The sequence below is a fragment of the Macaca mulatta genome, chromosome X (genome assembly GCF_049350105.2).
Source record: "Macaca mulatta isolate MMU2019108-1 chromosome X, T2T-MMU8v2.0, whole genome shotgun sequence".
NCBI lineage: Eukaryota > Metazoa > Chordata > Mammalia > Primates > Cercopithecidae > Macaca > Macaca mulatta.
In genome coordinates this window covers 2,920,654-3,064,832 of record NC_133426.1, presented here as the reverse complement: position 1 = coordinate 3,064,832, position 144,179 = coordinate 2,920,654, and the positions used below count along the sequence as shown (strand labels likewise).

Here is a 144,179-nt window from a genome sequence, read left to right as displayed (position 1 = left end):
GCTTCACATAGAAAAGAATTCAAGAGTGAGCAGATGGTACAAGAAATCATAGTTACTGAGGTGGCAGTGTTACAGCTCCGGCTACAGTGTTACAGCTCCAGTTGCAGTGTTACGGCTCTGGCTACAGTGTTACAGCTCCAGTTGGAGTGTTACGGCTCCGGCACAGCTCCAGTTGCAGTGTTACGGCTCCGGCTACAGTGTTACAGCTCCAGTTGCAGTGTTATGGCTCCGGCTACAGTGTTACAGCTTGGCTACAGTATTGCAGCTCTGGCTACAATGTCATAGTTCCATGACTGCTCCTGCAGAATGGGGCTAACCCCTAGGCAGTGGGCTGAGAGTAACAGCTCAGAGGCAGTTCTGCAGTCATATTTTTATGCAGTTTTAATTACATGCAAATCAAGGGGTGGATTATACAGAAATTTGTATAAAAGGGTGGTAACTTTTGAGTCACCAGGTCTTTGCCATAGAAAGGCGTGGTAACTTCTGAGTGTTGCCATGGCAACGGTGAACTGACATGGCCTACTGGTGGGTGTGTTTTATGGGGAGGTGCTTCTGTTCCTTCCCTGTTTTAGCTAGTCCTCAGTTTGGTCTGGTGTGAGTCCTGCCTCCAGACTCGAGTCCTGCCTCACACAGTAGTCTTTCAGGACACACGTACTCTTTCGAATTGAACTGACAAGGAAATCCTGACACAGAGCAAAAATTACAAAGTTTGAATGGAATCCTGATAGGAGACATCCCATCCTAATTGATTATTGTAGCATTGCTTTGTAGGAAATGAAATGTTGGGAGGTGGAGGATGGATATTTCCTTGCTCATCAACTTTGCCAATCAAGTGGATTGGCCCATGATCTTAGGAGGGAAAAGATGGAACAAAACTTTTCCGCTGTGAGAGATGTGTGTCATTTTGTTAGGAATGGAAATCAATGGTTTGTGGCAGCGGTCCCCAGTTTTTTTTTTGACACCAGGAGTCGAATTCATGGAAGACAATTTTTCCATGGACCAGGGGGTGGTGGGGGATTGTTTCAGGGTGATTTAAGCACATTACATTTATAGTGCACCTGATTTCTATGATTATTACATTGCAATATAGAATAATTATACAACTCACCATAATGTAGAATCAGTGGGAGCCCTGAGCTTGTTTTCCTGCAACTAGAGGTCCTATCTAGGGGTGATGGGAGACAGTGACAGATCATCAGGCATTAGATTCTCATAAGGAGCACACAATCTAGATCTCTTGCATGGGCAGTTCACAGTAGGGTTCACATTCCTATGAGAATCTAATGCTGCTGTCGATCTGACAGGAGGCAGAGCTCCGGCAGTCATGCAAGCTATGGGGAGTGTCTGTAAATATAGTAAGGCTTTGCTCACTTGCCCACCACTTACCTACTGCTGTGTGGCCCGGTTCCTAACAGGCCATGACCAATGCTGGTTCATGGCCTAGGCACTGGGGACTCCTGGTTTATGGCATTCACAGAGTTGCAAGGACTCAGCCCTGCAGCTGACTCAAGGACAGCAAGAAGAAAGTCACTCACTCTCCTCTATTTGCCAGACCCTTGCCATTAAGTTCAACAGAAAGGCTGCCCTGAAAAGAGGGTCTGATTGGAGCGGTGTTGCCGTTCTCAGAGAAAAGTGGCCCTCCCTGGACTGCTGCCATCTTTTGTAAGCACGTCTCCATGGCACCTTGGAAATGGGAGAGGTAGCTCTCTCTTACATTAGCTGCGATTCTGGATGTCCACAGAAAACACAGACCTTTGTACAAAAGGCAGAAATGATTTTATGGAGCTCAAGCAATCATTTTTTCCCTGAATATTTTGTTTTCTTAGCGAAACCTTATATATGTATGTGTGTGTGTATATATGCATATATATGTGTGTGTGTATATATATGCATATATATGTGTGTGTGTGTATATATATATATTTTTTGCAGTGAGACATCTTCAGTGTCAAAGCAGTATCAGTATATTCTCCTCACGGAATATTTGGAGAGAAGCCAATTTCTGTTCAAGGAACAGCTGCAACCAAGGACGTGACATGGCTTGCCGTCAATGCTTACCAGATGCTATGATACAGCATCTATGTTTCTGTCATGTGATACAGGAAACATCCACAGACTCCTTTAAAAATAGAAATTCATGGGTTTAAGTTTATGCCTGTTAGAAGCAGTAGAAGTGTGGACATGTTAGTTCACACGTGTTAGAATAATTCTGGCAACGTGTTCATATTGATGCTATCAGGGCTCATTAAAATTTGCTAGTGCACCTATAAACACACTGAAATATCCAACAAGATTAGGATAGTCTGTAGTTTACAGGCATCATTCTGATAGTTTCACAATATTTAACCAATGGCAACATGTGTGCAGGAACGTGCATGGAAGACATGTTCAAATGCTAATTGAAAGATTTTTCTTCCACAGAATTATATAATAGATAGGAAAGTGGCGTCACTAAGAAGGGAAGAGGTTACAGGAAGGCAAGAAAAAACAGGAACTGGGAGAAGGAGAGAAGAAGCAAATTCATTTGATTTATAAGGCTTTAAAGCAAAATAATTGGCAAGTCATATAATTGGCTAGAGAGATTGGGTCTTGCCGGTGAGTACTTAGGACCTGTCTTTGTGTGAATCACCTGTTTTCCTGCCAAAGATGAAGATGAAACATTTCCATGAGCAGGCAATTCAGCCTGAGTGTGTCTACTGTTATTTTCAGATGAGGAGACTCCGTGTGCATGGTTGCAGCAGGCATTCTTGGGAGCTCATGAGCTGAATTTCAGGAAAAGCCCAAGAAGATTCCACATTTCCCTCAGGATATCCTCAGGAAAATGTCCACAGGTCTGGAAACACTTAGCCATCACTTGCTTACTTGAGAGAAGTCAAAAAGGATTATGGAAACAGATTGGAATGTTGAACCACATTTATAAATGTTCCTAAGCTGCTTCTATTAACCAAAAAAGATGCTGAATAAACAGAAAAAAAAGAAAAAAAAAAAGATCAGGCTGGGAAATATCACTAGGACTGGCCCCCCCAAAAGAGGAAAAGTACTGTGAATATTTAGTGGAAGAGGAAATGGTAGACATTGACAACCACGGGAGTGAACAAGATAGCTTGTCAAAGGGAAGTGTTAGAAAATTAACTTTCTTAGAGGGCTGAAATAAAACATGTGAAAAAGAAAAAAAAAAAGTAAGTCCTTAATCCATTTTATTTTGATTGTTGTATATGGTAAGAGATAGGGGTCTAGTTTTATTCTTCCATATGTGGATATCCAGTTTTCCCAGCACCATTTATTGAAGGGACTGTCTTTTCCTCAAGGTATGTTTGTGGCACCTTTGTCACAAATGAGTTCGCTTTAGATCTGTGGATTTATTTCTGGGTGCTCTAGTCTGTTCCATTGGTCTGTGTGTCTGGTTTAATGTCAGTACCATGCTGTTTTGGTTACTATAGCTCTGTAGGAAATTTTGAAGTACTCCATAAATACATTTAAAAAAAATCAAACCGAGAACTCTTATCAGTTATGATATCATTGGGTAGAGGTAAAATGCGTTCATTCATGAAGCGAAGATACTGTTTGAGCACCTGGTGTATACCAGTCAATGTGCTAGGTGTGGGCCGAGTATAGTGAGAACAGAAATGTGTGAAGAAGGAAAGAAACAGAGCATGAATTATTTGACACTATGGGAGAGCACAATGATCTTGTCTGCTTGGAAATAGGAGACAGCTTTAAGGTGTAATATTGAGTCATTCTTTTGGACAGAATTCTGCAAAGGTGGTAGGCCAGATATCCTTCTTGGTTCTGCCCTCCTCATTCATGGGGACTTTTTAAATTATGATTTTTGAGTATGGGTAACTCCAGCTGTTACCAAGACTATCAGGAAAAGGGAAAGAATAGGGAATCAGGTGAAGACAATGAGAAAGTTATAAGATTGGAAGCTATGAATTCATGCCTGAACAGACATGAAGGCAGAAAACGGGGTTAAAGATGAATAGAAGCAACTATCCAGGTGTAAGAAAAGCCAGGTTAAACGAGATGACATTGATGCCACAATGTTGGCCAAGCCACGAGTGGAGACTATTTCCCTGAGGTCACAGAAGGATATCTTGTTATTAATGTGTGTCCTCTGCATTTGGGACTTCTTAGGATAACAATGGATTCCTCCTCTTTTTGGCTCAGAGAAATTCCACTAATCCCTTTCTTGTGAACTTTCATGATTTTACAGAAATATCTCAGGCTGTAGCCAAGGGCGCTGCAACTCTTTGGATGCAATTAGATTTGGGTCAATTAGGAAATAAAATGCTGTAATTACCTCGTATTCTGAGGTTACTCAAGTTGCCCAAAGTGACACAATAGAGATAAATTTGGAAGTCTATCCAGAGCAAATGTCTGGCTGAGACACTTTCTCAGGGAAGCCGAGAGGGCTCTACCCAATGGGAGTCTAAGCTCCCCATCCCAACCTCAGGAGCTCTACATGGACTCAATCAAGTGAAGGGTTCTCAAATGTCAGACAAGGCACTTCCAAGTCAAGTCTCCAGTGGAGGAAGAAAGTGCACATGGAAGAAAACTTTTCTATTAGGAGAAAGGTCAGATACTGATTCCTAAAAGCCTCAAATCACATTCACTCCTCTTGTCTTTCCGACGCCTCTGCTTCAACCTATGAGTGAGGTAAGAATTTTCCTGAATTGCAAGTATACCTAGCAATTTCCCAGAGAGCAAAAAGCTTAATTTCTACTCTCCCCAATCAGAGGAGTATAAAGCAATTTTATTTGGATGTCATTCCTGTGGCCAGGGTCCCAGAGAATTCTGAAGGTGTAGTTCCTTCCCACCATTGTTAGGGAGAGGATATTTGGTGGATGTGCACTAAGACTCACAACAATTCAGGCATTGTTTCTTTGCAATGCTGAGCTATATATTCCAATATATATTCTTTCCCAAATGCATTGGTTTAAATATAGTTGTTTGTCTGATACATGGAAATCTGCTTAAGCTAAATAACAGATTCGTCTCTTCCTTGACAGGAAGCTCTTATTTCCTGCACACACTGGGAAGGTCATTGTTTCCCTCACTCTTGCTCCTGAATGACATCCTTCAGCCCATGCAGTAGCATCAGTGGTAGGAAATTTATGGAGGTACCTGCTTATTAGATATGCTGCGATATCATCAACTGAATTCATACAAATGGTCAGATGGCAAAGAGAATGTGAGCCTACACGACTGTTCCTGGAGTGTCAAAGAGAGCCCAAGACACACCTCTGTGTACCTGGATATTTAGCATCTGGCCTAAACAAAGCAGGGATATGAACTTGAGTTTCCACAATGCTTTTCTTATACGTGGGATCTCTAGGATTGACCTAGAATCCTTTGAAATCATTCATAATGCACCCCTCAGAGTGTTGAACCCAAATGAAATCTGTGCATGGGGAAGCTCTGATTGACTACACACCAAAGCACATTTCCATAGTAGGAATAGATAGATAGATAGAGAGAGATGATGGATAGATAGATAGATAGATGACAGATGAATATATAGATGGGTAATAGATTGTATATAGGTAGATAATGGATAAATAGATGGGTGATGGATGATAGAGACATAGATAGGTGACAGATGATAAATACATAGATAAATAGATGATGGATAGATGATGGATAGATGAATAGATAGATGTAGATGGATAGATGGGAGATAGACAGATAGATAGATAGATAGATAGATAGATAGATAGATAGATAGGTAGATAGATGGATGATAGATAAATGACAGATTTCTACCGTGAAGTTCTGGCTCTCAGTGGTTCCCCCAGAACCCTCTGTTTATGACTCTGTCTTCCAGCACAGTTAATCTGTCAAATGTCAATTCCAGGAGCATTTTACCAGAAAGTTCTCCACCCTGTCAGCAAAGTGTGAGCCCTTCCCCTACGAGGCCACACTGCTGCTGGTAGCAGGGCTGGCTGGGCCCACACAGGTGTACACACTCAGGGAGCATTACTCACCCCATAGCCTATGCAGAAGAAATCAGTGAGGAACAAATTGTTTCCCATGTCCCTTCTGCCATCTTGGCAAAAATAAATGCTGAAGAATATAATACACTGCCTACACATGTATCCATGAGCTTCCTCTGGGTCCTGGGTATGGGAAGTGGGAGCTGTACCTTAACGACCATAGTAGGATCCTCTGGCCGACCTCTTCAGCTGGCCAATGTCCAGTTGCTTCCTTTGGAGGCCTATCATGCAACCATTTTGCAGATTGTATGATCCATCTGACCCAGGAACAGATAAGTGAAGGGTTAGACACCCAGAGATGGTCTCTTAGCTCAGAATGCTCAACAAAGTGTGATAGCCTGGGGGGCTTAGACCACAGACATTTATTGCTCACAGTTCTGAAGGCTGGAGGTCAAAGATCAAGGCATGGCAGATTCAGTGTCTGGTGAGGACTTGGTTCTTGGTTCACAGACAGTGCCTCCTTGCTGGATCCTCACATGGTGGAGAGGGTGAGATGGACAGAGTGAGGGAGGAAGGAATGGAGGGAGAGAAAGATATATACAGAGAGATAGAGGGAGAGTGAACTCCCCAGAGTATCTTCTTATAAGGACACTAATCCTATCGGATCAGGTCTCCATCCTTATGACATCGGTATTAGTCTGTTCTCATGCTGCTAATAAAGACATACCCAAGACTGAGTAATTTATAAAGAGAAAGAGATTTAATGGACTCACAGTTCCACATCGCTGGGGAGGCCTCACAATCATGGCAGGAGCCAAGGAGGAGCAAAGTCACATCTTACATGGCAGCAGCCAAGAGAGCATGTGCAGGGGAACGCTTATTTATAAAACCATCAGATCTTGTGAGACTTATTCACTACCACAAGAACAGCATGGGAAAGATTTGCCTTCATGATTCAATTACCTCCCACTGGGTCCCTCCCATGACATGGGGATTATAGGAGCTACAGTTCAAGATGAGATTTGGGTGGGGACACATCCAAACCATAATATCATTGAATCTTAATTACATCCTGTTAAATTAAGTTTACCTAAAGCTGCCTCCTCACATATTTTAAGTTCAGCCTGAAAGTTTCTCTGCACACAGTGCACTGTAACCTAACTGGATGTGCAAACATGCAAATGGACTGGAATCCACTCCTGTGCCAACCATCAAGTTTTGACCAATCAAAGGTGGCCAATGGTACAAACTGTGTTCAAATAAGGTAAATGCCAAGCTGTAACCAATCCAGCTGTTTCTGTACCTCACTTTCATTTTTCTGTCCATAAATCTTTGACCATGCCGTAGTGCCAGAGATTGAACCTATTCTGGTTTTGCGGTGTGTGTGTGTGGGGGGCTCTTCCTGATTTGGGAATCATTCTTTGCTCAATTATCCTGTTAAATTTAATTTGTCTAAGGTTTTTCTTTTAACAGACATTATTCCAAATACACCCACACTGGCAGTTAGAGCTTTGTCATATGGATTTGGAGGCAAGGGACAGAAACATTCAGACCTGAACAGATGGACATATCCAACAGCCAGTATTCTGTGTGTTGAAGGTAGGGTTCCCCCCTTCCATTAATTAGTCTAATAAATGGTTTGGTGAAATATTTCTCAAAAGTAAAAAAAAAAAAAAAAAAAAAAAAAGAAAAAGAAAATAATCACCTGTATCAGGTGGTCCTTGAGTTTTATGTTTTCAGTTTTTTTTTTTTTTCCCACATGAATGAAATGTAGAATGCAGTCCTCCAAATAAGCTTTCTCTTTTGCTAGCACTGGGCTCTTTTCCAGGTGGGCATATGGGCTAGTTTAGTATTTTACCACCTAGTCAGAGCTCAATAAAAATCAAAATAGAAAAGGTACTGATTTAGTTATAACACAAATGGTTACAGTGGTGCATGTTTATGGTAGTGAGATAAAAACTGAATTTGCAAATGCAATTGGATAGAGCCCTTGGCGGTCACTGTTAGTCACTGTTAACATTAACTGTCCTTCCTGGACCACCCTGATTTGTTGGGTGTCAAAGGTTACTGAACTCACTTTCAGGCATTGCAAAAGGCAAAATGTGCACACTTAGTATCTGTTCGCTAATCTGAAGGGCTGAAAATCTCCCACTAAGCTGGAAGAATGGGGTGGAGTAAATTCAGTGCAAACCAGAGATCCCCGTGGTGTGTCCATAGGTTCATGGTTCCTTCTGAGGAAATGCATGGCCTGTTCTTCATGTCTTGCCCTCAGCCATCATCACCAAGAGCTTCTTCAAGCTGAGCTCTGGAAGTGAAATGTGGGGAGCAAAATACTTCCTAGCCATGGAGAGAAGGACTTGAGTTAAGGGAGGCTCAGCAGAAGAATAGCTGGGCTGCTGCTTGAGCCTTGTCTGGCTTCATTCACCTGCATGCTGCTGGCACTGGGGCTGGAGCCTGCAGCCTGTGTACCTGGGGTTTTAACCTGATCATGGCTCCATTGCCACCCATATGGGTCCTTTGAGTCTCAGCCATGTCCCCAATCTGGCCCTGACCTGGGTGACTCACCTTGAGACTCTATGTCTACATGTCTGTATGTATGTGTTCTGTATGAATTTGTGTACACACGTTTCTGTGTGTTCATGTTTGTATGTGTAGATGCACAAATGCATGCATTTCTGCATGAGTGTATTATGTGTGTTTGTATATGCACACGTGTTTCTGTGTATGAGTTCATGGGTTTCTGTATTACGAATGCATGTGTTTGTGTGCATGTATATACATTCATGCAGGTATATATATGCATGAGCTTCTGTATGAGTTTATATATGCATGTGTTTGTGTGTATATGTGCATGCATGCAGTTTCTGCATGAGCACATGCATGTATGCATTTGTTTGTATATATGTGCATGCATGCTGTTGTATGTATGCATGGGTTTCCATATGAGTGTGTGCATGTGTGCATATACATGTGCATGCATGCAGGTGTATGTATGCATGGGTTTCTGTATAAATGTATGCATGTGTCTGCATCTGCTTGTACATGTACCTGTGTCTGTGTGTGTCCTCCAGAACAATCCTCTCTTTCCTCTCATCTCCATTTTCTTCTGCATTCTTTCTCACTCTGTAAACTGCAGTTCCCAACAAGAATGCAGAGATCCAGCTCATTAGAACATCCATTCTTTATAGAGTAAATCATGCATCTAAATGGCAGTTGTTTTTATGTTGGTAACAGAGTTTTGAATGGGTGAAATAAGACATAGAGGTTAATGTTAAAATCAGTCCTGAGTTACAACACACCATCAAACAGGCTTTCAACAGAAAAAAAGTTCACCAAGCTAAAATTCTGACTGATAAGTTTGAGATTGCTTTCATACCTAAAGACCAAGTTCCAAAATGCATTCAACAAACACATCCACATCTGTGTTTTGCATCTATCAATGGGACATGATGGATAATGGCAAAGGGTTTCTTTTGAGAACGTGAACATTTTATTGGATATTTTCACTGATACCCCAGTGAACGTAGCTCACAAGCATATCCTGTGTCTCAAATACACACATAAACACATACAGATTCTTGAAGCCTCTGAGAGAGTTCCATGCTTACAAATTTTACATATGGTTAAAGTCCAAGCCAGGAGGTGAATGGATGGTTCTCTCCCCCAGAATAGTATAGATTTTATCATGAATACACTCTCTCCCCAGAGATAGGTTTCAGGGTAAGACAATTTATCTCCCTAAGGATTAGAACAGGAAAAATATTGATATGGTTTGGCTGTGTCCCCACCCAAATCTCATCTTGAATCATAGCTCCCACAATTTTCACATGTTGTGGGTGGGAGCCATTGGGAGGTAACTGAATCATGGGAGTGGGTCTTCCTTGTGCTGTTCCCATGATAGTGAATAAGTCTCATGGGATCTGATGGCTTTATAAGGTGGAATTCCCCTGAACAAGCTCTTTTGCCTGCCACCATGTAAGATGTGCCTTTGTGTCCTTCACCTTCTGCTGTAATTGTGAGATCTCCCCAGCCATGTGGAATTGTGAGTCCATTAAGCCTCTTTTTCTTTATAACTTACCCAGTATGTCTTTATTAGTAGTGTGAGAACACACTAATACAAATGTCATTGTGACAACTATTGTGCCTGAAGCATCTATCTGGTTAGGGCAACTGAGGAATACATGCATCAGAAGCCCTTGCCACAACCAGGAAATCATCCATAAAAGCATAGCAGAGAAATAAGTCCTTCCCTGGGCCCATAGAAGCAGCCGGTGCAGGTATTAGGCACGAGAACTGCCGACATGCTGGTTGATTTATTATAATCCTGGAAGATGTCTGTGCTGTGCTCTGGGACTCTGGGCAGACAGCTGTGCCTCAGTCCTTCCAGGGGCTGACGTCAGCGGTCTGGAACCTGCAGGCAAAAGCTGAAAGCTGTGGGGATGAGAAACTGCCCTGTCTGCGGACATTTGGGAGGGTATCTTAGATCTTTTACTGGCTTTATCTGTCACCTTCCCCCCACTCAAAAGCCCTCTGATGGGGTATTTGTAGCATCCCTGCAAATTCTCCACATGTCACCATCTGGAGAAGAAAAAATAAAGCACCTTCTTGAAAAATGTTATTTTTGCAGGCACATCCTTTCTGAATATGGCCTCTTGCAGCTACAGAGAGACTCTCATCGGGAGGCCAGATTGACAAACTTTTTTTTGAGAAAAAAATATTGGAAAAGATAATGAAAAAACAGGAAATTTTCTCAAAGTGAGCCTTGGAAAGTTTGGCATTGTTGACGGTTAATGTATTGGGCTATTCTTAGGATATTACCGGTGAAGCCACTTGGATGTGAAGGGCCAGCCAGCAACACCAGTGGAGATGGTCGGCTGGAGAAAGCCACTGACTTCACTTGTGTGCTTTTGCCAAATTGGCTTGTCTCTCGCACTCCTAGAAAATGCAGTCTTCTTGGCAGGGGCCCGCCTTCTGCAGAGGTACAGACGGGGCAAAGGCGCCATTGTACTCAGCTGTCTGGACGGCTGACTGTGTCCAGAAAATCCTGAGCAGAGAAAGGCCCAACCAGATCTCGTGTTTTCCACTCTGCATGTACATTAGATGGTCTAGAAAAAGTTTTGGAAACTTATGACAATTTGTTGGCCATGCCACCAAAGACACAGGCAACAAAAGAAAAAGAAAACAAGACAAAAAACCAGGTAAACTGGACTGCACCAAAAACAACAACAACAACTTTTGTTCATCAGAAGACACAAGCAAAAGGGTGAAAAAATAAACCACAGAATGAAAAGATATATTTGCCAATCATATATCTGATAAGGCATATATTTGTTAGAGTTCTCCAGAAAAATGGAAGCAATAGGACAGACAGCTATAGCTATAGATACAGATGATATTTATTATGGGAATTGGCTCACGTGATTATGGAGGGTAAGTCCCACCCACCATATTCTACAAGTTGAATATCTAGATAAACTGGTAGATATGGCTTGTTTGTGTCCCCACCCAAATCTCATCTTGAATTGTAGCTGCCATATAATTCCCAGGCGTTATAGGAGGGACCTGGTGGCAGATAATTGAATCATGGGGGCGGTTTCCCCCAGACTGTTCTCATGGTAGTGAATAAATCTCATGAGATCTGATGGTGTTGTAAAGGGAACCCCTTTTGCTTGGCTCTCATTCTCGCTTGCCTGCTGCCATGTAAGATGTGCTTATCACTTTCTGCCATGATTGTGAGGCCTCCCCAGCCACATGGAACTTTGAGTCCATTAAATCTCTTTTTCTTTATACATTTCCCAGTCTCAGGTATGTCTTTATCAGCAGCATGAAAACAGACTAATACACCTGTGGTGTAAGTCCATCCGAACCCTAAGGTCGAAGAACAAGGGGTGCCCTTGGTGCAACTCCCAATCCTAAATCGTCCTTACCGTAAGTATTTAGTGAAACCACCACCCAACCCTACCTCACCCTCAGCAATCACTCAAGGAATAAAATGACAGGCTTTACACGACTTTTCACATCCACATTAGGAAAGAATATTTCTAAATGGTCTCAGCTTCCAATCACACGAGCATTTCATTAAAGAAAGACGCGGGGGCAGGGCCAAGATGGCCCACTAGAAGCTGCCGCTTTCAGAGGCTGCCATGGAGAAAACCGTAAAAAGCATGCGAATCCTTCACCGGCAACCAAGGCATCCAGGTTCTCTCATGAAAACTGACTAGAAAGGCCAGTGTGACCCACGGAGAGAAGGAAGAATAGTGTGGTGCGGTGGCCCACCTGAGAGCCACGCAGGGAAGGGGAACCCTCTCCCGTCAGCCAAGGGAGGCGGTGAGTGAGCCTGCTCCCCAGCCGGGGAAACTGCTTTCTCCACGGAACTATGCAGCCCTTGGATCGGAAGACCCCACTCATGAACCCATGCCACTGCGACCTAGCCTCCCAACCCCAGAACACGCAGATTCTTACGGCCTCTCAGCTGGAATCTGCTTAAGCCTACCGAACTCCTGGGGCGAAGGGCGACCAGCACCAGCTGCAGCCGCCTGCTGTCTAAGCCCTTTGAGCTCTTTGGGGGAGGGGCAGCAGCCAGCACTGGGATTCGAAACTGCCTAACATGCTAAGTTCCCTGGGCAGGGGAAGGGTGGCACCCATTTCTATAGCTCCAGGCTGTGATTTTCCCCTGTTGGAGCCAGGGAGGCTGGACGGCCTGAAAACCCAAAAGGCCAGAGTGCATCTTCTCCTCCAAATGATCACGTCTCTCCATCAAGGACACAGAACTGGACGGAGGATCAGATGGACAAATTAACAGAAGTAGGCTTCAGGAGATGGGTAATAAAAAACTACATTCAGCTAAAAAAAAGCACGTTATAACCCAATGCAAAGAAGCTAAGAACCTTGACAAAAGTTTAGGTGAATTGCTAACTAGAATAACCAGTTTAGAGAGGAACATAAATGACCTAATGGAGCTGAAAAACACAGCGCAAGAACTTCATGAAGCATACCCAAGTATCAACAGCTGAATCAACTAAGCAGAAGAATATCAGAGTTTGAAGACCATCTTACTGAAATAAGACATGCACACAATAGAGAAAAGAGTTAAAAGGAATAAACAAAGCCTCCAAGAAATATGGGACTTCATAAAAAGACTGAACCTATGACTGATTAGAGTATCAGAAGGAGATGGGGAGAATGGAAACAAGCTGGAAAACACACTTCAGGATATTATCCAGGAGAACTTCCTCAACCTAGAAAGACAGGCCAACATGCAAATTCAGGAAATACAGAGAACATCATTAGGATACTGCGTGAGAAGATCAACCCCAAGACACATAATCATCAGATTCTCCAAGGTTGAAATGAAGAAAAAATGTTAAGGGTAGCCAGAGAGAAAGGCCAGGTCACCTACAAAGGGAAGCCCATCAGACTAACAGTGCACTTCTCAGCAGAAACTCTACAAGCGTAGGTGATGCTGAGGCTCTTGTTGCAGAGGCAACACTTGCAGATCCGCTGGTTTGGATGCCGCCCTCTCTGCTGAGCAGGTGCGGTGAGAATCCATGCTCATCTTGATTGCTGGTAAAATGGGTGAGTTGAGTCATGAAAACAACAAACCAGCCAAACTCCTTTGCCTCCTTAAACCCTTCTAGGAAGTCCTGAGTTATGGAATTTGGACCATGCCTTGCAGACCTGTGCATCTTCCTGGAGTGCTGGGCTCACGTGCAGGTGCCTGCCTGAGACAGATCCCTCCAGGCACAGAGCATCACTAAGAAAATGCCTCGTGGGCAAGGCAGCGTTTGTCTAGCTGGACTGCATGTCCCAGCAACTCAAGCATTAGAGGTTAAGAACTGCCCTGCATGTGATTCCTCCTCTCATCTCCTGGGGTTCACTCGTCAGCAGGGTAATGCTGATCTGCAAGCATCCGCCTCCTCTTGTGTGTCTTCCTATGGGTTCCAGGGATGAGCAGGGCAAGTGCACATGGAATTCAGCCACAAGTTTCATCACAGTAGCCCAGGGTAGCGTGAAAACCCAGCCACTGATGCATGCACATGCACACACACAGAGACACTCCAACATACCCAGGCACACACACACACACACAGGTATCTATACACACACAGATGTGCACGGACTTACATATACAGACACACATATGCAAACACACACACGCACACAGACACACTTGGACATGCCCAGGCACACACACAGGTATCTATACACACACAGACATGCAAAGACCTACATATACAGACACACAAACACACACACACATGCATGCACAGAGACACACTCAGACATGCCCAGGCACACACACAGGTATCTATATTCAGACAGATGTGCACACACCTCCATTTACAGATACACATATACAAACACACATGCACAGAGACACACTCCAACATGCCCAGGCACACACACAGGTATTTATACACACACAGACAGATGTACACGGATTTAGATATACAGACACATATATACAAACACACATGCACACAGAGACACACTTGGACATGCTCAGGCACACACAGGTATCTGTAACACACAGATACGCACAGATGTACATATACAGACACATATAGACACACGCACACAGACACACTCAGACATGCTCAGGCACACAGGCAGGTATCTATACGCAGACAGATGTGCAGACACCTCCATATACAGATACACATATACATGCACACATGCACACAGAGACACACAAACACAGGCACTCTCAAACACACTCGGATGCATACATAGGTATCTACACACAGACACAGACTTACAAATACAGACACACATATACGAATAGACACATACATGCACACAGGGACACAACATGCTCAGGCACACACAGGTATCTGTAACACACAGATATGCACAGATGTACATATACAGACACATATAGACACACACACGCACACAGAGACACACAGGCAAACAGACACTCTCAGACATGCTTGGGCACATACACAGGTATCTATAAACACACAGAAACACACATACTTACATATACACACATATACAGACACACGAAAACACACTCAGACATGCTCATACACACACACAGGTATCTATACACACACAGACGTACACAGACTTACATATACAGACACCCATACACACACACACACACACAAAGGCACTCAGACATGCCCGGGCACACAGGTATCTATACACACACAGACAGTATGCACAGACTTACATATACAGACAGACACACAGGGAAACATTCAGACAGGCTTGGGCACATACACAGGTATCTATAAACACACAGAAACACACATACTTACATATACACACATATACAAACACATGCAGAGACATATATACACACATGCATATATACACAGACACATATGCAAAACCACAGACATACATAGAACACATATGCACATACTCATCCATACATACAGGCATACACAGAGACACATAAAACACACAGTACACTATCACAGTGCATACTTACCCACAGGCACACATGAATACACACACACATACGTGTGTACACAAATACACAGGACACACATACACAGACACATATGCAGACACACTCAGGCACACACAGGCATCTATATATGCACACACAGAGAACATATATGCACATTCTCATACACACATACATGCATATACACAGACATACATAAAACACACAGTACACCTATCACAATGCACACCGATACACATGAATACATACAATACACACATACACACATGTGCATTCATGCAGACACACAGGACGCAGATACGCATACATGCTCAGAGACATACAGGGGCATATACACAGACATACAGAATACATTCTATACACATACACACGTGTGTATATAGTGTGCAGACACGGAGGCACACAGACACCCACAGCCAGCCACTCACCATCTTTGCTAAGGGGAACAGTACTTTCAGAGTCTTCAGACCTACATACAGCCGTGTCTCTCCTTACATGAACTGGATCCCACATGCCGCTGATACACCCAGCCCTGTGACCATCAGAGACCCTGTCTCCCCTTTCCTGAGGGAGTCACCCCCTACCTGGCTTTCAAACTCATTCTCTACCTGGAAAACATAAGGCTCTTTTATGGCCCTCCACACCATCGTCCAGCAAGCCCACTGGACACACAACCGCACTTTAGCATCCTGCTCCTTCTGGAACCTCCCTAAAGGAATCTAAACAAGGACCACTCCAAGCTGCAGCATGGAAAGCGGCCGTGGTGCTACTCACATGCCACCGTGGTCCGTCTCCCATGTGGCGTCCACAGTCTGTTCAGACTCCGGCAGGAAGCCTCATCCCTGGCGGTAGACAGAGCCTTTTCCCCACGCTTTCATGGCTGCAGACATCCCTCTGCTTGGTGTCCTCCACTCTCTGCTTGGGAGGGAGATGAGAGCCCGGCCAGCGAGCTACCTCACATGGCTCCTGGATCCTGCACGCTAGCCAGGAAAGGAAGCACCTTCATTAAACACACTCTGCACTCATCTGAAATCAGCTTCACACATTCACAGGGAGAAGTCTTCATCAAGAAGAAATCGTGTTTATGCCTGTAGAAGAGCAGCCACTGCCACAACAGCGTACTCAAGTATTTCCTTTTCCGAAAACAAAATAGTTATTTGCACGGAAGGAGAAGAGAGATCTCGGGTGTGGAGACCAAGGTCTGAGCAGAAGTGGATTTAGGAGGAGGAGGAGCTCTGGAGAGAAGAGAATTTCAGAGCTCAACTAGGGCCTGTGGCTTTTGTGTAGGCCACTGAGTCAAATCTTCTAGGAGTACGGACAGATCTGTGCAGCCTAGAGATTGGATGGATTTTTATCAGTTATGCAGAGCTGGGAGCAGGATACACCTCATCCCTGTTTCTGGGCCAAAAATCTCTCTATGAGCCTACTTGCTCTAAATTGACCACACCTGATCTGTCCCACCTGCTTTCAATAGAGCACACCTGATTGACCCTGCCCGCTTTATGTATTCCACACCTGCTTTATCTTATCCCACGTGCTTTTAGATCACCCAACCTGATTGACTCTACGTGCTCTACCTAAACACACCTGATTAATCCCACCTGCTTTCAATAGAGCACACCTGATTGACCCTGCCTGCTTTGGCTAGGCCTCATCGCAGATTCCGCCCGCTTTCAATACACTGCACCTGATTGACCCTGCCTGCATTATGTCGACACATCTGATCAATCCCACTACTTTCAACAGACCACACCTGCTTTATTTCACCTGCTTTAAATACGCCACGCCTGCTTTATCTCAGCTTGTTTAAATAGAGCATACCTAATTGACCTTGCCTGCTTAATGTAGACCACATCTGCTTGAAATCACCCATACCTGATTGACTACATGCGCTACATAAACCATGCCTGATCAATCCCACCTGCTTGAAATCATCATACCTGATTGACTCTACATGCTCTAAATAAACCACACCTGATCAATCCCGTCTGCTTTAAGTAGATCATGCCTGACTGACCCTGCCTGCTTTGAATAGTCCACATCTCAGTGATTCCACCAATATGCCACACCTGATTGATCCTGCCTGCTTTATGCAGACCCCTCTGATCAATCCCACTGCTTTCAATAGACCACGCCTGCTTTATCTCACCTGCTTTAGACCATGCCTGCTTTATCGCATCTACTTTAAATCATCCATAGCTGATTGAGTCTACATAGACTCTGCATCAACCACACCTGAGTAATCCCACCTGCTTTAAATACAACATCCCTGATCGACCCTGCCTACTTTGAATAAGCCACATCTCAATGATTGCACCTGCTTTAAAGGCACCACACCCAATTGACCCTGCCTGGTTTATGTAGACACATCTGATCAATCCCACTGCTTTCAATAGACCATGCCTGCTTTATCTCACCTGCTTTAAATCATCCATACCTGACTCTACGTGCTCTAAATAAACCACATCTGATCAATCCCACTGCTTTCAATAGACCATGCCTGATTGGTACACACCTGGTTTAAATCATCCATACCTGACTCTACGTGCTCTAAATAAACCACATCTGATCAATCCCACTGCTTTCAATAGACCATGCCTGATTGGTACACACCTGGTTTAAAGGCCACACCCAATTGACCCCCACATGCTGTAAATCAACCACAACTGATGAAGCCTACCTGCTTTAAATTGGCCACATCTGATTTATCCCACGTTCTTGGAACCACACCTGATTTATCCCACCTCTTTTAAATAGATCACATCTAATTGACCCTAATGCTCTAAATAAGTGACACCTGATTGACCCCACGTGCTGTAAATAGATCACGCATCATTTATCCCACCAGCTTTAACTGAACTACAGCCACTATGGAAAACAATGTGGAGATCCCTTAAAGAACTGAGAGTAGATCTACCATTTGATCCAGCAATCCCACTCCTGGGTATCTACCCAGAGGAAAAGAAGGCATTATATGAAAAAGACTTGCCCACACATGTTTATAGCAGCACCATTTGCAATTGCAAAAATATGGAACCAACCCAAATGCCCATCAATCAACAGGTGGATAAAGAAAATGTGATATATCTATACCGTGGAATACTACTCAGTCATAAAAAGGAATGAAATAATGGCATTTGCAGCAACCTGGATGGAATTGGAGACCATTATTCTAAGTGAAGTAACTCAGGAATGGAAAACCAAAGATCGTATGTTCTCACTCATAAGTGGCAGCTAAGCTATGAGGACGCAAAAGCATAGGAATGATACAATGGACTTTGGCAACTCAAGGGAAAGGGTGGGAGTGGGGTGAGGGATCAAAGATGACACATTGGGTACAGTGTACACTGCTTGGGTGACGGGTGCACCAAAATCTCAGAAATCACCACTAAAGAACTTATCCATGTACCCAAACACCACCTGCTCACCAATGCCTATTAAAATTAAATAAACTACACCTGATTGAGCACACCTGCTTTAAATCATCTTCCCAAACATACTTAGACATACTCAGCCCTGGTTCTGAAGAGAACAGCTCGAGGGCCCACACAATCTGAAAGGGAACTAGGGAACTCAGTCAGGACTTGTTCTCTTTCCTCGTTAAGGTCATGACGGAAGAACCGCAGCTGAGTCTGCAAGGCAGGTCTGAACACACCGTGCTCTCAAGATAGCTCTAGAAACTCAATCCCACTCTTTTTCTTCCCTCATTAATTATAGTCCATTCTGCATTAAGGAGACAGATGTATTCCCCTAAATCACTGTGCTATGCAAAAAACACTCAATAATAACCACAGGGCTTGTGGAAAAACCATGGTGTGGAGCAGCCCTCAAATATGTTATCACTGATGCAAATAATATACAATTTGTCAATTAAAAATGAATAAATAGGGCTCGGTGCAGTGGCATCCCAGCACTTTCGGAGGCTGAGGTGAGTTGATCACTTGAACCCAGGAGTTTGAGACCAGCCTGGGCAACTTAGCAAAACCCTGTCTCTACAAAAATACATGAAATTAGCCAGGCATATTGGTGCGCACCTGTAGTCCCAACTACTCAGGAGGCAGAGGTGGGAGGATCACCTGAGCCCAGTAGGTCGAAGCTGCAGTGAGCTGAGATCACACCACTGCACTTCAGTCTGGGTGACGGAGCAAGACCCTCTCTCAAAAAGAAAAAGAAAAAGAAAAAGAAAGAAATAAACAAGGAGATAAAAGACTGTTAACATTGTAACATAGTTTTGCATGTGCTAAATTGTTAAGGCATATGTAAACGTTACAATATATGTCAGCAGACCTTACCCAGAAAAAGACCTGATGTTGGCTGGTGCACATGGGCCTCAGAAGGGTAGCCACTTGGGAGATATTGTAAAGTTGAGGAAGGCAGTGCTATGGTCTAAATGTTTGTATCACCCCCAAAATTCCTGTATTGAAACCCTCACCCCAAGGTGCTGGTGTTAGGAGGTGGGCTCTTTGGGAAGTGATGAGGTCGTGAGGGTGAAGCCTCATGGATGGGATTAATGCCCTTATAAAAAACACCCAGAGAGCTCCCTTGTCCCTTCCACCATGTGAGGACAAAGCAAGAAAGCACCATCTATGAACCAAAAAGCCAGTCCTCCCCAGACACTGAATCTGCCACACAGTGATCTTGAACTTCTAGCCTGCAGAACTGTGACCAGTAAACGTCTGTTGTTTAAACCACCCAGACTGTGGTATTTTGTTATATAGCAGCCTGAATGCAGTAAAACAGGCAGAAAAATGGATGTGCATGCTGCTCCTAAGACACCTGTAAACTGAGGAAGTGGGTATATGTTTGAGGTGTGGACGTGTGTGCTTTTTCTTTATTCAGGTGACGCTTTCTGGTGATGCAATTCTCTTTGCTCACCTGTGGGTTTTGTTGTTGTTGTTGTTGTCTTACTTTGTTGTGTGTGGAGAAGATTATGCAAAATCCAACGCAAAATGTGCAGTATGTTCAAGTGTGCCCTCATATGTCAATTGCATTGGAACCCATTTGTGTTTTCCAAACAAATGTTATGGAACAATTGAGTGTTCATTATGTGTGTATGTGTGTGTGTGCATGTGTGTGTGTGCCTGTGAGAGTGAAAGAGAGAGAGAGAGTTAAATCCACCCATTGCTTTTTCTTCCACGTGTCAAGGATAATACTAAGCTTTAACAAGTCAATGCAATACAATAAAATGCAAAATATAATGCCATGAACGAGATAACACAACGTAACACAGCACACTACACTACAGATGATTCCTCCCAGGTTTGAGTGATATTCTCCTTCCCCTACAGTGGGTCTATGCTTGTCTTCTAACTGAGCATGTGTGCACACACACACACGCACACACACATACATGCATTCCCATCCCCCCCCCCAGTGAGAAGATACATTACTTTTCTTCTTCTTTGTTTCTTTGAGATGGAGTCTCACTCTGTCTTCCAGGCTGGAGTACAGTGGCACAATTTCAGCTCACTGCATCCTCTGCCTCCTGGGTTCAAGTGATTCTCCTGCCTCAGCCTCCTATCTGGGATTACAGGTGCCCACCACCACACCTGACTAATTTTTGTATTTTTAGTAGATATGGGGTTTCACCATGTTGGTCAGGCTGGTCTTGAACTCCTGACCTCAGGTGATCTGCCTGCCTTGGCCTCCCAAAGTGCTGGGATTACAGATGTGAGCCACTGTGTCCAGCCACATGACTTTTCTGATACCTTTTCTATTGCTTACATATTTGTTATTTTCATTCAAAAGTGCCTCCCTTTTGCCTGGAGCAGTTAGCTGATGACTAAATAGTTGCAGAATGAAAACGCACTTGAAGGCGTTGTCAGGAAGTCCTACCAAGGCTGTTTTCTTTGGCGGTGACCAATTTTTTCTCCCGGGGAGACAAGCAGGGCCAATAAATCAGGGATATTTTAGGAACTTCAAGGAGAAAACTGAGTGGAAGATGGTGAGAGAATTATTCCTACCCAGAGGGCTTTGGAGAAGGTGAGAATCATGGGACCAGAGCCTGTTGCACAGGAGTGAAGAGTCCTGGGTGGTGTTGAAGTTGGCCAAGTACATGTGTCCTGAAAGTTAAATATTGAGCCAAAAATGCATTAACAGCCACTTCCATTAGGGGTGTGTGTGTGTGTGTGTGTGTGTGTGTGCAGGATTGGTGGAAATTTAAGCAGGATGCATAGGAAGTTGCTGTTTATAAGGGGGCTGTATTCATCTGCTAGGGCTGCCATGACAAAGAGCCACAGACCAGGTGGCTTGAACAACAGAAATTTATTTCCCCACTGTCCTGGAGGCTGAAAGTCTGAGATCGAGGTGTGGGAAGTGCTGGTTCCGCCTGAGGCCTCTCTCCTTGGCTTGCAGACACCATCTTCTCCCTGTGTGCTCACATGGTCCTCCCTCTGTGCAGGTCTGTGTCCAAATCTCCTCTTCTTATGGGAACTCTAGTCTTATTGGATTAGGGCCATTCATAATGACCTCATTGTACTGTAACTATCTTTTTAAATACCCTGTCTCCGAATAAAATCACATTCTAAGATACTGAGACTTAGGGCTTCAGTGTGGACATTTTAGGGGCACATAATTAACTCTGTAACAGAAGATGGAGATATTTTTCCTTCTAAAAAGCTATCATCTGCATTGGGATGTCAGGTTCATACAGACACACTGAAATGTGCACTTTTTAATTTTGTCTCCATCAAGAAAAAAATGCAACCCTTGCTTTTGTAGTTATTATGGGAGAGTGGAAAAATTATTCCACAAATTCCAAATGAAACCAAAAGAATGCTTGCATTTTTCTCTTTTAGCACTTCCAACACAGTCTTTGTCAGCCTCTGTTCATACCAGCAAAGGGAGGGGCAGAAAAAAGCGGGGAAACCCAACTTATGCTCCATGCTCAGGGAAAGGCCTCCTTACATTGTTAGATTCCATTGATCGACTTTGGTGAGCAGCTCCTTTACATCGACTTTCTGGGATGTGGGTCCATGCCTCACCTTCACTCACCCACCTACAAACATGCCCCAGAGATAGAATGGGCTGCAGCCCCCAAGCCTTCAAAACCAAGGCAGGAAATTCCTCCTAGAGCCAATTCACTGCCGGGTAAGTGTTTAATCCAACAGATACATTGTAAGACATGAAGTATGCATGGTGCATATTTAAGATAAGGTGAAACAGCAAAATAAATTATCAATAGAGTAAGAAGAAAACCTACAGAATGGGGAAAACATTTGCAAAGTATGCAGTGGACAAAGGACTAATATCCAGAATCTATAAGGAACTTAAACAAGTCAACAAGAAAAAAAAAAACCAAAACAAATAATCCATTAAAAAGTCAGCAAAGGACATGAACATACAGATTTCAAAAGAAGACATACATGAATCCAACAATCATATGAAAAAAAGCTCGACATCACTGATCATTAGAGAAGTGAAAATCAAAACCACAATGAGAGAGCATCTCACACCAGCAAGAATGGCTTTAAAAAATGAAAAAACAACAGCCAACAACCTGGTGTGTGGCTGGTGTGGCTGCAGAGCAAAGGGAACACTTACACACTGCTGGTGGGAATGTAAATTAGTTAAGCCCCGGTGGGAAGCAGTTTGGAAATTTCTCAAAGATTTAGAAATAGAACTACCATTCCACCCAGCAATTTCATTACTGGGTAGCCACCCAGAGGAAAATAAATCATTCTACCACAGACACACATGCACTTTTATGTTCCTTGCAGCACTATTCACAATAGCAAAGACATGGAGTCAACCTAAGGGCCCATCAATGGTGGACTGGATAAAGAACATTTGGTACATATACACCACGGAATACTACACAGTCATGATAAAGAATGAAATCATGTCCTTTGCAGAAACATGGGTGGAGCTGAAGGCCATTATTCTAAGTGAATTAACACAGCAGCAGAAAATCAAATACCACATGTTCTCACTTATAATTGGGAGCTAGACATTGAGTATACAAGGACACAAAGATAGAAACAGTAGACACTGGGGATTCCAAAAGCAGGAAGGAAGAGAAGAGGAGAAGGGTTGAAAAAGTACTTATTGGGTACCAGGCTCACTACCTGAATGACGGGTTCATTAGGAGCCGCAACCTCAACATCATGCAATATACTCAGGTCAGAAATTTACACATGTACCCCCTGAATCTAAAATAAAATAAGTATCAATAAAAGATAAGGTGAAACTTCAAGGATACCTACACTGGCATGGATTAAAGGGATACTTGGGACTACATTTTCAGATTCCAGGAGAATATAATCTTTCCCTGCTATGTGCATTTGCATACATTGGCTTCTTATGAGATGCCACATATCTTGAACACTTATGTATCCCATTCATGGTTAAGTTTTATCAACTGAAAAACAGGAACTCTATACCCATCTTGCCAATGGCTATGAGAATAAGTGATACTTGCTATGATGCAATTAACCCCAGCCTGACCCATGCCCAGCACTCACTTGGGGGTGGTTATTACTATATTTCTCTCCAAATGGAAAGAAGAATGTGGACCTCTCCTAAATCACTTGGCTTGTCGGTCCTGCCTTCTCATATTAGACTTAAACAGTTATTGAAGCTTTAGCCTAGAATAGAATGATTTTGTATTAGTCCGTTCTCATGCTGCTAATAAAGACATACCCAAGAGTGGGTAATTTATAAAGAAAAAAGATGTCCAATGGACTTACAGTTTCACATGGCTGGGGAGGCCTCACAATCATGGAGGAAAATGAAGGAAGAGCAAAGGGACTTCTTACATGGTGATGGGCAAAAGAGAGAGGAGAGAGGACTTATAAAGAGAGAGGACTTACAAAGAGAGAGGAACTCCTCTTTTAAACCCATCAGATCTTGTGAGACTTATTCACTATCACAAGAGCAGCATGGGAAAGACCTGTGCATATGATCCAATTACTTCCCACCAGGTCCCTTCCATGACACGTGGGAATTGTGGGAACTACAGTTCAAGATGAGATTTGAGTGGGGACACAGGCAAACCAAAACACAGTTCTTTTGCGAAATTTCTTATTCATCGAAGCACTTAAAGAGATTTGGGTCTTAAAATATATTTTTTGAATAATTTCAGTTTAGGGTCAATCACATCGTTTGCTAAGCAAATGGTGCTGAATTAGTTTTCCTACAACAGATGCATTTGTATTCCTAACTGATATCTCTTAAAGTGAGTTGAATTTGGGACTGGTATTGAATTGCTTTTAATGCTTTATTATTATTTCCTCGAGCCTGAAGGATCTGTTTGCAAATGTAGCAGTTTCAAGATAAATGTACAAAGACCATCTTTCCATTGCCTCTCAAATAATTTTTAATACTTTTTAAAAATTAGGGTAAGAATAGTCTGGATTCTTTTCAATACTACTGTTTTTTAGATTATGCATGTTCCTTCAGAATGTTTCATTTTTATCAGATTAGTCAGCAATTGGCAAATGACTAAAATTTGTATCAAAAGCATTTACTCAATGGCTCAGACACATTTTTAAACTACAGGAATATGGTCATCTTTTGTACTGTTTTGTTTTACTTCATGGATTAATGTTCACAGTGTTGAGTGATTCCAGGACATGAAATATGGCGTCCTTCCTCTTCCCGGCTTTTATTCTTCTCTTTCTTCCAGAGTAGACACATTCCTGGAAGTGAGTGGGAGTGAAGCACACAGCATTTTGTATGCTGTGGTGGGGACCTTCCCAGCTACTATCAATAGACTATTTCAGTGTCATCCAATTTCTCTTCTGTAATGACTCATGGAGTCCTTGTGCTGAGCCATGAGCCTCGTTGTCTATAAAGAGGTTTTGTCCACCCCAGTCTATTGGCCAAGACCTACATGGTTTACCATTAGCTCTTTCAAATAGCTTAAAAAAGTATGCTAGTCACAGCCCTTCTGCTTTTCAATTTCCTTCCAGGATAATGTTCATGGATACCATATGACCTGTGTTGGTGTGAGCTAAAATTATCCAGCCATCAAGTTGAACATGGACACCTCAGGTACTTCTCTGTGTATCTTTTTTCCTACCCGGTGCATCTTGCTCAGATAGCTAGAATAGAATTCTCAGGAGATCATTTTTGTCTGTTCAAGATAGTCCCTGTAACAACCTTCCCTTAGTGGTCAGCTCTATTAACTGTTTGCTGCTGTTAGAATGTAATAAGATTATGGAAAACAACTCGTAAAAACCAAACGATTCTCAGACACAGATTCTAGATCCTTCTGATGGCCTCGCAGATCCGGAGACCCTACAATGGATTAGACATAGTGAGAAGCACTACGCGTATGTTATCTCAATGAATCCTTAGGACCTATGATAGTGGCCACTATTCATTTGTGCCACTGCCTGGCCTCTCTAGAAAACAGTACCCTTGGGGAAGTGGTGGGGATTTTGATCTCAGAGAAACAGGAATAAAGGAAGAGGGGAAAGTGCTGGGAAAGAAGGCAAGAAAGCCAGTGGAAGGGAGGGTGCCCTGAGCTGTCCCTGGCTTTGTAGATAATTCAGCTGACTATGTTGTCTCTTGAGAAGACCTTTTGGAATCATGGTGCACCTGTGATGTTCCAACAAACTGGGGTGGAAAGTAGAGTTTTTCCCACCAATTTCCTTCCATCTCCTGCACCATTTGGCCAAAGGTTGCCCTATAGCCAGTTAAGTCCATCCTTTGAGTAGCATCCCCTGGTTCCTCCAGGGACCATTGGGAAAATGAGATTCACGACCCAGGGCTTGGTGCTACATCTGAGTCAAGAGGTGTTGGGAAGAGCCCAGGGCCTCTCCCTGGCTGGGGCCTGTAGGGGCCAAGGGAAAATGTCTCCTTTGCCCTGCGAAGATTCACTGAAAAATCAACAAAGGGCGGCTGAATAGGAGCAAAGGCATACAAATATATTAACTTGCACATGGAGGAGAATCACAGAGTGATGACCCCAATTCCCCAATGAAGTGTAGAAGCTTATACACCATCTTGAAGTTACAGAAAGAAAGGGGTCAAAAAGAGCATGGTCAAAAACAGGTTTTTTTTTACAGAAAGAGCATGGTCAAAAACAGGTTATGGTGGTGAATCAGGTTATGATGGCCAGGCAGGTTATGGGAGAGGGAGAAGAAGAGGTCTGGCTAGCAAAGAGGGTCATGTTATGTAGATGAAACTTCACAGGTAATAGCCCTCAGAGAGAATAAATGGCAAATGTTTCATTCCAACTTGAGAGTATTAGACTCAGTTCATCTTTTTTAGACCCAGACAAGGAAAGGCCTCAGAAGAGGCCTGGTTACATCAATGCAGATTCTCTACAGGTGCAAATCTCCCCACTAAATACAGTTTTGCAGGGCTGCTTCTGTTTGCTGGCCCTCTGACTGCCATCCCAAAATATGCCAAAGAAGTATATTTTGATGTAAAATATTTTTATTTTCTTCAGGCCTCAGCATTAAAACAAGCCTGGCCCATGTGGAATCTGTCAAGCAGTGGCCACTGGGGCAGAATGGTTCTCCAGGGACCCTGAAGACGAGCAAGGCAGGAGGATGGGAGGCCAAACATTAGAACAATCAGATCCAGACTCCCTTTTTCAAATGTGGAAACTAAACAAGTAACAAGCCAACCCTACCAATCATCATTATCATCATCACCATCATCACCGTTACCATCACCATTATAACTCACCATCATCACCATCACCATCATCATCACCATCACCATCACCATCATCACCATCATTATCACCACCATCATTATCACATATCATCATTATCATTACTATCACCATCATCGTTATCACCACCACCATTATCATCATCACCATCATCACCATCACCACCACCACCATCATCACCATTACTATCATCATCACCACCATCACCACCACCATCATCCTCATCACCATGACCATCACCACCACCATTATCATCACCATCATTATCATCACCATCACCACCACCATCATCACTATCATCATCACCATCATCACCATTACTATCATCACCATCACCACCATCACCACCATCATTATCACCATCACTACCATCACTACCATCATCATCACCACCACCATTATCTTCACCATCATCGTCATCACCATCATCACCATCACTGTCATCAACATCATCATCATCACCAACACCACCAGCACTATCATCACCATCATCATCACCATCACCACCATCATTATCACCATCATCACCATCACCACCAGCACTATCATCATCATCACCACCATCACCATGACTATCATCAGCATCATCACCATAACCACCACCATCGTCATCAGCAGCATCACCACCACCACCATCATCACCATCACCAACATCATCATCATCACCATCACAATCATCATCATCATTGGCAAATGGTGACTTGGACTCAGAACTATGTCAGCTGAAGACTCAGCAGTTTCAGAGACCTAATGTAACAAGGTAAAATGATGCCTGAATTTCCTTATATAACTGACCTAGGCACTTGGATTCAGGAACAAAGTATTTCCATTTCCCATTGTAAGGTCTTTAAGGCACTGATTTTAAAAATCCTCTAATTCTTTCTATCTCTCCATCCTCCGTTTCTTTCCATTTCTGTATAGCAGCAGCTTTCCTAAAACTGCCCTGGTTAAGTTGATCCTCCATTATATAGTTATTTATGGCCTACCATGAGATAGTCCCTTCCCATCCCATAAGACAGAAGGAGGGATCCCTGTATCTTTTCCTTCCCTGGGTCAAGCAGCCAATCCCAAATTCACTAGAGTTAATCTAATAAACGCATTTTATTGTATATATTATTGCTCATGGAGTCCCAGCTCTTTTTACTTTATCACAGTAGACCCACATCTTAGCAGATTTGTAACAAAATAGTAAGAGTGACCCATTCATTTAAAACTCATTGTTTCAGAATTTTAGCAGATGCTTTTCAACTTGTTTCATTAACCTTCAACAAAGTTCTGTGAAGTAAATGAAATTGAACAATTATTTCACACATGCACACACACACACATACAGAATGAAGGCACAGAAACTTAGCAAAGATCACGCAGCAAAACATAACAGAAAAACAGAGATGGAAATTCACAGGACTGCATGCCTATTATAGGGACCTTCCAGCAAGCTTAATTCAGGCCCTATAAAGTAATTTTGGAACAAGATATTTATAAAGCTATCACCTACTCTAGCTCCTTAGATTTCTGTACCAGAAATGTTTATAATGATTTGCCCCAATACTGAGCTTATCTGATGCTCACAGTCTTTGAGGCAACTAGACAAATTCGTTTTAGAGCCAGGATCTCTTGACTTGCAAACATGCATGATCAAGTTGGGTTCAGTCTTTTCCTGAGTCTTGAGGTTGGCTTCATCCATGTGGGTTTGGACATGCCTCCAGCCTTAGACAGATAAAGAAAACTCACTCAGATGGAAAGAACAGAACCCGGTCATCTGGCCTTTCTCATCCCTGAGAGTCCCCTAACCACACAGTGCTTATCATGAGTGTTGGGCCTGCCTTCCATTTATGTGCAAAGGCAAAAGCCATTACCTGGTTTCATTTATCATTCTTTCCCCCTGAAAATTCTTGGCTCTGTTCTATCTCACATGCTGACCTTGGAGGAAATTGCTGCAGCCCCTTCATGCCTAAATCTGTCCAAGCTGCAGCACCAGACAGGGCTCGTTGACTTTCGCGTAGACACAAACCCTACTGTTTCCGTGGATGTTGGAAGCCCATCTCTCCTGGGGAGGCCTTTCAGCAAACACACAATTGCCTTTCTAGCTTATAAAAACACACACCCTCGAGGAATGTCAGCTTATATGCTGTTGGTAGGAATGTAAATTAGTACAACCTCTACAAAAAATAGTATGGAGCCATCTCAAAGAACTAAACATAGAAGTACCATTTGATTCAACAATCCCACTACCCAAAGGGGAAAAAAATCATGCCAAAAGATAACCTGCATGCGTGTGTTTATCACAGCACCATTCACAATAGCAAATTCATGGAACCAGCCTAAGTGTCCATCAGTGGATGAGAAGATAAAGAAACTGTGGCATATATATAATACACAATGGACTACTCTTCAGCCACAGGAAGAATGAAGTCATGTCTTTTGAAGTAACATGGATGGAATGAGGGGCGTTATCCTTAGTGAAATGACTCAGAAACAAAATGTCAAATACCGCGTGTTGTCACTTATAAGTAGGAGATAAACAATGTGTACACATGGACATAGAGTGTGGGATAATAGACACTGGAGACTGGGAAAGGTGGGAGGGTCGTGGGTCTCTATAAGTAATGAGAAATTACTTATAGGTACAATGTAGATTATTCAGGTGATCGATGCACTAAAAGCCCTCCTCCACCACTATGTAATATATCCATGCAACATCACTGCACTTGTACTTCCTAAATTTGTATAAATTTTTTTTTCTTGAGACTGAGTCTTGCTCTGTCACCCAGGCTGGAGTGCAGTGGTGCAAATTTGGCTCACTGTATCCTCTGCATCTCTTGTTTAAATGATTCTCATGCCTCAGCCTCCCAAGTAGCTGGGATTACAGGTGTACACCACCATGCCCGGCTAATTTTGGTATTTTGGTATTTTTAGTAGAGACGGGGTTTCACCATGTGTGTCAGGCTGGTCTCAAATTCCTGACCTCAAGTGATCTGCCTGCCTCGGCCTCTCAAAGTGCTGGGATTACAGATGTGAGCCACTGCACCCGGCTCATATTTAATTTTTTTTTTCTTTGAGATGGAGTTTCACTCTTGTCACCCAGGCTGGAGTGCAGTGGTGCTATCTTGGCTCACTGCAACCTCTGCCTCTCAGGTTCAAGTGATTCTCCTGCCTCAGCCTCCCAAGTAGCCAGGATTTCAGGCGCCACCACCATGCCCAGCTAATTTTTATATTTTTAGTAGAGACTGGGTTTTACCATGTTGGCCAGGCTGGTCTCGAACTCCTGACCTCAGGTGAGCCACCAACCTTAGCCTTCCAAAGTGCTGGGATTACAGGCGTGAGCCACTGTGCCTGGCCTAAAAATTGCTGTTTTAATAGATTTGGTTAACATAAAGGACACACTGAAGAGATTTAAGGTTTAGTGTATGCTTATATTAACATATTCAATGCATAATTTATACATACTTTAAGGCAATTTATATGCGGTTTATAAATTATAACACATGCAATTTAATATATAACACATTCTTTCCATACAGAAGAAAGAAGGAAATCGTGTCTTTTGCAGCAACGTAGATGGAACTGGAGGCCATTATCTTAAGTGAAACAATTCAGGTCAAACACCACATGTTCTCACTTATGGGTGCGAGCTGAATAACGAGGCACACACGAACACAGAGAGTGGAATAACAGACAATAAAGACACAGAGGGTTGGGGGGGTGAGGGATGAGAAATTACTTAATGGGTACAACGTTAACTATTCAGTTGGTGGGTTTACTAAAAGCCCAGATTTCTCTACTGTGCAATAAATATATCCATGCAAGAAAACTGCACTTACACCTCTTACATTGTTACCAAAAAGCCAGGGCTTCCTTGAATTTGTAATGTGTGTGGATAAAAACAATATCACTTTGTAACTTCTACCATTCAGACATGAAAGCTTGTGAATGATAAGTTTAAACTCATCTCCCTCACCTCATTTCCACCTGGGCTCCCTGGAGCTCCCCATGGACAGTTTCTGAAGCTACTTTGTGGTTTTTCTGAAATGCAGGATGCTGTATTTATAATATAATATCTCATTACACCAATTATATGACCGAGGAACGCTGACATTTCAGTGGAAATACTCTGCCAAAATGATTCTCTCAGCAGTTGTTCATAAAGTCCAACGTCAGTGCCAAGATTGGGAAAGAGCATTCTCATTGTGTCTTGTTGCTTTTGACCTTCTGCTACGAGCAGATTAAAAAAAAAAAAAAAAGTACTCTTTTCTTTTTGAATTGTAATGCTTTACTAAAAATCTAAATTTAAAATGTTAAGTGTGGATTAAATATATAAAATTATTTCTTTCTTTTTTTTTTTTTTTTGAGATGGAGTCTCACTCTGTTGCCCAGGCTGGAGCGCAGTGGCACGATCTTGGCTCACTGCAATCTCCGCCTCCTGGATTCAAGCCATTTTCATGCCTCAGCCTCCTGAGTACCTGGGAATATAGGTGTGCGCCACGACACTTGACTAATTTTTTATATTTTTGGTAAAGACAGGATTTTGCCATGTTGGCCAGGCTGGTCTCGAACTCTTGACCTCAAGTTATCCACCCACCTCTGCCTCCCAAAGTGCTGGGATTACAGGCATGAGCCACAGCGCCTGGCCTATAAGCGGTGGCTCACACCTATAATCCCATCACTTTGGGAGGTGGGGACAGGCAGATTGCTTGAGCCCAGGAGTTTGAGACCAACCTGGGCAACATGATGAAACCCCGTCTCTACTAAAAATACAAAAAACATGAGCCGGGTGTAGTGGCACGTGGACCTGTGGTCTCAGCCACTCAAGAGGGTGAGGTGGAAGGATTGCTTGAGTCCGGGACATCAAGGCTGCAGTGAACAGTAATCACGCCACTGCACTCTAGCCTGGGCAACAGAGCAAGACTGTCTCAAAAAAAAAAAAAAAAAAAAGTATATTAAATTGCATGTGTTATAATTTATAAAGCATATAATGTCTTAAATATGTATAAATTATGCATTGAATATGTAAATACAGGCATACATGAAACCTTAAATCTCCTCAGTGTACCTTTCTTGTTAACCAAATCTATTAAAATAACAATTTTTTAAAAAATTTTTATAAATGTAGGAGGTACAAGTGCAAAAATCTGCACATAACTGTTGGCTCCCCAAAACTTAACTACTAATAGCCTACTACTGATTGGAAGCCTTACTGATAACATAAGCAGTTGATTGATATGTATTTTGTATGTTATGTTCACTATATACTGCATTCTTTCAATAAAGCAAGCTAGATAAAAGGAAATCATAATGAAGGGAAAGTATATTTGCCATTCATTAAATAGAAATAGATCATCATGTTGCGTGGGCGTATTAGGTAGTGGTAAAGTGTGGGCTTCCAGTGTATCTAGAACCCAAATAATGTACATTGTACCTATAAGTAATTTCTCATCCTTCACCCCGACCTTCCCATCCTTCCCAGGCTCCAGAGTCTATGATTTCACACTCTATGTCCATGTGTACAAATTCTTTATAGCCTACTTATATGTGAGAATGTGCAATATTTGACTCTTCATTTCGGAGTCATTTCCTAAGGATAACAGCCTGCTGTTCCATCCATGTTGCTGCAGATGACAATATTTCATTCTTTTCTTTTTATGGCTGAGTAATTTTCTTTATCTAATCATTCATTGATGGACACTGAGGTTGATTCCACATCTTTGTGATTATGAATAGTGCTGCGATAAATATAGGAGTGCAGGTAACTTTTTGATAGAATTAGTTCTTTTCCTTTGGGTCGATACCGAGTCATGGGACAAAATAACAATTTTTGAACTTGTTCGTTTAGCAATCTATTTTTCCAGCCATCCAAGAAAAGTATTATGATGTTTTAACTTTATGATGTGCTATTTTAAATTCTGTTCTTTTCTTTTTTCTCAAGAAACAAGGTCAAGGTATTCCTTTAAAATAGGAATATGGTGAATTCCTTTCTTTCCAAACAATTATTATCGTGGTGGCTTCATGAGATCTTTGTTGTGCTGTTAAAAATACATTTTTTTTTTTTTTTGAGACAGAGCCTTGCTCTGTCGCCCAGGCTGCAGTGTAGTGGCGTGATGTCGGCTCACTGCAACCTCCACCTCCCAGATTTAAGCAATTCTCTTGCCTCAGCCTCCTGAGTAGCTGGACTTACAGGCGCATGCCACCACGCCTGGCTAATTTTTGTATTTTTAGTAGAGATGGAGTTTCACCATGTTGGCCAGGCTAGTGTTGAACTCCTGGCCTCAAGTGATTTGCCCACCTCAGCCTCCCAAAGTGTTGGGATGACAGGCGTGAGCCACCATGCCCGGCCAAAATACTTCTTATAATGAAAGAGTATCCATGCCCATTCAGACACAGTGTAAATGGAGTCCTTCTAGGTTCCTGACAAACAGAATTTAACAAATGACATTTTAAAATGTATTTCCTCATAGCACAGGCCATGGCTGACATGCTGCACGGCTAACTGGCTGCCCTGTTATCTCCCAGTCTACCCACATGGGACTTGCAGCAATTGCAGCTTCCAAGACCCAGGGTCAGGTTGCAAAACTGCATTCATGCGTGATGTCGTCCTTCTACCTTGTCTCCCAGTGACGAGTATCCTTTAAGATTCTGTGAATGCAATGGCAATGCTTTTCTTTTTACCTGACAACCTTTAGCTGACTCTAGCTCACATCCATCAGCAAAGAAGGGGAAAGCAGAACATCAAGTAAACACCCAGATCAGACTCTTGATGAAAAATTCCTCTTCTCAAACACACACTGTTGCTGGGACTGTAAATTAGTTCAACCATTGTGGAGAGCAGTGTGGTGATTCCTCAAGAGCTAAAAGCAGGCTGGGCACGGTGACTGCTTCCTGTAATCCCAGCACTTTGGGAGGCCGAGGAGGGTGGATCACCTGAGGTCATGAATTCGAGACCAGCCTGGTCAACATGGCAAAATCCCGTCTCTACTCAAAAAATACAAAAATTAGCTGGTCGTGGTGGCGGGTGCCTGTAATCCTAGCTTCTCAGGAGGCCGAGGCATGAGGATTGTTTGAACCCACAAGGCAGAGGTTCGAATGAGCTTAGATCGTGCCACTACACTCTAACCTGGGCAGAGTGAGACTCCGTCTCAAATTAATTAATTAATTAATAGAGCTGAAAGCAGAATTACTATTTGACCCGGCAGTCCCATTACTGTGTATATACGCAGAGGAATTAAAATAATTCTACAATAAAGATACATAAATGCAAATGTTCACTACAACACTTCACAATAGCAAAGACATGGAATCAACCTAAACGTCCATCAATGACAAAGAAAAAGCAGTACATGTACAACATGGAATACTATGCAGCCACAACAAGGAATGAATTCATGTCTTTTGCAGGAACATGGATCTAGCTGGAGGCCATTATCCTTGGCAAACTAACGCAGAAATGGAAAAGCAAATACCGCATGCTCTCACTTAATAAGTGGGAGCTAAATGATGAGAACTTATGAACACAAAGGAGGAAACAACAGACACTGGGATCTACTTGAAGGGGGAGGGTGGGAGGAGGGACAGGAGCAGAAAATGTAATTATTGGGTGCTGAGTTTAATACCTGGGTGATGAAATAATCTGTACAAGAATCCCCCATAGACATGTGTCTACCTATGTAGCAAACCTTCACGTGTACTGAAAATAAGAGTGTTTTTAAAAAGAAAAATAACAGGTTTTTAAATTTTTTTTTTTAAAGAAAAATTCCTCTTCTTTAAAAGAGAGGAATCTGGCGGGGATGTTTTTGAGGTCCTATAGAGAAAACCAAGTGTATTTACAAAGTGTCATCAAACTTTTACTGAGCACTTCTATGTTCTGAAAGCTCTATTAGATACTTGCTATTTACAACAACCCAGGAAGTGTTTTTATTTTCATCCCCATTTTTTCGGGGGGATAAAGGAGTGCAGAAGCTGAGGCTTAACCAGGTAAAACCACACACTTAAGCTGATATAGCTCAGAGGCATTGACCTTTAATACCCAGGAATTCACCTCCAGTATTAACAGCTTCAAGAATTCTCTGTCTGAACCCTTTTTAAAATTTATTTATTTATTTATTTTTAATTTTTTTATTTTAATTTTTTTGAGATAGTCTCACTCTGTGGCCCAGGCTGGAGTGTAGTGGCATGATCTTGGCTTGTTGCAGCCCCGACTTCCCCAGGCTCAGGTGATCCTCCCGCCTCAGCTTCCTGAGTAGCTGGGACTACAGGCACGCACCACCATGTCTGGCTAATTTTTGTATTTTTTGTAGAGATAGGGTTTTGTCATGTTGTCTAGGCTGGTCTCCCACTCCTGGGCTCAAGTGATCTACCCGTCTCAACCCCCCAAAATGCTGGGATTATAGGCATGAGCCACAGCGCCTAGCCTCTATCTGAACTCTTAAAACTAGAAACAGCATGGCAGTGTAAAAATACAAAACAAACATTGACAGGAGGAGTAGAGACAGGAGACCTGTGGAGGTTGTTCTGTCTGCAATGTCTTGCTGTAATATCTGTCTTGCACATGGATAGAAACTCGTAAAATACAAAGATTATAGGTGTAGTATGAGGAGATGTCGTGTGGCCAAGGACGGGGAAGTTCTGTCTTTCCCTTCATTAGTTGGGCTAGAACATAAGAAAGTTCTGTCTTTCCCTTCATTGACTGGGCAGGGGATCAGTGGCCCTAACCCACACATTGTTAGACGGTCAACCAGACTTGCCAATAAAATATTGGCCTTATTTTTCTGTGCACCCAGATGGCTTTTTTCCCCCTAGAACCTGAATTCATGGGTTTTATTTTAGAAAATATATCTAAATAAATGCATGATCTGTTTTGGTTTGCGGAAACTCAGGTTAGAGATAGGAACCTTGCTCATGTTGGAAGAGCTTTAAACATTCTTGGACCCAGTCATCACTCACCTGGCATCTGGGGTTCACCTTCGTACTCCAGGTCATGAAGCAGTTCTGTCCAATGGAACATTCTGCAGTCATGGAAATGTGCTATAATCTGCACAGTTCAATAGCTGGCTAGCTGCTATTGAACACTGAAAACATGGTGGCTAGTGGCGAATAAAGAACTGGATTTTTGATTTTATTTAATGTTAATTCACTTAAGTCACTTAAATCTAAATAGCTACACACAATTAGTGGCTATCCTGTTACACATTGCAATCCTAGGACCTGTGGGTTTCTGAAATCCTATGCAAAGTCTTTGCAAATATGAGGATTCAAAGTATATCCTGGGCTCGTGATCAATGAGGATGTGAGCATCTCCAAAACAGAATGACCCATGCTGGAAACAAGTGCAATGACTTTTTCTGTACAGTTGACCCTTGAACAACATATATTAGATCTGCATAAGTCCACTAATATGTGGATTTTCTTCCACCTCTGCCACTGCTGAGACAGCAAGAACAACCTCTCCTCCTCCTCCTCCTCGTCAACCTACTCAACATGAAGACGTTGATGATAAAGACCTTTATGATGATCCACTTCTATTTAATAAATAGCAAATATACTTTCCCTTCATTATGATTTCCTACTATCTAGCTTGCTTTCTTGAAAGAATATAGCATATAATGAGCATAGCATACAAAATACATGTTAATCAACTGCTTATGTAATCAGTAAGGCTTCCAATCAGTAGTAGGCTATTGGTAGTTAAGTTTTGGGGAGCCAACAGTTATGTGCAGATTTTTGACTGGGCAGGGGATCAGTGGCCCTAACCCACACATTGTTAGAGGGTCAACCATACTTGCCAATAAAATATTGGCCTTATTTTTCTGTGTACCCAGATGGCTTTTTTCCCCCTAGAACCTGAATTCATGGGTTTTATTTTAGAAAATATATCTAATTTTGAAAACTCATGGACAAACTGAAAAATCTCTCTTGTGGAATGCATTGGGAAGATTCAAGAGCAGGAACTATGTTACTGTCTGTATTATGTTCCCAACGTGGACCATGGTGTCTGAGGCATAGTAGAAGCTTGGTAGCTATAGAGGAAAGGAAGGAAGGAAGGAAAGAAGGAAGGAAGGAAGGAAGGAAAGAAGGAAGGAAGGAAGGGAGAAAGGAAAGAAGAAAGGGAAGGAAAAGGGAGAAAGGAAGAAAGGAAGGAAGGAAGAAAGAAAGTAAGTGAAGAAGGAAGAAAGAAAAAAGGAAGGAAGGGAGGAAGGAAGAATGGAAGGGAGGGAGAAAGGAAGGAAGAAAGAGAAGGAGAAAGGGAGGAAGGAAGGAAGGAAGGGAGGGAGGGAGGGAAGGAAATAACAGAGATACAATGAAATAGGCATCTTGATGTGGTGGTTAACTTTTTGCGTCAACTTGACTGAACTACAAGGTGCCCAGAATTCAGTTAAACATTATTTCTGGATGTGTCTGTGAAAATGTCTGCAGATAAGATCAGCAGTTGGTGGACTGTGTGAAGCCGGTTGCCCTCACAGGTGTAGATAGGGGTGATTTAATCCCCTGAAGGTCTAAATATAATAAAAAGAAAAAGGAAGGGAGAATTCACTCTTTCTACCTGACTGCTTGAGCCGGGACATCAGTCTTCTCCTGCTCTCAGACTAAAACTTAAACCATTGGCCCTTCTGGAGGTGAGGCCTCTCCAGTTGGACTGGAACCCACACCTTCAGCTCTCCTGGGTCTCAGGCCTTCAGACTCAGACTAGAACTCACACCCTTGGCTCTCCTGGGTCTCAGGCTTGTCTGTTGTTTAAGCTGCCCAGTCTATGGTATTTTGTTACAGCAGCCTTAAATGGACCAAGACATCTCGTAAGAAGAGGAGATGAGGACACACACATGCACACAGAGGGATGACCACATGAGGACACATGGAGAAGACCGCATCTACAAGCCCAGGAGAGAGGCCTCAGGAGGAACCAGCCCTGCCCACACCTTGATCTTGGACTTCCATCCTCCACGATGATGGGAAAATAAATGTCTATTGTTGAAGCTCCCCAGCCTTGGGTATTTTATTATGATGCCTCAAACAGACTGATAAACCATCCATTGTTTGTGGTCCAGTGGGGATTCCGAGTGATAGTTTCGCATTGTGTAGAATGAAAGAGCCAAGTCCAGGCAGGAAAGTAAATGAGACAATCTCAAGGTCCTAATGGAACATGGGTTCAATTTCTGTCCCATGGAGGGCATGTGTCAGATTTGGGGGGCGGCACAGGATTCTGCTTCTGAGATGGGTTCTGGGTATGGAATCCATGAATGAATGGGTGGAGAAGAAGAGACAGAGTCTGACAGGGCTGACTTGGAACCACTAAAGGAGGCTGGGCTCACCCTTAAGCATCCCTGAGCACTCCAAAAGTTTGTCTGTGAAGGAGACATTTACGCCTACGCTAGCAGACTCGCTGGTCTTAGTGAGATTTAGCTACTGCATCCTGGGAGGAAATATTTACTGTGATTAATCTTTTAATAACACTCCATTTTGATTATACCACCTGAGGCAACTTGCCTCCCAAAACTGTTCTTGTAACCACAGGGTTTATTTATATTTGAAGAATTAAACTAGAATTAAACTAGACAGACTCACACATTCCTGCCTTTGTTGCCTCCTGGATTAAAAATATTCTGAGAGCAAAACTATTTCTCCAAAGACTGGAAATGTCAAAGTTCATGTGCATTCATTTATTGCAAATGGAATCCAAGCACTGGATTTTCATTATTCCTTGCTATTTTTGATTAGTTTTTGGCTTGACTTTACCCCTTTCCTCCCCAACTACCCCAATTTTTTTTTTTTTTTTTTTTTTTTTTTCTGAAGGCATACCCAAAAAGTAAAAGCAGAAAATGATTTAACAAGGTTTCCCTCCTAAGGTATTTTTGTGATCCAAAGTGTCACTGCAGTCATTTTAAATTTATACATTGTCATGAAGAAAAATATATCTTCTTCCATGCATATTAAGATATACTTACAGCTAAATCATAAACTATGTCTGCTCCAAATGCCAGAGGAATGAAGAAAACAGATTCTTCCCTCTCCAGTAATGTACAAATGCATTACATTATTTTTATGACTTCTTTTAGCCAACTTTAAAGTGATGACATGCAAAGGATATTCAAGTTGGGTAATTAAAATTCTAATAGGTTTGAAGTTTATAGAACTCGTGCATGACACCATTAAGTCATCTTTGACCTGCCGAACCCCAAATACGCCTTCTCTTCACTTCTCTCAATTTCTTCCCTGCAGTGATCATACCTACATTTGCTGTCATCACCGTATCTGAAATAGTGGCTTTCAGAATTCACTAAGACTCTGGGTCCTTCCAACTCACTTTCTCTAGGGTCTTCACTGTGCCATCTGGGTGCAGACGCATGGACCAAACCACTTTTAGTTCAATGTCATGGTTGGAAACCACAACACTACCCTGCAAACACCCTTAGTGCTCTGGTACTCTCTCTGATAACAGGATGCAACCTCAATTCTGCTTCAACCCCACCTGCCAACTCACTCGAGCTAGATGTTTCTGGAAAAAATAACATCATCATGCCAATTTGTCCGTAGTATCATTCTCCCCTAGTAAATTTATTTTTCCCACTTTCTAAAATCATTACAGTAGCTCCTTCTTATCCTTGGTTTCGCTTTCCACGGTTTCAGTTACCTGTGGTCAACCACAGTCTAAAAATGTTAAAAGGAATATTCCAGAAATGAACAATGCATAAGTTTTAAATTGAATGCTGTTATGAGAAGCATGATGAAGTTTCACACCATCTTGCTCTGTGACCGCAGGGACAGGAATCATCCCTTTGCCAGCACATCCACACTGTACATGCTACCTCCCTGTTAATCACTTAGGAGCAAGGAGATCACATTCACATAGTGTTCATTACAGCATACGGTTATAATTGTTCCTTTTTATTATGTGTTACCTCTATTAATCTCTCACTGTGCCTAATTTATAAATTAACCTTTATCATAAATATGTATTGTACAGAAAAAAACATAGTATGTAAAGGGTTAGGTACTATCTCCTGGTTCAAGCATACACAGTGGGTTGGGGAAGACGTCTTTGAATGTATCCCACATAGATAAGAGGTGAACTACTGTCTTTACATCTCCTCCGGGTTGGGGTAGAGCTACATTTGCCAGCCCTGGCTCTCACTTCTGGTCTCAGGTATCATTCCTAGTGCTCTCTGACACTCTCCACAGTGTCTTGGTTGGAAACACACATTCCTAGTCCATTCTAGGAAGAGTGGGTCCCTCTGGAAATAGCAGTAGTGAATACAAAACAGAGATGCAGTTGCAAGGAGAGCCATCCTGTGCTCACAAACCGAGACAATCGGCAGCATTAATTGCATTGGCAACCTTCATTCCCCCTTGGTGTCTAACCAAGTCTATTCACATGTTCCAGGGACTGCAACATGCACATCCTTGGTGGGCCTTATTCTGCCTGCCACCAAGCTAAATGCCCTAAGATCTGATGAGTTAAAGATGGAATTACATGCTAAGAAGCACTGCTTTATTTCTGTTTTAACTTTTGTGTTCAGCCCCTGTTTGGTTCCTCTGAGAGACAGAAAAAAAGCTTACCTCAAAACAGGAAGGCTGGGAAAATCTCACTTAATCAGGACATTTATCTCAGTGGTAGACAGAATAACGCTCACGGAGGATGTTGTTTTAGTCTGTTTTCACACTGCTATAAAGAATTGCCTGAGACTGGGTAACTGGTAAAGAAAACAGGTTTAATTGACTCACAGTTGCACATGACTGGGGAGGCCTCGGGAAATTTACAGTCATGGCGAAAGGTGAAGGAGAACCAAGACACGTCTTACATGGCGGCAAGCAAGAGAGAGCCAAAAAGGAGAAAGTGCCACTTATAAGACTGTGAGATCATGAGAGAACCCACTATCACAAGAACAGCACAGGGGAAACCACCCCAAGATCTAATCACATCCCACCAGGTCACTCCCTCAACACCTGGGGATTACAATTCAAGATGAGATCCGGGTGGGAACAAAGAGCCGAGCCATATCAGATGTACACATCACAATCCCTGGAACATATTAATAGACTTGATTAGATGTCAAGGGGAATGAAGGCTGCAGATGGAATAAAAGTTGCTAATTGGCTGACTTTAAAAAGTGGGAGTTTTAGGCCGGGCGCGGTGGCTCACGCCTGTAATCCCAGCACTTTGGGAGGCCGAGGCGGGCAGATCACGAGGTCAGGAGATCGAGACCATCCTGGCTAACACGGTGAAACCCCGTCTCTACTAAAAATACAAAAAATGGCTGGGTGTGGTGGTGGGCGCCTATAGTCCCAGCTACTGGGGAGGCTGAGGCAGGAGAATGGTGTGAACCTGGGAGGCGGAGCTTGCAGTGAGCTGCACTCCAGCCTGGGCAACAGAGTGACACTCCATCTCAAAAAAAAAAAAAAAAAAAGAAGTGGGAGTTTTACCCTGGAATATCCAGGTAGAACCAATGTCATTAAGAGTCCTTAAATGTGGAAAGAGGGAGAAAAAAGAGAGTGCAAAGGAGATGTGACTACCCAAAAAAGACACAGAGAGATGCACCTTGCAGGCTTTGAAGATGGAGGAAGAAGGTCTCTAGAAGCCGAAAAAGGTAAGAAAAAGGATTCTCCCCTAACCTGGAGCACAGCCCTGCTGACACCTTGATTTTAGCCCACTAAGACTCAAGTCAAAATTCTGACCTCCAGAACTGCCAGACTAAATTGGTGTTGTTTTGAACCAGTAAGTTTGTAGTGATTTGTTATAGCGGCAAATAGGATACTTACATACTCACTTTCATTTCCATTTTTGCAGTTGACATCTAAGTGGTCTCTCTGCGTTCTTACATGTTGCTTTGGGTTACATTTTCTTAATGCATGGCCTTTCTTGTTCTCATTCTCAACAACAAAGCAATACAAATCACTTCTGATGGCTTGGCAGGCATAAATGTTCCACAACATTCTTAGCTTGGCATCCAGTGTCCCCAGCCATATTACCATGATCTCCACTTCTAGTGTCATTTCTTACCACTTCCTTGCACATTTTCTGTGTGTTCCTGGCAGACTGGACAATTTTCTATTCCTCAAACCTGCTCAAGTTTCTATAAACCAAAAAGTATTTGACATAGATCCCAATCCGCTTAGAAGTTTATTTTGCCAAGGTTAAGGACGTGCCCAGAAGAAATAAACATGGATTCAGAGAAACAGTCTGTGGTCTGTGCCTTTCTCCAAAGATGATTCTGAAGGCTTCAATGTTTAAAAGGGAGAAGTGGGCTTGAAGGGAAAAAGGGAGGGTATGGTCACATTACTGAATCGAAATTTCAAGAGAAAGGGAGCAAGAGGAGCAATAGTCAAGCATGTATTTGTCTCATGTTTAGGAAATTAGCACTTTGCATAAGGTGAACCTAGCTTATATAGCTACCTGTGGGGATGTTTAACCCTTTATCTGTAGCTATCTGCTTAGGAATGAAAGGAAAGGCATCTTCTTGCATGATTCAACTTTCACCTTGGTTTTTCCTTTTGGAAGAGCGAATTGAGGTCCTGAGTTTTTATGTTTTCTTTCACATTTCATCACGTCCATGTCTATGTCTGTACCTCCTATATGGCTGGTACTGCCTTTGAATTCTCTCTTTTCCTAACAAACATCTATTCATTGATTCATTTCAAGAGGAGCAAAAGGCTATTGTCTCTCACTCTTTTCCAGTAACGGCTGTTGTTTTACCTTGCAGTATAGTGTGTGTACGTGCCTGTGTGTTTATGTACATGCCTGTGGGTTTACGCACGTGTGTTATAATGCCATGCCCATTTGACAGTAAACTCTTATAGGATCCTGGGAGATGCACCAGATATTTAGTAATAAGACACACATGTCAGCTTACATTTTCAAAAGAAGGAAATAAAATGAACATCACATTTCATGTGATGCAATCTTTTTATCCTTAATCCTTGGAAAAAGCCTACCAGCAGATAGAAACATCTCTATTTTCAGAGTGATGAACCCGGCCTCCATAATGTATGTGTACTGTTTAGGACTCATGATCTAGTGAGTGACTAGGTTAAGACTCCAACCCAGTGTTTTGAGTCTGAGCTTTTTGTTGCACCACTTTTTTTACACATACTGAGCCCCAAGGAAATATTCCTACATTGGTTTGTTTCATCATGTAAATCTCAGCCGTTCTGAAAAACTTCAGGGCAAGTTACTGAAAGCCTGTCCTTGTTCTGTCCCCTAGGATTGAGTCAGAAAGGAAAAAAACGGTGATGGGCTAAATTGTATCCCCCTAAAATTCATATATTGAAGTCCTAAACTCCAGGACATCAAAATGTGGCTGTATTTGGAGACAGGGTCTTTAAAGAGGTGATTAAGGTAAAATGATGTCATTAGGGTAAACCCTGATCCAATGTGACTGGTCTCCTCATAAAAGGAGGAGATGAGGACACACACACACACACACAGAGGGACGACCACGTGAGGACACAGGGAGATGATGGCATCTACAAGCCCAGGAGAGAGGCCTCAGGAGGAACCAGCCCTGCCCACACCTTGATCTCCAACTTCCAGCCTCCAGGACTGTGGGAGAATCAATGTCTGTCGTTTAAGCCACCCAGTCTATGCTATTCTGTTATAGCAGCCTGAAATGAACTAAGACATCTCATTAGAAGAGGCAATGAGGACACAGACACACACAAAGAGAGGACCCTGTGAGGGCCCAGAGAGAAGACGGTGTCTGCGAACCAAGGAAAGAAGTCTCAGGAGGAACCAGTCCTGCCCACACCTTGATCTCACACCTGCGGCCTCCAGGACTGTGGGAGAATAAATGTCTGTTTCTTAAGCCCCTTAGTCTGTGGACTTTTGTTATGATGGCCTCAGCTGACTCATACAATGGCCTTGTGTGACCCTGTACTCAGGACAGCTAGGGTTTGTGGTATCTTTACAGAGAGAGAACTGTTTACAGACTGCATAGCAAGTCCTGAACACATTCACTGCTTTACTTAGGTTACTTGCCACTGTCTTTGTTTTGGGAAACAAAAGATCACAGAGGTGACTTTATTCAAACCTCAGTGCAAACTGTTTGCAAATGGTCTCTTACTGGGTGATTGACAGGACTCAGCATAAATGGGAAATAGAAAGTATCTGACCCAAAAGCCACTTGTGGCTAACTTTTCTAGCTCTGGCCATCTGGGAATTCCAGGGGGCATCAGAATTACCTTGGGGAGGGTGCCCTGGTAGAGTAATTGATCCCAAAGTCTTAGCTGGGTCCTGAGAGGCTTTAAAACTGGCAAGCCACCTAGACACAGAATGTTTATTATCACACTGAAAATGGAATTAATTATCAATGGTATGCACTCAAGACATGCTTAGAGTGTCCTTGAATTAGTGGCAAATATTTTGCTTAAATTTCTGTCCAAAACATGGATTGCCTTCTGGAATGTGGAGGGGATGAGAGTTACAAATGCGTAGCTGTGTCCATGCTCCCATCCTACGCAATCATTAGTTGGACAGCCAGAGAATTAGCTTTCCAGACTTCCTAACCTTCTCAATAGGACTCTAAAAATACAGAAAGCCCACATGTATTTTCATTTTTATGGAATGTTACCCTTTTTAAAAGTATTACCCAAGAGTGGAGGAAGCAGAATTACTGATTTCTGGAAGACAGGTGACTCTACAGTGTCATTTTTCATCGACTGTGAATTCTTCATGGCTGCTCTGGCTTCACCTGGAATTCATGGAGAGCCCATGTGACTTTAACTTCACCATCATAAACTATAAGGCACAGAGATCCCTAATGCAATCTTATCACACGGAAAAAGTAACTATGTGAGAGGGTGGATATATTAAATTTGTATTTTAATAATATCAATGTACCCATAACAGCATGTTGTAAACCTCACAATAAAATTTATTTAAGGAATTTTAAATGAGACCATGTGGTATTTGGTTTTCATGTGGATAACCTTTCCCTAGAAACAAAGGTGGAAAATGTGAGTTGAATAGACAAAGAATTCTGTGAGGTTATTTTGAAAAATAACTGAATGGCTGCATCTATTGCAACATTGCCACCTTTAATTTTATCAATTAGTTACTTTTTTTTCTTTTTTTTTGAGACAGAGTCTTTCTCTGTTGCCCAGGTTGGAGTGCAGTGGCATGATCTTGGCTCACTGCAACCTCTGCCTCTCAGGTTCAAGTGATTCTCCTGCCTCAGCTTCCCGTGTAGCTGTGATTACAGGTGCATGCCACCACGCTCGGATAATTTTTGTATTTTTAGTAGAGACGGGGTTTCGCCATGTTGGCCAGGCTGCTTTCAAACTCCTGACCTCAAGTGATCCGCCCACTTCGTCCTCCCCAAGTGTTAGGATTACAGGCGTGAGCCATTGTGCCTGGCCGATTAGTTACTTTTGAAGCTTGATATTCAAATGTATGTACCATATGATACTTAGAAATAATAAAATACTTAGAAAAATAAGACAAAAAGAGGAACTGGCCATTAGATGTCTACAAGCATTTGCAAACAGTCACAAAAGTTTCTGTAGTGTTACTGGTTTGGTGACCATCTTAAATCAAGCTATTGCAGAGGATGGAGTGGGCTTCAAGGGTGAATGCAGGTAGAATCTCCAAACCTAAAAAAGAGTATCACTAACTTGAGAGGTCCTATGGATCCCAATGGACATTTGGATCTGTGTGTGTGTGTGTGTGTGTGTATGTGTGTGTGTGTGTATGTGTTTGTGTATGGGTGTGGGTGGGTAGATGTATGTCTGAGTTCTAGGGAGCAAGGATGATAACATGGATGGTGAAGGAACTTATTACGGGCTGAATTCTGTCCCTAGAAATTCATATGCTGAAGTCCTAATTCCTAGTACCATGGAAGACGGTTGTATTCGGGGATTGGGTCTTTCACAAGGTAATTAAGTTGCATGAGGTCATTAGACTGGACCCTAATTCAATATGACTCGTGGCCTTATGTTATCATGTAAATGTTTATGTCTCCCTAAAATTCAAAGTTGAAATTCTTACTCCCAAGGTTTAAGAAGAGCCTCATGAATGGAATGAGTGCCCTTATAAAAGGGACCTCCGAGAGCTCCCTCGCCCTTTCCGCCATGTGAAGACATAGTGAGAAGGCGTTGTCTATGAATCAGGAAGCGGGGCTTCACCAGACGCGGAATCTGCCATGCTTTTAATTTGGATTTCAAGCCTCCAGAACAGCAAGCAACAAATGTCTGTTGTTTATAAGCCTCCCAGTCTACGGTATTCTGTTGTAGTAGCCTGAAATGGACTAATACACTTTATGAGAAGAGAAGACGAGGACACAGACACACACGGAGAGACGACCTGGTGAGGACACTGGGAGAAGATAGTGTCTACAAGCTCAGGACAGAGGCCTCAGAAGGAACCAGCCCTGCCTGCACCTTGATCTCAGACTTCCAGCCTCCAGAACTGTGAGAGAATAAATGTGTGTTGTTTATAATCCACCCGGTCTGTGGTATTCTGTGATAGCAGCCTGAAATGGACTAAGACATCTCATAAGAAGAGGGGATGAGGACACAGACACATGCAGAGGGTCGACCCTGTGAGGACACAGGGAGAAGACGATGTTGGCAAGCCCAGGAGAGAGGTCTCAGGAGGAGCCAGCCCTGCTCACACCTTCCTCTGGGACTTCCAGCCTCCAGGACTGTGAGAAATAAATGTCTGTTTTTTAAGCTTCCCAGTTTATGGTTCTTTGTTATGGAAGCCTGAGCAAAGTAATACAAAGCAGATGGTTTTTGTGACACAAAATACTGATGGCAATGATCTTGCTATTAACGAAGGGATCAGGAGGATAAATACGATAAATATTGTTTGATATTTCAGCTTCCGGATATTACTGGCATGCAGATTTAGACAAAGCGTGTTTTCTTTAGCATTTTGGCCCCATCTTTTATAGGAGGCACAGTTTCCAAAGAGGGATAAAGAGGATGAATGGGAGGAAAAGGAGGGAAGCAGGAATAATTGAGAAAAAAGCAAAAGCTGACAGAAGAAGAGACGTAAGGAGAGAGAATCTATAGTTCAATTGTATTATTACAACTGGATAATTGAGCTATTTTTGAAATGTAGTGTTATTTATATGTAATGGAGAAAAACAAGAAAAATGTTTTCCAAGATTAAGTGGTATTCCTCATTGCCCATAAAAAAATAAATTAGAGATAGCTTTGATAGATACCAGGATACTGTACCACCCTTCACCCACCATTTGGGACATACTGCTTATAATTGTTGACAGCTTTAAGATGATTTCAGCTACCAGGATTTAATTTGTCTGCCTGGGATAACTTTTTCCTAGAAGACAGATGGAAAATGTGAGTTTTACAAACAGTAAATAATTCTATGAGCTTCTTTGAAAACTCACTGAATTGATGCTTCTCTTGAAACACTGCTATTTTCAATTTTATTGATTAGTAGCTTTTGAAGCTGGATATTCAAATGTACATGCCATATGATACTTTACATCGGAAACGTGGGGAGTCAATGATTTCATTTATGAAGTTAATATTTACTGAAAAATGAAAATGTATGGTCCTTGGCCAACAATCGCTATACTCAGTCTCATTTGCCATTAACGAAGGGATCAGGAGGATGAATACTATAAATATTGTTTGATGTTTGAGCTTCCAGATATTACTAGCGTGCGGAGTAAAATATTTTTTATTGTTACCTTTAGCAATATACTTTACTAAAGTCTAATTCCAATCTGCAACATATTGTCAAACTTCTGCCTGTTTTTATGATGAAAATTTTACACTTAAATATTTATGTCTCAATATTCTATAAGAAGAAAAATAAGAATTAAAGATAAAGCAGATAAGAAAAGGCATAAATTCAAAGATTCGTGATTTACTTTACTCAAAACTGTTCAGGAAATGGAATTATACAAATACTAATATGTACTATCTTAGGCTGTCTAAGCTACTATAACAAAATACCATATACTGGGAGGCTTATAAACAAAAGACACTTACTGCTTACATTTTTGGAGGCTGGAAGTCCCAGATCAAGGTGCGGTAGATTCAGTGTCTGGTGAGGGTTTCCTGGTTCCTAGATGGAGCCTTCTTGCTGTGTTCTCACATGGTGGAAGGAGCGAGAGAGCTCTCTGGGATCCCTTTTATAAGGGCACTCATCCCATTCATGAAGCCCCACCCTCACGACCTCATCACCTTCCAAAGGCCCCACCTCCCAACACCATCACCTTGGAGGTGAGGGTTCAACACATGAATTTTGGGGAGATGCATTCAGTCCATAACATGTACCCACATAAACAAATACATATGTTTATATGTATATATGTGTATTCACATCTTGTAGACATATGAAATAAATGTTATGTATATGTGTATGTGCTTGTGTGTGTGTATATATATAACGTAAAGGGTATATTCCAAAATATAGCCCAATTTTTATACATAAAAATTACACTGAATCAAATTTAAAGAACATTCTTCTACATTGTTTAGTATAAATTAAATATTTTAAAATTAAAAGAAACAGATCAATTTTAGTTAAAATAACAAAATCTTCCCCAAAGGTGACCTCCATGTGATGTGGGAGGGCTTGTGGGAAAACACATATTTATGGCACAGATTTTTCTTTCCACGTGGCTCTGCACACACCCCTACTGAGCCCAGAGATACTTGGTCTTGCTGGTATACCAATGGATTATCTCTAAAAACTCCATTTCTTTGACTCTTTCTTTGAGAGCAAGGAAAGTCAGCCATCTGTTTATCTGTTGATTGGTTGTTTTTTCAGTTCAATGATATCATAAATGACCATGAAGGATCCCAGGAACTTATTATTTGTTTATGGGATCTGTAGGGCATTTAATAGCTCCTGCCTGATATTCCTGTAGACTCTATTTTTGGTATTCTTGGAAGACAGAAAGTTCATTTTTCTCTTTTATTGAAAAGCCCTATTGAAATCCTTTTATGTGCATTTTTCCATTGTAAGACCAATAAAAGGTAGATTTATTATTCTACCTGCTTTTCCCAAGCACAGCTTCAACACAAAACAAAGTTGTACCAACAGTTAGCATTAAAGCCACATGCCCATTTTTGGGAAAACTGCAGAATATCTCTTGCAGTCCTTGTGGGTGGGGTGGGAAGGGGTCAAGTAGTTTTCTCTTTTGTCAGATATTTTCTTTACAGAGACATTAGATCATTCAAATCAACCATTTTGGAACACTGAATTTTCTTTTAATGAAAAACAAGTTTTTGTTTGTTTGTTTTCAATGTTAACTGATGTGGTAAATGAATGTTTTTGGCATCCCCTTTGGGCAAAGTGGAAGATTGGCACATGGTACCAATAAGTGAGTTAATAAATGATTTGTAAAATGTAAATGAGTAAATAAATTAATCCAGAAACATCATTATTTGTCAATGTTCCTGTTAGTAAGTCTTCAACAACCATATGTTCACTTAAGCCAATGCAGAATTATTCTCTGGGGAAATTTTTTCCCCACCAGACGTATGCCCAGCCCCTTTTCTTGCAAGGTTGCATGGTGGTGTCCATTAGATGGAACATTTTGCTAGAGAATTCCATTTTCATGAGAAGACACAATGCTAACTTTTGCTGTCTTAGTTCTCGTCAATATCTGGACTAGGTTCTTGCTGAAGATGCTAACTTTGAAATTTCTGCTCTTCAATCTTCTTTAGACTCTAAGGTAAACTACATTAGTAATGAAGGATTTTATGAGGGATACTCAGTCTCTCTATATACATATTCTAAATTTTACCCTGCAGTCAACTCATAACATTAAAAAGCTTTAGGGTTATGAAAAAAGCTTCAGACATGGAATTCAATGTTTCTAAGGCACTCTAGCATCTAATAAGACATTTCTTTTGCAAAGTTTAAGCTACCTGTAGTTGGATATTGACTTCAATTTGAATAATTTTTTTAAACATCTAAGCAACTTGCTGGGTTTGGGACAGGATTCATTAATATGCTGTATGCTGCAGCCTTGGCCCATGTATGCATACATATTATCCTCACATCTGTCTGTCTTAGTGTTTAACATGGTGTTCACTGATGACTTAAATGAGTCTACTTTTATGTCATGGAGTTATAGCCAAGCTAAATACAGAGACAAACATTTATCCTAGTGTTGGTGGAATTCTATATACAAGTGTGTGCATGCACACGCACACACACACACACTCCACTCTCCTTTTTAGATACTCTGTCTTACAGGAATCTCTCTATGGCTCTGTCATTGCTGCAATTGGGAAAATAGAATACTTGATACGCATAATTTAAGAAGATCAACAGTAGCATTGGTTGACCAAAGTATTTCCCATTTCCAAATTAATCGTTGCCCTTGAGCAGAGAAGAAATGCTCCTTAGTGTTTTCCAACTGCCTCATTCCCTGCCAGGCATCTTGACCCCAAGTCTTGGTGGCTTCAGGAAAAACATGACAGCTTGCTTCACAGGCTGAGGTCATACAATGAATAACACAATGATTAGGGTGAATGTAATTGGAGGTAAGAAATGCATTGAGAAGAATCATTTACCCTCAGACTTCCAGTGTACAGAAGTGATAAAAACATGAGTAGTAGAACATTATTCAATTAAACATGGTCCCATGAGCTACATAAGGAACCTCTTCAGACATATTCATGCACTGTGCTGTGTCAGTCACCCAAGCACATGCTTTGCTTTTCAGAATCAGTAGGAGAAGCCAGAATGGAAACTCTTGAGGGATAGAGTTTCCTGTTTAACATTCTCATCCAAGACAAGCTTCCTAGCTGCTAAGTCTATAGATAACTCAGCAGTTACGGTGCTCATATCCATTCGTTCATGGGTATGGGTGATGTGCCAATGCTCTTCCAGGCAGAATACTCAATGAAGGCGATAAGGGAGTAAACAAAACGAGCCAAGCATTGGAACGCATGGTTTAGTGGAGGCAGACAGTAATAAAAAAAATCAGACAAATAGCTGTATCATTATGGACTGTGGTGGGTATTATGAGGGAAATAAATATGATGCCAGGAGAAATTGTAACAAAGGGAATGAACTAGTTCAGGAGGTCACAGATAAATTCTGCCTGCTCCAAGTAGAAGACACAGCATGGCAAAGGGTCTGCAGCAGGGGTAGGTAGGGCTAGAGAAAATCTAGGTTTTCAGGGAAGGTGAAAAGTAGAGAGAAGTGAGAACTAAAACCAGGCAAAGCAGAGCATCATGAGGACCATCAGGAATAGCATTCATTGTAAGAGCAATGGCAAGCAATTAAAAGGATGAGGCATACCTGTAATCCCAGCACTTTGAGAGGCTAAGGCAGGTGGATCACCTAAGGTCAGGAGTTTGAGACCAGCCTGGCCAACATGGTGAAACCCCATCTCTACTAAAAATACAAAAAAATTAGCCAGGCGTGGTAGCATGTACCTGTAATCCCAACCACTTGGGAGGCTGAGACAGGAGAATCACTTGAACCTGGGAGGCGGAGGTTGCAGCAAATCGAGATCGTGCCACTGCACTCCAGCCTGGGCAACAAGAGTGAAAAATCTTTGAGATGCAAAATAGATAAATAAATAAATAATAAAAGGATGAAGGAAGGAGGAACACCAGGTCTATAGGTGACCACTTAGGAAGCAGATGAAGTGTCCAGGTAAGAGGCCAAGGTAGTTTCCACCAGATGGATGGTGAGAGAAATGGAGAAATGCAGACAAAATGAGAAACATCTATGAGGATTGGAGATAGATTGATTGCAAGGGGAAAAGGAAGACCTCTAGGTTCCTGACTCATGGAACTGGACGTGAAAGGCTGGCACACAAGTTTGTTCTTTGTTCTTGTGTTAGTCTGCTTTGCATTACTGCAGAGGAATACCTGAGGCTGGATGGTTTAAAGAAAAGAGGTTTATTTGGCTCACAGTTCTGCAGACTACAAGAAGCTTGGCACTGACATCTACTTCTGGTGCTTCTGGTGAGGACTTCAGGTGTCTTCCCGTCATGACAGAAGGCAAGGGGAGCTGGTGTGTGTATAGAACACATGGCAAGAAAGGAAGCCAGATACAGATACCAGGCTCCCTTAAACAACCAGCTCTCACATGAACCAACAGAGCCAAAACTCACTCATTACCAAGGAATGGCACCAAGGCATTTATGAGGAATCCACCCCCATGACCCAAATACGTCTCACTCAGCCCCACCTCCAATATTGGAGATGAAATTTCAACATGAGATTTGGAAGGGAAAATATCCTAAGCATATCAGGCATTGATAAGTGTAATGACCTTTGAGATAGCTGAGAGGAAATGTTGGAAGGACTTGGATATATGGATCTGGAGTATGTAGACAAGATCTGAACTGGAAACATACATTTGGAGTGACTGATCTACATATGTTGATAGAAGTCAGGGGCAGAGATGGAAAAACTTACAAAAGATGAATAAAATAAGAGGAAATAGTCCAGGAGAAAGTTTAGAGGTGCTCCAACATTCAATTGTCTGTTGAATGGTGAAGGTCAAATGCATCCAGTGGATCGAGTGATTTAATTGAATTATGGTGAGCTTGCAGAGAGCTGTGATAAAGTCATAGGATAAATTTCAGACTGAAATTGCCTTAGCAACATTATAACTAAGGAAATTATGACAATGAAAGAGATCAGACCTAAATGACTCCATCTTGCTTCTAACCTTTAAGTTGTCCTTGTTCATTTCTGCATGTAAACTGAACTAACTTTGGGAAGGAATTCAGTTCATGGTTTGACTCTGAAATAAAATTGAAAATAGCCCTTTCCCCAGAAAGACCCCCTTCTTGATTGGGGACCTGTCTGCCTTTGCAGGACTAACAAATTAACTACAAGATTAGAAAGTACAGTTTCGGGGTCACTGGGGTCATGCACCTTCTGGCTGCAAGAGTCTGAACCTCCCCACATTGCTCCTGGGGATACCATCACTATTGTAAAACCTGAGATCCATGCTTGAGATATTTTGCAGACCCTATGCTTAATGTATCAGTTGACACCACCCAGACTAGTAATCTGGCTCAACCAGTTCTGCCATCCCACCCAGGAACAGAAAACGGCAAGGAAACCTCACTTTGACCTGCTATAATTCCATCTCCAACCTGGCCAATAAGCATTCTCCACTTCCCAAGGCCCAACTCACCAAATTATCTTTAAAAACTCTGATCCCCAAATGCTCAGGGAGACTGATTTGAGTAATAATAAAACTCTGGTCTCCTGCACAGCTGGCTCTACATGAATTACTCTTTCTCCATTGCAATTCCCCTGTCTTAATAAATTGGCTCTGTCTAAGCAGTGGGCAAGGTGATCCCATTGGGCAGTTACAAGATTACAGTGAGCCAAAAATGAAGGGAATGGAGACTTCAAGTATCCACAACTCAAAGAATATTGCTAATGTTCATTTCTTCTATGTTTCCCCATCATCTTATGTCATTTACATTTGGTATCTCAGATCTTATATCATCAGAAAGAAAATATTTGCTTATTATTTTTCTTACCTGTAAATATTATTGATGAAAAGAGTCAAACTTTGTAAAATATTTGAAGAGATTTATTCTGAGCCAAATATGAGTGGCCAATGGCCAGTGACACAGCCCCAGGAGATCCTGAAAACATTGCCCAAGGTGGTCAGGCTACAGCTAGCCTGGTTTTATACATTTTAGGGAGACATGAGACATAAATCAATACAAGTAAGATGTACATTGATTTTGTTTGGAAAGGTGGGACAACTGGAAGTGGTGGCTTCAGGGTTATAGCGGGAAGATTCAAAGGTTTTCTGATTGGCAATTGGTTGAAAGAGTTCATCTAAAGACCTGGAATCACTAGAAAGGAAATGTCTGGGTTAAGATAAGGAGTCCTGGAAAAGGGAAAGAGATTCTCTACAGAACACAGATTTTCCCTTACAAGAGACAGCTTTGCAGGGCTATTTCAAGATATGGCAAAGAAACATATTTGGGGTTAAAATATTTTGATTTCCTCTCTTAAATGTCATATGATATTATGCTAGAGTCAGGTTGGAAAGTAAGCCACGTTACACAGAGTTAAATAAAACTCCTCTCAGGAGACTTTATGATTTGTAGGGCATGACTCCCAAGACCTCTTAGATCGGAATTTTGGCAAGAGAAGAAAAAAATTCAGAGTTTTGTCCTCGATATGGTTTCAATTCAGTAAGAAATTGTGCATTACATTTCACCGACTGAAGTACAATCTAGATATCTGTTATCTTCCCCCAAAAGAGTTTTTTTGTTGCTGTCCTTGAAAGCCTGGAACAGAGATAATTAATATGCAATGATTGATGACATCCATTTTCTAAGAATTTCCAAAAGTCACCAAGCCTATGAAAAGCAGAACCATTCCTGAAAATACATGTTCAAAATGTTGGAAAAAGAATTATAATAGATTCCAGAAGAAGTCAGAAGAATCCCCCACCACCCAAACAAGCCTGTTCAGCTGCTCAGCTTATGTGTGGGAAGCAGTTTTGTTTCTCTGGATGTCAGTATTTCTCTGCACATAGGCCTGGCTGCAAAAGACATTTCCGCCCTCAGCTGGATAAAGGGGCCAGACCACGTTGAAGGACATCTCCAGATACTCTGGCCACCGTCCTGGGTGTTCAGTGTGTGGTCAACAGTCAGTCCTCCTGGGCAAGGGAAAGGAGGCAGACAGTGTGACCTAGCGAGGTGAGAGCAGGGAGGAGTCCCACAGAACGTGGTGACAGGCTCTTCTTTCTTAAAGGAACACAACTAGGGTGAGATTTTTACCTAGTGGTCTGTTGGTTTCTCGGAGGCCACTGGAAATGTTGCAGGTGAGGATTTGGCTGCTGCTGGAGGGAGCAAGTTTCTGGAGAGGAAATTGGCCTCCCATGGGGAGGATGAAGGATGGAAGGAAGTGGATCAGAAGCCCCAGGGGCTGGCTGAGGAGGAAGAACTCTAACAGCAGGGCAGGAAATCTGCGGTCAGAATTGCAGCTGGTTTCTCCCTGATCTTCTCTCTCTTCCTACTCTTGTTCTGTCACCTCCTTGGCCCCAAAGCCTCTCTGCCCTGATCTTTTCCCATCCTTCCGTCCCATGCCCTCTCCTCCCACATTGCTTGCTCAGCAATCTATCCGTCATCCTTGCCTTCCTTTCTCAGAGAAATGCATTGCATTCAGCTGATCACTCATTCTGCTTTATCCCTGTGTCCTTTCTGGGAGGATATTTTCCCTTAAATGCAGGACTGTGAAACCTTGGAAGATTTGTTGCAGGAAAGGGGTCCTCATCCAGACCCCAATAGAGGCTTCTTGGATCTCACGCAAGAAAGAATTCGGGACAAGTCCATAGAGTAAAGTGAAACCAAGTTTATTAGCAAAGTAAAGGAATAGAAGAATGACTACTTGATAGAGCAGCCCTGAGGGCTTCTGATTGCCCATTTTTATGGTTATTTCTTGAGGATTATTCATGCCTCCCCTTTTTAGACCATATAAGGAAACTTCCTGAGGTTTCCATGGCATTTGTAAGCTGTCATGGTGCTGGTGGGAGTGTAGCAGTGAGGACAACTAGAGGTCACTCTTGTGGCCATCTTGGGTTTGGTGGGATTTGGCCGGCTTTATAGCAACCTGTTTTATCAGCAAGGTCTTTGTGACCTGTGTCTTGTGCTGATCTCCTTTCTCATCCTGTGATTTCTAAGTCTGGGAATGCAGTCCAGTAGGTCTCAGCCTCATTTTACCTAGCTGCTATTCAATATGGAGTTGCTCTGCTTCACACATCTCTGACAGATTCATACCTGGTGAAGTGTCAAGATTTCACAGCTGAGTAGAGAGGTCGGGTGGACTTAGGAAGTGTTTCTGGGCAGCTTAAAGGAGCCAGAACAAGTGGCCCCCGAATTGCCCTGAGACTCAGGGCTGGCTCTGTGAGACCCTGAGTAATGATGAACAGATTTTTGCATAGAGATGAATATCAGCACTTCTTCAGGTCGGCCGGAGGTGAGGAGGCTTAGAGAATGAATGCATTTCAAGTCAGAGTCATAGCTCTGGGAGCTTCAATTCTATGAACCTTTAATCTAAGGCAACAGACCTTATTGCTTTAAGACACGGCTCTGAACTCCAATGTTCATGTATGTGTTGGTCTTCTGGGGCTGCCATAATGAAGTCCCATAGAATAGGTGGCTTAAACAAAAGGGATTTATTCTGTCAAGGTCTTGGAGCCTGGAAGTCCCAGGCGAAGGTGTGGGCAGGGCTGGTTCCTCCTGAGGCCTCTCTCCTGGGCTTGTAGACACCATCTTCTCCCTGTGTCCTCACGGAGTCATTCCTCTGTGTGTGTCTGTGTCCTCATCTTCTTCTCTTATGAGGTGTCTTAGTCCATTTCAGGCTACTATCACAAAATACTATAGACTAGGTGGCTCGTAAACAACAGACATTGATTCTCCCATAGTCCTGGAGGCTGGAAGTCCAAGATCAAGGTGTGGGCTGGTTACTCCTGAGGCCTTTCTCCTGGGTTTGGAGATGCCATCTTCTCCCTGCGTCCTCCCAGGGTTGTCGTTCTGTGTGTGTCTGTGTCCTTATCTCCTCTTCTTATAAGGACCTCAGTCATATTAAATTAGGGCCCATCCTAATAACCTCATTTTACTTTAATTACTTCTTTGGAAACCCCATTTTCAGATATAGTCACATTTTGAGCAACTAGGGGTTAGGGCTTCAACATATAAATTTTGGAGAGACTCAATTCAGGCCATAGAATTAGACTAATGCCAGCTCAGTACCTCCAAAGCTCTGCGCCCTAGTTCATTATGTACATTCTCAAAACCCCTTTTTCCTTATTTGTAAAATGAGGTTACTCATGGCAATGAATTTAACTCCATAGAACTGTTTGGAAAATTCCTGGATATTAACAAATGCTCAATATACATTAGCTTTTGCTACATTACTAATCAATTTCTTCCAAACACATATACTTTTGGTGGGAATGTAAATTAATACAATCTCTGTGGAAAACAATATGGAGATCTCTCAGAGAAGTAAAAATAGAACTACCATTCCATCCAGCAATCCTACTACTGGGTATCTACCCAAAGGAAAATAGATCATTATATCAAAAAGATACCTGCACTCATATGTTTATCACAGCACTATTGACAGTAGCAAACTCATGGAATCAACCTAAGTGTCCATCATTGTAGGAATGAATAAAGAAAATGTTGTACACATACATCATGGACTACCACTCAGCCATAAAAAAGAATGAAATCATGTCTTTTGCAGCAACACAGATGGAATTGGAAGCCACTATCTCTAAGTGAAATAACTCAGAAACAGAAAGTCAAATACTGCCTGACCTCTCTAATAAGTGGGAGCTAAATAACGTGTGCACATGGACATGAAGATGAAAATAATAGATAATAGATACTGGGGACTCCAAAAGGTGGGAAGGTGGGAGGCAAGTGAGGACTGAAAAACTACCTGTTGGGTACAATGTTCACTCTTTGGGTGATAGGGTTCACCAGAAACCCAACCTCACCATTACGTAATATATCCATAAAACAAACCTGAACATGCACCACCTGAATTTAAAAAATTATAAAGGCAAAAGAAACCAACAGTATTGTATTTTAGTTGGTTTCTTTTTGTAAAGATAGCTAGATGCTTTTTCCTAAAATGTCGCTGTGTTATAAAAACTTACTACACAACGAAAAAAAAATTCTTCCAAATGCAAGCAAGTCAGCTTCTACCTGGCGAAAGAAGCTTCTACTTGGTGAAGGAAGCTTTCTGGTTGGCATTTTCCTTGTAGTCATCTATCTGGAGAAGAGTTTTAGTGTATAATATGGTTTGGATCTATGTCCCCATTCAAATCTCTTGTTGAATTGTAATCCCCAGTCTTGGAGGTGGGGCCTGGTGGGAGATGATTGGATCATGAGGGTGGTTTCTAATAGTTTATCACCATCCCTCTAGTGCTGATACGGTTCTCACAAGATCTGGTTGTGTAAAAGTATGTAGCACCTCCCCCATCTCTTTCTCTCTCTCACCCTCCTGCTCCAGCCATGTAAAACTTGCATGCTTCCCCTTCACCTTTCACCATGATTGTAAGGTTCCTGAGGCCTCCTTGGAAGTAGAAGCCAACATGCTTCCTGTACAGCCTGCAGAACCATGAGCCAATTAAACCTACTTTCTTTATAAATTACCCAGTCTCAGGTAGTTCTTTATGGCAGTGTAAGAACAGACTAACACAGTGTAGTTCTTACACTGCCTAGCAGAACTTGAGTCTATTCCAAGGTGTTTCCATCAGGAAAACTCAAGGATCAATTCATGTCTCTGTACTTTCATGAGGAAGATAATAACATCATTGGGTGTTGTTGCATGTTGCTTAGGTTAACACTGGCAAGAAGTGTGATTTTCATTATAAACGGAAGTGGGCAGAGCTCCTAAAAGTTGTATTGAAGACTCTGCCATAAATGCAAGTTCATCTTTGCAACTCTAAAATGTATTAAGACCTGATGTGAGAATAAGACTCTTCTGTCTCAGTTGAAATGAGGCACTACTGTGAGATACAAAACATACCAATGCAATTTGGATCATTACCATGTGCAGAATTTACAAAGAAGATGTAAACTTTTCCTCCTGGGTAAGATGCAGCCCGTGTGGAAGAGAGAACTGGTAATTCATACAAAATATGTATTGAGCCAATCCTTAGAAATAATATCTAGTCACTTAAAGAATTCAAGAGTACATCCAGAAAGATACAATAGGTTAGGGCAGTGGCTCATGCCTGTAATCTCAGTACTTTGGGAGGCCGAGGTGGAAGGATTGCTTGATGCCAGGACTTCAAGTCCAGCTTGGACAACACAGAAAGACTTTATCTGCACAAAAATTAAAAAGAATTTAAAAAAATTAGCCAGGTGTGGTGGCATGTACCTGTAGTCCTAGCACCTCAGGAGGCTAATGCGGGAAGATTGCTTGAGTGCAGTAGTTTGAGGTTGCAGTGAGCTATGTTTGTGCCACTGCACTCCAGCCTGGGCGACAGACTGAGATTCCCATCTCTATTAAGGAAAAAAAAAGGTCCAATAAGAGGGTGTACAATAACATTACAGAGAATGCTGGCTCAGAGTGACACTGCTGGATTCACATGATAACAACTGTGTTAAAAAGAAGTAAGTATAAAAATTATGAAAAATTGGATTTCTATTGGTGTCTTAGTCTATTTTCTGTTACTTATAATAGAATACCTGAAACTAAGCAATTTATAAGAAAAAAGAATTTACTTCTTAAAGTTATGGGGCTGTGAAGTCCAAGACTGAGGAGTGGCATCTGTTGAGGGCCTTCTTGCTGGTGGGGACTCTGCAGAGACCCTGGGGCAGTGCAGGGCATAATATGGTGAGAGGGCTGAGGGTGCTAGTTCAGGTCTCTCTTCCTTTTTTTAAAAAGTCACCAGTCCCACTCCTGGGAAAACCCATTAATCTATTAACCCATTAATACATGGATGGCTTAATCTATTTAGGAGGGCAAAGTCCTCATGACTCAACCACCTGTTAGAGGTTCCACCTCTCAATACTGCCACACTGGTGATTAAGTTTCAACAAGAGTTTCGTTTGTTTGTTTGTTTTGGTGTTTTGTTTCTTAATAGAGACAGTCTTGCTCCCTGACCCAGGCTGGAGTGCAGCGGTGCAATCACAGCTCACTGCAGCCTTGAACTCCTGGGTTCAAGCCATCTTCTCATCTCAACCTACTGACTAGCTGGGATTATAGGTGCACACCACCACACATGGTTAATTTTTTATTTTATTTTTTGTGGAGATGAAGGCTCGCTATGTTGGCCAGGCTGGTCTCAAACTCCTGGTCTCAAGCAATCCTCCCGCCTCAGCCTCCCAAATTGCCGGGATTCCAGGCATAAGCCACTGTGCCCATCTCCACTTGAGTTTTGGAGAGGACAAATACTCCAGCCATAGCAACCAAAGACTGGTGGAAAGGGAAGGGAGAATCCATGGTTATGGTTACAGAAACTCGTAAGTCAGGAACCCTTTTAAAACACAAGGAAAATGGAGTACAAAAAGGATAGTGTTTTTAGAGCATCTGAAAAAAAAAAGCAAACTCAATCAGGTTCAATGGCTACGGATGGTTACATTTTGTAAAAATATACTCAATGATCGATATATAGTGAAGTGATTATTAGGGCCAGACCAACAGAACACACTAATGGGACAACACACACACACACACACAGACACACATACACCTCAATGTTTGAAGGAGGTGTGACATTTTAGATGCCAAATGTAATGTCTCTGTAATGTAATGATGTTTTCTGCTTCAAAGTTAGTCTACAATGTTTATTGGAGGCAAGATATGGCAGGCATCCTCTGGTGCCCTAGGTCTGCTGATGGCATTCTTACAAAGCTTCCCTACTGGATATCTAATCAGGAGACTATCTCCATGTCTAGACGGGGAGTTAAGACTGGCAAGGAATTCGCTGGGTTCATGCAGATAGCACAGGCTGGCATAGCTTACTGAAGGTTTTTGACCACAAAGCCAACGCACAACTCTGTTGTATAACAAGGGAAATGAACTCCTGCCTCATGAATTGGGTTTTTAAAATTTCAATGGTTATATTAACCTAAGAACCTGCCACACATTATTTACCTAAAATACTGCTTGCTGAGATCATTCTTGGCAGGACCAATGGTTAATCATAAATCATTATTTCCTAGTCTTCACATTGCTGGTAATAATAACAACTATTATTATTATTTGCACGTGTTATCTTACAATGCCCTGGGGGTATTTTCACCTCTGGATGCCCCTACCTTCCTCCTCATATGAGTCTTAAATTATCTTATGGCTTTGGCACCTTGTCAGTGGATGGTATGTCTGGAATAGATCAAAGTAAAACCAACACTTAACACGTGTAAGTAATGAGAAAGGCAGCAGAGAACGAACTTCTCTGTTGTAAAGAAATAAAAAGTATATACAATCATCACGATAATATTTACTGAATGCTTTTTGTGTGCTGGGCTGATTGCTAATTGCTTTGCAGACATTATCTTTCTTAAACCAGTGAGTCAGAGCTCATATAATTATCCAAATGGGAGCTGGACTCTAGACGCAGGGATCTGGCTATGAGTGTGAGTTCTTAACTGCTACTCTACCCAACAGAATATTTCAGGACAGAGTATGATCATTATATGTGGGTGGTGTTTTCTTTTTCCTTCTTCATTCATGATCTTGGAGTCCTTTCAAAACATAAATAAATGTGTCTTTTTTTCTGTATAACAGAAACATTTTTGCTACAGTTTTTTTCTTTTTTAGTGTTTCCTTTTTAAAAAGTTTTATTTTTGTGCTAATTTCAATTTTTATTTGAGATTCAGGGGGTACACGTGCAGATTTTTTGCATGGGCGTATTGTGCAATGCTGAAGTTTGGGGTATGACTGATCCCCTCACTGATGTAGTGAGCACAGCACCCAATAGGTAGTTTTTCAACTCTTGCCCTCCATCTCCCTCCCTGCACTAGTAGTCCCCAGTGTCTGTTGTTCCCATCTTTATATCCATGAGTACCCAATGTTTAGCTTCTACCTATGAATGAGAACATGTGGTATTTCATTTTCTGTTTCTGCGTTAATTCACTTAGGATAATGGCTGCATCCATGTTGCTGCAAAGAACATTATTTTCTTCTTTTTTATGGCTGTATAGTATGACATGGTATATATGCACCATGGTGTATATGTGCATTTTCTTTAGCCAGTCTACTGTGGATGGGCACCTAGGTTGATTCCATGTCTTTGCTCTTGTGAATTTAGCATTTTTTTCTATTTAATCTTTCTCCTATCAGAAAGATATAACTAAAGTAAAATGATGATCCCTTCAAATAAGAAATACTCTAAAGCATATTAGGGCAAGAAATATAGGAACAACCCTTGCTATTTTATGCCAACTGAAACCAGAAGTGGGGTTGTAGGAGGTTCCACTGCATAGCATCTTCTCGATGTAGAATCAATGACTTCCCTCCAGACATGTTTCACTGGTGGTTTCCACAAAGTTGCCAAAAGGATATGCCTCAAAGTAAGATTTTCCCACAAGACAATCTGTGCAAACCTGTTTCTCATGTTTTGCTGAATGCCTTGTCATTTTGAAGAAATAAAAATCTCAGAAGGGCAGCAATTTGGACACTCCTGTATATTCCCTGCTGTGCTTATTTGTGACAGGACGATGTAGGTTGATCTTCAAGCACTTTTCTCTTTAGTCCTGGCTGGGATTTTTTCTTTCCAAAGCTCTGAGCAGAGAGAAGAGCCTGTCTTTTGGAGCTGCCTTCAAAAGGAATAATTGTTCAGGCTGACCGTGTTGTCTGCTTTCGGTCAATAGGACTTCAGGCAACGTGTCAACGGCTCTTTAAGAAAGTCCTTTTGTGGTGTGGGCAACATTTAACGCTGATAGTGCTTTTTTTTTTTTTTTTGAGATGGAGTTTTGCTCTCATTGCCCAGGCTGGAGTACAAATGGCGCGATCTCAGCTCACCGCAACCTTCACCTCCCTGATTCAAGTGATTCTCCTGCTTCAGCCTCCCGAATAGCTGGAAGCTGTTACAGGCATGTGCCACCATATCCAGCTAATTTTGCATTTTTAGTAGAGACAGGATTTCTCCATGTTGGTCAGGCTGGTCTTGAACTCCCCACCTCAGGTGACCCGCCCACCTCGGCCTCCCAAAGTGCTGGGATTACAGGTGTCAGCCACTGCGCCTTTTAATGAAGTTGAGTGGGCATGTCAGGAGATGCCGGTGGGTGGGAGAAAGAATGCAAGATGTTGACACCACGGCGATCTGTCTTTTCCAGGGCAGTCTCTTTTACAAACTCGAGACCAAGGAATTCCTGACCAAATCTTCACCATCTGATCTGTCTCTCTTCTCTCCTCGTCCACTTTCCCTGTCACTTTCTACCTCTCCATCATAGTTCCTCCTTTTACTAACATCACAGCTGCAGCATACCCTCTTACCATTTAAAAAGTGACATCAAACCAAAGGAGGGAGCTGGGCGTGGTGGCTCATGCCTGGAATCCCAGCACTTCGGGGGGCCGAGGTGGGCAGATTGCTTGACCTTAGGAGTTCCAGACCAGTTTGGGTAACATGGTGAAACCCCACAAAAAATACAAAAATTAGCTGGGTGTGGTGGCATGTGCCTGTAGTCCCAGCTACTCTGGAGGCTGAGGCAGGAGAATTGCTTCAGCCCAGGAGGCAGAGGTTGCAGTGAGCCGAGATCGCACCACTGCGCTCCAATCCGGGCAGTGGAGTGAGACCTTGTCTCAAAAAACAAAACAAAACAAAACACAAAATCCCAAAAACCAAAGGAGGGATGGAAAAAATATTTTTTGTAATTTAATTTCCCTTTATTCTTGTATTCATACTCTCTTCACTGTTAGCACTTAATTGTTTTTAATCAATTGAAGTTCTTCATACCATATATACTAGAGCAGTGGTCCCCAATCTTTTTGGCACCAGGGACTGATTTTGTGGAAGAAAACTTTTCCACTGACATCGGGGAGGGGGTGGTTTTGGGATGACTCAAATGCATTAGATTTATTGTGCACTTTATTTTTATAATAATTACATTGTAATATATAATGAAATAATTCTACAACTCACCATCATGTAGTATCAGTGGGAGCCCAGAGCTTGTTTTCCCACAACTAGACGGTCGTATCTGGAGGTGATGGGAGACAGTGACAGATCATCAGGCATTAGATTCTCATAAGGAGTGCACAACCTAGATCCCTCACATGCATAGTTCACAATAGGGTTCACGCAGCTATGAGAATCAAATGCCGCTGCTGATCTGACAGGAGGCAGAGCTCAGGCAGTACGGAGCAATGGGAAATGGCTGTAAATACAGATGAAACTTCGCTCACCTGCTGCTCACCCCCTGCTGTGCAGCCCAGTTCCTAACAGGCCATGGGCCAGGACTGGTCCACTCGGCCACTCAAAGTGCTGGGATTACAGGCATGAGCCACTGTGCCCAGTCACCTCCTTTGGTATGATGTCACTTTTTAAATGGTAAGAGGGCATCCTGCAGCCGTGATGTTAGTAAAAGGAGGAACTATGATGGAGAGACCGCTACTGGTCCATGGCCTGGGGGTTTGAGGTCCCTCGCATTAGAGTAATAAAGTATCAGCTACCAAGACCTAGAGATCAGGGAAGTAGCCTGCAGTTTTCACGATGCTGCTATCTTGTAACATGAACTTGGACAACTCTAAGGGATTTTAGGTTTTATTCTTTTCTGGAAAACCCAGCTATGAGTGTACATTCATGCTTTGGAATCCTGACTGCATGGTGGCATCCCCTGGAGAGTTGAAGAGTGCCAGGTTCTGCTCCCAGAGATTGTGACTTACATGCGGTGGGCTGGGGCATGGCCCCTCAGTGTGGTCCATGGGCTCATAGTATCAGCATCACCTGGGAGCTGTAGGAAATGCAGAATTTCGGGTCCCAGCCCCAGCCTGCCACACCAGAATCTTCATTTTAACAAGATCCATATGTACACTGAAGTTTCTGAAGCGTTGGTTGTGGGTGATGTCTCATATCTTTCTAGTTTGCTTTTTCTTTATGAATAAAGCCATACATACCGAAATTAGAAAGTACCAATTTTATATTAGGACGCCCTTCCCAGGCAATCCGTCCATGAAACACATTCACCTCAGAAACCCTTCATATGCCTAAATATGACATACACACTTAATGTTTGAAAAAAGATTTATTTAGTGGCTACTTGCTCTCATAGGCCTTTAATTTAATGCTGGATAAATCTGGAGCCAAAAAGGAATCTTAAACCTCCTTTAAAGTAAATCCTCCGCCTGCTCATCATTTTTTGTTGTTGCTGTTAATTCTAAACCAAAGCTAAGCCCCCAAAGAACATCTACTCTAATTCCAGGGGCACCATGTGGTATCTTAGAAAGAAATTATATGTTAACAATTTGCAACCACAGATTCCCAAATGACCAGTAACTGGAAGAGTAGGCATAGCTCAGAAAGAATAAAGAAAAATGGAGACGTTCTTCCAGCGAAGGCTTTATTTTTTTATTTTGGAAATTGGCTTCCTTATTTTAGCATTTTTCTTCCTAGAAAAAGCAGCAGAATAATGGCTGCTTGCCATGTGCTTCATTCAATCTTAACGCTTCTGATCATAATATTCGTGTTTAAGCACCACGATTTTCTTCTTTCAATCTACCTGCTTAATGACAGCTCAAATATTCATTTGCTCTAAATTGTTGCAGTTTTCAAGGTCTTTGCTAAAATTATGTAAGTAGATACAGTTCCTCTTCTTTAGTGGGTACTTTAAGAAGATAACAGTCTTAGGCACTGACATACTATAAATCATGTTTATCTTCTTTTCCATTCACCTCTCTTCCCTTTGGAATAACCATGCAGCATTTGCATACTCAGTTAAAATGCTTTATGCTTTGCACTGATGGTATATTCTGTTATAGTAAAATAATTGCAGATTTTTCTTCTATAAGAAGAGTTCAAATAAAAACATCTTTAAAAATGCCAATTTTTCCCCCTTTGGTATATAGTTGGATTAAAGATCCAGAGGGTTTGTAGATCATCAAAGGTTACTTCTGACTCCAGAGTCAAAATGAAGAAGTTTGAATCTTTTGAATTAATGTCACTTTTATTTCCCAAATGTGAATCATATAATAGTTTGCAAATGCGAAGAAATATGTTCTAAAAACACCCAGAAAGCATGAGACTGAAAGTGATCAAAGGAGGATAAGATTAATACTTTAGCATCCCATATGTTGATGAATTTCTAAAAATACATTCTGTCTGCATTTCTACTTTCAAATAAAAGCTTCTGTTTCCTGTGGGCACAAGGGTTCATCTGTGAATCTTCTGACCCAGGGAAGGAGGAAGACGCAGCTCATGGCTAAAACTCAAGAACCTGACTTGACCTTATTAGCAGTTCCTAACAAGGTGGGATTTGAAGAAAACAGGAAAATCGTCCCAGTAATATGTACTGTTCAAATATTGTGACCCTACCTTATCCAATTTTATTATTCACATAAGTTGGTTCACACACTTCTTTAAAGCAGTTCAAATCCTTAATGAATATCTACATCTACATACACACACACATACATACATGCATCTACATCTAGATAGGCATGAACGCATGCACATACATTAAAGGCAGATGATAGATAAGTAATAGATAATAGATAAATAAATGGATAATAGATAGATGACAGATAGTTACACAGATGGTATAACGATACATAGTAGCTATATGAATGCATGATAGAAAAACAGATGATAGGTAGAGAGCTAGAGAATAGATAGATGAATGGATAAATAGATGATGGATGATATATAAATAGAAAGATAGATAGATAACAGACGAATTGGATGGATGGAAGATAGATGAATAGATGGAATAAATATATAACAGCCTGATAGATGGATGTGTTAGATAGATACATAGATAGATGATAGGTAGATAGATAATGGATAGATAGATAGATGATAGGTAGATAGTAGATAAAGAAATACATGATAGGATAGATACACGATAGCTAGATGGATAGACACACACACACATATATACATACATACATACACACACACACATACATAGATGCTAAAGGGGCAGATATTTGGAGTCAGAGCAATTCACATATCTTTTACTTCTCAAAATGAAAATGTTCTGTATTAGGATTGTCAGGTATAGCAAACGAAAATACAAAATGTCCAATTAAAAGTGAGTTTCAGATTAATGATGGATCATTTTTAGTATGACTTATTAAATATGTAGGATATACTTACAATATATATTTTAAAATAATTATGTATCTTCAAACCTAAGTTAAATCAAAATCTTATATTTAATCCTGCAACCCTAATACGTATAGGGAATGGTGCATCTTCAATGCCTCAGAAGGCAGGTGTGGGCTGGCATGGTGGCTCATGCCTGTACTCCCAGTACTTTCGGAGGCAGAGGTGGGTGGATCACCTGAGGTCAGGAGTTCAAGACCAGCTTGGCCAACATGGCGAAACTCCATCTCTATTAAAAATCCCCCCCAAAAATTAGCCTGGTGTGGTGGTGCGCACCTGTAATCCCAGCTTCTCAGGGGGCTGAGGCAGGAGAATCACTTGAATCTGGATGGCAGAGGCCACTGTGAGTCAAGATCGTGCAACTGCACTCCAGCCTGATGACACAGCTAGACTCTGTCTCAAAAAGAAAAAAGAAAGACAGCAGGTGTGTATAGGATGACACGTGCCTGGGAGGAGAGATGAGTGGCTATTTGGAGACTTAGAACTGCAGGAACAGGCTTGGCATGGAGGAACCGGCTGTCCCCAAAAAGGACGAGGTAGACATTCTGGGAACTTTGGCCCAACTGGTAACTTGACCCAGAGCTGACCTAGCTGCTGGGGCCATGTTCAGGTGATCAGATGACTGTCTCTCCACTTGCTAGAGAAACAGTCATCGTAGAATGAACTAATGAGTATTTCTTGGTTCCTAAGGACAAGTGCATCTTGACCAGTTTATCTCTGGGTGTCCTGCAGCCCCCCCCTTTTTTTTGTCTACCTTTTCTTTCTGAGCAGGCTACCCTTTCCTTCTGTTACCTGCCTTGCCTCAGCAACCTGTGGTTTTCATGCATTCGCTTATTTAGTAAAATAAAGTAAAAAATTACTTATAAATGGCATCCACTGTTGCAAACATGCTCTCACTGAGTTTTGTTGGGCTTACCATTGCTATCTTCTTCCCTTTTCCCTTGTCTCACACATCTAAATGGATTATAGATAGACAGAATAGAGACCTAATGGCTAGACGGATGATGGATGATAGAGAGTAGATAGATAAATAGATAGATGATAAGTGGTTAGGTAGATGGTAGGCAGATAGGTAGATGAATTTGAGTGGAGAGTTGGAGGCATCAGCATATGAGGAGTCAATATGAAATTGAGTCACCCCCTCCCATAATTTAGAGAATCTCTGATATACACAGAGCCCAGAAGTCCAACAAGAAGACGCTTTTGTCTCCTTCACTGCTTTGCATTAAGTATTTGGCACATGACATTGCATTTTAATGGATATCTATCTATCATCTATCTATCTATGTCTCATCTATTATTTATCTATCTACCTTTTATCATCCATTCATCTATTATCTATCCATCTTTCTAGGTATGATTCATTCATCTATCTATCCATTAATCTATTATCTACCTAACTGCCTATCATCTATCTATCTGCCTACTTATCATTTATTTATTTATCTGCTACCTATCATCCATCCATCTAGCTATTATGTAACTGTTCTATCATCCATTCGTTCATCTATTATTTACCATTTATCTATCATCTGTCTACCTATCTATTATCATTCATCTATCAAGCTATTATATATTTATTCTATCTACCTATCTATCCATCTTTCATCCATCCATTCATCTACTATTTATCTTTCTATGTATCATCTATTCATCTATCCATCCACTTATCTATTCTCTACTTACCTATTATTATGTACCTATTTACCAATCATCTATTTATCTATTTACTGTCTATCATCTATCCATCTAGCTATTGTGTATCTATTCTATCATGTATTTCTTTATCTATTATCTATCTACCTATCATCTATGTATCTATCTCTCTCCTCCATCTATCAAGCTATCTGTTATATATTCATTTCATCTATCCATCTATCTTCCATCCACCAATTCATCTGTTATCTATCTTTCTATCTATATATTATTCATCATCTATCTATCCATTCATCTATTCTCTACCTATCTACCCAGCTATCATCTGTTTATCTATCATGCATTCATATAGCTATTATGTATCTATTATATCATCTATCAAACTATCATCTATTATTCATTTATCTATTATGTATGTACCTATTACTTATCTATCATCTATCTGTGATGTATGTACATGCATTTATGCCTGTCTAGATGTAGATGCATGTATGTGTGTGTGTGTGTATGTATGGCTATATGTAGATGTAGATATTCATCAAGGATTTGAACTGCTTTATAGAAGTTCCTGAACTAACTTATGTTAATAATAAAATTGGATAAGATAGGGTCACAATATTCGAACAGTGTTGAATTCTGTGGGTGACTTTGTCGGGGGAGAATAATATTTCTGCCCTGCATATGAGGAGATGAATTTTGCCTCAAAGAGTAGGGTAGAGATACACATGCTAATTCATATATATACACACACATATACACGTATGTGCATATATACACACATACACATACATACACACCCATACACCCCACGATCCAAAACCCTCTACCTATTCTGACCCTACAGTATTATGAATTTTATTTCCATATAAGCTGCAAACTCCTCTGTTGAGTGCAGGCCACAGGCTCCAATATTTCCCACTCATGTCATGGCTAGTCTCATATCTAAGACCTTACTTTGGATCTCGCATTCTTCACTGTGCGAGTCATTGCATTCTTTCATTCTTAATTGTTTTGGTTTATCAGATGCTCACTCAAGGGTATCTTCGCCTGGGCAGGGCTGTGTGCAGCAAGTTTCCTTGCCAAGTGGTTTACAGGTCAAGCGTGAAAGTGGGAAGAGAGAAAGGCAAACAAGATTGCGTTGTGGTCTTTGTCCCTGTTACAGACAACGGAGGTCTTATCTAACACGGACTTGAGAAATGTATCTCAGAACTGTCCTCCCAAGGGCTGCAAGCAAAGGCATTTGTCCAGCAGCCTTCAATTCTCAAGGTGCAGAGGCTGCATCATCTTGTTTTGGAACTGAACTGCGGTCTGCTCACCCAGCACAGTAAGACCAGATGTCTACAGTGGGGTTTGCAGTGGGAGAAAGGAGGGTGTTTTTTTGCAGGGCACCAAACAGGGAGAATTGGGCAGCTCATGGTTAAACCCTGGACTTCATAATGGCTTCTTGGTATGAATTCTTTAATTCATGGAGGCAGAGGTTACAGGCAAAGTCAGAAATCAGTGCATGGAGGTTATACATTGGTTCGACCTAAAACGACGAGAAATTGCAGAGCAGAGGCCTGCGGGGCTAGGTGGCTTCAAAGCCCCTCTGATTTGTAATTGCTGAAGCAAGCAAAACTTGGTCTTAAAATTTGGGATCAGCAGGAAAGAAGATTCGTTCTGACCCAGGGCCGTGACATCCAGGCCCCTTGGGAAGAAATTGAGAACAAGGAATGGTGCTCGGAGTGTAACCCCTAGTCGCCTTTATCTGAGGTCTGGGGAGAGGGTGGTAGATCTATTGGGTGGAGGTCTGGGTTTCTGCAAACACAACTCAGGGACACATGCTAAGATGTTATATTTAGTTCTTGTAGGGGAGCCAAGCATCTCGTAACTCTAACTTCTTCCTTGGCAATTGTTTTAAGTTACTATTACCTTCTTGCTTATCAGGCTGCTCATTGACTTCTCAGAGCCTGCCAGGTGCCTGGAATTTCCCTCCAAGGAATTCAAGATTTTCCTTTATTTCCATGTCTGGGGAATCCCACAGGCTCCAAAGAGGGGTCCTTGCTCTGTCTCAGGCTCTTCTCTCCTGTGTCTTGCTTGCTTGGTTGCAAAAGTCAAACCATCAGCAGAGAAGGAAGGTGGCAGGAGGGGAAGGTGTCACCCACATACCTGAGACAGGCCAGCCACGAGACACCTGGGGAACATGGCAAAAGCCGCAGGCAACTGGCCATGGTGGCATTGACTGGAGTAAGAGGTGCAGTTGGCAGGATTGACTGTGGAGCACAAGTGTCCTACATAGAGGGGTGTATACAAGCAAACAAATTGCAAGTTTGCAATACAAAACATTTTAAAATTTAGAGCAAGGGTCAAATTGATGTGACAGCTTGATGAGCTCGTGGAATCCAAGTATTTGGTCAAGCACTAGTCTAGGCATTTTCATGCAGGCATTTTCTAGAAGATAATGCCAAAATCAGTAGACTTTGAGTAAAGCAGATTGCCCGCCATGAGGTTAGGTGGGCTTGTCCAATCAGCCGAAGACCGTGAGAGAAGAAAACACTGTGGACCCTGGAGGAGGAAGAAATTCTGCCTCAACACAGAGGACTTTGGGCTTGAGCTGCATCATTAGCTCTTCCCTGGGTCTCCAGCCTCCTGGTCTACCCTGCAGACATCAGACTTGCCAAGTGTCTTCAATCGCATAAGCCAGTTCCTTCAAAACTCTGTGTGTGTGTGTGTGTGTGTGTGTGTAAATAAATATATATGTATGTGTGTGTATAAAAATATATATGTGTGCATTTGTGTGTGTATATATAAAGTATATTTATGTATATATTATATATAGTATATATGTGTATGTATATGTAAATGTATGTAAGTGTATATATGTAAATAAATATATGTGTATATACATATATTTATATTTACATGCATATATATTTATATACACAAAGACATATATACTTATTTATATACATATGTACACAATACACATATACTTATATATGCAACTGTTTATACAGTTATACATATAAACATATACATATGTAAAATATGTATACTAATATAAACATATTGGCATATGCATATGTATACCTATATAAAAGTATATATAACTATATATACAGTTGACCTTTGAACAACACAGAGGTTAGGGGCACTGACTCCCCCCAACACAGTAAAAAGTCCACCTATAACTCAGTCGGGCACGGTGGCTCACGCCTGTAATCCCAGCACTTTGGGAGGCCGAGGCAGGCAGATCTCTTGGGCTCAGGAATTCGAAACTAGCCAGGGCAAGATGGTGAAATTTGTCTCTGCTAAAAGTACAAAATTAGCTGGGTGTGGTGGTGCACATCTGTGGTCCCAGCTACTCGGGAGGCTGAGGCAGGAGAATCACTTGAGCTGGGGAGGCAGAGGCTGCAGTGAGCTGAGATCACGCCACTGCATTCCACACTGAGTGACACAGTGAGAACCTGTCTCAAAAAAGGAAAAAACCCACCTATAACTTTTGACTCCTCCACAACTTAACTACTAACAGCCTACTGTTCACCAGAAGCTTTACTGGTGACATGAACAGTTGATTAACGCAAATTTTGACTGTATTCGTTTTTTTATTATTATTATTTTTTTTTTGAGACGGAGTCTTGACCTGTCACCTAGGTTGGAGTGCAGTGACATGACCTTGGCTCACTGCAACCTCCACCTCCCAGGTTCAAATGTTTCTTCTGCCTTAGCCTCCCAAGTAGCTGGGATTAAAGGCACGCACCACCATGCCCAACTAATTTTGTATTTTTGGTAGAGATGGAGTCTCGCCATGTTGACCAGGCTGGTCTTGAACTCCTGAGGTCAAGTGATCCACCTGCCTTGTCCTCCCAAAGTGCTGAGATTACAGTCATGAGCCCCCATGCCAGGCCTCAGTACTGTATTCTTACAATACAGTAAGCTAGATAAAAGAAAATGTCATGAAAGAAAATCATAAGGAAGAGAAAATAGATTTACTATTTATTTATTTATGACATTAGCAAATATATTCTTTTTTTTTTTTTTTGAGACAGAGTCTCACTCTGTCACCCAGGCTGGAGTGCAGTGGCACGATCTCGGCTCACTGCAAACTCCGCCTCCTGGGTTCATGCCTCCCTCCTGCCTCAACCTCCCGAGTAGCTGGGACTACAGGTGCCCACCACCACACTCGGCTAATTTTTTTGTATTTTTAGTAGAGACGGAGTTTCATCGTGTTAGCCAGGATGGTCTTGATCTCCCGACCTCGTGATCTGTCCGCCTCGACCTCCCAAAGTGCTGGGATTACAGGCGTGAGCCACCGTGCCCAGCCAATATATTCTTTTTTTAAACTGTCATTTTCAATGGATCATCCTAAAGGTCTCCATTCTCACTGTTTTCACAGCGAGGAGGAGGAGGAGGAAAAGGAGGTGTTGGTCTTGCTGTCTCAGAGATGGCAGAGGTGGAAGAAAATTCTCATATAAGTTTAAACCTGTGTTGTTCAAGGGTCAACTACATGCACACACAAATACATTCTATTAGTTCTGTTTTATCCTGACTAATACATCAGGCAACAGGTGTAATGCACATTAATAGTATAAATCCAGTTTTCCACTCACTGAGTATCCTTGCAAATGGTGAAATTTTACATTGCACAATTGTTGACCATGCTACATAGGACATGAACATTTATGTCTGTTATAAAACCTACGAGCAGAGAGTGCAAACTGGAAAAGGAAACCATTTTTGGACCTCTGAGAAACCGTGCTGTGCATGTGTATGGGAAACCTCACACCCTCAAAGTCAGTAGAAACCAGGGTATTTAACCAAATGGTCTGAGCCACCAGAACTGCTCCAAATTGGAGGGCAGTTTGTAATTGTAGTGATTCTTTCATTGGTTGTCAACTTACAGGCCATGCCTTGTCCTTTTTTCTTTTTTTTCTTTTTTCTTTAGAGACAGGGTCTTGCTCTGTCTCCCAGGCTGGAGTGCAGTGGTGCAATCATAGCTCGCAGCTGCCTTGACCTCCTGGGATCAAGTGATTCTCCCACCTCGGCTGGGAGAATCCCCCGCCTCCCACTCCCAGGTAGCTGGGAATACAGGTGTGCACCACCATGTTGGTCTAATTTTTTGATTTTTAATAGACAAGGTCTTGCCATGTTGCCCAGACTAATCTTTAACTCCTCAGCTCAAGCGATCCTCCCACTCCAGCCTCCCAAAATGCTAGAACTATAGGCATTAGCAATCATGTCTGGCCTTGCCTTGTCCTTTGAAAAGAAGGAAGAAGCTTCAGGCAACAAGAAACAGAACAACATAAGATATACAAAACGCAACTAAAAAAGGATATAAAGAATACAGATTATAAATGAGTGATAGAAAACCACGGTGATATGACAGTGAGGGCTGACAATGAAACCACAAGGATGAACACAGATGGTGATGGGTCTGTACGTTCTGGCAGTCTAAATAAAGAAAGAACATAGTCCTTGACAGTTTTCAAAATTAAATAGAAGAAAGTGTGGTGCTATTTAAGAAGCAAATCCTTTTTTGATACTGTACTCATATTTTCTTGGGACTTCCTATATTTGGAGGAGAGATACATAAAGTGGACACAGTCTTTCCAGATATTTCAGGAGCTGACTCGGTAATCAATTTCACAGGATGTTTATAAATGCATCCTTTAATAGCAGTTGCCGGCAGCTGTTGAAACACAAATACCAAGGCATGGCAGTAATAATCAAATTATCTCCAGCCTGGGTGACAGAGCGGGACTCTGTCTCGAAAAAAAAAAAAAAAAAAAGTCTGATTGAAATAAGAAGATATCTCATTATGGTTTCAATTTGCTTTTCTCTGATGATTAGTCATGTTGAGCAACTTTTCATATGCTTGCTGGCCATTGATATGTCTTCTTTTGAAGACTGTGTGTTCGTGCTCTTTGCCCACATTTTACTAGGGTTATACGGATTGTTTTGGTTGTTGTTGAGTTCCCTGTAGATTCTGGAAATTAGTTGGATGCAGAGTTTGCAAACATTTTGTCCCATTTTGCAGGTTATCCCTTCCTGATTGAACCTGCTACCCTAGAGATTCTGTATATGTTGCCAACATAGGAAGGCTCGCTCTAAGAGAAACTTCAAGAACTCCCCACTCCTGGCATTCACTTCCTTGTATAATCATTTTCCCTGAGTGTAGGCAGGATGCACGACTTGCTTCTAATGAACACAATGTGCCGACTGTGATGGAATGCAATTACCAAAATTAGGTTACACAAAGGCTGCGGCTTCCATATTCCTCATCCCCTCTCACTGGCTTGATTGCGTGCTTGCTGTGATGGAAGCCAGCCTTTGCGTCATGAGCTTCCCAATGGAGAAGTCCCTGTGACTCAGAATGAAAGGAACCTTCTGGACAACAGCCAGTGAGGAACTGAATCCCACCAACAGCAATGTGAGTGAGCTTGGAAGCAAATCCCTCTGCAGTCAAGCCCTGAGATGCTGTAGCCCCCACCTCCACCTCAACTGCAACCTCCCAAGAGACCCTCAGCTGTAAGACCCAGCTAACCATGCCAGCTCATTCTCAGATCCCAAGCCCACAGAAACCAAGACAATACATGTGTGTTGTGTGTGGCTTTAAACAGCTCAATGTTGGGGTTAACTTGTTACACAGTCATAACTAACGGGGTTATGAGTCACTAACAAGGAAATATATATTTAACCTTTCTAAAGTGTGTTTTATCATTGAATCTGTTTTGAATGAACCATCCTGTGAGGTTAAGATTCTGTGGACTATCTACTCATGGAGGGAAATTCTGTCCTAGAATGTGGAGGAAGTTTTTTCATCCTGGAAAAAATATACATAGGCAGTAATAACAAACCTGCAGGATTATTGCTAATAATAATGATAAGTATTGTTAGTATTATCATTATTTTATGTTACAGGATATCTGTTCATGAGGTACTGGTTGTCTACCAAGTCAAACCTTCTCAGTCTTTGTTCTTACCCCAGTCAGGTTTCACCAGAATTCCCGGGAATCCAGGCTGGCTGAATTCACTCAGTTCTCGGAAGAATTCCTTCAGCTTTCCAGCACTCAGGATCACAAGAGAGAAGGAGCCATCCTTCACCCGTAGACGACGGAAAGAGATGGAGAAATAGCTTCCTCTCTCATCTCCCCGGTACAGCCTTACAGTTATCCTAAAAAAAGCTCCAGTTGCCACTTTGGCAGCGAATCCTGTCATAAATCGTCAAATGGGCTTTTCCTCTTTTCCCATTTCACGTCCTTCCCTCCACTTCCTGAGCTCCTGCTCCAGAGAGGGAATGGGCTCCATTTCCAAATAAATAATTGCACAGAAACCTCGATCTCCTCTTCTGCCCTGAGTTTCTGTGAGGATAGGTTACCTACAAGATAAATTATTGGAGACACTAAAAACAAACAAAAAAGAATGCACAGTGTTCTTGGAAATCAATTCATTGTATTTTTGTAACATCTACAAAATAACATCATCTTTATTCTTAAAATAATAATTCATAAGACCTTTCTGGCTATCTGGTTCTTAATTAGTCCCAGATGAAAGTTATGGAAAGAAAAATAACAACTGGAAGTATTCTGGTTAAGTATTTGAATTGTGAGAAGAAAGAAAAATATCTTAGAAATACCTCACAGAAAAGTGCTCACACACACACACACGCGCACACACATGCACACACACACACACACACGCGCACACATGCATGTACACACACGCACACACCTGCACACACACATACACACGCGCACATACACACACACGCACACATGCGCATGCAGACCCGTGCGCGCATGCAAACACACGCGTGCACATACACATGGGCACACACACGCACACACACGCACATACACACACACAGTATCAAACTGATGAGGGGCTAATACCTAAACTATACAAAGTATGCCCATTATTATTATTTTTTAAAAAAATCTTTCTACTTTTTTTTTTTTTTTTGAGACAGAGCCTCACTGCCACGTAGGCTGGAGTGCAGTGGTGCTATCTCGGCCCACTGCAACCTCCGCCTCCCGGGTTCAAGCAATTCTTGTGCCTCAGCGTCCTGAGTAGCTGGGATTACAGGCATGCACCACCACGCCCAGCTAATTTTTTGTATTTTTAACAGGATGGGGTTTCGCCATGTTGGCCAAGCTGGTCTCAAACTCCTGGGCTCAAGTGATCCTCCTACCTCAGTCTCCCAAAGTGCTGGGATTACAGGCATGAGCCACTGCTCCTGGTCAGTATGCCGATTAAGATGAAAATAAAACCCAAGAGGAAAGGCAAAATGGGTAGGAATAATAATTCTTACAAGAAGAAACTTGAATAGTTTGAATGCGTATAGCAGATAGAGTGATCTCTTCCATCCCAAAGATGTCATGGCCTACTTCCCAGAGCCTATACATGTGTTAGGCACCATGACAATAGGAAATTCAGGTTGTAGATGGAATTAAGTTTTCTCTCATCAGTTGATCTTGAAATAAGGAGAGTATCCTGAGTAACACAGGTGGCCCCTTGTGACCACTAAGGTCCTTAAAAGGTTGTGGAGAGGGAGAACTAGAGAGATGGCAACTTGAGAAAGACTAGACCCGGTGGCTGTGGTTGGCTTTGCAGATGGAGAAAGGGGCCGTGAGTCAAGAAACATTGGTAGCTCCCATTAAACCAAAAGTAACTGAGACAGATTTCAATCAGTTTAGAAAGTTTATTTTGCCAAAGTTAAGGGTGTGCCCATGACACAGCCTCAGGAGGTCCTGAGGACATCCGCCCAAGCTGGCTGGAGTACAGCTTGGTTTGATGTATTTTAGGGGACATGACACATCAATCACTACATGCCGGATGTACATTGGTTCGGTCCAGAAAGGCAGGACAACTCAAAGTGTCAGGCAGAGGGACTTCCAATTGGTTGAAAGAGTTATTATCAGCAGAAAAGAATGTCTGGGTTATGACAAGGGGTTGTACAGACCAAGGTTTTATAATGAAGATGAAGCCTCCAGGTAGCAGGCTCCAAAGAGAATAGATTGTAAAGATTTCTTATCAGAGTTAGAGAGTCTGTTCTATCAGTGATTCCAAAAGGGAGGAGGGCATTATGAGGCATGTCCAGCTTCCACTTCCCATCATGGTCTGAACCAGTTTTTTAGGTTAACTTTGGAGTTGCTTGGCTGAGAGGAGGGGTCTGTTCAGATAACCGGGGGGGGGGGGGGTGGTGGGAGGAGAGGGGGTGTTAGAATTTTATTTTTAGTTGACACTCCTAAAAGCTAGAAATGGCAAGAAAACAGATTCTCCCTGTGTAGAGCCTCCAGAAGGAATGGGGTCCTGCCAATATGTCAATTTTATCCCAGGGAGACTCATTTTGGACTCTGACTTTCAGAACTGGAAGATACTCAATTGTGTTGTTTTAAGCCACTGAACTTGTGGGAATGCATTGCAGCATCCCTAGAAAACCATTCAATGAGTACGAGGAGATGCCAAAATCAAAATGTAATGAGAAATAAAAATGAAGATAATAAGATATCACTTTATACAATTAGAAGAGAGGGAAGAGAGGGAGAAAGAGGAAAAACATGTTTTGTTGCATTTCTTTTTCAGGCAGTGTTATTATTGAGTCAGCGTTTTTCCTATTCTACAGGAGTACATGTTAATAAGGCAGCCTGTTATTGAAACATGGTACAGACAAGGCCAGTTTCAGTCTTGAAATGCATGAGAGAAAGCCTGGAATATTCGTGGCTGGTTTATCAACCTACTGTCCTCAAACTGGGCACTGAACTATTTGACTAAAAGGTTCTCGTTTTATCACCCTCAGACCCATGTAACAGCAGCCACAGGAGACTCACACACTCATCATCCTGCTGTTCAAATTTCCCTACAACACAAATGCACCCCAGGCCCTTTGCACCTGCTGGCCCCTCTTCTTGGAAGCTTCTTTCTCCAAAAACCGAATTATTTATTCCAACACTACCTCCTCAGAGCAGCTTTTCACCTGCCTCTTTCCAAAATTACCTTCTCTTTCCTCTTTTCCCTGATTCACTTCTGGAAACAGTTCCTATGTGAGTTTAGTGTTTATTGTACTGTGTCTGACTCTCTGTCTAGAAGGTGAACTCAATGGAAACTTCAGTGTTCTCACTCATGGCCCTGTCTAGGGTTAGGGGTAAGGGTAGGGTTAGGGTTAGGGGTAGGGTTAGGAGTAGGGGTAGGGTTAGGTTAGAGTTAGGCATCATGGAGCCATCAATAGCTATTGAATGAATGAATGAGCATGGCCAAGTCTGCATTTAGAGGGTCGACTTCTGGACAGGGACGTAATCTCTTCTTAAGCAGTGCAGAAGACAGCAAGAGCCATCAGGCTGTCATAGAAAAAGAGTAGAAGCACACCTATTGCCAGTGGAAAATCAGAGTTAGGGGACACTGTATGGATCTCTCTGATTCTGAGACACCCGACTGCATGGTAAGCCTCCTTCCTTGAGTGGTTCTGGGCCCCAACTACCTGTGATGGCCTTTAAGGTGACTTTGGAAGTCACCTGTGAGCATCCAGAAACTGCTGCCCCAATGGTTCTACCTGTAGGGATTGGACTTCATTGGTCCTGGATGTAGTCTGGATTTTGGGAGTACAAATGTTCCATGGCCAAAGGTCCATGGCCAAATCTACATCTTATATGTCTGTGGTCTTGGGATACTTAGAAGTCTTCCATACATATTTTTCAAAGCGTTGTTTTAATTAGAGAGGCAGCATACCTCTAACCTTCTCTTTCTCTTTTCCCCATACTATTTCTCAGTAGAAGAGTTGATGTCTACTGCCAATTGGAAAACACTCACTTGGCACACTGCACATCTTTACCCTTACATGATTCTATATGTGAGACACAATGTCCCTCCTTGTATCCCTTCAACTTCTCCCTGGTCTTCAAATTGCATCATACATCTCGTGCTGACACTAGCTACCTTTGTTTTGGGTCTACACTTTTGTTCTCATGGCATCTCTTGGGGTAGCCCATGAATTCCTACATTGCTTCTGAGAATAAATGACAGGCATTCCTTAGGGTCAAAAAATACTGGCCACTCTCTTTGGGAGCTAAAAGGAAAATATTGCCCACTCAGTCACTTTCTCTTTATTACTTTCCATTTCTATTCTTTATGATACTCTTGGAAAATTAAAATTCGACCAGTTCCACTTATGGCTGAACACATGGCCAAAAAACAGAATTGGCCTCAAGTAAAAGAAAATTACAACATTTTTCTCCCTGCAGAGAACTATATTTATTTCATAAATATAAATGGATAGTATGATGACTCTTAAATCCTTAAGGGATAGACACCCATGTGCAGACACATGTTTTGTCTAAATCAAGTTTAAAATTGGGTTTGATTTACTCTTCTGAAGAAAATATGTCCTTCTTTATAAGAAAGATTGGCAACTTCAGGATCTCCCATTTTCCCTGACCCATGACATCCTCTGCCTCCCACATCCCAAACCAATTTGATGCTGACTATACATTTGTTTCTCTCTTGGAATCTAGGCATTATCATATCCATTTACAGGTTGTTAGACTCACAAGAAGATCATTTGCACTCCCAAAATTCAGACTACACCCAGGTCCAATGAAGTCAAATCTATGTAGTTAGATTCATAGGTGCAGGTGTTTTTGGAAGGTCACAGGTGACTTCCAAAGTCACCTTAACGGTCATCACAGGTGGCTTCACTGTGTATCTGGAGCCAAAACCACTCATGGAAGAAGTCTGATATTGTTTGGTTGTGTCCCCACCCAAATCTCATCTTGAATTCCCACGTGTTGTGGGAGGGGCCCGGTGGGAAGTAATTGAATCATGGGGGCAGGTCTTTCTTATGCTGTTCTCGTGATAGTGAATAAGTCTCATGAGATCTGATGGTTTTATAAAGGGGAGTTTCCCTGCACAAGCTTTCTCTTTGCCTGCTGCCATCCATGTAAGACATGACTTGCTCCTCCTTGCTTTCAGACATGACTTGCTCCTCCTTGCTTTCTGCCATGATTCTGAGGCCTCCCCAGCCAAGTGGAACTATAAGCCCATTAAACCTCTTTCTTTTGTAAATTTCCCAGTCTCAGGTACGTCTTTATCAGCAATGTGAAAACAGACAAATACAACGTCTCACCATGCAGTTGGGTGTCTCAGAATCAGAGAGACCCACGAAGTGTCCTAACTCTGATTTCCACTCCTAATAGGTGTGCTTCTACTCTTTCCCTATGACAGTTTGATGGCTCTTGCTGACTTCCTCACTGCTTAAGAAGATATTATGTCCCTGTCCAGAAGTTGACCCTCTAAACATAGACCTGGCCATGCTTGTTCATTCAATAGCTATTGATGGCTCCAGATTGCCTAACCCTAACCCTAACCCTAGACAGGGCCATGAGTGAGAACGCTGAAGCTTCCACTGAGCTCACATTCTAGTGAGAGAGTCAGATGCAGTAAAATAAACACTAAACTCACATAGGAACTGTTTCCAAAGCGAATCAGGGCAAAAGGAAAGGAGAAGGTTGTTTTGGAAAGAGATAGGTGAAAAGCCACTCTGATGAGGTGGTGTTGGAATAAATCATTCAGTATTTGGAGAAAGAAACTTCCAAGCAGTGGAGCCAGCGGGTGCAAAGGGCCTGGGGTGAATTTGTCTTGTAGGGAAGGTTGAACAGCAGGACGATAAGTGTGCGAGTTTGTGGATGCTGTCACAAATCATCACCATGTCCTTGCTTAAAACAACACCCATTTATTCTGTTACAGCTTTGGACATCAGAATAAAATAAAGATGTCTGCAGAGCTGTGTTTCTTCTGAATATTTTAGGAGAAAAACGATTTCTTTCTGTTTCTGGCTTCTAGAGGCTGCCTGCATTCCTTGGCTCATGACCCCTTCCTGTATCTTCAAATTACATCATACCAACCTCTGCTTCCTGCAGCCTGTGACTCTTCTACTTCCCTTTTGTAAGGATCCCTGTGATGATAGCAGACCCACCTGGATAAGTCCATTCAGACTTCTCTAGCAAAATACCATAGCCTGGGGGGCTCACAAACACAGACATTTACTGTTCACACTTCTGGAGGCTGGGAGTCCAAGGTCAAGGCAGGGCAGATTCAGTGTTTTGTTAGGACCCGCTTCCTGGATTAAGATGGAGCCTTCTCGCTGTGTCCTCACATGGTGGAAGGGGCGAGGGAACTCTCTGAGGTCATTTTTCTAAGGGCACCCATCCCATTCATGAGGCTCCACCTTATGACCTCATCACTTCCCAAAGGCCCTACCTCCCAACACCATCTCCTTTTGGGTGAGGATTTCAGTATAAGAATTTGGGGTGGGACATAGACATGCAGACCATAGCAGACTCTTAACCTCAACATGCGTGAGTGCGTATTTATTCTAAATCAAATTAAGACACAGGAAGCGTGATCATTTGTGTGTGTGTGTGCCATTTAAGATTTGAGGGGCTGCTGTGTAGTGTAAATATCACAGACATTCTACAGGATCCCTAGGGGTGTACCTGTGATCCATGAAACTTACCTAGAGGTGGATTTTTGTCTCCCTAACACGAAAACCCACACAATAGAGCTGGTGGAATGTGGAACAAACTTACCCCTAAATGGATTGAAATATCACTGCCTATTGCTGGAGGCTGGGCAGGCCTTGGCAAGGGTGTTGTGGGTTTAGCTTAGTCATCAATTGGGCGATACAACTACATGGGAATTATATAACCAGATAGGAAACTGCAGCCATTGAATTTTATTTCTTTTGAAAACACACTGATATCTGTTACCTCAATTATTCTTTAAACATGAATTAAGCACATTAGCTATTGTTTCCTGCTTTTTATAGGCTTCCTAATGAATAAAGGTGGATGCAACTTCAGATCTTCTGACCTATTGTGGATCTGTTCACTCTCCTTCTATCAGGGTAACACTCTATTACTGCTACTGTATCTTTGTTTGCAACTAACTTGGCCACCCAGGTTATATATTCAGACTATGGTTTCCATATGTGGACAACATGCAAAGTGTATCTGTCTTCCTACAAAACAAAACAAAGCAAAACAAAACAAAGCGACATCAATTTCCAAGTGTCTCATAGGTGTTCATAGCCAGGGGCAATGTTTCTGTAGGAGCACTTTACTTGCATTTTGTTCCCTTAACAATCCCGAAATGTTTAGTCTGTCTTCAAGCTGTTATGTAACAGCAGCAGGCTATGAGTCACTTAGGGATATAGGGGATTCTGCTAAGTAAACAAAATCAGCTCATTTTAGTTACTTCTTCACAACAGGTGTGGAGACTATGGGTGGTTCATTTAGAACAAAGGTCTCATATTTTAAGATTCAAATTCAAGGGCCCCTAGTGCTTTTTTCTAGGATGGACACAGGGCAGGAGATCAAATTACGTTTTTCAATTCACGTTTCATTTTATTTTATTTTATTTTATTTTGAGACAGGGTCTTGCTCTATTGCCCAGGCTGGAATGCAGTTGTCTGATTAGAGCTCACTGCAGCCTCCACCTCCTAAGCTCAAGTGATCCTCCCACTTTAGCCTCCTGAGTAGCTGGAACTATAGGTATGTGCTACCACACTGGCTAATTTTTTTTTGTAGAGACAGGGGTCTTGTCATGTTGCCCACCTGGTCCTGAAATCCTGGGCCCAAGTGATCCTCCTGCCTTGGCCTCCCCAGGTGTTGGGATTACAGGCGTGAGCCACCATGCCCGACCTTGAAAGGTCTCATATCTTAAGACTCTAATTCGTGTGTAACTACTGCTTTTTTCTAGGACAAGCAGAGAGTAGGAGGTCAAATTATGTTGTTCAATTCAGGTATTTAAAAAATAAATCCAGTTGCATAGTCCAACTTGCAGAAAGCACCTTAATAAGCCATTTTAATGAAAGGATGGTTGAAGGTAAAGTCCCTAGACTGGGGACGATGATCATGAGATATACATTGTGATAATTGTGGCGATAAAATTAGACGGGGAATACATAACCCAGTAGGAGCCAGTCAGGGCAGGGGGTTGGGGTAGCTCCGTGCAGGCAAGATTCCAGCTAATGGCTAGATGTGAGAGACCAGGATCCCACTGGCTAGGAGAAAGCAGCAGGAGCCAGAGGATGTGGGAAACACAAGAGATATTCTGTGTCTTCTCCCCACCTTCCCCACTAAAAAAATTCCATGTCCACTCAAAATTTTGGAATAGGACCTTATTTGGAAATTGAGTCTTTGTAACTGTAATTAGTACAGGATGTCAAGATGAAGTCATGTTGGATTCAGGACCCTAAATGCAATGACAGGTGTACTCATAAGAGACAGAAGAGGAGATACAGATACAGAGGAGAAGGCCACGTGGAGACAGAGGCAGAGACTGGAGTGACGCAGCCACAAGCCCAGGGATGCCTGGAGCCCCCAGGAGCTGGGAGAGGCAGGAAGGACCCTCCCCTAGAGCCTCCAGAGGGAACTAAATACACCTGTAGTGGCTTAAACTGTGGTCTTGGAAAGATGTATCTGTGTCCTAATGGCCAGATCCTGTGAATAGGACCTCATTTGCAAATAGGGGCTTTGCAGATATACCTAAGTCAAGGATCTCAAGATGAGACCATCCTGGATTAGGTTGGGCCCTAAGTGCAATGGCAGGTGTCCTTCTAAGAGACAGAAGAGGATACACAGACACAGAGGAGAAGGCCACGTGGAGATGGAGGCAGGGACTGTAGCGATGCAGCCACAGGTCGAGGAATGCCAAGGATTGCCGGTGGCTACTGGAAGCTAGAGAGAGGCCAACAAGAGAACTAGGAGACCAAAAATGACTTACTTTTACATTTAAAAATAACTAAAAGAGTATAATTGGATTATTGGTAACACAAAGGGTAAATGCTTGAGGGGTTGGATACCCCATTCTCTGTGATGTGATTATTATGCATTGCATGCCTGTATCAAAATATTGCAGATATCCCATAAATATATACACCTCCCATGTACCCACAAAAATTAACAAATTTGGAAAAAATCAGAACTGGGAGATAATACATTTATGTTGCTTTCAGCCACCCAGTAGGAGGTCATTATTATTTTTTTTAATCTTCTTTTAATTGTCATTTTTGGCCAGGCACGATGACTCACACCTGTAAGGCCAGCACCCTGGGAGGCTGAGGTGGGCAGATTAGCTGAGGTCAGGAGTTCGTGACCAGCCTGGCCAACATGGTGAAACCTTGTCTCTACTGAAAATACAAAAATTAGCCAGGCACGGTGGTGCACGCCTGTAATCCCAGCTACTGAGGGATGAGAATGAGAATGAAGGCTGAAGGACGAGAATCACCTGAACCCAGGAGATGGAGGTTGCAGTGAGCCGAGATCAAGCCACTGCGCTCCAGCCTGGGTGACAGAGTCAGAACCTGTCTCAAAAAAAAATGTCATTTTATAGCTCCCCACTGCAACTGCCCCCCACCCTTCCCTTCAATGACCACTTTTGCAGGCTTCAGGGGGACCAGGGAACAAAGCTGGGGCCTGGCAGCCACTACGCTGCCAGCTGGGGAAAACAAGTCACAATTACAAATTATCACAAGAATTAGTGCCTATACTTGGGGGATCTGCAAAGTGAGGAGGCCCCAGCTCCCCTTGTATAGGGGTCCATTTGGCAGTGACCTTGCTCTGGAGACGGTCATATTCCTTCAGCCTGAGGGAACTGATGGTGATGAACCCGGTGGCATCAACTGGCTCCTAATCGCCCTGCACACTCATGCTCACCAGCTCCTCATTGTAGAGAGACAGTGGTAGCTCCCGGCTGAGGATGTACACCCAACCCTTGAAGACGGACACCTGCACTTTCCCTTCCACTCGTTCCTGGGACTTGGTGATGCAGTGGCGGACAATTCACACTCAGGGTTGTGCCAGAAACCAGTATACACCAGCTCAGCAAATTTCAAGCCCAGGCCTTGTTTGATTTTGCGCACTTCCCGATCCATGGTGAAGTCCTTGATGTGTAAATGAGCATGGTAAAGGATGGTGCTTGCTGGGGTCTCATAGATGCCTCAGGACTTCGTTGCAATGAAATGGCTCTCCACGATGTCAATACGGCCCAGGCCGTGCTTGCCTCTGGCTTCGTTCAGTTACACGAAGAGCTCCTAGGAGGTCTGGTGGGTGGCGCCATCCTCGACGTTGGTCACCTTCACAGGAACCCCTTTTGTGAACTCAATCTCGAGAATATCAGGGGTGTTGGGGGCTTTGGTCAGGTCAGGGCTTATGGTGGCTGGGTCTCTCCAGGATTCCAGCTTCATAGCTCATATGCATGAGGTTCTTGTCCATGCTCCACGGGTTCTTGGGAGTGACCAGGATGGGAATCTGATGTTGCTTTGCATATTCCATCAGCTCGTTGAGGCCCTTGGACCAGTTGTAGAACTCGGGCATCCTCCGGGGAGAAATGACCTTAATCTGGGGGCCAGTGAGCAGGTGAGCTCAAACCGGACCTGATCATTCCCCTTTCCCATGATGCCATAGGATACATACTTGGCCCCCTCCTGCTGGGTGATTTCCGCTTGTTTGTGGGTGATGCAGAGCCTAGCCAGAGAGGTGCACAGGAGGTAGTGGTCCTCATACAGGGTGCTGGACTGGATGGCCGGCCACATGAACTCCTCCACAAACTCTCTGCTGACATCATTAATGAACACCTTTATGGCCCTAAGCTTCCATGCCTTCTTCCTGTCTTCCTCGAAGTCTTCCTTCTGGCCGATGCTGGCCAGGTAGGCAATGACGTCATGGCCTTGTTCCTTCACCCATACGAGGATGCAGGAGGTGTCCAGGGCACCACGGTGGGCCAGAACCATGGAGCCGTTGCTGGACATAGCGTCTGGAATTGGAAGTGCGAGTTCCCTGCATCTGGAATCTGTCTTCACGGTGCAGTGAACCACTAGGACCCCAGGCAGTTGAGGCAGGTGACAGAGCAAGAGGAGGTAATTTTTTATAGCAACTGTACAAAACTAATACCATTCAGGTTAGAGGCAACACCAAAATCAATGAGAAATGTCAGGTGGGTTAGTACACTGACCAGGAGTTTGGGTCAACACGGGCCCCAGGCCCATGAGCCATGCTCAGACACTGGGTGGAGACTGTTGTGGTATATACTGAAGGAGCTTTGAACTCTCCTTTGGAGCACCAGCCTTGGTTTGGCTGTCAGATGTGTTTGGATTCAGTGCCTATCAACTGAGGAGCTGAGCCTATTGAGAACTCTGTGTGTCAAAATTGGTCAGCATTTGGGGCAGTTCTGGGCTATCAGGTGGAGACAAGATTCCATGGCAGATATGAACCAGAGTCGGAAAGAGAAAGGCATAGGAGGCAAGATAATGCCAATCTCCTGTGAATATGATACCCTGCAATGGAGAAAGGGAATAAAGGTTGTAGATGGAATTAAGGTGGCTAACTCACTCGACCTTAAAACTGGGAGATTGTTTTTGATTATTCAATCTAATTGCAAGAAGTCACGCTGGATTCAGGACCCTAAATGCAATGACAGGAGTCCTTGTAAGAGACAGAAGAGGAGACACAAACACAGAGGAGAAGGCCACGTGGAGACAGAGGCAGAGACTAGAGTGATATGGCCACAAGCCCAGGGATGCCTGGAGCCCCCAGGAGCTGGGAGAGGCAGGAAGGATCCTCCCCTAGAGCCTCCAGAGGGAACTAAGTACACCTGTAGTGGTTTAAACTGTCCTTAGAGTCCTTAAAAATAGACAAAATTCAAGGCCAGCCTGGGCATCATAGCAAGACATTGTCTCCACTTTAAAAAAAAAAAAAAAAAGCCAGATATGGAGACATGCACCTGTAACATGAGCTACTCTGGAGGCTGAGAAGAAAGAAATGCTTGATCCTAGGTGTTGGAGGCTGTAGTGAGCTATGACCGTGGCACTGCACTCCAGCCTGGGTGATACAGCGAGACCTTATCTCAAAAAAATTAAAAGGCTGGGTGCAGTGGCTCATGTCTGTAATCCCAGCACTTTGGGAGGCTGAGGCAGGAGGATCACTTGATCCCAGGAGGTCGAGGCTGCAGTAAGCTGTAAGGATACCACTGCACTCCAGCCTGAGGAACAGAGCAAGATCCTGTCTCAAAAACAAAACAGAACAGAACAAAACAAAACAAACAAACAAACAAACAAAAAACAGCAGAAGACTCAGAGATGAGTATGGTGGTCTCTGGAAGCTGGAAATGATGTTCATTTTATAGCCAGCCAGAAAGGGAGACCTCAATTCTGCAATCACAAGAAACAATTCTGCCACCATCCCTGAAAAGCAAGGAAATGAATTCTGCACAACATCTTCTCTAATAGAATGCAGCCCTACTGACACCTTTTTGTTATTTTTTTTCACTTTTATAATTATAACCACTTTAATGAATGATTTAATGTAAAAATTAGGAAAAAAATCAACATTCGTATCAGATCAAAGATCAGGTTTAAGAAATGAATACACCATATATCTGTTCAAAAGAGATTCCAGAAGGAAATTCACAAGGATTTTTCATTCTTGGTGAATGAAAAATAAGGATTTTTCATTCTTATTTTATTTTTTAAAATAACATCAACTTGTACTTGTGATTAAGGACTACATGTACAGGTTTATGATGTTGTTACATTGCATGACGCTGAGCCTACCGACATCTTGATTTTAGCCCAGTGAGGCTCTTGTTGAACTTCTCACTTCCAGAATTGCTGAACTGTAGAAGTGTAAGAAAATAAATTTGCATCATTTAAGCAACTAAGTTTATAGCAATTCGTGACAACAGCCATAGAAAATTAATAAGTTGGCGAATGGGTGAGGGCCTGTAAATTCTGTATCTTCCCAGGAGGCAGCCATTTACCCAGTAATAATGCACTATACACCAGGAATTATTGGGCCACAATGTGAGTCATTTCTAGTGGTGGGAATTGACTGCCGATCCCCTGTGCTGTACCTTGGTCTTCTCACCTGTGAGCCATTGGGCACCCTTGTGAGTAACTAGAAAGGTTAACGTAAGAGCCAGTGTCCTTGAACTGCTCTTTCTCAAGGTGAAATTGACCTGTCATGGGCCCAGCCAGGGTTATCACTCAAAAATCCAATGAGCCAGTGTAAACAGGATATTCCTTTGAACTAGAGTATCCTCCAGGAGATTCACGATCCACATTCTACTTGCTTCAGAAACAACTTGGGTGTTTGCCAAAAATGCGCAGTCCCAGGTCAAACACTCAGATTAGTTCAATGAAGGTTTCTGCAATGGGGCCTCGACTATCTCATTTTCTGGTTTTCCAATGGGTCCTTCCTGGTATCACCTCCCATAAACACCTTACCCTCAAATCCTAGTCTCTGCTTGTGCTTCTAGGGGGAACTCAGTTTCCTACATTTAATTCTGTTTAAACCTCTACCACAATAACCCTGCCATAACCCTACCATTAACTCTTTCAAGCAATCCATGTAAGTCGTATGAGCCGTAGACAGATAAACTAAGTGTAAGAAATGTTGGAATAAACAGATCAAACATTTAGATTTCAACTCAAGTTTATTTATGTTTTTTCCAGTTGAAAAAGAAGGACAGCTTACACAGAATAATGAATTCCCTAAAGGCAAAGGGAAAATATGTTTGCATGCTTATCTAATTAATATTGAAATCTGCATAAGATATTCATACATATTTAAGTGCATAACTTAAATTTATACATGTTTGAGAAAATGTGAATTTATTGTATTGTAATACATAAATATTTCATAATACACAATATATTGATGTTGATACATTTACATGTATTGATATAATACTATAAAACATAAATATATAATTTATATAAATATAAATTTTATTTAGATGTTATAAGTTAGATAATTAGATAACTTGATTAGGTAAACATTAGATATTTTTAAATGAATTTACGATGTATAATATACAAATATATAAATACAATATATATGAATATATTATATAATAGAATGAATATATCATAATAACATAAATATTACATATTATAGAAAGATATTTATGTTATGATACAAGTTATATATTCATACGTAACTTTTTTTTTTTGAGATGGAGTCTCACTGTGTCGCCCAGGCTGGAGTGCAGTGGCGAGATCTCAGCTCACTGCAACCTCCGCCTCCTGAGTTCAAGCGATTCTCTTGCCTCAGGCTCCTGAGTAGCCACACCACGCCCGGCTAATTTTTGTATTTTTAGTAGAGATGGGGTTTCACCATGTTGGCCAGGATGGTTTCGATCTCCTGACCTTACGATCCACCTGCATTGGCCTCCCAAAGTGCTGGGATTACAGGCATGAGCTACCACGTGTAATTTATATGCAATATATTATATATAATATAATATAGTGTGTATTTTATGAATGTGATATAATTTTGTAATGTATCTTATGCAGCCATATAACTTGTAAAATATACCTAAAGACACATATTATATAATATATATCATTTGCATTATTAACAATAAATATTATAATAATTACTACATTAAATCATTTGTGATACAATTATTAACAAATATACACAAGGTAAAGTTGTTCTAATAAATTTTGAAGAAACCAATGATAGAACACGATGTGCCTGGAAATCAAGTGATCTCTTATAGGTGTTATGTTAAAAATGAAGGCTAGGCATGATGGCTCATGCCTGTAATCCCAGCACTTTATTAGGCTAATGCAGGAGGATCGCTTGAGTCCAGGAGTTTGAGACCAGCTTGGGCAATATAATGAGACCTTATCTCTACAAAAAATATAAATGTTAGCTGGGCATGGTGGTGCACACCTGTAGTCCCAGCTACTCAGGAGGCTGAGACAGGAAGATTACCTGAGCCCAAGAGGTCAAGGCTACAGTGAGTCATAATTTCACCACTGCACTCCAGCCTGGGTGACAGATTGAGACCCTGTCTCAAAAACAAAACAAAAACAAAACAAAATAACAACAAAAAGACTCTCACTTTCCTTCAAAGTTTCCATATTGCATAATTAGGAGATATTTACAAACAAATCTACTAGCTTTGTTTCAGCAAATAAACTGATGTAAATCTTTTTTTTCCCCAAAAAAACTGTTAGAAAAATCTTTAAAAATTGAACTAAGATATTCTGTGTTGGCCGGGCGCGGTGGCTCAAGCCTGTAATCCCAGCACTTTGGGAGGCCGAGACGGGCGGATCACGAGGTCAGAAGATCAAGACCATCCTGGCTAACACGGTGAAACCCCGTCTCTACTAAAAAATACAAAAAACTAGCCGGGCTCGGTGGCGGGCGCCTGTAGTCCCAGCTACTCGGGAGGCTGAGGCAGGAGAATGGCGTGAACCCCGGAGGAGGAGCTTGCAGTGAGCTGAGATCACGCCACTGTACTCCAGCCTGGGCGACAGCGCGAGACACCGTCTCAAAAAAAAAAAAAAAAAAAAAAAAAAAAAAAAAAAAGATATTCTGTGTTAAAATTAGGTTTTGGTAGGCTGGAGAAGCACATTCCTAAAACTACACAGGCAAGTATGTTACCAATGTGATATGGTCTGGCTGTATCCCCACCCAAACCTCATCTTGAATGAATTCCCATGTGTTGTGGGAGGGACCCAGTGGGAGATAATTTGAATCACTGGGGCGGTTTCCCCCATACTATTCTCATGGTAGTGGGTGGGTCTCATGAGATCTGATGGTTTTATGAGGGGTTTCCGCTTTTGCATCTTCCTCATTTTCTCTTGCTGCCACCATGTAAGAAGTGCCTTTCACCTCCCACCATAATTCTGAGGCCTCCCCAGCAACGTGGAACTGTAAGTCCAGTGAAACCTCTTTTTCTTCCCAGTCTCAGGTATGTCTTTATCAGCAGCGTGAAACGGACTAAAACACAATGCAGTAAAAGTTTGCACTGAAGTAGCATTTGGACTGATGAAGGCAGGTGTGCTAATTGAATGCCCCTGTGTCCTCCTTTCTCCCAGCCCTTGGCCGACATCAGTGATTTCTCGAAGTGATTTTCTCTGCTCAGCCCAGACACATCCCCAGACTGGTTCTCTATTTGCACTAGACAGGTTGCTACTGATCTGCAGGAGCAGACAGGCAAGACAGCACATGCTGCTCCCTGCTGAGATGTGGAGCGTAGCCACGAGTTCACATTCTAACCTCCCTGCCTGAGTAAAGAATTCAGCAAGTGGGATTAACACAGTTTAGGCCCGTGTGGAGTTCAATCTACATCAATACACTCGATATTGTGTGATTCATTAATTAGACAAATGATTAAATCAACAAGTGCATTTTTTAATCACTTGACTTTTTAAATTATGACTGTTAGAAGCAGTGTAATTGGGTTTTTAAAAAATTTGTATTAATTTATGAGGCACAAGTGTGATTTTGTAACCTAGATTGTGCAGTGGTGAAGTCTTGGCTTCTGTAACCATCACTGGCATAATGAATATTGTGTCCACTAAGTAATTTCTTATCCCTCAGCCCCTCCTACCCTTCCCAGTCAGCAATGTCTGTTTTTCCACACTCTATGCCTATTTGGAAACATCATTTAGCTCCCACTTATTAGTGAGAACACGTAGTATTTGTCTTTTTGTTTCTGAGTTGTTTTACTTAAGAAAATGACCACCGCTTCCATCCATGTTGCTGCAAAAGATATGATTGCATTCCTTTTTGTGGCTGAATAGTGTTCCCCTGTGTGCGTATACCACATTTTCTTTATCCCATCATCCACTGATGGACACTTCGGTTGATTCCATATCTTTGCTATTGTAAACAGGGCTTCCAGTACAGGTATCTTTTCTTTTAATGTTGAGACGGAGTCTCCCTCTGTCTTCCAGGCTGCAGTGCAGAGGCACCATCTCGGCTCACTGCAACCTCTGCCTCCCGGGTTCAAGCAATTCTCCTGCCTCAGTCTCCCGAGTAGCTGGGGATACAGGCGTGCACCATCACAACTGGCTAATTTTTGTATTTTTATTAGAGACGGTGTTTCACCATGTTGACCAGGCTGGTCTCAAACTCCTGACCTCTAGTGATCCACCCGCCTCAGCCTCCCAAAGTGCTGGGATTACAGGCATGGGCCACCACGTCCAGCCAGTGCAAGTATCTTTTTGATATAATGATTTCTTTTTTTCTTTTCCTTTGGGTAGATTTCCAGTAGTGGGTTGCTGGATTGAATGATAGTTCTATTTTTGGTTCTTTGAGAAATCTCCACACCCTTTTTCATAGAGATTGCACTAATCTACATTCCCATGAACAGTGTATAAGTGTTCCATTTTCTCTGCATCTTCACCAACATCTGTTTTTTTCTTTTTTTCTTTTTTTTTGTAATAGCCATTCTGAGTGGTGTAGGATGAAATCTCACGGTATGTGAATAGCTTGCTAAAGGGTGTTTGAATGTACTTTGCTGTGTGGCTCACTTTACCATGAAACAAAATCACAGCCCATCATATCTTTTAGTGGCAATTAAAACGCTCACATGAGGCCAGGCGGGATGGCTCACACCTGTAATCCCAGCACTTTGGGAGGCTGAGGCAGGCGGATCACTTGAGGTCAGGAGTTCAAGACCAGCCTGGTCAACATGGCAAAACCCCATAGCCAGGTGTGGTGGTGCACGCCTGTAATCCCAGGTACTTGGGAGCCTGAGGCAGAAGAACCACTTGAACCTGGGAGGCGGAGGTTGCTGTGAGCCGACATCAGACATCATGCCACTGCACTCCAGCCTGGGCAACAGAGCAAGACTCTGTCTCAAAAACAAGCCAACAAAAAGTGCTTACATGTTAAGGATCTACCAGAAAATTTGGTATGCATACAGAGGTTACAGATAGGTCTAGGCTGAGTGTACTTGTGGCTCCATGAATCTACATAAAAATCAATCATCTACTTTGTCATTTACAGCACTGTTCATATGGAAGGGGGGCAGGGAAGTGCTGCGTAGAAGAAGGTGTGGTCCCTGGCTAGGGCTCCACCTGTGGGCCTGTGCCCATGGACCTAAGTGAGGACAGGCACTCCTGTTTTCCTGCCCAAATGTTGCATTTCCCAAGAGCACTCTGGCCTGCTATACTCCCAATCTGTGCTTATAAAAACCTCGAGACCGTAGCAGGCGGACACGCAAAGGCCTGGACATTGAGAGGAACACATCAGCGGAAGAAGACATAGCAGCCAGACCTCGAGGGGAGCACGTCAACGGAAGAGTGCACTGGCAGACGCCGGCAGGCCGGCAGGCCATTGACCGGCAGAACCACACGGAGTTTCACGGGGAAGGTCAGAGGAAAGCCGGGGCTGCTGAGCGGCCGGCAACTCCGGGCGAAAACCATCTCCCTTCTGGCTCCCGCATCTGCTGAGAGCTACTTCTACTCAATAAAACCTTGCACTCAGTCTCCAAGCCCACGTGTGGATCTGATGCTTCCGGTACACAAAGACAGGAACCCGGGGTACAGAAAGCCCTCTGTCCTTGTGATAAGGCAGGGGGTCTAACTGAGCTGAGTAACACAAGCCGCCTATGCACGGCTAAGCTAAAAGAGCACCCTGTAACACATGCCCACTGGGGCTTCCGGAGCTGTAAACATTCACCCGCAGATGCTGCCGAGGGCAGGAGCCCCGCAACCTCCCCAGCTGCCTGCACCTCCAAGCGGTTTGCGCAGCGGGGCACTGAAGAAGTGAGCCGCACCCCCATTGCACGCCCTGTGAGGGAGATGGGGGAACTTTCCCCATTTCGCGGTGGTTGAGATAGTCAGATTCCTACGTGATACTCATTTTCCCTTACTTCTTTACTGAGTGTACCATGCTGCATACAGGTGCCCAAAGATGTCCACATCCTAATCCCTGGAACCCATGAATATGTTACTTTGTCTGGCAAAAACGACTTTGCAGATGTATGAGGTTGGTGCAAAGATAATGGCAAAAACCGCAATTACTTTTGCAGCAACCTTATAATTAAGTGAAACGTCCTGAGATGGGGAGATGAGCCTGGGTTGTCCAGGGGCACCCTGATGTAATCACAGGGTCCGTAGAAGAGGGAGCGAGGAGGGTCAGAAAGAGAAAGACTGGAAGACACTAGGCAGCTGGCTTTGAACATACAGAAAGGGACCACTAATTTCCCCACAAGAGCCTCCAGAAGGAACACAGTCCTGCCAGCACCTTAATTTTAGACTTCTGAGCTCCAGAACTATAAGATAATACATTTGTCTTGTTATAATCCACTAAATGCGTGGCAATTGGTTACAGCAGCTATAGGGAAAACCACTCACATACCCACACACTATGCAATATGCTCAACAGAAAAATTTATTCTTTTCTAAACACTCTTCCAGTTGACGCTGTGAAAGTTCAGTGGTGCTGGGAGCTCCTGGAGGGGGTCTTGTTTTGTTTGTTTTTCTTCCTTCCTCCTGTTCTCCTGATTTATGTCTGGAATACAGATGGGGTGGCTGAAGAGTCAGCAGCTTTTTTTTTTTTTTTTTTTTTTTTGAGGTGGAGTCTGGCTCTGTCCAGGCTGGAGGCACGACCTAGGCTCACTGCAACCTCCGCCTCCTGGGTTCAAGCAATTCTCCCGCCTCAGCCTCCTGAGTAGCTGGGATTACAGGCGTGTGCCACCATGCCTGGTTAATTTTTGTATTTTTAGTAGACATGGAATTTCGCCATGTTGGCCAGGCTGGTCTTGAACTCCTGACCTCAAGTGATCTGCCTGCATTGGCCTCCTGAAGTGCTGGGATGACAGGTGGGAGCCACCACGCCTGGGCAACAGCTTTTGTTAAATGTGGGAGTTCACATGCTAAGGGAAGAGGGTGCTGGTATCCCAGAACTCCAGCCTTGGGTTTTCCATCTCCAGAATTCTTATCAGTGAGGCAGAAACAAATGGTACTCTTGTTAAAACACTATTTCTGCCAAACAAACACAGTATTTAAATTGTACAAGCATTTTCAAGTCAAGTTTTTTATTTTTCTTAACACCCTGACCCCTTAGGAAACAGAAGAATGTACGGACTTTGAAGGATTGACTAAAAGAAAGAACTAGAAATCACCCTTTTTTTAGACACCTCCGATACATCACTCATCAATTAAGTCCCAAGAATTATATAAAGCCTGGATGATGAGAATAAAACAAATATTTTTGTTATTTGATTACCCACACTGTAGCACAAACAACAACAATAACAAAAACCAGACATACATACATGCAAAAAGTTTATATAGTGTTTTAGGAAAGTCTCACACATTTGCCAAGAGAAAAAAAGTAAATGAAAGTATTACAATAAAGTCACTTTCTAAAGAATTTAGACTGTATTTTATTACAACTGCATTTTATTCTATTGAAGAAAAAAATAATCACACATGATTCTAGCTAACCTTTGAAGAAGGCTATTTTTTATGAAATTAATAAAAAATGAATGTTCAAACTTATCTCAAGTATGGGTAGGTGGATATAAAGACAGATAGAAAATAGAAAGATAGACCATAGAGATGATAGATGATGGATAGACCAGCAGTCCTCAACCTTTTTGGCATGAGGAACCGGTCTCATGGAAGACAATTTTTCCATGGACTTGATGGAGAGGTGGTTTTAGGATGATTCAAGGGCATTGCATTTATTGTATACTTTATTTGTATTGTGATTACATTATAATATATAATGAAATAATTCTACAACTCACCATCATGTAGAATCAGTGGAGCCCTGAGCTTGCTTTCCTGCAACTAGATGGTCCCATCTGGGGGTGGTGGGAGACAGTGACTGATCATCAGGCATTAGATTCTCATAAGGAGCATGTGGCAAACTCTAGATCCCTCACATGCACAGTTCACAATAGGGTTCTTGCTCCTGTGAGAATCTAATGCGGCCGCTAATCTGACAGGAAGTGGAGTTCAAGCAGTAATGCAAGCGATGGGGAGCAACTGTCAATACAGATGCAGCTTCACTCTCTCACCTGCTGCTCACTTCCTGCTGTGTGTGCCAGTTCCTATCAGGCCACCGACTGGTACCAGTCCATGGCCTGGGGGTTGGGGACCCCTGGGATAGAGGAGAAACAATCAGTAGGTGATAAATTAGACAACTGATAGAGATCAGATACATAGATATATATATAAGACAATTTATAGATTGATAGAAATATAGATGGATACATGGAGGATGGATAGATAAGTTTACCTGTTAAGAAAAAAATAGAGTATGCTGAGAGTTCGTAAATAAGAAGTCTGTGCTTGCTGTGCAAATATTGTTTATATTAAGGGTTCTATTATAACGCTCCTGGAGAAACATGGGAAGTGTGGTTTCACAGTGGCTTTCAGATGTTCTGTGCATCATATCCATGGGTGCTCATTTCATGATGTGCAGATTCTGTGCCTATTTCACTAGATTGAAAATGGATGCTAACATATTTGATTCTTTACTAAAAAACATTATAGGCTGGGTATGGTGGCTCATGCCTGTAATCCCAGCACTTTGGGAGGCTGAGACAGAGGGATCACTTGAGGTTGTGAGTTAAGACCAGCCTGGCCAACATGGTGAAACTCCGTCTCTACTAAAAATACAAAAAATTAGCCGGAAGTGGTGGCACGTGCCTGTAGTCCCAGCTACTCAGGAGGCTAAGGCAGGAGAATCGCTTGAGCCTGGGAGGTAGAGGTTGCAGTGAGCCAAGATGGCGCCACTGCACTCCAGCCTGGGTGACAGTGAAACTCTGTCTCAAATAAAAAAAAAAAAGCGTGACATATAATTTTACCTATCCATCCAATGATCAAGAAATAAACAAAATATGTTCAATATGTTCAATTCCTACAGTCTAATATGATTCATTCATGAAATGGAATGAAGGTCTAATACAGGCTACTATATGTGTGAACCTTGAAAACACCATGCTCAGTAAAAGAAGCCAGTCACAAAAGACCACATATTATATCATTCCATTTACATTAAATTTCCAGAATAGCTAAATCTATGGACAGAAAACATAAAATAATTGGTTTCCAGGGACTAGGAGAAAAGGAGAATGGAGAGTGACTGCTTAATGGACATAGGGTTTCCTTTTGGGATGTTTAAAATGTTTAGGAACTAGATAGTGATGATAATTGCATAATATTGTGAATGCACTATAGCAGGGGTTTCTAACCCCTAGGCCATGGACTGACTCCTGTCCATGGCTTATTAGGAACCAGGCCACACAGCAGGAGGTGAGAGGCAGGTGAGTGAGCAAAGCTTCATGCCTATTTACAGCTGCTCCCCATGGCTCACATTACCACCTGAGCTCCACCTCCTGTCAGATCAGTGGTGGTATTAGATTCTCATAGGAGAGCAAACCCTACTGTGAACTGAGCATGTGAGGGATCTAGGTTGCATGCTCCTTATGAGAATCTAAGGCCTGATGATCTGTCACTGTCTCCCATCACCCCCGGATGGGACTGTCTTGTAGGAAAACAAGCTCAGTGCTCCCACCTATTCCACATTATGGTGAGTTGTAGAATTATTTCCTTATATATTACAATGGAATAATAATAGAAATAAAGTGCACAATAAATGTAACATACTCGAATTATCCTGGAACCAACCTCCTCAACCCCACCACTACCGTCCTTGGAACAATTGTCTTCCACTAAACCAGTCCCTGGTGCCAAAAAGGTTGGGGACCACTGCACTAAATGCCACTGAATCATACTTCAAAATGGTTAAAATAGTCCATTTTATGTTATATGAGTTTTACCCCAAAATAGAAAGTGAAACTCATGGAATTACTAAACTTCAGACACATTTTATTTAAACGAGTAGTATTTCTTTTTAAAAGATTATTTCGGCCAGGTGCGGTCACTCACGCCTGTAATCCTAGCACTTTGGGAGGCCGAGGCGGGCAGATCACGAGGTCAGGAGTTCAAGACCAGCCTGACCCATATGATGAAACCCCGTCTCTACTAAAAATACAAAAATTAGCCGGGCGTGGTGGTGCATGCGTATAGTCCCAACTGCTTGGGAGGCTGAGGCAGGAGAATAGCTTGAACTCGGGAGGTGGAAGTTGCAGTGAGCTGAGATCACGCCACTGCACTCCAGCCTGGGCAATAGAGCAAGACTCAATCTCCCCCTAAAAAAGATTATTTCAGAGTAAAAGAAAAAAAAAAAAGAAAAACCAGGAGATGAAAAGCACAATGCGCCTTGGTCTTTTAGGAGTTTAACTAGGTTAACCTCATATTCCTTAATGGCTTTAAGTTTAAACGTCAAGGCAATAAAACATTCAGTGGTCCTTTTAAACATAAAAATCAGAAGACATTCTTTCTAAATCAGACAAATCCCCCTTTTGGGTATAAAACCAAAAATGCTTAGAGTAAAAAAAAAGGAAAAAAAATTCAGTACTAAGCCTTTTTGTCTATCGCCTCTCTCTTCTTCCAGTCTTAAACACAAAGTAGCCTTTAGGAATTTCTTTTAATTTCTCAGAATTTTTATATATAGCAAATCATTTATTAATACATATAGATGTGTGCCAATTAAAATATTTTAAATAATGAAAGAATAACACTCATACTTATGCCTATCTTTACAATGATTATGCCTGAGAAATAAATGAGGAAAGACTGATCATAAACAATTATCTTATAATAATTTAGTCTTATCTAATATCATTAGATAAGATATTATAATATTATTAGATAAAACATTAATAATTATATTATCAGATAAGATAATATTAATAATCAATCATGTCTAATAATTTTCAAAATAAAAACCCATGGGTAAAATACTCTGCCTTATAATAAAAATACAATATGACATAATAATAAAAACAAAGCAAAACCTACCTTCATGTGTTGGTTCTTGGTTCTTTCCTCTAGTTCCTTACCAGAGGAGTAGTGGATTTGGTAATTTAAGAAGTGTCAAATCTTCCCTTCAGCAACCACACGCCTGTCCAGGGAGTCAGCTCACAAATCACGTGTCAATTATCAGGAGAGATGGTAGACCCTGTGCAAGAGCTCTGTATGAGTTTCCTGTGGCTGCTAAAACAAATACCAAAAACACTGGTTGAAAACAATGCACATTTATTCACGTGCAGTTCTAGAAATCAGAAGTCCTAAATGAGTCTCCTGGGGCTGAAATGAAAGTGTCAGCCAGGTTGGTTCCTTCTGGAGGATGCAGGAAAGAATCCATTTCCTTGCAGTTTGTACCTCCTAGAGGCTGCCTGCATTCCTTGGAATGTGGTTTCTTCCTTCATCTTCAAAACCAGCAACAACCAGCAGAGACCGTTTCACATCTCATCATTCTAACTTCCATTTCTGCCTCCCTCTTCTACTTTTAAGAGCCCTTGCAATTACATGGGGTCCACTTGGATAACCCAGAATAATCTCCTCATTTTAGGATCAGCTGATGAGCAAACTTCATTTTCCCTCCAACTTTGATTCCCTTATTGACATATAAGGTAACGTTTTCATAGGCTCTGGGAAAGAGGATGTAAAAATATTTAGTTAAGGATCTTGGGATGAGATCATCCTGGAATCGACCCTAAATGCAATGACAGGTGTCCTTCTAAGAGACAGAAGAGGAGATGGTGCAGACACAAAGGAGAAGGCCGCGTGGAGACAGAGGCAGAGACTGGAGTGATGCGGCCACAAGCTCAGGAATGCCTGGAGCCCCCAGGAGCTGGGAGAGGGAGGAAGGATCCTCCCTTAGAGCCTCCAGAGAGGGTGCAGCCCTGCCCACACCTTGACCTCAGTCTTCTGGCCTCCAGAACTGGGAGAGCATACATTTCTGTTGTCCTAAGACACTCAGTGGCGGTTTGTGTGGCAGTCCTGGGAAATGCATACAGATTGTGCCCACGTTTGAAGGTTAATTAAGAATAATTACCAAACCACACAGTTTCTGTTTAAGCTAAATACTATTTTGCCTTTTTCTTTGTAATGTATTCAGGGCAACATTTACAAGCTGAATTTTCTCATCCAGGCTTTCTAACGGCTTTGAGTTATTTGTTTCTTTTACTTTATTCATAAGAGTTATATTTATATCTTTAAAGTGCATGTTCCAAAGTGTTTTGATACTTCTTTAAAATACATTAGTGCTCCTTTGAATTTAGTCTGAGTTTTAGTGAATCTCTAAGCTTGTCCACTTACAACACACACCTGTATTTAAAATCGAGTAAATCTCAGTATGTTTCAATCTCATGATTAGGCACACGTGAAGGTCACTGTGTATGAGAACTAATTTCCTCTTCTGTATTTTAAGAATAACTTCAAGCTTGCTCCGTGAGTCCCCCTCGGTCTGTTAACTAAGGCCGCTTCTTCTAATTCATGAAAGAGACTTCTTGCCAAAACGGAAAGCACTTCACGCGGTGTCCTATAGAATTCTGAGTGTTCATTATTTATAGGACATCTTTCTGAATTAATAGTTTCATGCTGAAGGAGAGACCATTTGCCATTTTTATTTCGAAAAGTGAGATGGGTCTTGGAATCCATCCACATGTAAGAAGAATGTCACAGGACAGGAGTTTGCAACCCCATAGGCCATAGACTGCTACCAGCCTGTTAGAAACCAGGTTGCACAGCAGGAGGCGAGCAGCAGGCCAGTGAGCGAGGCTTCGTCTGTGTTTACAGCTGCTTCCCATCCTGAGCTCCACCTCCTGTCAGATCAGCAGCAGCATCAGATTCTTACTGGAGCAGAAACCCTATTGTGAACTGCACATATGAAGGATCTAGGTTGCAGGCTCCTTATGAGAATCTAATGCCTGATGATTTGTCACTGTCTATCCCATCACCCCCAGATGGGACTGTCTAGCTGCAGCAGAACAAGCACAGGGCTCCCATGGATTTTACGTGATAGTGAGTTGTAGAATTATTTCATTGTATATTACAGTGGAATAATAATATAAATAAAGTGCACAATAAATGTAATGTGCTTGAACCATCCCAAAACCATATGTCCCACCCCCATCCTGCTCCACAGAAAAGCTGTCTTCCATGAAATTGGTCCCGGTGCCAAAAACATTAGGGACCGCTGCCCTAGGAGATTTCTAGACCATGCCACTCGAGGGCAAGGTCTCCACCAGCCATTAGTGCTCAGACTAGTTTCAGTGACATTCTTTCCTTCTTCCTCACAAGCTTCTAGGGCAGCTTCCATGTGGAATCCCCTAGAAGCCATTTGGTTTGTATTCCAAAAGGCAGCTTGTCTGAAAGAAGACGAATCAGCAAAAACGTAAGCCAAAACAGAACACGGGAAAGAAAGAGTCTCAACTCTTTAAATATAGACTTTTAAAAACTAGACTTTATTTTTAGAGCAGTCTGAGCTGCAAAATTGAGCAGAAGGCACAGAAATTTTTATATATCCCTTTCCTACACACACACCCGCTCTTCCATGATCAATATCTCTCAGCAGGGTGAGACGTCTGTTACAACAGATGAACCCACACAGAGACACCAAAGTCACCCAAAGTCCGTAGTTTTCATTAGGGCTCCCTCTTGGTGTGAACTCCAGAATTGTGAGTGTTCATCATTTATAGAACATCTTTCTGAAATGAATAGTTTCACGTTGGAAAAGAGACCCTGTGCCATTTTTATTTTGAAAAGTGAGATGGGCCGAGTGTGGTGGTTCACGCCTGTAATCCCAGCACTTTGGGAGGGCAAGACAGATGGATGACCTGAGGTCAGGAATTCGAGACCAGCCTGGCCAACATGGTGAAACCCCGTCTCTACTAAAAATACAAAAATTAGCCAGGCATGGTGGTGCATACCTGCAGTCCCAGCTACTTGGGAGTCTGAGGCAGGAGAAACGTCTGAACCCAGGAGGTGGAGGTTGCAGTGTGCCAAGATTCCATCACTGCACTCCAGCCTGGACAACAGAGTAAGACTTCATCTCAAAAAAAAAAAAAAAAAAAAAAAAGTGAGCTAGGTCTTGATTTCTGCTGAATTACCCATCTAGGATTGAGGTCTTTGAAGGGATTCATTAATAATTGCTGACATTTCCTTGCCTTTCCCTGTCTGCAATTCACTGGCCTGTGTGGTCTGGGTTGGGGAGGAATGGGACAACCTTCTGTGATCTCATCTTCTGCAGCTGGTTTTCTACCAATTGAAATTTTAGGGATCCAGAGCGGAGAAGCTTGTGTCTGTGAGTTCCATGTTCTAGGTGCTGCTGGTCACGGTAAGAGACAGTAGTAGATAAACAGCTTTCATTTTGCCCAGATATCCCCATCGGCACGTCCGCCCAAGCTGGGTCAGGCAAGTTCACTTCTCCACGACGTGTTTTCTCTGTAGGCTGATGTGCACCATGCTAAGCAGAATTTTCTCCAGCCTAATTTGCAGAGATAACTCAACTGTGTTCAGGAGATCTAGAGGGTTTCTCTGACATGTTCTTTGTATTTATTTACTTATTTTCCACGCTGCTGTTCTATTTTAAAGTATGCTGTTGAGAAAATCTGGGAACATTTTAGTACATGCAACAGAACAGGGTATTCCTCCTGGCTGTGCTAAGAGGATAAGACGGAAAACAAAAATACCCCCTCCTTTTCATCGAGGTGGCCAGTAGCCCGTATTTTCATTTAAGGTTTACCCTAGACGGATGAGGGCAAGTTCCCATGGAAAATTCCTGAAAGTCTGTTTCTGCTCAAATAAAGATACAACCCCACTAGCTATTAGTCTGCCCCCGGGATTTCTGAGCTATGCAAGCCCATGAGTTTGAAGTAGAGATTTCCTGTGTAGACTATTTTTTTTCCCTCCAGTCATCCAAGGGTATTCACTAGGTCAGCCCTTCTCCTGATTACAGAGTTTGGGAAGCAGTGGGGTTTGCAGGCATGTGACTAAGAAAGTTACTTTTACAACCCCTGTTAAGAAAATTACATAGTGATCCACAGAGTCCTTTAGAATATTAGATTTTCACATTGAAATCAGAATCGCCAGGAACTGCAGTTCATACACAAAACAGCCAGTGCACCTCCAGAGACTGCATTGGGGTAAAACCTGGATAGGAAGATGAAAGACACAGCAATAAATTTGAAAAAATGACTGTAGGTTCACTGGATCCTATATATAAATATTAACTACAGATGTGGTGCAGGTAGTATGTTCAGTTCTCTCTATACAGCATTGCATTCTGTCTTTACGACACCTCCAAGAGGTAAAATTACCCTTATTGTACCCCTGAGAAATCTAGTTTTAGGAAGGGAGAATAGTGTGTTCTAGGCCCTCTGGCCAAGAAATAGCGAGTAGTAGGAGGAGGTGGTTTGAGCTCTACTATCTGTCTGACTTAACCACCTATGGTTCTGCTGTTGGTTAAAGCCTTGCAAGAAAAGTGGATTTTAAAGATCTTATGACGGAGGCAGAGGGATGATGGCTTCCCCAGGGTAAGGGCCTCCTGGGTCTCCTGGGCTGCAAGTTTCCCTATCTCCACATTTCTAGAGGAGAGAGGGCCTCTGTGGAGGGTCAGGGTTGGGTAATGGGAAGTGAACTAGCAAACCTGTTTGGATTTCCTTCTGAATGCATGAGTCTAGCGGGTTGAATTTAAAGGGCAGGCACTTCTCAATCATGTCTTTTCCACACATCGCTTTTTAAAACTGGCATGCCACCAGCCTGCTTCAGGGGCATCTCAGCAAACAGGATTGGTTACACAAGGAAATGGTACCATTAGGCTTGTCAAAAAAAAAAGCTTTTTTTTTTTTTTTATACTCACAGATGTCTTTTGTAGATCAAAGACAAAACAGGCAAACGCTGATGATAAGGACACGTTGTCAAAATGCTGGCTCAGGAAGAGAAATGCTGCTAACCAGAGGAACAGTGAAAAGCAGTGGCTGGTAAAAGTCACTTTCACTGGTGCATCCTGCAACAAACTGCAATCCATCAGGTTCCATGGCATTTGGCGATTAGGAAGGCTCTGACCTTTTGTTAATCACTGAGCTCAGTATCATTCTTTTGCTTGAAGTACATTCTGTAGCTACAAGGACTGACCTGCCCGTCATTTGATCATCCCTCCTCATCCTCCACATGGTGGAATTATTAGCAAACAGATGAATTTAATTTAGCCAACATGTACTCCAAACCTCCTGTATTTAAGGAACTCTCTTGGCACTTCAAGGGATTCGACAATTAATAAAACATGGTCCCTGCTCTAGGAACACATAACCAAGCAAGCAGGCAACATTAGCAGGACAAACATCAAAACAAAAAAAGACTAAATGCAGCAAAATATGCATTTTATTTTAAGAAAGGACGGAATGACGAGATTCCATAATGCTTTATTTGTGGATTTATTGTGCAAGTTATGCCCTGGGACTTTTCTAGTCTAGGCATTTATTTTTATTAGTATGTGTGTTATTAAAAAATAATTTATTGAGATGAAATTCACATCATAAAGTAAACCATGCTAAAGTAACAATGTAATGGCATTTTGTACATCTTTAATGTTGTGCAACCATCACCAACATGTAGTTCCGAAATATTTCTGTCACCCCAAGCTAAAACCCTGCACCCATTCAGCCATCTCTTTCCACTGCTTACTCCCCCTCATCCCATGCATGAAATTTTCAAAGCAGAATTTAATTAGTTGACTTGGCATTTTATTTACTTCACACTTGTAAGGAATTAAAACCGCTATGTTTGAGTTAACCATCTCATTTCCATAAACCTACGCCTTTAACTAGACTTCGATAAACCACTTTTGGGGTGCAGATTGTACAGGTAGCACAAGTATTTAGAGGTATTAATAGATACTATCTATTAAATGTGCCAATAATAATCCCCCTGGATAAGGTAGTATAAACAGATTTCCTTACTGCAGGGAAATTCGGACTTTTTTTTTTTTTTTTTTTTAAGGCAGGGTCTTACTCTGTCACCCTGACTGGAATGCGATGGTGTGAACTTGGCTCACTGCAAACTCTGCCTCTCAGGCTCAAGCAATTCTCCCTTGTCAGCCCCCAGTATGTAGCTGGAACTACAGGCATATGCCGCCATGCCTGGCTATTTTTTTTTTTTTTTTTTGTAGAGATAGAGCTTTGCCATGTTGCCTAGGCTGGTCTCAAACTCCTGGACTCAAGCAATCCTCCCACCTTGGCCTCCCAAAGTGCTGGGATTACAGGCGTGAGCCACTGTGCCTGGCCAAATCTAGACATTTCTTAATAGAATTCAACCTCAGTCATGGACACATTCATTCATTCCATTGAACACCTAGTGTATGCCAAGCTCTGTGCTATACTCCAGGTGTCAAGAAGCTATGATGGCATAAAAAGAAGGTGAGTGATTGTCCACAATGCAGGAAAAAGCCCACATTAGCAATGGGCACGGAGGTAAGGAAATACCATACAATGGAGACTGAGGAGAACTTTGTCAAAACAGTGGCATGAACCGACAACAAAAATCAGGGATGTGCTACCTGATCTTGACGAGCCAGTCCTATCACCAAAAGGAAGATCCCAGGGACAGGCAGGCTGGGAAGCACAGGGCATGGCACCGGCCACCCATGGAAAACTTCAGCCTTGGGTGTGAGGATGATGGCACCCCTCTAAGTTTCAGTGATGGCCTGGAAGGGATGAATGAGAAGGAGTTGGTGGAGGAAGAAGTTGTCAAAATCTAAGACATATCTATGCAACTGCAGTGAGAGAGGTGGAGAGAAGAGCATGTTGGGCCCAGAGATTCTTAGGCATCAGGATCTAAACTTGGCAACCAGTTGACTGTGACGAAGACATGAAAGAGAGGCAGAAGGCAACGATGGCTTGAGTTTCTAGTTTAGCTGATGAGATGGGTGGCAACATCATTAACAGAGGTAAAGACGTGTTCAAGAGACAGTTGTTTTCTGTTTTGTTTTGTAATTTAATCAGTGGATTTGGGGCATGCCCAGAAAGAGGCTACCTAAGGGTATTATTTGACTATTCCCTGGAACTATGTCAACACACACTGAAAACGAAAGCTAGAGAAGGAATGAATTCCCATTTATGAACCAGTGTTTCCTGACTCTCAACTCTGTCTGACTCTCAACTCTGTGGAAGCCACCCTAGGCATGGGAGGCAGGTGGTGAGGAATTCCCAGACCTTGTGTTTCTTTGGAGGAGCTAAGATGGTCCAGGCTCCATGCAGGGGAAGCAACTTATTTCTTAGGCTTAGTCCTTCCTTCCTCCTGAAAGACCCCTGACAGAGTGCTAGATGTAGGGCAGGACTTCTGAACCTAAAGAGCAGACACTTCTCAATTATACTTTTTCCATGCATTGCCTTCAAAAAACTGCATGCCTGCTGGGCTCGGTGGCTCACGCCTGTAATCCCAGCACTTTGGGAGGCGGAGGTGGGTGGATCACTTGAGGCTAGAAATTCGAGTCCAACCTGAGCGACGCAGTGAGACCCTGTCTGTACAAAAAAAAAAAAAAAAGTACAAAAATTAGCCCAGCGTGGTGGCGTAAGCCTCCAGTCCCAGCTACATGGGGGGACTGACGTAGGAGAATCGCTTGCACCTCGAAGGCAGAAGTTACAGTGAGCCGAGATCACACCACTGGCACTCCAGCCTGGGCAACAGAGCGAGACTCCGTCTCAAATAAATAAATAAATAAATAAATAAATAAATAAATACCGCATGCTATCAGCCTGCTTCAGGGGCATCTCAGCAGACAGGATGTGTTGTACAAGTACACGGTACCACTGGGCTTGTAAAAAAAAATAATTTTTTTTTTTTTTTTTAATGCTCACAGATGTCTTTTGTAGATCAAAGAACACAAGAGGTAAACACTCACCCTAAGGACGTGTTGTCAAAATGCTGGTTCAGGGAGAGGAATGCGGCTAACCGGAGGAACAAGGAAAAGCAGTCGCTGGTGCACCCTGCGACAAGCTGGTGCAATGGTGCCTTTCCGGGCCCTGCACGCCTGTCTGAGCTCCATGTTTTTACCCCAGGTGGGCTCTGCTGACTGAAGATCCTCGCCTGACCTCTCCCCACCATTCCAGGTCTGACTTATCCAGGAAGCCAGACAACCGCCTCCTCCTCCTCCTCTGCCTCCTGGAATAGGGACCTACCCTCTGCACCCTCTACTTTTTGCCTTGTCGCCAGGTCGCTCCCCCCATCCCTCCGCCCCCTCCCCGGACAATACCATCAGACTCTCCGAACGTCCCAGCCCTCGCCCTGCCCCTCGAAGGCTCCCCACGCCGGAAGGGAGCCGTTCCACCTTTCAGGCTAGAAGACTGGCAGGGGGAGGGAGGCGGGCGCCGGGGAGTCCCGGAGAGGCGGGAGGGCGTGGCGGCGGCTCTCACGTTGCAGCCCTGCCTGCAGCTAGCTGGATGCCGGCGGGGCCAGCCCGCTCCTGCCTGCACACGGGCCGGGAAGAGCTGCCAGAGAAAACGCCGTCTGGCCGGGAGAAGCGCAAACCCTGCTCCTTCTCTCTCTCCTGAAAGGAACGGAAACGTTCCCAGCGCTGCTTAGGCGCTCTCCAAGCGCGGACTCAACTGCGGCTCTCACCGCGCTCCCTGCATCTCACCCTTCTCTCCTGGGTCTCCAGACTTCTCTCTGACAAAGAGCCCTCCTTCCCCGAGCCGCCTGCGGTTCTTGCAGCGGGAGTGGGCGAGGCATGCCCACCCGGGCCCAGGCGCAATGAAGACGCAAGAAGAAGGCTGAGCGCAGAGCGGCGCGGCCAGGGTCCCTTGGCTCGGGCCCGCGCCCCGTCTCCCCGGGGTGGGGCAGGGTGGGGGTGTGCCGAGGCGTGGACTTGGGGAAGCCTTGCAGTGCCGGGAATAAAAGGGCGCCGGCTCGCTGTGCCGCGCTGGGAAGCCGAGCTGCCTCACCCCTGGCCCCGGGAAGGGCATGACCCCGGCAGACTCCCGGCCGTGACTCGCGCGCCCCAGCTCGGTGGATGCTCTCGGCGCACCGCTCCCGTGTGCGGCGGCTTCTCAAGGACAGGTGAGGACCCAGGGTGGCCAGGGCGCCCCAGGGCTGCCGTTTCTGCCCGCAGGGGCTGAAGGGATTTGAGACACCCAAGGGAAAACTGGGGGTAAAGGACCTGCATGCAGGTAGGTTGCACCGTTCCCCAGCACTGTTTGAAGTTGCTAAGAAATCAGGATACCTGAATTCCTGCAAATTTAAGTAACTAAAGATCAGTTAGGGAGGAGAGCCGGATCTTGAAGGAGGATGCACTGAATAGGTCTAATTAAGCCCAGACATCCCATGCCTCCTTTCCTCCCTCTCCCCAACGCGCTCCCCATCCCTCGCTCTCTCTGGAGACCTTCAACCCGGCCATCCCGCGTTTCTGGGAAGCTGCCAACGGAATTCCTAAGTGAAGCCCACTCTGCTCTTGCAATCGGTGGGGGAAAGGGCACTTGAGGAGCCTCTTTCCAAGTTGCTCAGGCTGTGGCTACTTCAAGTCTCCTCTCCCTTTTCTCTTCCCCCACTCCTTCCCCGCCTCTTTCCTCCTACCCTTACCCAGGCTTTCCCTGGAAAGGGGACAACCCAACGCCTAGAGTGAGCTGAGCCATGCAAAAAAACCGGGACAGTCATCACGCAGATAGAAGGGGTTTGATGTCCGAGTCCCGGGTGGCGGGGACTCGCAGGGCCACCCCAGCCGCATTCCGGGAAAGCGCGTAATTCACCCCGCAGCCAGCTCGACGCGACTCAGCGGACTCTGGAAGCTGGCCAGGGGCTCAGGGCTGCCCGCCCGGCCACTCCAGGTTGTCCGCCCCGGGCCAAAAAGAAAGTAGACGGCCTCACGCCCCCACCCCTGCTTCCCGACGGGATTCGCAGACCGTCTCTGGCGGCCTAACTGGCGCGTGGCCGCTTTCTCCCCGGCGGAGAGACCCGACCCCGCGTCCCTGGGATTAGGGTTGTCTGGGGGCGAGTTTCCTGGGTCTCCCGAGAGGTTGGTGCCGGGGAGGGGGCGGAGGGAGGCCGGACAGGGAGTTGGGGCTGAAGAGTCCTCTGGAACGCCCGGGCCAAGTCCGCCCGCCGGCACAGGACGCTGGGGACTGGCGCGGCTGCCCTTGGAACCAGCCCACCGCCGAGGTCAGGCGCGCAGGCAGGGGCGGGGAAAGCCCGGGCTCTGGCGAGAGAGGAAACTCCGAGGACTTTTGCAGAGCTGCAGGAGCCGGTTTGTTCCAGCGCTCAGAGGCGGAGCCCGGAGTTGTTTTTTTGCAAAGCTACCTGTGTGCAATCAGTTCTTTATGGGCAGCTGAAGGGAGACGCGCCCCCGGGCTTAAGAGGATAACCTTTTCTAGGCCACTTAAAGGCAGGGAAAGCTGCAGGTTTGGGATGCTCCTCTCTTATAGGAAGGGTTTTAGATTTTTATTTTTATTTTTCGAGACGGAGTTTCGCTCTTGTTGCCCAGGCTGGGGTGCAATGGCTCGATCTCGGTTCACCGTAACCTTCGCCTCCCGGCTTCAAGCGAATCTCCTGCCTCAGCTTCCCGGGCAGCTGAGATTTCAGGCATGCGCCACCACGCCCGGCTGATTTTGTTTTGTTTGTTTGTATTATTTTTTTAGTAGAGACGGGGTTTCTTCATGTTGGTCAGACTGGTCTCGAACGCCCGACCTCAGGTGATCCGCCCGCCTTGGCCTCCGAAAGTGCTGAATGACAGACGTGAGCCACTAAGCCTGGCCTGGATTTTAGAATTTTTAATCAGCAGTTCGCGCTCGTTCAGAACCCGGGCGAATGGGCAGGCGCGTGTTTGTTGTGTATCCCTATTTACTTTCCATGTGTGCCACTATTTTTAAGTGAACGCCATTTAAGAGATGACAAAAGGTTAGATGACATAGGCATTGCCAGGGCACGAAGAAAATGATCACCGCCATTCTAAATGAAGTAGCTGATGCAATCTAGCATTTACCCGAGCTTTTCCATTTTTTAGTGACTCCATTTTTTTTTCTGTTTGCCTGAATATATTTCATAAGCAGTCCCTTCCTGTTTATTGAATGATCAGAGGTTCCCCCAAACTTCCTCCCCAATTAACAGCAACTCTAAATCATCACAAAAACTCGCTGGCTTTTCCAAGAAAAATAAATAAATAAATAAATAAAATAAAATAAAGATAGTAAATAAACCCAGAAATAACAGGATGAATATCCTCCTAGCAAATACCTCTTTAAGCTCTTCAAGAAGCTAGAATTAAAGGTTTGAGAAATATCATTAAAGGAAAGAATACGAATACACTTTTCTTGGGATGTTTTAAATTCAAATATATGCAATATATAATAGCTCAGTCGTTGTTGGAGGCAGAAACATAATATTTTATTGTTTCTTTTATTATAGAAACATAAATATAAACCTCTCTTTTTCTTGTTTCTCTCTCTCGCTCTCTCCTCTCTCTATTTCATACCCACAATTACAGAGTGCAAGATAGATTTCCAAATCATAGTATCCAAGCCAAGAATCAGGACTATATTCTATAGTCATGATTAAAGTGAATGGTGAAAAGTTTAGAAAAAAACATGTTTCATCCTTCTCAATTCCCATGGTTTAAGCATCACTACAACACATCGTGTGAAGTCCTGGGAAGCTTGAAACCCTGATGCACAATTCAAATTTAAAAATTGCCCACAGGAAATCGGTGCTACCTGTGAATAAGCGCATCTCTTTTCCTTGTTCTACCTCAGGTATCCGAGAATCAGGCACCCCGACAAGATGCCCAAGCGCGCGCACTGGGGGGCCCTCTCCGTGGTGCTGATCCTGCTTTGGGGCCATCCGCGAATGGCGCTGGCCTGCCCGCATCCTTGTGCCTGCTACGTCCCCAGCGAGGTCCACTGCACGTTCCGATCCCTGGCTTCCGTGCCTGCTGGCATTGCTAAACACGTGGAAAGAATCAATTTGGGGTTTGTACCACCTTCTTCCCGAACCATTCCACTGTTAGTGCGTGCGTCTTGATCTGGTTTTGCATGTTTGTATGTGCATTTACTTAACTTCATATGTGCATTTCCTCTGTGTAGCTCTGTCGAGAATTATGGAGCTGCAGATGGGCAGAATAGAGAGGAAACCTTTTAGTTATGCTAAACGCAGCTTTTTCGATGATTATCTGAATATATCCATCAGCTGCCACTGCTGTGAGGTCTATCAACGAGCAGCATGAACAACTTTAGAGTTTGTTGAAAAATTCCCTTGATACCATTTCTTTAATACATTGTTAAGGTGAATGAATGAGACACACACTTAAACATATGAAGATGATTTAAACAGACTTCAGCAACGATTTAAGAATAATAAAAATAAGTAGAACATCTGTGCCATTTTATAAGTCATGTAGATGATAGAATTGTGACTTTGAGGCAGTAAAAGAATTCCTGCAGATTTTGGCTATTAAAAATATCAACATCTTTTTTAAAACATATTTTGATGTGGGGTGCCAGGTAAAATTTTAATGTATTGGTTTCATTTTATACACACGAATGTTTCGTGGACCTAACTGTTAGTCGCTATGATCTACAGGTACTCAACTGCAATTTTAATAGTCAACAATCATTTGGAGTTCTTCAACAAAATGTATTAGCTACTTTCTAGCGTCTATCCCCAGAACAACCGATTAAATTAGTGTTTGAGAAATATCCACCATGGAGATGTTTTAATAAAAATAAAATGGTCAGATTTGAGCCAATGCAAAATAACTGTAAATGTACCTGGACATCTTATAGAACAAAGTTAAAAAAAAAAAAAAACTCTCCTCTATTGACAGTGGTAGAAGAAGAGAATGAAACATTGACATAATAAGATGGAAATTTCTCTATTGACAGTGGTAGAGTCAGAATGAAACATTGAGGGAGTAAAATGGAAACTTCCCTATTGACAGTGGTAGAACAAGAGAACAAAATGTTAAGGGAATAAGATAATAATTTCCCTAACCCATGGCAACAGACGATTAAATAGGTTTCTCAATGAAATGCTGTTAGACTCTAGGAGTTGACCATCTGAACATCCAACCACAACGATGATAGCTCATTGGGGAAAACAGCCTGGCGTTGCCAGAGGAGGGAATAGTAACATGTAAGCCAGTTTCCCTTTTCACAATCTTGTAATTTATCAGGACACATTTCTTGTGTAATGGAAGTAAGAAAAAGGGAAGAGGTGCTAAAGCCCATTTGATTTATTTATTTATTTATTTATTTATTTAACTTTAAGTTCCAAGATACATGTGCAGAGTGTACAGGTTTGTTACACAGGTATATGTGTGCCCTGGTGGTTTGCTGCACCTATTGACCCATCCTCTATGTTCCCTCCCTTCACCCCCCACCCCCCAGCAGGCCCCAGTGTGTGTTGTTCCCCTCCCTGTGCCCATGTGTTCTCAGTGTTCAACTCCCATTTATGAGTGAGAACATGCAGCATTTGGTTTTCTCTTCCCCTTGTTAGTTTGCTGAGGATGATGGCTTACAGCTTCATCTACATCCCTGGAAAGGACAAGATTTCCTTCCTTTTTATGGCTGCATAGTATTCCATGGTGTCTATGTACCACATTTTCTTTATCCAGTCTATCATTGGTGGGCATTTGTGTTGGTTCCATGTCTGCTAAAGCCTGTTTGAATCCTGGGGGATGGCGCATGTGATATTTGCAGAACAGAAAGTGGAGCTTTAACTGTAACTTCTTTTTCTTCCGCCCTTGGGGTGCAAAATGGCTCTGTCTAGGAATTGTTTTTTATACATGAACCATTTTAACACATGGTCCCACTTGCTGGGATTAGCCACCTCGTCTCTCAAATCCGGCACCTTGGCAGGTCCCATGCTGGGGGCACCATCAGCCGGGACTTGGTGGAACCCTCTAAAAAGCATGGGGCTGATGCAGAAATATATATATATATTAAGGTACTTCCTGCACAGCAGGTTTGTGTGTTTGTGTTGGGTGTTGGGAAGGGGGCTATCAGGCTGGAAATGAGGGTGGGGACAGTCCCTGCATGCACCCTCCCCAAAGAGGTGATTTGTTTAATGGCTTGAGACTCATAGCACCAATAAGACTATTACCTCTGAAGTTGTTTGCATCTCATTTACAGTTTCTGGGATGCTTTTCTTCCCATTCATTTTTAAACTGAAGTACTTTGTGAGAGCAAAACATAACTAACCTCTAAATCACAACACCGTTTCTGATGGTTTCATTTTAAACAACTCACAATAAAGATTGACTTTAACATGGGAATAAAACAGACAAACCAACATGTTAATGTTTCTTTTTCCTATTGATGCCAGTAATATCTAGAGACAGTTTTCTGTAATATTAAAAAGAAAAGAAAAATATAAAAAACCCTAGAGAATCACTTCACTGTATCAACATCTATTACCTCCATCTAGTTTAATTTGTAACATGAATTAATATACTACTTGAAAAAATCACTAATAATATCATAGTAGCATTGTTTTAGAAAAATCCACCTCAAATTAGGGAATGAGTCTGGCATCTTGCATCTTTTTGGGGAAAAAACTGAAGCAAGAGCAATGTCTAACAGATAAAACTCGGAGACTGATCTGTGTTTTAGCAGTCTGGAGAAAATATAAGACTCTCAAGGAATAAGGAATTGTTGGCCAAGTGTTCATGAATCCTTCTATTCCCACACAGCTGTTTTTAGGGTTCTTTGTCAGCATTGCTGTTTCCTGCTTGGACAAACTAAAAGCATTTCTGAAAATTGCTTTCCAAATATTTTTTCCAGGAGCCAACAATATAGCATCCACTTAGAGATGGATTTACAGACTCTTAAATATTTTTTTTCTCTTGATTAAAAGACTGGTTTTGATGATGCCTTTCTGCAGCTTTGACAAGGGCCATACTTGCCTATTTTATTTTAAGTTCTGCCTTGTGATATTAACCGGAACCTTTGACATAATTTTGCAAATATTGTCTGCCATAAACATTTCACAGAATTGGTTATACATTCAGTGATTGCCAATCAATAGTGATGAAGGTAGTCTGGAATGTAAGCCAAAGGGCTAATGAGCCACCGAACTGCACTTCATGCAGGGTCATCCCAGTCTCCAGTTAGATTCTGTTCCCTGAGTGTGGTGCTCATTTCCCAGACTCTCTGCTGATTTTTAGAAGGATGCAAAAAGGGGACATGTATACCCTCGGGTTCTGAAAGGGGGTACTCAGGTGATTCCCCAGGCTTCTGTCTATTCCAGAATATCTACCCCATTCTCACGTCTGGCATCCTTGGCATCTGCATCTACAAGCTCTCTAATGCCCCTTAAAAACAAGCAGGGGGGCCCGGCGCGGTGGCTCACACCTGTAATCCCAGCACTTTGGGGGGCCAAGGAGGGCGGATCACGAGGTCAAGAGATCGAGACCATCCTGGGTAACACGGTGAAACCCCGTCTCTACTAAAAAATACAAAAAATTAGCTGGGCATGGTGGCGGGCGCCTGTAGTACCAGCTATTCCGGAGGCTGAGGCAGGAGAATGGCGTGAACCCGGGAGGTGGAGCTTGCAGTGAGCCGAGATCGCGCCACTGCACTCCAGCCTGAGCGACAGAGCGAGACTCCGTCTCAAACAAAACAAACAACAACAACAACAACAAACAAGCAGGGGGAAGATGACAGGGTCAGACAGGTTTACTGAGCTGATGTGGAGCCCGTTCCAGACTTTGGGTGCCTTCCCGAACAGGGGGATTTATTCAGATGTGAAGGGAAATGAACCAGTATTGATCCTTTGTTCCTATCTTCCCTTCTTCTCCACCTTGATAGTTGTCATCAAATTTCTCAGGTTAAATTTGACATTCAGCTATCCATGGCTTTAGTATGAGCCATTATGTTTTTCTCAATATCTCTCTCTCTCTCTCTCTCTCTCTCTCTCTATTATCTATCATTTGCCTATTACCTGTCTACCTACCTATCATCTGTCTCTATCATCAATCAACCAATCTATTTCTCTACCTATATCTATATCTATCTATCTATCTGTCATGCATCTGCCTCTCACCTATCTACCTACCTATGATCTATCTCTATCATCAGTCAATCTATCTCTCTACATACCTATCATCTATCTATCTATCTATTGATCTATGTATCATCTGTCTGCCTATCACCTACTTATCATGTATCTCTGTCATCTATCTATTGATGTACTTATTCTATCTATCCATCTATCTATCTGTCTATCTATCATCTATTAATCTACCTATCTATTCTCTATCATCAATTTATCAATAATCTGTCTACCTACCTATCATCTCTATCAATCAATCTATCTCTGTCTATCATGTATTCTATTTATCTATCTATCTATCTACCTACCTATCATCTATCACGTGTCTATCATCTATGTACCTGTCATCTATCTCTATCATCTATCAATCTGTCTGCCCATATATTATCTATGTATCTATGTACTTATCTATCATCTGTCTGCCTATCTACCTATCTATCTGTCATCTGTCTGCCTATCTATCTATCTATTATCTATCTATTGTATCTATCATCTGTCTGCCTGCCTATCTATCTATCTATCTATCTATCTATCTATCTATCTATGTATCTATCTATCATCTATCTATGACAGTAGTTAGCAACAATGGATGAGTTTGCCCCTGGAGAACATTTGGCAACATCTGGAGACCTTTTTGATGACCACAACTATGGAAGGAAAACATATCACACCCTTGAAGTAAAATGTGCTGAGGAACATCCAGCTGCTTCTGACCCACTTCAGAGACTGAGCCTCAGAACCCTATCTCCTCTCTCTGAAGATCTGCCTCCTTCTTCTGGGCTCTGTTCAGGTGATATTATTTACTCCCGGAGCTCTATTCCATTGGTCGGTTGGCCAGTCTTGCCTGAACGTGTATCTTGGGTCTCCATCTTGGTCTTGAGCCCTATTATCCCCTTAGATTCTTACAAAATTCTCAAACATCCCATGGCAAATACAGCTTTGAATTCTTTCCCCAACACCTGTCTCTTCCAGCCTTTGCTGTCCAGCAAATGGTAGAATCCACCCACTTGCTCCCCTCCAAGCAGAAGTCCTTCCCCCAAGTTTGTCCTCATTCTCACTCCCACCACTCAGCAATGCCTGCTGGCTCTTCCTCTAAGTACATTTGGAAATGTTCTGTGTGCCTTCATGTTTACTGCCACACCTGGTCATGAATCCAACATCCCTCAATATCTCTGCAGGAGTCACCACATTTCTGCCTCCTTCTCTTGCCCAGCTCTGACACGTTCTCCAGGTAGTGGCCAACATTGCTGTTTTAACACATACTTCAGTTCATGTCACTCCCTTACTTAAACCCTCCAATCACTCCCTTTTGCACTTGGTGTGAAGAAAACATAGTCCTTCCCATGTTTTCTCAGCTCTTAGTTAACCTGGTCCCTGACATTCTCACCTACTCATCTGATACCATTATTTCCCCTGCTTGCTGTATCTAGTGAAATGTCAGCATCCAAGAAATGGAAAAGGATTTTGATGCTGACATCAGTTCCCCTCTGTGTGTTCAAAATTCCAGATGGATTACTAAATCTAGAATCCTAAATAACAATAAAGAAAGCACATCTGCCCAAAGATTATCTATGATTAGAGCAGGGTTTCTTCACCTCAGCATAACTGACATTTGGTGCACTATTACCATTTTGGATAGGATCATTACTTTATGTGGTTGTCCTGTGCATTGTAAGACTTTGAGCAGCTTCCCTGACCTTCACCCGTTAGATGCCAGTAGCACCCCCTTCCGTAGTTGTGATCACCAAAAATGTCTACACATGATGACAAACGTTCCCTAGAAGCAAATTTACCCCTGTTTGAGAACTACTGCCATAGATAGAAAATAGACAGACAGACAGACAGATAGATGATAGAATGATAGAGTGATAGATTGATAGATAGGATGATAGACTGATAGATGACAGAGATAGATGATAGGTAGGTTGTTGATAGATAGATAATAGGATAATAGATAGATGATAGATATGATAGAATGATAGCTAGATAAGATGATAGACTGATAGACTGATAGATGATAGAGATAGATGAAAGCTAGGTATGTTGATAGGTAAGTGATTGGATGACAGATAGAATAGCTATACATATATAGAAAGATGATACATAGATGATAGATGTCTTGGATGGATAGATAATAGATGATAGATAGATGTGATGGATACATAGATATTAGATAGATAGATGCCATGAATGGAACAATAATAGATGATAGATAAATAGATAGATATATGTGACGGATGAATAGACATATGATAGATGCATAGAGAGATAATAGATGATAGGATAATAGGTAGATGATAGAATAATAGCTAGATAGGATGATAGACTGATAGATGATAGGGATAGATGAAAAGTAGGTATGTTGGTAGGTAGATGATATGATGATAGATAGATGGAATAGATAGAGATACATAGATAGATGATAGATAGGTGGATAGATAGATACAGAGATACATAGATACATAGATAGATGCGATGGATAGATAATAGATGATAGATGTGATGGATGATAGATACATGATTGATAGATAGAAAGATGGATGTGATGGATGGATAGATAATAGAAGATAAATAGATATGATGGATGAATAGATATATAATTGATATACAAATGATAATAGATAGATGCTTGATAGATGATAGGATGATGATAGATGGACTGATAGAGAGATAGAGAGGATTATAGATAGATTGATAGATGATAGGTAGGTAGGTAGATAGATAGATAGATAGATAGATAGATAGATAGATAGATACAGACAGAGAGACAGATAGACAAATTTGCACATGCTAAGGTAAGGTTACCAAATTTCTGCAATCTTGATGTTTAGGACTCAATCAATCTGGGTTGTAGGGGCCATCATGTGCACTACAGGATGTTGAGCAGCATCTCTATAGAGAACAAATCAATGGCTGTGCCATAAAGCGGGCAAGTTTGGTGAGTCTAAGGAACAGAAAGATGGCCAATAACTCTGAACTTTATGGCAAACAGCAAAAACCAGAGAGCTAACTAATTGTCCACTATGGAATATTCTTCTAAAATGATGAGGCCATGCCCAAGTGGACCAAGAATGAATCACTGGAAATAGAAGGAGGCATCTTGGAGCTGAGAGTTAAGAAAGTGAATGAACTATAAGTCAACCCATAATGGAGTGAAACACTGAGGCAGCACCCAAACCAAGTTCCTAATCAGGGTCAACAAACCAAACAGTGGGCTTTTGTATAAAGCAATGAAAATCTCTGGGTGTCTTCCTCCATTGGGAATGCCTTGCCCCAAGAGAGGTGTACACGGTCACATCCCTTTGTTTCTTAAGCCCTATTTCAAATCTCAGCTCCCCAGAGAGCACTGCCCTAGACATTGGCCCACCAAACCCCTTCTACTCTCCTTCCTGTGCTTTAATTATTTTCTTATGAAATTTACAACTACCGGAAATGATCTTTTTCATTATTTTTACCCTTCTAGTCATCCTTCTTGCTAAGAGAGCTGAGCCCTTGCCTATTTGGTTGACCCACCCAGAATAGTAAGTTGCAGACACACAAAGCTCAAATTATAGCTGTGATTGCGTTGCAGAATGATTCCATGCATGTAGAATCTCTAGCAGACATTGTTTCATATTGAGGGAAGTTCAAACAGCATCTGCCTTATTTTTCCTTTTATTTCTCCATCTCTAAAAGCATTAAAGCTTGTTTTCAGAGCCCACTATATCCTGAAGGCACATACAAAGCTGACCTGTACAATGTTTTTGCAATTTTTTAAAGTAAAATTCAAATGATATGGCATTCACCCTTGTAGACTCTACAACTCAGTGCCATTTAGTACATTCAAACTATTGTGTACTCATCATCTCTATCTCGTTCAAAACATTTTCACCACCCCGAAAGGAGACCTCATATCCATTAAGCAGTCATTCTCTACTCCGTCTCCTCCTCCAGCCTTTGGGAACCACTGCTTTGTTTTCTGTCTCTATGAATTTGACTATTCTGAACATTTCATATACACGGAATCATACAATAGATCAGCGGTCCCCAGCGTTTTTGGCACCAGGGACCAGTTTCATGGAAGACAATTTTTCCACAGACAGGGTTGGGGAGGGGGTGGTTTTGGGATGACTCAAGTGCATTACATTTTTGTGCACTTTATTTCTATTATTATTACATTGTAATATACAATGAAATAATTCTACAATTCACCATAATGTAGAATCAGTGGGAGCCCTGAGCTTATTTTCCTTCAACTAGACAGTTCCCTCTGGGGGTGACAGGAGACAGTGACAGATCATCAGACATTAGATTCTCATAAGGAGTGCGCAACCTAGATCCCTCGCATGCGCTGTTCAGAATAGGATTTGTGCTTCTCTGAGAATCTAATGCCGTCGCTGATCTGACAGGAGATGGAGCTCAGGCAGTAATGCCAGCAACGGGGAATGGCTGTAAATACAGATGAAGCTTTGCTGGCTCACCCACTGCTCACCTCCTGCTGTGCAGCCTGGTTCCTAACCGGTCCGGTACTGCTCTGTGGCCCGGGGTTCGAGGACCACTGCAACAGGTGACCTGTAACGGCTTCTTTCAGTGAACAACAGGTTTCAAGGGTCACCCACATGGTAGCCTGTGTCAGAGCTTCATTCCTCTTTGTAGTGTGCATCTTGAGCAATGAATATTGCCACTGCATAGTGATTTTGCAGAAAGTCAATTTAAAGAGTGAATGAGAAAATGTGTCAGGTAGACTTCTACTCTGTAGTCGGTGACTCTGAAACGTACATTTAGACTCTCTTTGCTTCTCACTCACGTGCATTGCATTTTTCCTCATAGTTGGTATTTCAGTCAAACAAAAACCTGTGAACAATTCTGAGGATGCCATCGGCAAACCCATCCTGTAAGACTTTCTTGGCCCCCGCTTGTGTGCTGGATCATTTTTGCTTGTGTCTAAATAAGAAGAAATAAGGTCTTCTTTTAAAAATAAAAATGGCGGCCGGGTGAGGTGGCTCATGCCTGTAACTCCAGCACTTTTGGAGGCTGAGGCAGGCAGATCACCTGAGGTCAGGAGTTTGAGACCAGCCTGGCCAACATGGTGAAACCATGTGTCTACTAAAAATACAAAATTAGCCAGGGGTGGAGGCACACGCCTGTAGTCCCAGCTACTCGGGAGGCTGAGGCCAGAGAACTGCTTGAACCCGGGAGGCAGAGGTTGTAGTGAGCCGAGATGGCACCACTGCACTTCAGCCTGGGTGACAGAGGGAGACTCCATCTCAAATGAATAAATAAATAAAATAAAACAAAAATAATAAAAAATAAAAAATGGCAACTTAGTATGGTCATTATGCATGATTGGCACTTCATTTACCCACAAGATGGGAACAAAAAAGCCCTGCAAACACAGCAACAGCAACAATAATGTCCCATTATAGAGGAAGGGAGACTCATAGAAGACACTGAATACATCCAAGAATACACAGTCACTATGGTAAAATACAGGTATCTTGAGACCAAAGCTTCACCTTGCATTCAGAGACTGAGGCGGGAGAGGCTATCAATATCTACTTGACACTTTATTTTATTTAGTGAGTTGAAACATATGTAATCAGGCTGCAAAGTTCCTTGAAACATAACATGGCAAAGAATGAATTAGAAATGTATCAGGTAGATTTCTACTCTGGAGTCAGCTGAAATCAGGTCTGAAATTGGTCACTTGAGTGTCTCTGAGAAGAATCATTGAATGGACGTGTTTACGAATAGTATGATTCCTGTATGATTTTTACATTATTCATATTATATATAAATTTTTGAACATCTGAATATGTTTTCATTGAATGTCTTTATTCATATAATATATTGCTCATTATTCCCCTGCCTAACTACATTTTAGTTGCCATTTTTAACTCACAGATTTTTATCATGTCTCTTTTTGTGTCTTGCTTGGCTGTGACTTTCCCTTTGATCTCCCTGGTGTCAGCTTTGTTGTACCTATTCCCTCCAGAAACTCTTTAGCAGCCCTTGACACAGAGCAATGTCTGAGTGGCTGCAGACATTATGTCCTTTAACCCACACATGGCTCTCTGAGAAAAGAATCCTCAGCAACATTACTAATGAAGAATTTGAGCTTCCAAAAAGCTTGGTAACTTCTCTGGGATAACCAGCAGGCAACGTGAAGTGTGCCTGACCTCAAAACATGAGGCCTGGCCAGGTGTGGTGGCTGACACCTGTAATCCCAGCACTTTGGGAGACTGAGGCGGGTAGATCACTTGAGCTCAGAAGTTCAAGACCAGCTCGGGCAACATGGTGAAACCCCATCTCTACTAAAAATACAAAAATTAGCCAGGTGTGGTGGTGTGTGCTTGTAGTCCCAGCTATTCAGAAGGCTGAAGTGGGAGGATGGCTTGAGCCCAGGACACAGAGGTTGCAGTGAGCCGAGACTGTGCCACCACACTCTGGCCTGGACACCAGAGCCAGACCCTGTCTTGAGAGAGAGCGAGAGAGCAGGAGAGAGTTTTCTATGCTTCTATCTCAGCTCTACACACTGGGACCCCCATTCCCCACGCAGCTTGCAGGAGTCAACACCTTCCTTCCCCTTTATTACACTCCGCAGGAAACTGCTGAGCTCATGATTGGAAAAATGCACCTCTTTCTTCTCTTACGTGGAATTTTACCCACTAAGGAGGTTCATGGTCCTTAACATGAAATAAAACTTCATGCCCTTGAATTTCACTTATCTCTGCAGCATTATATTTCGGGGAGTTTTGTACCATGATTCCATACATTTGAATTCACTAAATAAAATACAACGTCAAGTTGATATTGACAGCTTCTCCTGCTTCAGTTAACAGTGTCTGAACGCAGGTTGAAGCTTTGGTCTCACGATGCCTGGATTTCACTCTCACTGACTGTATTCTTGAATGCATTCAATGTCTTCTGGGAGTCTCCTCTTCAGTAATGGGGACATTATTGTTGTTACTGTGTTTGTTTGTGGAATATTTAAGTTCCCATCTTGTTTTAATAAGACCAAAATACCACTAGGTAGTAGCAAAAAAACTTTGGAATGGAACATTGCATGGTTTTACCTCCCTTTTTTCCTATTCCTTGAAAAATTTTGGAAAGTTTCTTTTTTTCTTTCTTTCTCACTTTTTTTTTTTTTGAGATGGGGTTTTGCTCTGTTTCCCAGGCTGGAGTGCAGTGGCACAATCACAGCTCTCTGCAGCCTCGACCTCCTAGGTTCAAGTGGTCTTCTCTGCTTAGCCTCACCAGTAGCCGAGACCACAGGCATGCACCATCACACCCAACTCATTTTTGTATTTTTTGTAGAGATTAGGTCTCACTATGATGCCCAGGCTTGAACTCCTGGACTCAAGTGATCCTCTTACCTCAGCTTCCCAAAGTGCTGGGATTATAGGCATGAGCCGCCATGCCCAGCCTGGAAACTTTCTTGAATCTCAGTTTCTGCTGTGGAAAATTAGCCTGCTTCATGGGGTTTAGGTGATAAAGGGCAAAAAGCAATACAAAGAGGACAAGACTCACTTCCAGCTAAGTTTCCCACCTTCTATGGAATCCAAAGCATGTTCATAAGGTACACAAATAGCTATGAGCCCAATTCTTTTAATATTTTACCTCTCAGCAGTGTTAAATAAAGCAGAGCTTAGCTGACAACACACTGGAGTAATGCACTAAAAAGAAGAGTGGAAATGTCATCTAATGAAGAAGAGAGAACCACTATATATGATTGTTCATTGACTACATGAGTCAAAATGATGAACAGGAAATAGGATCATCTTCTACTATATTTTCCTCATGCGCCATATTGAATCTATACATTATTTCAATAAGATGGGATGCATTTCATTCCATCTGATGTTTTCTTTGCATAAATTGTTCTTAAAGAGAAGAATGCAATTATGAAAGGAGGTCTTTGAAAAGTTTGATGCAATCAAGGTGAATGGTTTTTGAAAATAGAGTTTATAAATTTCCTGCACTCAAAAATTTGTAGCTGAAAGGAGCTTCCTAAGGCTGGGTCTTAGGGGAGTCACAGCTAACCTGGTGTTTCTGTTGACTTTGGAATTGTAGTCCAGGTTTGGGCACATATGAGTATGAGAAAGTTGGACCATGCTAGCCTCTGCTGCATTTAGCTATGAGCTATTCACTTATGTTCTCTGCTAATTGATTTCCTTTTATTTAAGTGACAAGGAGAAGCAATGGATGATATCAGGCTAGATGTGTTATATCTCAGCAGAAACAGTGATTTATGGTAACAGCATGCAGGCTTCTCTATTCGTTTTTCAAATTGCTTATGCAGGGATCAAGTTTAAGCATTGTTGTATGCTATTACCAATATGGCAATGAGACATTTCTGAATTCGTCAAGAAAGCATCTTGACAATTATATACACAACAACAAAAAGCCAAACATTTCAAACAAAAAGAACTCCTCTTGAGGACAGGTTACAGGAATAAACAAAACAAAAAAAGAAACCTAGCATGTCTACAAGTAACTTTGATCATCCGTCAGACATGGCAACCTGTCCATGGGAAATAAGAGTGCCGGTGTCTGTGGTCAACGTTTCTATTTGGCCCTTAGCATGAAGCTCTCTCCTTTCTTGCCATATGCAAAGCAAATTCCAATGCTGTGGATTTTCCCGTCCCTGCTAGCCACGTGTCCCTTCTTATTACTGTCACTTCAGCACAGAGTTTCCAAGAAAGAGACATGTGGAACAGCCTCATGTTGAATTCTAAATCCTACTGATGGACACCAAATAGCCTCCTGATCACATTAGCATATTCCAAGTCGAAGTTCTCCGTGAATGTTCCTTAACAGAACGAAGACAAATAAATATGTGTCACTTTTTTCTTGACCCCAGAGATAGGGACACAAAGGGATAAACATCTTTCGGAATGGCACCCCTATAACCTCAGAATCACTATTTCATGACCAGGTGCAGTGACCAGGCGCATGTTTGTAATCCCAGCACTTTGGGAGCCCAGGCAGGAGGATCACATGAGGCCAGGAGTTCCAGACCAGGCTGGGCACATATCAAGACCCTGTTTCTACAAAAATAAAAAATAAAAAATTAGCCAGGGATAGTGGCCTGTGCCTGTACTTCCAGCTACTTGGGAGGCTAAGGTGGGAGGATTGCTGGAGCCTGGGAGGTGGAGGTTGCAGTGAGCTACGATTGCACCACTGCACTCCAGCCTGGGTGACGGAGTAAGATTGTCATAAATAAATAAATAAATAAATAAACTCACCATTGTACTAATTTGCTCTTGGGCAGGCTAGAGAATGTTTCCCATGTGGGAGTTAAGCATTTGCTATTTATTTTCTTAATAATAATAATTATTATTACTATTCCTTAGGTTTAATAGCATACAGGCCCTGTCAGAAACTTCATTTGCAGGACTGACCAAGTTGGAGTTACTTATGATTCACGGCAATGAGATCCCAAGCATCCCCGACGGAGCTTTAAGAGACCTCAGCTCTCTTCAGGTAAACCCGCGGCATTTGTAAGTGTCACTAATTGCATCCTCTAAGACCAGTAACAAAGAATGGAAACTATGTCATTCTCCTTAATGATCAATAAAACGGCTATTTTTTGACATGAAAGACAAGTTCCATGTTATTATTCTCCAGCCCTTTGTACCGGTTTCTATTTGGGGCTGTGGCTTTTAAACTATAAACAGGAGCCTTTTGTTTTGTTTTGTTTTCCCCTGCCCTTGTAGGTTTTCAAGTTCAGCTACAACAAGCTGAGAGTGATCACAGGACAGACCCTCCAGGGTCTCTCTAACTTAATGAGGCTGCACATTGACCACAACAAGATCGAGTTTATCCACCCACAGGCTTTCAATGGCTTAACGTCCCTGAGACTACTCCATTTGGAAGGAAATCTGCTCCACCAGCTGCACCCCAGCACCTTCTCCACGTTCACATTTCTGGATGATTTCAGACTCTCCACCATAAGGCACCTCTACTTAGCGGAGAACATGATTAGAACTCTTCCTGCCAGCATGCTTCAGAACATGCCGCTTCTGGAGAATCTTTACTTGCAGGGAAATCCGTGGACCTGTGATTGTGAGATGAGATGGTTTTTGGAATGGGATGCAAAATCCAGAGGTAAGAAGAGAGGAGAGTAGACCACTCCTAGCTGCACATTCTTTTATCTTTTTGGAGACGTTCCTTTCTCCAAGGTTCTTATATTGACTTATTCATCTTGCCTTGGATGAAATCTGAGCACCCAATCAGTAAGATAGGAACCCACACTTTAAACGTTACCACTTAAATGTTAAGCCACCTTCATTCCCCAATGCAAATGCAGTTATCCCTTAGTGAAATGTAGTGGTCAATGTAATCAGTTACATACAGGTGATGTGGGTTGCCATGGAATGGGTATCTGGAGAATCATGCCAGCCTTGAACTGCAGCTTAATGTGGGAAACTGGGACTGGGGAGGGGCTGTGAATGCATGTTCCATGAGAAAGTTACAAAGGATGCTTAGAAAAGAGCAGGCTGGTGAGGAGTGGCTACAAGGTCGTTATTTTATGGACAGGGAAGCGATGCTCAGTATTGATCCAGAGAGCTATGGCAACAACCAGGACTTATATGTAGCAGTTGCAACAAAGTAGATTGTGATTCCTTTCTCCCCTTCTTTCCTTCCTTCCTTCTTTCTCGCCTTCCTTCCTTCCTTCCCTCTTTCCTTCCTTCTTTCTCTCCTTCCTTCCTTCCTTCTTTCCTTCCCTCCTTCCTTCCTTCTCTCCTTCCTTCCCTCCTTCTCTCCTTCCTTCTTTCCTTCTTTCTCTCTTTCTCTCCTTCCTTCCCTGGTTCCCACTTTCCCTCCTTTACTCCTTCCTTCTCTCCTTCCTTCATTCCCTCCTTCTCTCCTTCCTTCCTTCTTTCCTTCCATCATTCTTTCCTTCCCTTCCTGCTTCCCACCTTCCCCCGCTCGCTTCTTCCTTCCTCCCTCCCTTTTTTCCTTCCTTCCTCCTGACTTCTCTCCTGCCTTCCTTTCTTCCTTCTGTCCTTTCTTTCATCCCTCCCTTCCTCCCTCCCTCCCTCCATCCTTTTCTTCCCTTTCTTCCTTCCTTCTTTTCTCCCCCTTCTCTAAGCCCTACCTTGCAACCTATCCCCATCCTCAGATTGCATTGTGTTTACCATATCCTGGATCTATTTCCTCAACTCCATTCTCACAGCCGCTGGCCTGGATCAGGCTCCTTTCCTTCTCTCTCTGGTAGGAAAGGGGAGCATTCTAAACAAGTGTCCCCATGGCCTTGTCAGCCCTGTTTTCCATCCACTCTCTACAAAGCAGTGAGAACATTTTTGCAGAATGTGCATCCAGCCAGGCCACACCTCTGCGTAACTGATTTTCATTGCTCTTAGGATAAGATGCACATTTGCACATTCCCTCCAAGAAGTTTCCACACAATGGTCGCTCCACCTGTCCCCACTATCCTCTAGCATGGTGGTCCCATTGTTCTACTTATTCATCTATTTCTAGCCACACTGTCTTCCCGTCTGTTCCTTGCAGCTTCTAAACTTATTTCCAACTCAACATCATTAGATTTGCTCAATTGCCTGCTTGGGAGTCTTTACTGCTAGACGTTCAAGAGGCTTGCTTTTTCTTAGCTTTTAGAGTTTCCTTCCAAGAGACCATCAAGCAATGGATGGAGGAAAGACAGAGGTATACCCACTTGTGAATGGTATTAACCAGAAAAGACACACACCTCCTCCACTCATATTCCATTCGTGAGAACCAGTCCTCACACCCCAGTGAATGCAAGGGAGCCTGAAAATGCATTTGGATGGCTATTTTGTAGCATTAGCACTACATTATGGATGTGGACCCATAAAACTTTGCTGGGCAAAGAACCATCTCTGCTACTGTCTGGAGATGCTCATGCATGTCTTTGTGTGTGCATGTCTATGCATCTATGTGTCTGTGTGCATGTGTGTACATCTGCATATGTGTAGATTTGCATGTATGTGAAATAAACCCAAGATTTTAAAGTATTAAAGTTAGTCTTATATAGTGAGCCTTTCTGAAGATTGCAATCCCAGAATCTTTCAGAGAGTTTCTGTTAGACTGTTCCATAGCAGTGTTTCAGCCCACAGCTTATACACAGGTGGTGGAGCTTCTGCAGGTGCTCAGAAGTCACATCAAATGTGGTCAGAATTCACATCAGATGTGCTCAGAGGTTACATTAGAGCTGATTCTCATCAAAGTTTGGGTGCCAGGGGACATCTGCTTACAGGTTACAGAGGCATAGTCATTAATCCTGCCAGACATTATCTTATGTGCAGAAAGAGGCAGGGGCTAGGAGCATTGAACTCATCTTTTCTAAAAGTGCAGTGATTCAGGCAAGTGACATGCGGACCTGTGCTCCATCCTGCTCATCATCTTCAGGGCATTCATTTATAGGCTGTGCTCATTCCCTGAACCCTGAAATTGAGCTGGCCAAGGGATTTTGTGAAATGCTGCTGATGTTTGCTGGTTTGTCTCACAGCATGTATGTGTGTGGGTATGAGTGTGAGTGTGTGTATGTGTGTTGGGGGGAGACGTGCAAAACAATCCTATTTGCATGTTGAGGTGTTTACTTTGAAAGTCACACAGAAAACCATGGTCAGGAGGGCAAAAGGAAAGATGGCAAAGCCAGTTAGGAGTTTTATAATTCTCCAAGTCATAGATGAAGCAGTATGACTGGCTTCTTCCCAATGTGAATGGGCAGAAGTAGGCAGAGGACTATTAAGAAAAACTCCTAGTCTTCCAGTTTCCCAAGCTGAGAGAGTATGCCATCACTTACTGAGATAGAACAGGCACGAGACTCTACATTTAGGTCAGGGAGAGAATATAAGTTTGTTTCGTAGATGTCAGTTCGAGGAGCCTTCATGCTATCTAAAAGGACATATAAAGAGGCAATGGGGTGTGGAACTCAGAGAATGTGTTTGGACTAGAGAAGCTCATAAGATAGTCATCACTGGCAGGTGGATGGTAATTGGAACCACACATGTGGGAGAGACCATTGATGCTGAAGCAGACCAGGAAAGAAAGGGGCTTAGGACCAAGTCAAGGAGGACCCAGTCAGCAAAGATTCAGGCAGAGGAGGAAGAGCAAGCAGTGACTGAGACTGAGTTGTGGCCAGAAAGGATGAAGAAAATTCCAGAGGATTTCATATCCAGGAGACTAAGAGGACAATGTGAACTCAAAAGCAAACCCTCTGCGAAGTATTTACTATAGAGAGAGTTATAAATATAGATATAGTTACCTAGATACATACATATTGATTATACATACATTATATTTATATTGTATATATTATATATTATATATACATTATATATTATAAATGTATACATATAGTTATAAATACAAATATAGTTACCTGTATGCATACATAATGATTACATATAAATTATATATTATGAATTTATAAATATACAGAGCTATAAATATAGATACAGTTCCTAGATACATACATATAGATTATATATAAATTATATATTATAAATTTATACATATATAGATATAAATATATAGTTCTTACATAGATACATATTGATTATATATAAATTATATGTTATAAATTTATATAGAGTTATATATAGTTACCTAGACACATACATATTGATTATATATACATTATATATTATAAATTTATAAATATATAGAGAGTTATAAATATAGACATAGCTACCTAGATACACATTGATTATATATATTTATATATAAACATATAAATTATGTATTATTATATGTTTATAAATTATTTATAATATAAATATGCTGATTATCTATTTATAAATATATATACATCTATACATTTATATATTTTTATGTAACAATTTAAAAAAGTAAATATGATGTGATACATGCCAAAGATTCTTCCTTTTATCTGAAAATGCTTTCACAGGTTTATATATTTATATCCATATATATTTATATATTATTTATATATATTTAGACATACATAAACATTGATTATATGTCTATATATCTACATATTAATACATATTTATTGATATATCAATATATGTTTATATATTATGATAGATATATATCTATGTATTATATAAAAATATATCTATTATTTATGTATATATTATATAAATATATATCTATTAAGATAGATACATATTTGTATATATTGAGATAGATATATTTCAAGATTTTTAAATATATGTTGGTATATATATATATATCAAGATGAAAAAACAACAAAAAGTAGATATGATGTGATACATGCAAAGATTCATCTTTTTACCTAGAAATGTTTCCCCACTTTGCAGTTATTTATATAGATTCTCCTAAACTTTCACAGAAGGTACATCGTATAATGTATGTGAGTGAAGTTGCTTTCTTTAACTTAGAAACGCTTTTTAAATACCCGTTAGTAAGTATTTTAAGGTATTTTTAAGTAAAAATTATTATTAATGGTTAAGCAGTTATAAAGCACCCGTTAGTTACCACGCAGTGTGCTAAAACTGTGGTTTAACATGAAGCCTCAAAGGCAACTCATGTATAGGATTCCTTGGTTATGGGATTACAGCTGGGTGATAAAGACACAAACATAGGCTTTATTCTCTGGCCATGTGTAAGGCGTGCCTTTTCTTTGGCTCCTTACGCTATTGAGTGTCTATTTGCTTATTTGTTTTAGGAATTCTGAAGTGTAAAAAGGACAAAGCTTATGAAGGTGGTCAGTTGTGTGCAATGTGCTTCAGTCCAAAGAAGTTGTACAAACATGAGATTCACAAGCTGAAGGACATGACTTGTCTGAAGCCTTCCATAGAGTCTCCTCTGAGACAGAACAGGAGCAGCAGTATTGAGGAGGAGCAAGAACAAGAAGAGGATGGTGACAGCCAGCTCATCATGGAGAAATTCCAACTCTCCCAGTGGAATGTCTCTTTGAACATGACTGACGAGCACGGGAACATGGTGAACTTGGTCTGTGACATCAAGAAACCAATGGATGTGTACAAAATTCACTTGAACCAAACGGATCCTCCAGATATTGACATAAATGCAACAGTTGCCTTGGACTTTGAGTGTCCAATGACCCGGGAAAACTATGAAAAGCTATGGAAATTGATAGCATACTACAGTGAAGTTCCCGTGAAGCTACACAGAGAGCTCATGCTCAGCAAAGACCCCAGAGTCAGCTACCAGTACAGGCAGAATGCTGATGAGGAAGCTCTTTACTACACAGGCGTGAGAGCCCAGATTCTTGCAGAACCAGAATGGGTCATGCAGCCATCCATAGATATCCAGCTGAACCGACGTCAGAGTACGGCCAAGAAGGTGCTACTTTCCTACTACACCCAGTATTCTCAAACAATATCCCCCAAAGATACAAGGCAGGCTCGGGGCAGAAGCTGGGTAATGATTGAGCCTAGTGGAGCTGTGCAAAGAGATCAGACTGTCCTGGAAGGGGGTCCATGCCAGTTGAGCTGCAATGTGAAAGCTTCTGAGAGTCCGTCTATCTTCTGGGTGCTTCCAGATGGCTCCATCCTGAAAGCGCCCATGGATGACCCAGACAGCAAGTTCTCCATTCTCAGCAGTGGCTGGCTAAGGATCAAGTCCATGGAGCCATCTGACTCGGGCTTGTACCAGTGCATTGCTCAAGTGAGGGATGAAATGGACCGCATGGTATATAGGGTACTTGTGCAGTCTCCCTCCACTCAGCCAGCCGAGAAAGACACAGTGACAATTGGCAAGAACCCAGGAGAGCCGGTGATGTTGCCTTGCAATGCTTTAGCAATACCCGAAGCCCACCTTAGCTGGATTCTTCCAAACAGAAGGATAATTAATGATTTGACTAACACATCACATGTATACATGCTGCCAAATGGAACTCTTTCCATCCCAAAGGTCCAAGTCAGCGATAGTGGTTACTACAGATGTGTGGCTGTCAACCAGCAAGGGGCAGACCATTTTACCGTGGGAATCACAGTGACCAAGAAAGGGTCTGGCTCGCCATCCAAAAGAGGCCGACGCCCAGGTGCAAAGGCTCTTTCCAGAGTGAGAGAAGACATCGTGGAGGATGAAGGGGGCTCAGGCATGGGAGATGAAGAGAACACTTCAAGGAGACTTCTGCATCCAAAGGACCAAGAGGTGTTCCTCAAAACAAAGGATGATGCCATCAATGGAGATAAGAAAGCCAAGAAAGGGAGAAGAAAGCTGAAACTCTGGAAGCATTCGGAAAAAGAACCAGAGACCAATGTTGCAGAAGGTCGCAGAGTGTTTGAATCCAGACGAAGGATAAACATGGCAAACAAACAGATTAATCCAGAGCACTGGGCTGACATTTTAGCTAAAGTCCGTGGGAAAAATCTCCCTAAGGGCACAGAAGTACCCCCAGTGATTAAAACCACAAGTCTTCCATCCTTGAGTCTAGAAATCACACCACCTTTGCCTGCTGTTTCTCCCCCGTCAGCATCTCCTGTGCAGACAGCGACCAGTGCTGAAGGATCCTCAGCAGATGTACCTCTACTTGGTGAAGAAAAGCACGTTTTGAGTACCATTTCCTCAGCCAGCATGGGACTAGAACACAACCACAATGGAGTTATTCTTGTTGAACCTGAAGTAACAAGCACACCTCTGGAAGAAGTTGTTTATGAGTTTTCCGAGAAGACTGAGGAGATAACTTCCACTGAAGGCGACCTGAAGTGGACTGCAGCCCCTACACTTATATCTGAGCCTTATGAACCATCTCCTACTCTGCACACCTTAGACACAGTCTATGAAGAGCCCACCCATGAAGAGACGGCAACAGAGGGTTGGTCTGCAGCAGATGTTGGATCCTCACCAGAGCCCACATCCAGTGAGTATGAGCCTCCATTGGATGCTGTCTCCTTGGCTGAGTCTGAGCCTGCGCAATACTTTGACCCAGATTTGGAGACTAATTCACAAACACATGAGGATAACATGAAAGAATACACCTTTGCACACATTACTCCAATCCCCACCACCTGGGTTAATGACTCTAGTACATCAAAGTCATTTGAGGATTCTACTATAGGTGAACAAGGTGTCCCAGGCAAATCACATTTACAAGGACCGACAGAGAACATCCAGCTTGTGAAAAGTAGTTTAAGCACTCAAGACACCTTACTGATTAAAACAGGTATGAAAGAGAAGTCTCAGACACTACAGGGAGGAGATATGCTAGCGGGAGACCCCACACACTCCAGAAGTTCTGAGAGTGAAGGCCAACAGAGCAAATCCATCACTTTGCCTGACTCCACACTGGGTATAATGAGCAGTGTGTCTCCAGTTAAGAAGCCTGCAGAAACCACAGTTGGCACCCTGCTAGACAAAGACACCACAACAGCAACAACAACTCCAAGGCAAAAAGTTGCTTCGTCATCCACCATGACCACTCACCCTCCTCGAAGGAGACCCAATGGGAGAAAGAGATTACGCCCCCACAAATTCCGCCACCGACACAAGCAAACCCCACCCACAACTTTTGCCCCATCAGAGACTTTTTCTACTCAACCAACTCAAGCACTTGAAATTAAGATTTCAAATCAAGTGGAGAGTTCTCCGGTTCCTACAGCTTGGGTGGATAACACAGTTAATACCCCCAAACAGTTGGAAATGGAGAAGAATGCAGAACCCATATCCAAGGGAACGCCACGGAGAAAACACGGGAAGAGGCCAAACAAACATCGATATACCCCTTCTACAGTGAGCTCAAGAGCTTCCGGATCTAAGCCCAGCCCTTCTCCAGAAAATAAACATAGAAACATTGTTACTCCCAGTTCAGAAACTATACTTTTGCCTACAACTGTTTCTCTGAAAACTGAGGGCCCTTATGATTCCTTAGATTACATGACAACCACCAGAAAAATACATTCATCTTACCATAAAGTCCAAGAGACACTTCCAGTCACATATAAACCCACAACAGATGGAAAAGAAATTAAGGATGATGATGCCACAAATGTCGACAAACATAAAAGTGACACTTTAGTCACTGGTGACTCAATTACTAATGTCATACCAACTTCTTGCTCCTTGGTCTCCACTAAGGGGGAATTTAAGGAAGAATCCTCTCCTGTAGGCTTTCCAGGAACTCCAACCTGGAATCCCTCAAGGACAGCCCAGCCTGGGAGGCTACAGACAGACATACCTGTTACTACTTCTGGGGAAAACCTTACAGACCCTCCCCTTCTTAAAGAGCTCGAGGACGTGGATTTTACTTCTGAGTTTTCATCCTCTGTGACAGTCTCCACACCATTTCAACAGGAAGAAGTTGGTTCTTCCACAACTCTCTCAAGCATAAAAGTGCAGGTGTCTTCAAGTCAGGCAGAAACCACCACTCTTGATCAAGATCATCATGAAACCACTGTAGCTATTCTACTCTCTGAAACTAGACCACAGAATCACACCCCTACTGCCGCCCAGATGAAAGAGCTAGCATCCTCGTCCCCACGCACGATTCTCATGTCTTTGGGAGAAACCACCACCACTAAGCCAGCACTTCTCAGTCCAAGAACATCTCAAACATCTAGAGATTCCAAGGAAAATGTTTTCTTGAATTATGTGAGGAATCCAGAAACCAAAGCAGCCCCAGTGAACAATGAAGGGACGCAGCATATGTCAGGGCCAAATGAATTATCAACACCCTCTTCCGACCAGGATGCATTTAACTTGTCTATAAAGCTGGAATTGGAGAAGCAAGTATTTGATAATAGGAGTCTACCACATGGCCCAGATGGCCACCACCAGGATGGAAGAGTTCATGCTTCTCATCAACTAACCAGAGTCCCTGCCAAATCCAAACTGTTCCTACCAACAGGAGCAGTGAGGCTGCCTGAAATGTCCACACAAAGTGCTTCCAGATACTTTGTAACTTTCCAGCCACCTCATCACTGGACCAACAAACCAGAAATAACTACATATCCTTCTAGGTCTTTACCAGAGAACAAGCAGTTTACAACTCCAAGATTATCAAGTACAACAACTCCTCTCCCATTGCACATGTCCAAACCCAGCATTCCTAGTAAGTTTGCTGACCGAAGAACTGACCAATTCAATGGCTACTCCAAAGTGTTTGGAAATAACAACATCCCTGAGGCAAGAAACCCAGATGGAAAGCCTCCCAGTCCAAGAATTCCTCATTATTCCAATGGAAGATTCCCTTTCTTTACCAACAGGACTCTTTCTTTTCCACAGCTGGGAGTCACCCTGAGACCCCAGATACCCACTTCTCCTGCCCCAGTAATGAGAGAGAGAAAAGTTAATCCAGGTTCCTACAACAGGATACATTCCCATAGCACCTTCCATCTGGACTTTGGCCCTCCAGCACCTCCGTTGTTGCACACTCCGCGGACCACGGGGTCACCCTCAACTAACTTACAGAATACCCCTCTGGTCTCCTCCACCCAGAGTTCTGTCTCCTTTGTAACATCTTCTGTCCAGTCCTCAGGAAGCTTCCACCAGAGCAGCTCAAAGTTCTTTGCAGGAGGACCGCCTGCATCCAAATTCTGGTCTCTTGGGGAAAAGCCCCAGATCCTCACCAAGTCCCCACAGACTGTGTCCATCACTGCCGAGACAGATGCTGTGTTCCCCTGTGAGGCAACAGGAAAGCCAAAGCCTTTCATTACTTGGACAAAGGTTTCCACAGGTAAGATGTTTAAGCATCTACTTTTTTTTTTTTTGGTCAATTTTTATTTTATTGGCTAGCAATATAATACATTAAAACAGCATGTGTTGAACAACATAAGCACATTAGGAGAAATTTTTATAACACATTTGGGGAATTGTTTTTACTTGAATAAGCGTTTATTGTTATTTTTATAATTTCAGCTTTTGTTTTAGATGCAGGGGGAGCATGTGCAAGTTTGTCGCACGGGTAGATTGCATGATGCTGAGGTTTGGGGCACAGATGATCCCATTACCCAGGTAGCTAGCACAGCACCCGATAGGTGGATTTTTCAGCCCTTGCCACCCCTCCCTCTCTCCTCTAGTAGTCCCAAGGGTCTATTTGTCCTATCTTAATGTCCATATGTACCCAATCTACACTTTAACCAGAGTTTGTGTAGGAGAGAGTTACTGGAGTCTTACTTTAGGATTAATTCACCTTTCTTATGGACTCAAGGGCCTCTCTGGGCAGGGGTGGCTGGCCACTGCAAGCCTGGCATGCCCATGCAGCCAGCTAGCCCGAGGAGCTCAGGAGAACAGCATTAGCATAAATAAATAAAGGGGAGGCTGTGTCTCTAGTAATTGAGCTTGTGCCATCTTAGCTCACCTTGGAAGTGGCTGGGACTCATGCCTGCTTCTAGAATTCTCTATTAAACCCACGTTTGCCCTCCTTTGCCTGAAGATGGCCCTGTTTCTGGGACTAGTGTAAAAATGAAAAAGAGAAACAAAACATTCTTTTTCTCTATCCTTTTTTTTATAGCATACTTATTTCGTATGTGTGTGATGACAACACAAAATCTACTCTCAACAATTTTCAAGTATAAGCTAAATTGTTATTAACTATAGTTGCCATGAGTATAATACCACTTAAGCATATTCCTCCTAACTGAACTTCATACTCTTTAATTAATATCTTCCCTTTACTCCCATCCCCAGCCCCTGGTAACCACCATACCACTATCTGCTTCAGCTTCAGTGAGTTCAACTTTCTTACATTGCACATATAAATGAGATCATGCAGTATTTGTCTTTCTGTGCCTGGTTTATTTCACTTAACCTAATGTCCTCCAGGTTCATTTATGTTGTGGCAAATGACAGAATTTCCTTTTTTTTTTTTTTTTTTTGAGACGGAGTCTCGCTCTGTCGCCCAGGCTGGAGTGCAGTGGTGCTTCTTTTTTTAAAAAAAAAAGAAAGAAAGAAAAACAAAAGACAGAATGGTATTTCATTGTGCATATATGCCACATTCTCTTTATCAATTCATTCATTGATGGACACTTAGCTGAATTCCATATCTTGGCTGTTGTGAATAGCACTGTAGTAAATACGGGAGTGCAGATGTCTTGTCAACACACTGACGTTATTTCCTTTGTCTAAATACCCAGTAGTGGGATTGCTAGACTATAGGCAGCTCTATTGTTAGTTTTATGAGGAACTTCCATACTGTTTTCCATAGTGGTTGTACCAAATTACATTCCCACCAACAGTGTACGAGGGTGCCCTTTTCTCCACATCTTCACCAGTGTCTGTTGTTTTTGGTCTTTTTGATAATAGACATTCCAGCAGGCATGAGATGATATCTCAGTTTTTCATTTCTTTAACGGTTAGCACCAAAACAGGCTGGGTGTGGTGGCTCACACTTGTAATCCCAGCATTCTGGGTAGCCAAGACAAGAGAATCACTTGAGGTCAGGAGTTTAAGACCAACCTGGGCAACACAGCAAGACCATGTCTCTACAAAAAAAAAAAAAATTAAATTATCCAGGAGTGGTGGCCTGCACCTATAGTCCCAGCTACTTAGAAGGCCGAGTCCAGGAGGTTGAGCCTACAGGGAGCTATGATTGTACCACTGCACCCTCACCTGGGAGACAGAGCAATACCCTACCTCTAACAAATAAAATAAACATAAAAAAACCTTTAAAAAACACTAAAACATTCTACCTTCTACATTTGCTTTTGCTGTCTGAGTGATAAAGTGGAGAATTAGATTAACTAATACTGCTCGTTTGAGCATTATCAAAAGGGCACAGTTTATGCCAAAGCTGACTGTGTTACTTTTCTCCAGGAGCTCTTATGACTCCGAATACCAGGATACAACGGTTTGAGGTTCTCAAGAACGGTACCTTAGTGATACGGCAGGTTCAAGTGCAAGATCGAGGCCAGTATATGTGCACCGCCAGCAACCTGCACGGCCTGGACCGGATGGTGGTCTTGCTCTCGGTCACCGTGCAGCAACCTCAAATCCTAGCCTCCCACTACCAGGACGTCACCGTCTACCTGGGAGACACCATTGCAATGGAGTGTCTGGCCAAAGGGACCCCAGCCCCCCAAATTTCCTGGATCTTCCCAGACAGGAGGGTGTGGCAAACTGTATCCCCCGTGGAGGGCCGCATCACCCTGCACGAAAACCGAACCCTTTCCATCAAGGAGGCGTCCTTCTCAGACAGAGGCGTCTATAAGTGCGTGGCCAGCAATGCAGCCGGGGCGGACAGCCTGGCCATCCGCCTGCATGTGGCGGCACTGCCCCCGGTTATCCACCAGGAGAAGCTGGAGAACATCTCGCTGCCCCCTGGGCTCAGCATTCACATTCACTGCACTGCCAAGGCTGCGCCCCTGCCCAGCGTGCGCTGGGTGCTCGGGGACGGTACCCAGATCCGCCCCTCGCAGTTCCTCCACGGGAACTTGTTCGTTTTCCCCAACGGGACGCTCTACATCCGCAACCTCGCGCCCAAGGACAGCGGGCGCTATGAGTGCGTGGCCGCCAACCTGGTGGGCTCCGCGCGCAGGACAGTGCAGCTGAACGTGCAGCGTGCAGCAGCCAACGCGCGCATCACGGGCACCTCTCCGCGGAGGACGGACGTCAGGTACGGAGGGACCCTCAAGCTGGACTGCAGCGCCTCGGGGGACCCCTGGCCGCGCATCCTTTGGAGGCTGCCCTCCAAGAGGATGATCGACGCGCTCTTCAGGTAGGCGGCTCTGCGTGGCTTCCTGTAAATCGCTGGGCTGGTGGCCCCAACGAATATGAGTCCATTTTCAGGATGAATATGCACACACACTGCTCCCTGCGTCCGATAAAATTAAATGAAATTAATTAGCAGGGCACGGTGGCTCACGCCTGTAATCCCAGCACTTTGGGAGGCCAAGGTGGGCAGATCACTTGAGGTCAGGAGTTTGAGACCAGCCTGGCCAACATGGTGAAACACTGTCTCTAATAAACATACAAAAATTTGCCGGGTGTGGTGGCAAGTGTCTGTAGTTCCAGCTACTCGGGAGGCTGAGGCAGGAGAATTGCTTGAACCCGGGAGGTGGAGGTTGCAGTAAATCAAGATCACACCACTTCACTCCACCCTGTACGACAGAGTGACAGTCCATCTCAACTAATAATAATAATAAATTCATTAGAGACAGGGTGTCACTCTGTTGCCCAGGCTGGAGTGCAGTGGTGTGCTTATAGCTCACTGCAGCCTCAAACTTCTGTGTTCAAGCGATCGTCCAGCCTCAGCCTCCTGAGTAGCTGAAACTACTGGTGCACACCACGAGGCACGGCTTGTTATTATTATTATTATTTACTTTTTGTAGAGATGGGATCTGCTATGTTCCCAAGGGTGATCTCGAACACTTCACCTCAAGCAATCCTCCCACCCTGACCTCCCAAAGTGCTGGGATGACAGGCCTGAGCCCCTGTTCCTGGCCCAGTGTGTGATTTTTATGCAATGAAATGTTGTCCCTCTAAACTCGGATCCAGAAGAAATACCTAACTTCTTAACAAATACTTAACTTCCTCCTCTCTTGCCCAATGGTTTTTACAGCCTGGAGAAGGTTGTGGAAAGTGATTGACTGCAAATAAGAACTCCCTGTTGAATCTGATGTTAGGTTGGCCTGACCATGGGTTCAAGGGCATGAAACGTAGTCGAAGATGTCAATCCTATTCCTGCAAGTGTGTGTGGATCAAACCATTGGGCATTTTGCAATAGTAGCCATCTGGGCTGATGCATCACAGAACCAACTATTTTTGTGTTATTCCAGTGACCTAATGCCACAGTAGAGCATTTGGGAAACTGACATCTACTCCTTTTTCTTTTTTTCTGTAGTTTTGATAGTAGAATCAAGGTGTTTGCCAACGGGACCCTGGTGGTAAAATCAGTGACGGACAAAGACGCTGGTGATTACCTATGCGTAGCTCGAAATAAGGTTGGTGACGACTACGTGGTGCTCAAGGTGAATGTGGTGATGAAACCGGCCAAGATTGAGCACAAGGAGGAGAACGACCACAAAGTCTTCTATGGGGGTGACCTGAAAGTGGACTGTGTGGCCACTGGGCTTCCCAATCCTGAGATCTCCTGGAGCCTCCCGGATGGGAGTCTGGTGAACTCCTTCATGCAGTCAGATGACAGCGGTGGACGCACCAAGCGCTATGTCGTCTTCAACAATGGGACGCTCTACTTTAACGAAGTGGGGATGAGGGAGGAAGGAGACTACACCTGCTTTGCCGAAAATCAGGTCGGGAAGGACGAGATGAGAGTCAGAGTCAAGGTGGTGACAGCGCCTGCCACCATCCGGAACAAGACTTACTTGGCGGTTCAGGTGCCCTATGGAGACGTGGCCACTGTAGCCTGTGAGGCCAAAGGAGAACCCATGCCCAAGGTGACTTGGTTGTCCCCAACCAACCGGGTGATCCCCACCGCCTCTGAGAAGTATCAGATATACCAAGATGGCACTCTCCTTATTCAGAAAGCCCAGCGCTCTGACAGTGGCAACTACACCTGCCTGGTCAGGAACAGCGCCGGAGAGGATAGGAAGACGGTGTGGATTCACGTCAATGTCCAGCCACCCAAAATCAACGGTAGCCCCAACCCCATCACCACTGTGCGGGAGATAGCAGCCGGGGGCAGTCGGAAACTGATTGACTGCAGAGCTGAAGGCATCCCCACCCCGAGGGTGTTATGGGCTTTTCCCGAGGGTGTGGTTCTGCCAGCTCCATACTATGGAAATCGGGTCACTGTCCATGGCAACGGTTCCCTAGACATCAGGAGTCTGAGGAAGAGCGACTCCGTTCAGCTAGTATGCATGGCGCGCAACGAGGGAGGGGAGGCCAGGTTGATCGTGCAGCTCACTGTCCTGGAGCCCATGGAGAAACCCATCTTCCACGACCCGATCAGCGAGAAGATCACGGCCATGGCGGGCCACACCATCAGCCTCAACTGCTCTGCCGCGGGGAGCCCGACACCCAGCCTGGTGTGGGTCCTTCCCAATGGCACCGATCTGCAGAGCGGACAGCAGCTGCAGCGCTTCTACCACAAGGCTGACGGCATGCTCCACATCAGCGGTCTCTCCTCGGTGGATGCCGGGGCCTACCGCTGCGTGGCCCGCAACGCCGCTGGCCACACGGAGAGGCTGGTCTCCCTGAAGGTGGGGCTGAAACCAGAAGCAAACAAGCAGTATCATAACCTGGTCAGCATCATCAACGGTGAGACCCTGAAGCTCCCCTGCACCCCTCCCGGGGCTGGGCAGGGACGTTTCTCCTGGACGCTCCCCAACGGCATGCGTCTGGAGGGCCCCCAAGCCCTGGGGCGCATTTCCCTTCTGGACAATGGCACCCTCGAGGTTCGTGAGGCCTCGGTGTTTGACAGGGGTACCTATGTATGCAGGATGGAGACGGAGTACGGCCCTTCGGTCACCAGCATCCCCGTGATTGTGATCGCCTATCCTCCCCGGATCACCAGCGAGCCCACCCCCGTCATCTACACCCGGCCCGGGAACACCGTGAAACTGAACTGCATGGCTATGGGGATTCCCAAAGCTGACATCACGTGGGAGTTGCCGGATAAGTCGCATCTGAAGGCAGGGGTTCAGGCTCGTCTGTATGGAAACAGATTTCTTCACCCCCAGGGATCACTGACCATCCAGCATGCCACACAGAGAGACGCCGGCTTCTACAAGTGCATGGCAAAAAACATTCTCGGCAGTGACTCCAAAACAACTTACATCCATGTCTTCTGAAATGTGGATTCCAGAATGATTGCTTAGGAACTGACAACAAAGCGCGGTTTGTACGGGAAGTCAGGCTGGGGAATCGGAGCTCTTAAATAATGTGTCATAGTGCATGGTGGCCCCCTGTGGGTTTCAAGTTGAGGTTGAACTTGATCTACGATTGTTGGGAAAAGGAAGCAATACGGACACCAGAAGGAGGGCTCAGCCTCGCTGGGAACTTTCTTTTGTGTTTACATCATTCCAGAGGCTTCATTCGCTGTATCTGTGCTCTGATTGCAATTTTTCTTTTTTTGCAAATGCCACTCAACTGCCTTCATAAGCGTCCATAGGATATCTGCAGAACATTCACCAAAAATAAACCATAGACACGAACAATCCCCCACTACCCCATTAAAGACGCATCACCTAGTTAACCTGCTGCAGTTTTTACATGGTAGACTTTGTTCCAGATTGACAAGTCATCTTTCAGTTATTTCCTCTGTCACTTCAAAACTCCAGCTTGCCTAATAAGGATTTAGAACCAGAGTGATTGATATATATATATATTTTTAATTCAGAGTTACATACATACAGCTACCATTTTATATGAAAAAATCCATTTCTTCCTGGAACTCACCTTTTATATAATGTTTTATATATATTTTTCCTCTCAAATCAGACGATGAGACTAGAAGGAGAAATACTTTCTGTCTCATTAAAATTAATAAATTATTGGTCTTTACAAGACTTGGATACATTACAGCAGACATGGAAATACAATTTTAAAAAATTCCTCTCCAACCTCCTTCAAATTCAGTAACCACTGTTATATCACCTTCTCCAGGAACCCTGCAGTGGGGAAGGCTGCGATATTAGATTTCTTTGTATGCAAAGTTTTTGTTGAAAGCTGTGCTCAGAGGAGGTGAGAGGAAAGGAAAGAGAAAACTGCATCATAGCTTTACAGAAATGAATCTAGAGTCTTCTCCTAAAAGTTCAGAAATTTCTCTGCAGTATCTGAGCTGTCCATCCAGTCTAAGGTGGCTGCTTCTTCCCCAGCCATGAGTCAGTCTGTGCCCATGAATAATACAAGACTTGTTATTTCCATGACTGCTGTACTGTATTTTTAAGGTCAATATACTGTACATTTGATAATAAAATAATATTCTCCCAAAAACCAGGCAGTGATGACAATGCTATTTTCAAACAAAAGAGAGTCACATGAATTTGGGTTTCCATCAGCGTGGTTGAAAAAACTGCTTTCATTCACCTTCTCTCAATGATTATCTTCTCTACACATTTTTAACAGGCAAGGAAACTGAGTCAAAGGTAATGCTTCTGATGACAGATTTGGCAGGCAGGAAGGCAGAGTTTGAGTGTCACTTGCATGTAGTGACAATTTCAGTATGCAGCAAGACAGTGTGGGGACTGAGAAGCAGTGTTCTAGGAAATCCTTCAGGATTTTTCTTTTTTAATTTTTTGTCAAAGAGACATCTGGAAATACATGTACTGGTGTTCCACAAATATGCAAAACTGTCCTTCTTTTGCTTCCCCTGAGAGGAAGGAAAAAGGCAGACAAGATAAACATTTGGGAAAAATATGACTGTCAGCATTTCAAGAAATGCACTGTCGCCAATTGTTAAAGAATGTCGGTCATGGAAACTAAAGAATGCATTTTTTTTTTTAAACTCTGTGGGAGGCAAAGAGCCTGTCTCTCATTCATCAATCCACTTATCTGCTTAAATATATCTGCACAGCCCTTACTGTGTGTTGGATATCAAGAGAGGCCTGAGGAGGCAGAGAGGTGGAGGAGGAGGTGGTGCTTGGAGTGTTTATCCTCAATAGACAGGCTCTTCAGATGATGCAAGGTCTCTCAAAATGCACATGAATGACATTTGGGGCTGGATGATTCTCTGGGCTGGGGTGTCCTTTGTAGGGTGTTGAGCAGCATCCCTGGGCTCTACCCACCAGATACTAGTACCCCTCCAACCCCCAAAATTGTGATGACCAAAAATGTCTCTGGACATTGCCAAATGCCCCTTTAGGGGGTGCAAACTTGCTCCTAGCTGAGAGCCACTGACATAAAGAACAGATTAGATTGGTAGATAGATAACTGACAGAAGATTGATATAGATAGATAAGTGATAGATAGATGGTAGATAGATGACAGATAGATAATATATATGGATAGGAGACATAAAGATTGATACAGATAGATGATTTATAGATATAAATAGATAATAAATATAGAAAGGAGTAAGATAGGTCGATAGATAATAGATGGTTGGATGGATGATTGATTGATAGATAAACGGTGGATGGTTGGATGGATGACAGATACACAGATGGATAAATGATGGATGGTTGGGTGAATGTTAGATAGATAGGTATATAGATAAATAGATGATGGATGTTTGGATGAATTATAGATAGATGATAGGTAATAAATCATTGAATGGATGATCAATAGATGGATAGATACATACATAGACTGATGAGAGATGGTTGGGTGGATTAGATAGGTAGTTGGGTAGATGATAGATGGGTAGATAGAAAAATAGACGATGGATGGTTGGATGGGTGATGGATGGATGGAAAATAGATAGATAGATAGATAGATAGATAGATAGATAGATAGATAGATAGATAATAGATTGAGTTTCTCATGCTAAGGATTTCTCAGCCTCAGCACTATGGACATCTGGGGCTGGAGGATTCTCTGTGGTGGGACCGTCCTGTGCACTGTAGGGTGTTGAGCAGCGTCCCTGGGCTCCACCCACCAGATGCCAGGAGCATCCACCACCCCAGTGTGACAACCAAAACTGTCTCTGGACATGGCCACATTCTCCCCATGAGGCTGTACCATCCCTGGTTAGAAAACACTGTGCTAGATAAATACACGCAGCAGAGGGTTTTAGAAACACATTCATCTGGACTCCCTGCTTCAGTGAATGATGCGGAAACTGAGATCTGGGGAGGTAAATTCTCCTAGGTGTAGAGAATGTTTCTGCAGGACATACCTTGGTGAAATTTTACCTGGAAAAAAATGGTAAAAACATCCTATCAACCCAAATTTCTGCATTCACATGAGGTGATGGGCTGAAGAGGCATTTGGAAACATTCAAAGTGGTTCAGAGAGCATTCAGATTCTAGGGGATGAAAAAACAGGTGGGATTGTAGTCCCATTAAGAAAGAGCTATATTTTGATGGCTGACGTAGCATTTTCATGGGGCCAAGAATAGAAGAATGGCTGGGCAGAATGATATGGACAAATCGGGGGACGTGTTCTCCTGGCAGCAAAAACATCATGAAAAAAGTTCGAGCCTCAAGCAAGGAGACCTTGGGCCTAGTGATAGATAAAATGTAATAGTGGTGCAGGCCCATAGTCACAGCTACTCAGGAGGCTGAGGTAGGAGGATCACTTGAGCCCAAGAGTTTGAGGCTGCAGTGAGCTATGATCACACCACTGCACTACAGCCTGGGTGATAAAGTGAGACCCTGTCTCTGAATATTAAAAAGTAATAATTAATTTTTTAAAAATAATAGACATATTTGGACTACAGTCTAATGTGTTTCATTTGGGGT

At 42.8% G+C, this 144,179-nt stretch overlaps 1 protein-coding gene, 1 long non-coding RNA gene and 1 pseudogene across 2 annotated transcripts; 1 reads left to right on the top strand and 2 right to left on the bottom strand.

Annotated features, from left to right (window-relative positions):
• Positions 1-28,937: 28,937 nt before the first annotated feature.
• Positions 28,938-86,127, bottom strand: LOC706323 (argininosuccinate synthase-like; annotated as a pseudogene).
• Positions 86,128-94,498: 8,371 nt separating this feature from the next.
• On the bottom strand, positions 94,499-107,674 carry LOC114675134 (uncharacterized). Its single transcript, XR_013412741.1, has 5 exons — positions 106,889-107,674; positions 105,545-105,691; positions 103,850-103,996; positions 99,004-99,198; positions 94,499-94,636 (listed from the first exon to the last, which is right to left on the bottom strand). It is a non-coding gene; the product is annotated as an uncharacterized LOC114675134 (long non-coding RNA).
• Positions 107,384-141,771, top strand: MXRA5 (matrix remodeling associated 5). Its single transcript, XM_001086428.5, has 7 exons — positions 107,384-108,042; positions 110,724-110,939; positions 124,356-124,485; positions 124,719-125,109; positions 129,641-134,614; positions 136,693-137,593; positions 138,719-141,771. Exons 1-7 carry the CDS (start codon positions 107,996-107,998, stop codon positions 140,625-140,627), a joined length of 8,568 nt encoding a protein of 2,855 aa, XP_001086428.4. The 5' UTR covers positions 107,384-107,995; the 3' UTR covers positions 140,628-141,771.
• The last annotated feature ends 2,408 nt before the right edge of the window (positions 141,772-144,179 follow it).

Coding starts and splice junctions, on each gene's coding strand:
- MXRA5 (XM_001086428.5), top strand. CDS start 107,996: ATGCTCTCGGCGCACCGCTCCCGTGTGCGGCGGCTTCTCAAGGACAG. Junction 110,940..124,355: donor GTGGAAAGAATCAATTTGGG/GTTTGTACCACC, acceptor ACTATTCCTTAG/GTTTAATAGCATACAGGCCC. Junction 137,594..138,718: donor ATGATCGACGCGCTCTTCAG/GTAGGCGGCTCT, acceptor TTTTTTCTGTAG/TTTTGATAGTAGAATCAAGG.